Raw genomic sequence first — 144,179 nt, forward strand, 5'->3', positions numbered from 1 at the left:
ACTAGAGGCATAACTCACATGCTCTCTTTTCAGAGCACTCTTGGGGTACTGCATTTGTTTTAAGACTAATAACCAAAGTAGAATCAAATTACCTCAATGTCATTACTTGCTTCTTTCCAAAGTTTGAAGTTGATATATTAGTCATTGAGTTATTTTTAACATGCCCTCTCTTCTATCTTCTTTTCTCATATTATACAGCTGGCCTCAGACTTCTCATACCAAATGTTCTTTCCTTCAAACCCACACACCTCACCCTAATCTAAATCTTTCAATCCTTGTGCTACACTCTGTTTCCTTTCTAATTCAATTGACAAAGCAGCAAAGAACATTTCTGACAAACAAGGATTTCCCTGGAAGACTTGAAAGGAGAGATTAGGGCAAACCAGAATTCTCTTTCCCTGGTAGGCAGAGAAAACAGCCACACTTGTCCACAGGCTTTCCCTACAAACTGCATGGGGAGAAGTAATTAGTCATGGTCAGTATGGGGGCATTTCCACTCCCCTCATCCAGTTCATGTCAGTCAACAAACGTCATCTTAATAAAAAAAATTACAAGTCATTCTCTTTTCTATGTGCCTGTATTTTATTGAATTTTTAATTGTAAAAAGAAATGCTGTTTTATTGCAAAAAATTAGTGCAGTTATTTCAAAAAGTTAATCAACTAATAATTCCTTTTCTCCAACATCTCTGAAGTAATCAGTGTCAAATGTTAATTGTACAAGTTTTGAAATATTTATGTTTATACTAACATATGATTTTCTTTTTTCTATAAAATGATCTCTTTATCTAAGATGTGTTTTTTTTCTCTCTCTCTCTATATGATAACATACGACGGACATCTCTTCAAGTAAATACATGTTGAAATCTAACTCATTTTTAATCAAAAATAGCTACGTAAGTCTTTAGCCCATTTTAATTTGATGTCTATATATGGTGAGAAATAAAGGTCTAGTTTCATTCTTCTATATATGTTTCATTCTTCTGTATATATTTATCTGGGTTATCTATCTATTTCCTTGGTTACGTGTCTATTTTTATGTCAGTACCACGCTTCTTTGGTTAGTATAGCCTTGTAGTATAGTTTGAAGTCTGGTAGTGTGGTGTCACCAGTTTTCTTTTGGTTCAGGATTGCTTTGGCTACTTAGGTTTTTTGCAGTTCCATACACACTTTAGAAATGCTTTTCTATTTGTGTGAATAATGTCATTAATATTTTGAAATGAATTGCATTGAATCTGCAGATAACTTTGGATAGTATGGACATTTTAACCATCTTATTTTTTTCAGTCCATGAGCATGGCATATATTTTCATTTTGTGTGTGTGTGTGTCCTCTTCAATTTTTTTAATCAGGGTTTTATAGTTTTTATTATAGAGATCTTTCACTTCTTTGATTAAATTTATTCCTAGGTGTTTTTAACAGTTATTGTTTTTAATAGTTATTGTAAATAGGATTGGTTTCTCAATTTCTTTTTCAAATGGTTCACTGTTAGAATATAGAAATGCTACTAATTTTTATATGTTGATTTTGTATCCTGAAACTTTACTGAATTAGTTTACTATTTCTAACAGTTTTTTGGTGGAGTCTTTAGGTTTTTCTAAATATAGGATCATGTTGTCTGTGAACAAGGTTAATTGGACTTCTTCCTTTCCAGTTTGGATGCCCTTTCTTTCTCTTGCCTAATTGCTCTGGCCAGGACTTCTGGTATTATGTTGAATAAAACTGGTAAAAGAAGACATCTTTGTCTTGTTCCAGGTCTTAGAGGTAAGGCTTTTAGTGGATATCTGAAATTTATTGATCTTAAGAGTAATTGCAAATATCACTGAGAGAGCTAACATACTAAGTCTCATTATACTTTTACATATTTTTTAATACTTTTGTAAAATTTTGCTTGGGAGTAAGTTTTATGTAGAAACAGCCAATGAATTAAATAACAATATTCAAAAAGCATTAACTAACTAGAGTAAAAATTACAAAGAGCAAGATTAAGTAAATCAAAGAAAACTTCATCTAAATTACAACTTTATGGAAGGAAAGACCCAAACAGATGACTTTGTATTGAAGGCATTTTGGAAAGCAAATACAGTTCAACTCTTATGTCAGCCAAGGGACTGAGGTAATTGAAATATTCGAATTGAGTTTTATCCTTCAGCCTGATATTAGATGCCAGAATTTCTAAAACAAAATAAAGTATACTTTAATATTTTTAGATGTACTCACATTTCACGGTTGAGAGAACAGAATTTTGTGGCATTTTCCCAAATGCAGGACTTGAGATAACCACTTCACTTTCCATCAAAATAGTAAAGCGTACCAAAAAGCAGAAGACCTATGTTCCTGTTAGTCCTCAGGTAAATTACAAAATAACCATTCTCTATCTGGTTGTTAAAACAAATCCCAGTAACGGATGTAAAATTGTTCTTTGCTTTATAAAATACTTGACAAATATAAGAGGTTATCATTAACCATATTAAGAACATTTCCAGTTTTCTTAACAAACAAAAACAGTTTAAATGTGAAGTGTCCCTGATTCTATGTTAAAGAATGGCTTGCAAAGCTAAGTTATGAGTTTCTCTTGAACAAAAATATTAATTTTCTGAATTTTTATATCATCTATGACTGGTTTCCCTGGGGCCTAGAAGTGCCATTGCAGAAATACTGGGGTGGAACTGACTGGATAACATATTTCATCTATATTGTATTTGTCTGTTCTCACATTGCTAATAAAGATATACCAGAGACCGGGTAATTTATAAAGGAAAAAGGTTTAATTGACTCACAGTTCAGCATGTCTGGGGAGGCCTCAAGAAACTTACAGTCATGACAGAAGACACCTCTTCACAGGGTGGCAGGAGAGAAAATGAGAGCTGGGTGAAAGGGAAAGCCCTTTGTAAATCCATCAGATCTTGTGAGAGCTCACTCACTATCATGAGAACAGTATGAGGGAAACCGCCCCTGATTCAATTATCTCCACCTGATCCGGTCCCTGATACATGGGTATTATTACAATTCGAGATGAGATTGTGGGTGAGGACACAGCCAAACCATATCACACATTCAACCAGAAGCTTTTATAACTGAACACTTGTATCTCTAAAAGTAAGTTTGTTTTTTCAGAGACATTTTCTTAATCTTCAAAAATAGTCCCTTTAAAGCCCAGGGCAATGTTGTGGCAATTGACACTGTAAAGTTAATCTGCTTAAAGTGTTAAGTTTAGCCTACAGTTGCCTCCTTACATACTTTAATTTGAGTCTAAAGGTTTCTCCATACATAGTGAACTATAACCTAACTGGATGTGTAATCACAGTGGCCAAGTTTGGAACAATCACAAGCATACAACTGTTCAAACCATATTCAGATAAGGCAGACACCAAACTGTAAGCCAATCCAACTGTTTCTGTACTTCATTTCCTTTTTTTCTTTTTTTTTTTGGATGTCACATTCCTTTTTCTCTGCACAAATGTTATCCAGTCATATGGCTGCCCCAGAATTGCTCTGACCCCATCTATTCTGGTTCTAGGGACTGCCTAACTTGCTAATCATTCTTTGCTTATTTAAACACTGTTAAATTTAATTTATCTAAACTTTTTCTTTTAATAGGGGGAAAGTCTAACATTCGACCTGCCCTAGGATTTTAAATAACCTGATTTGGAGTTAACTCTACAAAGGTAATAAATAAAACAAAATTTATGATCAAATAATTTAAAAGATACTTTCTAATGCCTCACATAAGATTATTTAATACCAGACAAAATTAAGAAAAATATAGCCCTATAATTACACAAGATATTCATTAAAGAGGGATGTATTTAATATTAAAATAACATCTATAAAATCAAGGTGCATTGATCTTTGAACTTCCAAAGACCAGTTAGTGTAATGCCCAGACCCGCGATGACCCGAAAGCAACCACCAGAGTCCAGAGACAAAGCCAAGCGGCAGGGATAGCTTTATTTCGAGTTCGAACTCGGTTCCCTCCAGCTAGGTATCAGATCCTAGGGAGAGACCCCGAGCTCGGTGTTCAGCCATCTTTTATAGTCAGACACAAACAAGTTACAGCAAGTTACAGAGTCACTGGGGATTTTTATAGTTGTAGGTTTACAATTGGCTGGCATTTAAAGTTAAACATTAGTCAGTTGTTCATTGGTTCCCGCCCTTTGACCAAACCACAAACGGCCGCTTGCCCTGCTAGGGACTTTCCAGATAACCTTGTTGTTTTAGCATTAAGGGGAGTTTCCTGACTTTTCTGACCTCTGATATTCAGTATTTTTCCACTCCTCATTAGGAAGTCATCATTAAACAGAATTAGGCACATATAAAAATACTTTTAAACAATAACAGCATAACCATATTAAGATTGAATTGGATTAAATAGGATTTAAGCACAGCTTGATTCTTTTTTATCACCATCCTTTAAACTAGCTCCATCAAACTATTTTTTTCGTGTACTAAGAAATCCAATACAACTGAATACCAAGGCTTTAGTTTTTCATCTACTTCTAAGCTTTCTTGCACTCTATGCCTTAAGATCCGTAATCTTTAGTACAAGAGAGGCCATGATTGGGTTCGTCAGTTTCCCTACGTGGGTCTTCTATCCCTTCTCCTTGACTCATTTTGTTTACACTTGGGTTAGAGTGAAGGGAAGAAGGACAACAGGAAAGTTACTTAATGTTTTTATTTCCTCTATTTTGTCTTGTATAGAATAAGAGAAATCAAATATGATCTCTATGTTTGTTCACCTGAATAATTATAATTCTACCCTCTTTTATTCAAACAAACAAACAAACAAAACACACAGAAAAGGAGCTGGAAAACCAAATGCAAACTTTACTTCCACCTATTGTTTCTAGGGCTCTTGTGGAGGCAGTGGCCTTCAGACCACTGAATACCAAATATGCAGCATGTTTTCTGGCTTTAGGTCCAGTCTCTAGTGTAGCACATTTAGTTTCATGAAGATTTATAGACTAGGACTTCACAGGTAAGCTGAGGTAATTAGGAAAAAAGTAATGAATATTTGAAAGTTGATCATATGAATTGGGTCATTCTTGTCACATGCAACCAACAGTCAAGAAGCCAGCGGGGGGCAGGTGGAGGAGCACTCAGGGCACTTACCATTCCTCCACAAATGTAATTTTCTGCAAGTTTGGAAGCTGAAACTGCCTAAGACCAGTTTTATCTAATGACCACTGAAACAATCTGCTGCAACTCTCAGACTAGTTTTGCCCAGGGTTGTGGCTGTCATTTACCAATCAAAGCTTGCCAACTTCTCAAAATCTTACTAGTGCCAATGAAATTTCTCAAAGAGCAATACATAACATTTCTCCTTTTCATAAAACCTGTAACCTTCTCTATCTTCTTCAGAGAGAACAATTTCGGTTAAAGCCAGAGACTATCTTCCCAGTTTGTAAGCTGATATTTCCAGTAAAACTCTCTTTTCTACTCTCTACCTATACTGGTAATCTCTTGGATAGGAAATGGATAGAAATTTTTTTTGGTTCAATGCTTATCACCAAATAATGCTTACTATATATCAGCCGCTATACTAGTTCACTATTGTGTGAACAGAAAGATCCCTGACTTCACAAAGCTGTCTGTTGAGTGTTCACAGACAATAAAAACTAAATGTAAATAGTTACATAGATTGCATAGTATGTTCAAAGTTGAGAGAAGGAACGAAGAAAAGTGTGAATTAGGCCAAAGGAGATATGAAATATGCAGGCAGTGGGGGAGCAGTTGGTTAATAGGTTGCAATTTTAAATAGGGTGGTCAAAGTGGGAGTCACTGAGAAAGTAACACCTGGGTGAAGACTTGAAGCAAGTGAGGGGGTTAGCCAGAGGGAAGAGGAAACAGTAAATGCCAAGTTCCTAATGTGAGGCCTCTGAGCCCAAGGTAATCCATCATATCCCCTGTTACCTGCACGTATACATCCAGATGTCCAGATGGCCGGAAGCAAGTGTAGAATCACAAAAGAAGTGAAAATTGCCGGTTTCTGCCTTAACTGATGACATTCCACCACAAAACAAGTGAAAATGGCTGGTCCCTGCTTTAACTGATGACATTACCTTGTGAAATTCCTTCTCCTGGCTCATCCTGGCTCAAAAGCTCCCCCACTGAGCACCCTGTGACCCCCACCCCTGCCAGCCAGAGAACAACCCCCTTTGACTGTCATTTTCCACTACCCAAATCTTATAAAACGGCCCCACCCCTATCTCCCTTCACTGACTCTCTTTTCGGACTCAGCCCGCCTGCACCCAGGTGAAGTAAACAGCCTTGTTGCTTACATAAAGCCTGTTTGGTGGTCTCTTCACAAGCACGCAAGTGAAACCTAGGAGAGGAGTTAATTTAAGGAAGAACAAGAAGGCTTGATACTCAATAATTGAGTTGAGAGGGCTAAGGAGGGAGTGAGATGGCACATAGGCAGGGTTTCCGCAGCCATTGAAAGACTGTTTAACTCTTGCGGAATAGGGGAGCATTCAAAGTCCAAATAAGATAAATTGCATAATCTAGGTTACAATGTTAAAAGGCTTACTTTGGCTACTGTGTTGAGAAAATAGTCGGGGGTGGGGAGGGTTAACGTATCAGTGTAGACTAAATTATACTGTGGTAACACACAACACACATTTCAGAGATTTAAAAAGCAAAGTAAAAAAAAATTGTTTCCTTACCTCCATTACATAAGCTTATCTGTGGCTTATCTGTGGCACTGCTTCTTGTTGACTTCCCTCCAGGACCCTGGCTGTTGGAACAGTTGCTATCTGGAACCTTGCCAGTCTCATAGCAAAGCGAAAAAAGACAGAGTGAACCAGGTGCTGGCTCTTAAACCTTCTGCTCAAAAGTGCCCTGAGTTACTTCTAATCACATTTCAATGACCAGAGGAAATCATGGGGTCAAGTGCGACATCAAAAGACAAGAGCACAATTCTCCCACAGGGAGGAGGGAAACCCTAACAAAGACATACAAACATTTTGAATAATAATTCAAAATAATAATACTCTTTCTTCTCCAAAGGGAGAGAAAGGAACGGAAATTATTTAGGAGGTTATTGTAATGGTCTGGGTGAGAGACGGTAATGACTCATTCCACATCAATCACATCTCAAACAGTAGGGTCTTGAGATTTCCAAGGGTGTTAAACAGAAAAGAGCAGAGGAGGTGGCAAAGAAGAATAGAAGCTCAAACAAGAATAAAAGAAAAGTGGCTTTAAAAAGGCCAAAAATAGGAAAAAAAGATTAAAGAAAGAGATATGAATACTTACAGCCGAAATTCTCCAGAAAAGAAAAAAGGATTCCAAATAAACTTATATTCTAAAGAGAAGACTTTGATAACCTATTTATTGCTTTTGGTAGATTTGTCTGACTGTATAATTTAGAGAAACAGTTTTGTTCAAAGCATGCCAATTTTGCCTCTTTATTTTGCGCTGTAATGTTAATTTGACAGCAGGAACTCTCTATTCATTTTTTTATTGTTCTTGATTCCACTAGATGTTGTTAAGTGTGGAAAAGTGATTAAATTCAATTTATAATTCCTATTGCAATTCCTCCTAATGCTTTCCTTTGTAGACTTTTCTGGGCAGTAATGAATCCCAAAGCCTAATCTTACTATGTTCCTTCTTTTATCTACCACAATTGGTTCATTCATTTATGTTTATTCCTTATGTGTGCCAGGAAAGATACTAGATGCTAGGGATACTAGCCTAAAAATTACTACTTCTGTGTGCAAGATTTTATAGTCCAGGGATAAAGATGAATGGATTTATTGAGGTAAATGCTATTTTGGAGGAATATATCACGTGCAAAGATAACACAGAAAGAATAGTCAAATGCCAAGCTTCATAAAGAAGAGATGCTTTAGATGAATCTGGATAAAGAACAGGAGATTTATTTATTTATTTTTTAAAAGGTGGGGTGACAGTTGTCATGTGCGTCCATGTGAAGAGACCACCAAACAGACTTTGTGTGAGCAATGAAGCTTTTTAATCACCTGGGTGCAGGTGGGCTGAGTCCAAAAAGAGAGTCAGTGAAGGGAGATGGGGTGGAGCTGTTTTATAGGATTTGGGTAGGTAAAGGAAAATTACCGTCAAAGGGAGTTGTTCTCTGGCAGGCAGGGGTTGGGGGATCACAGGGTGCTCAGTGGGGGAGCTTTTGAGCCAGGAAAAGGAATTTCACAAGGTAATGTCATCAGTTAAGGCAAGGACCGGCCATTTTCATTTCTTTTGTGGTGGAATGTCATCAGTTAAAGTGGGGCAGGGCACTTTCACTTCTTTTGTGAATCTTCAGTTACTTCAGGCCATCCGGACCTATACATGCAAGTCACAGGGGGTGCGATGGCTTGGCTTGGGCTCAGAGGCCTGACATTCCTACCTTCTTATATTAATAAGAAAAATAAAACAAAATAGTGTTGAAGTGTTGGGGTGGCAGAAATTTTTGGGGGGTAGTATGGAGAGATAATAGGCGATGTTTCTCAGGGCTGCTTCAAGCGGGATTGGGGCAGCATGGGAACCTAGAGTAGGAGAGATTAAGCTGAAGGAAGATTTTGTGGTAAGAGGTGATATTGTGGGGTCGTTAGAAGGAGCATTTGTCGTATAGAATGATTGGTGATGGCCTGGATGTGGTTTTGTATGAATTGAAAAACTAAACGGAAGACACAAGGTCTGAATAAGAGAAGGAGAAAAAACAGGTATAAAGGATTAAGAATTGGAAGGACCTAGGACACCTAATTCGAGAGAGCCTAAGGGGTTCAGCGTAATTACTTGCTTGGTTGGTGAATTTTTAGACTCTAAGTTTTTTTTATGTTGTCATACACCAGGCCAGATTGATTTAGGTAAAGACAACACTCTTCATTTAAGAATATACAGAGGCCTCCTTTTTTAGCAGTGAGTAAGTCAAAGCCTTGGTTTTCGAGGACAACTGCAGCTAAAGAGCCAACTTGGGCCAGGAGGACTGATAAAGTTTGTGATATGTCTGTGGTGCTAGCAGATAAGTCATTAGAGAGGCTACAGAAGGTCGGAAGGTCGTGACAGAGGTTGAAATGCCTGCTATTCCAGTACCGAGAGCAGTAGTGGAGGCAGAAAGTCCTAAACCGACCAGCAAGGGAATTAGTGTAATAACTCTTTTTTTGTCATGTCGGTCTCATGAGGGGAACAGGGATCTCTTCAGTCCCATTTGCACATTGAATTTTGGGAGTAAGGAAAACTAGTGTGCATGTGCCTGTCCAATTAGCAGGTAGACACATGTAGATAGAGGATCCACAGAGGAAGAAGAGACCTTGTGCGAGGCAAAACTGGAGATGCAAAGTAAAAAGGTGAGAGGGAGTGCTGAAAGGGGTGTCTTGTACCCCGACTCCTAGGGATCCAGCTAGGGCGGTAGCCGTCAGAGGTTGTAATGGGGACTGATAGGGTAATTGCATAGAGGGGGAGGCTCGATTTTCATGGTGTATGAGAAAATGTTGAGTATCTACGAGCAACCTTTCACTGTTATTTTCGGTGCTGGGTATAAGTAAACAAGAACAGGGCCTGGGAGGAGAGTCTGACGAGCAAGGGGAAAGTAGCCAAGGATGGAGTGAAATACAGGGTAAGTGTCTTCCTAAGCAATAATTACTGCTAACGTTTTTAAGTTTGCCAGTATTGATAGAGGGCTTGTCTGTTATATGGAACTGGAAAGCTCCAATTGTTTCAGTGATGTGTGTAGTTGGACTTTGTAGATGAAGAGTAAAAGAACATTGAGAAGGTGAAAGGATTACCTAGGGGAATTCCAGTGGGCCTTTGCCAAGAGATACATAAAGGAGCGGCCATAGGAATAGTAGTTTGTGTTGTGAGAGGTCTAAATATGGGGTGAGTAGAGTTTATATAAGGAGAAAGGTTTTTTAAGTAAGTGCGGAGGAGGGTGGCAACTTGCTGATGTGAAATGTCTGGGGAGGTCTTGCTGGACCTGTCTAGAAAGTAAATGAGTTCTTCAGGAGGGTAAAGGTGAGGACTGTTAAGGAAGTTCGTAGATGTAAGGAGAAAGGAGATGTTGCCTCGTCTGCCTGTAAGGCGGGGACAGCTGTGTAGGTGCTTGAAGAAAGGGAAATGCAAAGCCAGCAGTTGTTCACTAAGGAAGGATTAGAAACCGCTAGGAGAGAACGGGTAAGGTTGATAGTGTGGTGGAGATAGCTGGGGAGAGGTAGAGGGTGGCATAAGAATGGGAATGAGAATAAGAGTGAGTATAAAAGTAAAGACTAGAACTTCATCAGGGCGGAAGTATTGGAGGGTGCCCTGCCAGCAAAGATCATCTATCCACTCTAAGAGGAGGTTAAGAGTGGTGGTTTGGGGAGAGCACCAAGAGATATCAGCTGTGATGGCTTGAAGAAATAGTAGAAACTGGCAGTGTAAACAAGAGTAGGGCATTTATAAGTAGTTGAGAATGGAGAATAGGAGTATGACTAGACAGAAGATAGTAGGGATGACAAGTTTTTTGGGGTGCAGTCCAAGTTGGTCTGGTGTCTGGACTGAGACTGAGACCTAATAAAAAGGAGTGTCCACACAGGAGCTCAAATGGGCTGGAACCTGTAGCATTCCAAGGACAGGCCTGACTTCTGAGAAGGGAAAGTGGTAAAAGTGTTGTCCTTTTCAAGTTGGTGACTGAGCTTGGTGAGGTGTGTTTTTAAAAGACCATTAGTCGTTCTACTTTTCCTGAAGATTGAGGACAGTAAAGGATATAAAGGTTTCACTGAATACCAAGAGCCTGAAAAACTGCTTGGGTGATTTGACTAAGAAAGGCTGGTCTGCTATTGGACTGTATAGAGGTGCAAAGGCCAAACCGAGGAATTATGTCTGACGGAAGGGAAGAAATGACTGCGGTGGCCTTCTCAGACCCTGAGGAAAGGCCTCTACCTATCCAGTGAAAGTGTCTACCCAGACGAGAAGGTATTTTAGTTTTCTGACTCGGGGCATGTGAGTAAAGTCAATTTGCCAGTCCTGGGCAGGGGCAAATCCCCGAGCTTGATGTGTATGGAAGGGAGGGGACCTGAGAAATTCCTGAGGAGTAGTAGAATAGCAGATGGAACACTGAGAAGTGATTTATTTGAGGGTAGATTTCTAGATGGAAAGGAAATGAGAGGTTCTAAGAGACAGGCTAGCGGCTTGTAACCTAGATGGAAGAGGTTATGAAATGACGACAGAATAGAATGCACCTGTGAGGCTGGAAGGAGGTATTTTCCTTTGTCTAAGAACCATTTGCCTTGTGTGGGAAGAGACTGATAGGTGGAAGTTTCAGGGAGCAGGTGGGAGTGACCGATGTGAAGGAGGAAAACTACCTTGAGGGATAGAAGTTGGAATGCTAGCTGCTTTTTTAGCTAACGTATCAGCATAAGCATTGTCCTGAGTGATGGGATCTGATGCCTTTTGATGGCTGCTTTGTTAGCTACCTTATCAGCATAAGCATTGTCTTGAGAGATGGTGAGGGGAAGAAAATAGATTTTGGAAGTTATGAGAACTGTAGAGAGTGAGTTGAGCATAGTTTGTGATTTTTAGGGCCTCTAACAGTATTAAAGCAGTGGCAGCCACCGCACGCAGACATGAGGGCTAGGCTAAAACAGTAAGGTCAAGTTGTTTGGACAGAAAGGCTACAGGACATGGTCCCAGCTCTTGTGTAAGAATTCTGACCGCACTAACCACGCCTAGGAAGGAAAGTTGTTGTTGTTTTGTAGAAGGGACTGGGGTTTGGGAGATTAGCCGGACATGATCAGCAGGGAGAGCACCTGTGTTTTTATGAGAATTATGCCAAGATAGGTAACAGATGAGGAAGAAATTTGGGCTTGACTGAAGTAATGGGGGCTGTCTGTGAAGCCTTGCGGCAGTACAGCCTAGGTAATTTGCTGAGCCTGATGGGTGTCAGGGTCAGTCCAAGTGAAAGTGAAAAGAGACTGGGATGAAGGGTGCAAAGGAATAGTAAAGAAAGCATGTTTAAGATCCAGAACAGAATAATGGGTTGTGGAGGGAGGTATTGAGGATATGGGTTTGGCACCATGGGGTGACTAGGCAAAACAATTTGGTTGATAAGGCACAGATCCTGAACTAACCTGTAAGGCCTGTCTGGGTCTAGGACAGGTAAAATGGGGGAATTGTAAGGAGAGTTTATATGCTTTACAAGGCCATGCTCTCACAGGTGAGTGATAACAGGCTTTAATCCTTTTAAAGCATGCTGTGGGATGGGATATTGGCGCTGAGTGGGGTAAGGGTGATTAAGTTTTAATGAGATGGTAAGGGGTGCATGATAGGTCTCCAAGGAGGGAGTAGAGGTATCCTATACTTGTGGGTTAAGGTGGGGAGATACAAGGGGAGGATGCGAAGGAGGCTTTGAACTGGGGGCAGCAATGAGGCGTGGCTGTAACTTAGGAATAGTCAGGGAAGCAGTTAATTTCATTAAAATGTCTCAGCTTAATAAGGGAACTGGGCAGGTGGGGATAACTAAAAAGGAGTGCTTAAAAGAGTATTGTCTTAAGTTGGCACCAGATTTGGGGAGTTTTAAGAGGTTTAGAAGCCTAGCCATCACTACCTATAACAGTTATGGAGGCAAGGGAAATAGGCCCTTGAAAAGAAGGTAATGTGGAGTGGGGCAGCCTCCATATTGATTAAGAAGGGGACAGACATACCCTCCACTGTAAGAGTTACCTAGAGCATCTGTGATGGTCCTGTAGGCTTCCTAGGCGATCGGGCAGTGTCAGTCTTCAGCTGCTAAGCCGAGACAATCTGGGAAGGAGTCAGTCAGAGAACCTTGGGCCAGAGTTCCGGGGGCTCTGGAAGTGGCTGCCAGGTGAGTTAACAGTCTGATTTTCAGTGGGGTCCCATACGGATGGGACATGGCTTAGGAGGAATCCTGGGCTATGGACATTGCTTGGCCTAATGGCCAGATTTCTGGCACTTGTAGCAAGCTCCTGGGGGAGGCAGTCCTGGAGAAATCCCTGGCTGCTGCGGTTCAGGCATTTGGAAGTTCTTGTGCTCTGGAGATGTGGCTGGGGTTTCTCTCACAGTGGAGGGAAGGAATTGCAACTCAGAAATACATTGCTACTTGGCTGCCTCTACTATACACCTTGAAGGTGAGGTTGATTAAGTCCTGTTGTGGGGTTTGAGGGCCGGAATTTAATTTTGGGGGTTTTATTTAATGTCAGGTATGGATTGGATAATAAAATGTATATTGAGAAAAAGATGGCCTTTTGACCTTTTAGGGTCTAGGGTTGTAAAGCATCTCAGGGTTGCTTCCAAAGGAACCATGAACTGGGCTGGGTTTTTCATATTTGATGAAAAAGAGCCTAAACGCTAACTGATTTGGGAGAGGTCGGATAAAGAAAAAGGAGCATTAACCTTGACTATGCCTTTAGCTCTAGCCACCTTTTTAAGAGGAAATTGCTGGGCAGGTGGGGGAGGGCTAGTCACGGAACTGCCAGGAGAACCTGCTCCCGATGTTTAACGTGGGTTCTTTTCTATTTCCTAAGTGTCTCGACTGGTTTGAGAAATAAATGGAAACAGCACAAGAGAGAGAAATTTAAAGCTGAGTGTCCGGGGGAGACATCACATGTCGGCAGGATCTGTGATGTTCCCTAAGCCAAAAAACCAACAAGTTTTTATTAGCGATTTTCAAAAGGGGAGGGAGTGCACAAATAGGGTGTGGGTCATAGAGATCACATACTTCACAAGGTAATAAAATATCACAAAGCAAATGGAGGCAGGGCGAGATCACAGGACCACCGGATGGGGTGAAATTAAAATTGCTAATGAAGTTTCGGGCACTCATTGTCACTGATAACATCTTATCAGGAAACAGGGTTTGAGAGTAGACAACCTGTCTGACCAAAATTTATTAGGCGGGAATTTTCCTCCACCTAATAAGCCTGGGAGCGCTACAGGAGATGGGCTTATTTCATCCCTTCGGCTTCGACTGTAAAAGGCGGCCGCCTTAAAGGGGCTGTCTATAAGCCTACCTTCAGGGCGCATTCTCTTTCTCAGGGATGTTCCTTGCTGAGAAAAAGAATTCAGCAATATTTCTCCTATTTGCTTTTGAAAGAGGAGAAATATGGCTCTGTTCCATCTGGCTCACCGGAGGCCAGTTCAAAGTTACCTCTCTTGTTCCCTGAACATCGCTGTTATCCTGTTCTTTTTTCAGGATGCCCAGATTTCATATTGTTCAAACATACATGCTCTACAAACAATTTGTGCAGTTGACACAATCATCACAGGGTCCTGAGGCGATCTTCATCTTCCTCAATTTACAAAGAAGATGATGGGATTAAGAGATTAAAGTAAAGACAGGCATAGGAAATCACAAGGGTATTGATTGGGGAAGTGATAAATGTCCATGAAATCTTCACAATTTATGTTCAGAGACTGCAGTAAATACAGGCATAAGAAATTATAAAAGTATTCATTTGGGGAACTAATAAATGTCCATGAAATCTTCACAATTTATGTTCTGCCATGGCTTCAGCCGGTCCCTCCATTCGGGGTCCCAGACTTGCCACAACACAGAATGAAACTGTAAGCCAGACCGGGTGTGAGGAGGGGAGGTGATAAAAGGATTATAGGGTCGGGGAGCAGAGGCTGAGGAAAATTGGGACTTAGCTCAGCCTGGTGAGGAGGAGGGGAGAGGTCAGATTAGAAAGACTTAGCAACACTTGGGTTGGGACTGAGGGGACAGGTGGGAGGGAAAGAAGGAAGATTTGGGACAAGTTGCATTGGAGACAGAGACTAGGGAGGGACCGATGTGTAAAAGAATGCCTGGACATCAGGCACCTCAGACCATTTGCCCATTTTACAACAAGAATTATTTAGATCTTGTAGGATGGAAAAATCCAAAGTACCGTTTTCTGGCTATTTGGAACCATTGTCGACTTTGTATTGGGGTCAGGCAGTATTGTAGAAGAAAATAAGGCATTTAGGTTTTAGGTCAGATGTGAGTTGAAGAGGTTTTAAGTTCTTGAGAACACAGTCTAAGGGAGAAGGAGGATGAATGGAGGGTGGAAGGTTGGCCACAGTGAAGGAGGCAAGCCCAGAGAAAAGAGAGAGTAGAGACATGGAGAGAAGAGGTCAGGGGGTTCTTACCCCCCAGAAAAGCAGAGAAGAGGTCAGAGGTTCTTCCCTCCACCCTAGAAAAGCAGAGAAGGGGTAGAGACAGGGAGAGAAGGGGTTCTTCCCCCCACCCCCGCCAGAAAAGCAGTACTTGCCGCTAAGGGTGAAAGACCAAGGCAGGCGTCCCTGCGTGGTCAGACACCTCTGAAATGTGGGTGAATAATCAGGCAGGCGTCTTCATGTGATTAAACACCAAGGGAAGACTGTTTTCCCGAGTCCTTGACCGGCGCCGGAGTTTCGGGTCCACGGATAAAATGTGTCTCCTTTGTCTCTACCAGAAAAGGAAAGGAACTGAAATTAAGAGAAGGGAGAGATTGAAGTGTGGTGTCAAGATGGAAAGAAAAAGAGGTTGAGGGATAGTGAGAGAGGTTGGAGAAGAGAGTAAAAAGAGGCCGCTTACCCGATTTAAAATTGTTGACATGTTACTTGGGCTGGTCAGCCTGAGGACCCGAGGTTGTAGTTGGATCTTTCTCATGGAGCAAAGAGCAGGAGGACAGGGGATCGACCTCCCATGGGAGGTCCCCTGATCCAAGTCACAGCACCAAAATGTCATGCGCGTCTGTGTGAAGAGACCACCAAACAGGCTTTGTGTGAGCAGTAAAGCTTTTTAATCACCTGGGTGCAGGCTGGCTGAGTACGAAAAGAGAGTCAGCGAAGGGAGATGGGGCGGGGAACGTTTTATAGAATTTGGGTAGGTAAAGGAAAATTACAGTCAAAGGGGATTATTCTCTGGAGGGCAGGGGTGGGGGGTCACAAGGTGCTCAGTGTGGGAGCTTTTTAGCCAGGCTGAGCCAGGAAAAGGAATTTCACAAGGTAATGTCATCAGTTAAAGCAAGGTCCGGCCATTTTCACTTCTTTTGTGGTGGAATGTCATCAGTTAAGGCAGGGGCAGGGCATTGTCACTACTTTTGTGATTCTTCAGTTACTTCAGGCCATCTGGGTGTATACGTGCAAGTCACAGGGGATGGGATGGCTTGGCTTGGGCTCAGAGGCCTGACAACAGTGAAAAAATTCCAAGCAGAAACAAAGTTTTCTTCCTATGAAAAGGCATGTGATAAAGTGAAAAAATATTTTAGTAACAGAAACAGATGAATGGGAAGTAATATGTGAAGAGGCACTGGAAGAAGATAAAACTGAGCAGATATTAAGAGACCAGATCATGGACTCCTTGTGTCATGCCAATGAGTTCCAACATAAAACAGTAACCAGGGAGCCACTGAAGGTATTCAGGCAGAAAAGTAACATGATTCAGTGTCTCTGGTAGCCGTTGGTTGCTGTAAGTAAATAATCATTACTTTTTCATGTATCACCACTGGTGAAACATAGAAAAGCATCTGAGCGGTGAACAGTAAGGAGTCATTGAAATCTGTAATGTCATTCAAATAACAAACCAGATCTAAAGACCCATTAGCACTCTGGTACTCTGCCAATCTCAGAACTCTGAGTTTTCTCTACTGACTTCTACAGTCTCAGGCCACATAGCACACCTCTCAGATTCTCTCTCTTCATTTCACAATTCAAAAATGATGGTTTTTAAAACTTTTGGTCTCCACATTCTTTTATAATTTTGAAAGTCAGTGGGTATTCCAATGAGCTTTTCTTTATGTGGGTTATATCTGTTAATATTTACTGCCTTAGAAATTAAAACTGACAAATTTAAAAATGCTTATAAATGCTTTTAAAATATCAATAATAGCACTGTTAAATAGTCACATTATTTTTATTTTAAAAAGATATCTTCTAAAACAGAAAGAAACTAAGAAAAAGTGATAATGTTTTATATTTTTTTCAAATTTCTTTAATTTCTGGCTCAAAGGAGGACAAATGGAGTCTCATATCTTCTTCTGCATCCAGTAAGTTGCAATACATCAGTTTGGTTGAAGTATATAATAAGAATCTCTCCTCGTGCAGTTATATAATTAGAAAAGAGAGAAATCTTTTCAGATTATTTTACTCATAATAATTTATTATCATTATTTTCTGAAAATATGCCCAAACTCAACAAATGGTAGTTTCTTAAACAGGGACAGGAATCTCTTGAACCTGGGAGGCGGAGGTTGCAGGGAGCCAAGATCCTGTCCCTGTACTTCATCCTGGGCAACAGAGTAAAATGCCATCTCAAAAACAAACAAACAAAAAATTAAAAGCTTTATCAATAGAATGGATGAAGCAGAAGAAAGACACTCAGAGCTTGAAGATTGATCTTTTGAACTAACACACTGAGAGAAAAATAAAGAACAAATAATTAAAAAAAATAAAAAAGTCTTTGAGAATTATAAAAGTATGTAAAGCTACCAAACCTACAAATTATTGTCATATCTGAGAGAAATAGAAGTGTAAACAACATGGGAAATATATTTCAAGGAATAATTTAAGAAATTTTTAATTTTGCTAAAAATAGACATCCAGAGATAAGGAATCCAGAGAATACCTGTGAGATACTATAGAAAATGAAGATCAATAGGCATATAGTCACCAGTGTATTTAAGATTAATGCTAAAGAAAAATATCTTAATGGTAGTTAGAGACAAAGAGCAGATAATACACAAAAGGAAATCCATCAGGCTAAGAACAGACTTCTCAGCAGAAACCTTATAAGATAGAAGAGGTTGTGGGCCTATTTTCAGCATTCTTAAAGAAATTTTAGTCAAGAATTTCATATCCCACCAAACTAAGCTTCATAAGTGAAGGAGAAATAACAGCTTTTCCAGACAAGCAAGGACTAAGAGAATTCCTAACCCATAGACGAGCCATACAGGAGATGCTTAAGGGAATCTTAATGAATACAAAAAAAAAAAAAAAGAAATCATACCAGCAATACTCAACCACAGTGGAATAAAAATAGAAATCAATATGAAGAATATCTCTCACAACTACACAGTTACATGGAAATTAACAACTTGCTACTGAATGACTTTTAAATAACAAAATCAAGATAAAAATTTTGAAAATTATTTGAAATAAATGAAAACAGAGAAACAATATACCAAAATCTCTAGGATGTAGCATTAAAAAAAATCATTAAGAGGAATGTTTATGGGCTGGGCGCGGTGGCTCACGCCTGTAATCCCAGCACTTTGGGAGGCCGAGGCGGGCGGATCACAAGGTCAAGAGATCGAGACCACGGTGAAACCCCATCTCTACTAAAAATACAAAAAATTAGCCAGGCGCAGTGGTGGGTGCCTGTAGTCCCAGCTACTCAGGAGGCTGAGAGAGGAGAATGGCGTGAACCCAGGAGGCGAGCTTGCAGTGAGCCGAGATCATGCCACTGCACTCCAGCCTGGGCGACAGAGCCAGACTCTGTCTCAAAAAAAAAAAAAAAAAAAAAAGAATGTTTATAATGCTAAACACCATCCTCAAAAAGATCTCAGATTAACAATCAAATATTACACCAGAGGAACTACAAAAACAAAAATGAAACAGGCCCAAAGCTAGCTGAAGAAAACAAATAACTAAAATCAGTGCAGAACTGAAAGAAGTTGAAAATGAAAAATATATAGAAAGAATCAACAAAACCAAAAGTAGATATTTGAAAAGATAAACAAAATTTATAGACTGCTGGATAGATGAACAAAGAAAAGAGACAAGATCCAAATAAGCAAAATCAGAAATTACAAAGGTGATAGTACAATTGATCCCACAAAAATTACAAATGATACTCAGACTTTTATGAATACTTCTGCACAAACTGGAAAATCTAGATGTTGGGAACAGCCACCACCCCCCCAATGTGGCCCTAAACTGGCCCCAAAACTGTCCATAAACAAAATTTCCGTGGCACTGTCACATGTTCATAATGGCCCTAACGCCTGCACTGGAAGGTTGTGACTTTACGGGAATGAGGGCAAGGAACACCTGGCCTGCCCAGGGCGGAAAACCGCTTAAAGGCATTCTTAAGCCACAAACAATAGCATGAGTGATCTCTGCCTTAAGGACATGCTCCTGCTGCAGTTAACTAACCCAACCTATTCTTTTAATTTGGCCCATCCCTTCATTTCCCATAAGGGATACTTTTAGTTAATTTAATATCTATAGAAATAATGCTAATGACTGGTTTGCTGTTAATAAATATGTGGGTAAATCTCTGTTTGGAGCTCTCAGCTCTGAAGACTGTGAGACCACTGATTTCCCACTTCATACCTCTATATTTCTGTATGTGTATCTTTAATTTCTCTAGCACTGTTGGGTTATGGTCTCCCCGACTGAGCTGGTCTCAGCACTAGAGCAAATGGATACATTCCTGAAAGCATACTACCCCCCAGGACTGAGTCAGGAAGAAATTTAAACACTGCACAGACCAATATCAAGTTCTGAAATGGAATCAGTAATAAAAAATCTGACAGGAAAAACCTTTTACCAAATGGATTCACAGCCAAATTCTACCAGATGTACAAAGAAGAGCTGGTACTAGAATTATTCCAAAAATTTGAGGAGGAATGACTTCTCCCTAATTCATTCTATCCACCTGATACGAAAGTCTTATAAACACACAACAAGAACAAAAATACTACAGGATAATATCTATGATGAGCATAGATGCCAAAAATCATCAACAAAATACTAGCAAACCAAATTCAACAGCACATCAAAAAGTTAATTCACCTTGCTCAAATAGGCTTCATTTCTAGGATGCAAGTTTGGCTCAACATATGCAAATCAATGTGATTCACCACATAAAGAAAATTAAAAACAAAAACAAAAACATCTCAACAGATGGCAGAAAAATCTTTTGATAAAATCCAAGACTGCTTCATGATAAAAACCCTCAAGAAACTAGACATTGAAGGAACATACTTCAAAATAGTAAGAGATATCTATGACAAACCCATGGACAACATCATGCCAAACAGACAATAGCTGGAAGTATTCCCCTTGGGGGAACAAGACAAGGATACCTACTCTCACCACTTCTATTCAGCATAGTACTGCCTGTCGCAACCAGAGAAATCAGGCAAGATAAATAAATAAAAGGTACACAAAATGAAAAAGAAGTCACGCTATCTCTCTTCATTTATGATATGATTCTGTAACTAGGGAACCCTAAAGACTCCAACAAAAGGCTCCTAGAGTTGATGACTTCAGTAAAACTTCAGGATAAAAAAATTAATGTACAAAAATTAGTAGCATTAATATACACAAATACTATCCAAACTGAGAGCCAAATCAAGAACACAATCCCATCTACGATAGCCACAAAAAGAATAAAATACCTAGGAATACAGTTAACTAAGAAGGTAAAATATCTCTATAAGCAGAATTACAACATACTGCCAAAAGAAATCAGAGATGACACAAATAAACAGAATAATACTCCATGCTCATGAATTGAAAGAATCAGTATCATTAAAATGACCACACTGCTCAAAGCAATTTATAAGTTCAATGCTATTTCTATCAAATTACCAATGACATTTTTCAAGGAATTAGAAAAACAAAGCTGTTCTAACATTCATGTGGAACCAAAAAAAAAAAAAAAAAAAAAAAAAATAGCCCAATAGCCAAAGCAAACCTAAGGAAAAAAAAAAAAAAAGCTGGAGGCATCACAGTACTCATCTTCAAACTATACTACCAAGCTACAGTAACTAAAATGTCATGGACTAGTTCAAAAGCAGACACAGAGAACAATGAAATAGTATAGAGAACCCAGAAATAAAGCAGCATACCTGCAACCATCTGATCTTTGGTAAAGTTGACAAAAATAAGCAATGGGGAGAAGACTCCCTATTAAATAAATGGTTCTGGGTAATGGGCTATGCAGATACAGAAGAATGAAACTAGATCTCTACCCATCACTATGTACCAAAATTAACTCAAGATAGATTAAAGACATAAATGTAATGCCTCAAACTATAAAACTTCTATAAGAAAACCAAGAAATATCCTTCTCAATGTCAGCATTGGCAAAGAATCTATGGCTAAGTCCTCAGAGCAATTGAGCAAAAATAAGAATTGTTGGATGGGACCTGATTAAACTAAAGAGCACAGCAAAAAGGAGAGGAAAAAAAAAAAAAAAAAACTATACACAGAGTAAGCAAACAACCTACATAATGGGAGAAAATATTTGCAAACAGTATCTGACAAAGGTCTATTGTCTAGAACCTGTAAGGAGCTTAAACAAATCAATAATAATAAAAAAAATACATCATTAAAAAGTGAGCAAAAGACATGAAAAGACACTGCTCAAAAGAAGATACACAAATGGCCAACAAACTTGAAAAACGTGCTCAACATCACTAATCATCAGAGAAATTGAAATCAAAACCACAATGAGATACCATGTCATGCCAGTCAGAATGGCTATTACTAAAATGTCAAAAAACAATAGATGTTGGCAAGGCTGTGGAAAAAAGGAAACATTTATCCACTTTTGGTAGAAATATAAATTTGTTCAGCCACTGTAGAAAACAATTTTTCAATTTCGCAAATAATTTAGAACCACCATTTGAGCCAGCAATCTCACTACTGGGTATACACCCAAAGGAATATAGAATCATTCTACCAAAAAGGCACATACACCTGTATTTATTACAGCACTCTTCACAGTAGCAAAAACATGGAATCAACTCAGGTACTTATCAACAAATGTTTGGACAAAGAAAATGTGGTAAGCATACACTGTGGAGTACTACACAGCCATAAAAAAGAATAAAATAATGTCCGTTGCAGCAATAGGGATGTGCCTGGAGGCATTTATCCTAAGCTAACTAAATTTGAAACAAAAAACCAAGTACCACATGTTCTCACTTATAAGTTGGAGCTTAATATTAGGTACACATAGTCATAAAAATGGGAATAATAGACATTGTGGAATATGACAGAAGGAAGGAGGGAAAGAGGTAGGATCGAAAGAAACTACCTACAGGGTTCTATGCTCACTACTTGTTTTACAGATTCATTTGCACTCCAAACCTCAGCATCACACAATATACCTAGGTAACAAACCTGCACGTGTACCTCCTGACTCTAAAAGTTGAAAATATTCTTTACATATTAGAATTCTATTTTTGCACATAATATAGGGAGGGTATGAATGTTGATGTGATCATTTCACAATTTAGAAGTATAAAACTTAGAAGTTATGTAAAGATGACTTTTTAAAAAATAAGATGGTAGGATAAAAATATTAAAAATTCTTGTGTTTTCTCATTTTGATGGGCAATTTATTTTTTTCTTAAATTTACTCAGCAGCCTTTCCCAAGACTGAAGCTCGACTCTGTAAAAATATGCAGGGTTTAAGCATAGCAAATACTTGTGTGTATACTTACTAAATGGTTACTTTTATGTGTCTACTTGACTAGGCCATGGGATACCCAGATAACTGACTAAACATTATTTCTGGGTGTGTATGTAGGAGTGTTTCCAGAAAAGATTTGCATTTGAATTGGTGAACTGGGAAAAGAAGATGGCCTTTCTCAGTGTATGTGGATGTAATCCAATTTGTTGAAGGTCTAAATAGAATATAAGAGTAGAGTAAGGTTAAATTTGCTCTTTGTCTAATTGCTTGAGCTGGGACATTGATCTCCTGCCCTTGGTGCTCCTGGTTCTCATATCTTGAGACCTGGACTTGAATCTACCATTGAATCTTTGGTTCTCAGGCCTTTGAACTATACCACCAGCTTTCCTTGGTCTACAGCTTGCAAATGACAGATTGTGGGAATAGATTGTGGGACTTCTCAGCCTCTATAATCACATGAGCTAATACCTTACCTTATTTTATATATATGTGAAATTATATATATAGCCAATTATATACATATAATTGGTTATCTCTAGAGAACCCCAAATAACACAATGTCCTACCTACATTTTATTTAGATATTAAATCTCATATTCTTCTGGGGAGATTTTGGAGTAATGGTGGGGACACAAGAAAAGTTGGTAGAGGTCAAGACTTCATTGTTGATGGTCTCTTCTCTCTCAGTCATTTAAAATCTATAATCATAAACCCAAGTATCATAAAATACTAAAGCTCTAGTTTAATAAACTTGAGGAAATGTGTGTAACCTTAAATGACAGGAAAAAGTATTGTGCACACATTTACTAGATGTTGATAAAACATTTTTAAAACACAGCAGGGAAACATAAAGTAAAACAAATTAGCTAATGTAGAACAGGCTCACTGAGGCAAAGAGTTATGCTTAGTCTCTTCAATTAACGAGGGTTTTATAGGGGTTAAAAGGATTAAAAAAGAGAAAAATTATTTCCCATATCCAATAAAACATAGGCATTTTCATTCATATAATGGTTTTAAGACACGGGAAAAAATGGTATCTCAATTTACATATGCTTAAAAGAGAAAAACGCAGTATCTGGTTAGGTAATCAATAATTAGACTCCAAGGATAAAAATAAATCAAAACCATATTAGTCTTCTATTGCTACATAACAAATTACTATGGACTTAATGGCTGAAAACAACATACATTTATTATCTCAGTTTCTGTGAGTCAGGAGACCAGGCATGGCTTAACTGGGTCACCTGCTAAAGGGTTACAGGCTGCAATTACAGTGCTCACCAGGGCTGAGATCTCATCAGAGCTTGACTGAGGAAGAATCTGTTTCAAAACCTCCTAAGATTATTGACAGAATTCCTTTCCTTGAAACTGTAGGATTCATTTAAAAAAACTTGCTTCTTCAAAGCAAGCAACAGAAAGAAACTCCAGAAATATAGGAAATACAATTTTGTGTAATCACCTAAACATGATCAATACATACCATTGATTAGAATCACAGGGGAGATGATACACAAAGGCGTGAATTCTAGGAGACAGAGTTCATGGGGTCACTTTCAAGTGTGATAACCACACAGAAAAACAAAATCATAGGACAGAATTTGAAATTCTCTTGGCTATGATTTGCCATTCTAAATATTTTTGTCTATATTTTTTCTAACACCAAAGATAAATTGATATGGTGACTTAAAATACTTTATCCAAAAAAGCCCTAATGCAAATTTATAATTCATCAAACAAGGCAATCAATTAAACAAAATCAGCTATCTGACATTATGGAGTAAAGCATGGAATCAGGAGTCAAATTTGGATTTTAGCTCAGCCACTTATATATCTATTTGTTCACAGATATTTTCATGAGCCTCTACGGGTTTCAATTTCTTTGTCTATAATATAGAATGCACTTAGACTTACCTTACAAGGTTCTTATGTCAATTCGAGAAAATATTTGTAAACTACATTAAATAGGTTTGTACAAAGAAGTTGTTTAACAAAACACAAAAGTAGTAAAATCACAGTATTAAAATCCCACTGTATATGTAGTACCCAGTGACATCCGTTTTTTTTTTTTTTTTCTGAGATTAAGTACTCTCCCCTCTTTGTATGGAAAATAAAATTTATAATGGGAAATGAGGCAGTAAACTGACTCAGCATGTACCAGAACAAGCAAGTAAAATGTGTGTATACCAAGATGTATGCTATACTCATTCAAGCACTCTATATACATTAAATGTGAAGTTGTTCCTTTGTGTCTCATCTTCCTCCAACAGATACCAAATGTTTTTAGGTGTGGCTTTCTAAGAGTAGTATTGGCTGTGCCATTTAATATACACATTCTCAGACAGCAATCTCAAGAGGTGGGTCAGAAATTCTGCATTTTATATAATGCTTCCTTATTTAGAGGAGTAAAGTTTTATGTATAATAACAGTTTTAAAACTACTGGCTTACTGTTACACAATAGGAGTAACAATAGATAATTACCTGCAAGACCTGGAGAGTTAGGACATAAACATAAATATTTCAGTTCCTTTGCACTGGCTCACTTCTCTCTTTTGAATTCTAGGGACATGAATTTGTAGACATGTGAGTGAATACTAGAAAATATAACTTAAGTAGTGTTAAAGTAATTAGAGTTGGAAAATAACTTATTTATCATTTAGAAAGAATGGCTCTGTTTCATTGTCTTCAAAGAGAGCAAGGGTTTAGAAACTACCTAAAGAATGAAGGACTATCAGTAAAGGTCAAGAAGAGAGAAAAGATGGGGTCGTAGACTAAAGATAGGAAACCTGAAATTGATTTGTATTTAGGAAAGTAATGAACAATGAGCTACAGATGGTAGAATGGGTCTAGTTGATAAATAATGTTCTCGATCAGGAAAGAGGTCTATTTTTCAAATAGCTTTATTCCTAATAACTTGAAAGTTCACTTAGGCCTAGCCAGGTATTCATACACACTCCAATCCTAACAAAATTAATTGTTTAATGGATAAGAAAGTACATGTATAAACTCAACGTAAAGGCAAACCTGAAGGGAATCAGAGTTTTTATTAGGTAGAACCATTTCGGGAATCAGTTTATTGTTCTGAAGAGAGGAAATAAAGTTCCAGAGAAAGTTGTTACAGAAATCCTGGACAACGATATATAATAGAGATAATAGGATGACCAACAGCAAAGATCTGCAAGGTCACTGGTATATTTGTGGTAACAGATAGCAAGGGCTAGGATAAAACTTGTGGCTGCTAAGACAGAAGGAAATGGCTAGATAGAGGTGATATAGTGAAGGCAATAGCTACATCAATTTAGTTATTTATAAAAGTCAGAAAATCCTGTTTTTTCAGATTGTGAGGTCTGAAAATGGAACTGAAAATCAATAGAATGATACCATAATACAACATTTGAAAATGTTAAAGCTCACAGAGGAATTAGCACAGAGTTAGCATGTTAGGGGAGTGAAAGGTTTGATAATTAATTCAACTTGTAAAATATTCTTTATTTTTATAATATTTAAGCAACAGATAGAAGTTAGGAGGGAAGCTTGGAAACTAACTAAGCAAGCACAGCATTTATCTCCCTAGCCAAAGTGAGGCAGACATTTGAATCACTATTCTATTAGTTCATTTGTATTTTCTTTTTCTTTTTCTTTTTCTTGGAGTTTTGCTCTCGTTGCCCAGGCTGGAGTGCAATGGTGCGATCTTGGCTCACCGCAACCTCCATCTCCTGGGTTTAAGTGATTCTCCTATCTCAGTCTCCTGAGCAGGTGGGCTTACAGACGTGCACCACCATGCCTGGCTAATTTTTTTGTATTTTTAGTAGAGACGGGGTTTCTCCATGTTGGTCAGGCTGGTCTCCAACTCCCGACCTCAGGTGATCCACCCACTTTGGGCTCCCAAAGTGCTGGGATTACAGGTGTGAACCACCGCACCAAGCCTCATTTATATTTTGAAAGCTTCCTGAAATACATCTTTTCTCTGTTTATAAAATAAAGTGCAATTCTGACCAAGCAGAGTCTGAGATTGAGTTCTATAGATTGTTTTAGTCTGCTAATGTCACTTCTGCAAAAGTAAGATTTTTTGAAGATCAGGAAGGAAATAGTTTTACTATGCTGGTTACCAGGAAATCTTCGAAATAACAACAGTATGACCAAATACCTGATTCTTTCTCAGTGCATATAGTCTTTTTATTACACTAAATCAACCATTTGTAGTCTTGAGTAAATGCAATAATAATAGTACCCAATTATCCACCTCTAAGATTACTATGACCTGAAATTAGCTGACCCACCAGCATGACACAGAAATTATCAAGGTGGCAATTACTAAAAGCAGTTTGATTCCTGATTAGTTACTTGATAATACTTCATTACAAAACAAAGAAAAAATGAATGTAAGACTCAGACCGCTTTTTGACAACTGCTAATGAATTTATTGTTCTCTCTAGAGATATTTGGATATGGGATTTTGGTTACCCCCTGTGAACATCAGCAGTAATATGTTCTTATTTCTTCCTCAACCTTCATGACAAGAAATGATCTTGCATGGCAATTATTTCTTATTATACTTGATTTGAAGGGTATGTAATTACAAACTGCATGCTGACTTCCATACTATCACATGGGGTACAATGTCAGAACAACCATACAATATCTAAATGTTTTTCTTCCTTAAAAATTCCTTTTGATTTTGTGCTTTTTATTAATTTTACTATGATGATGTATACATTGTAAAAACTTGTAAACACCTTAGAATGTTCAGTTAACAGAAAGTACTGTATTCTAATTTTATTATATCCATTGGCAATTTCACTCAAATGCTGAAAAACACTCAAATTAGAATGATCATTCAGCAAAGACATGACTATCCAACTATTTGGGTTCTAATGTATGTTTTTGCTAAATTGTTAAATATATTAGGAACATCCCCCAAATATCCTGAATTGCTGTTGATTCTAAAAGTGTTCAAAACTTCAAAAATAATTCTCTATTAATAAGAACAATATTGCAAATATGTCACTTATATAATAGCAATAACTTCCTTTGTTTCCAAGTCCCTAAGCATCCAAGAGACTTCGAGATAAAACTGTATAGCTACCAGCTTCTAGAACTAGGCCTGCTAATTAATATAGCCTGAGAAATCAAAAACACAAATCAATTTTTATTTTAATCAAGCAAGTAAAGTTAATGAAAAATAAATGTCCCAAAGAAGATCACAAAAGGCTCTCTTGTGTAAACACTCCTAACAGGATCCGACTGAGAGCAGAATCAGCCCCTAAAGAGTGTCAACCTAAATAAGATCATTCTGGGAAAATCACTGGGCGTTTCAAAGATGGAGAAGAGTCAGATAAACACGACTGTAGGGATCTGCACAAGCATAAGAGATTGTAAAGGGAGACATTGCTGAGAAACATGCTCTAATACTGTCTACTTGATTAAACCTTTTAGCACTTTCATTGTGCCTTGAGGTTTAAATATAATTGTATGCCATCATTGACGCATTACAGTAGTATTTGATATTTGGAATGTTGTTCAAAAAGAATGCAACTGATAAGAATCATTTTTAGACTTTTGCATTCTCTTATGAAAGGCTTTCTAATCAGAGAGTCATTTTGTAGCTGGATTTCATAGATACAAATGAAACCCTTCTAATGAGGTATTATAATGATAAATGTGTATGTATACATATATATGTAACAGCTGCTCACTTTGGTTTGCTTTTATTAGTATCTATTTTATTCTGCATTATCACGATAGAATCTTTGTCCTTTCTGAGTTCCCACTGCTGCTTTCAACTTCACTGACAGTTATTTTCTCTCCTGGGAGCCATCAATGTTTACCATACCTGGCTACATCTTGTGTCTTCCACTGATAAACAACAACTTAAACACCAATGTCAAGCAATGTCACTCAACACATCTGTCTTGTTAATGCAAATTGTGAGGTAAAGTGAACCCTCCCCTCTGACTACTTGTTGCATAAGTACAGCAGAAGTAAACTGAGAGGAACATATCATGAGCATACAAATCATGGGTCCCTAACACAACTGCAAGGAACACAGAACATCGTTTGTAAAGTGTCCCAGGTGAAAATAGTATGAAGCCTTGATTTCAAAATGAAATATTATATTTTTTATAATCTACAGATACTAAGATTAACAACAGAATGTATTTTCATATATAAAATCACTTTTCTTCTCAAGTATTTATTTGACTTTTATAAAGTCTGATATTCTTACCTGATTTTGGTTTTTGGAATGTAAAAATTCAGCCCAAAAAATTCAACTCAACATCAGTAAATGTGAATCAGAGATATTGTTTTTACACATGGATAAATCACTTTTAAGCTCAAGGGTGAAGAATGCGATGAAACTGAAAACATACACCAATTTTTTATAGCTTTCTCTAGCATTCACCTTTATTTTTTACCTCTTTCAAATTTAATTCCCTGTGCAAGGGAATATGGCTGATAGAGCTTTGTGGCACAATGTACCTGAAATCTTTCATTTGTCTGTACCTAAGTGATTTTCTGTGTAACAGGTGTTTTGTTTCGGAACTTACATTCAACACTCAGGTGGGGATGTTTAAGGTATGTATACACCAAGAAGAGTCATTTTGAAATTTGGGCCTGGAGTTCAAGCCGACAATTAGAATCACTTCCCAATTAAAAAAAAAAAAAGAAAGGTAGTGGGGTGGCTAGGCACAATGGCTCACGCCTGTAATCCCAGCACTTTGGGAGGCTGAGGTGGGCGGATCACGAGGTCAGGAGATCGAGACCATCCTGGCTAACATGGTGAAACCCCCGTCTCTACTAAAAATACAAAAAAATTAGCTGGGTGTGGTGGCGGGCTCCTGTAGTTCCAGCTACTCAGGAGGCTGAGGCAGGAGAATGGCATGAACCCAGGAAGCAGAGCTTGCAGTGAGCTGAGATCAGGCCACTGCACTCCAGCCTGGAGCAAGACTGTCTCAAAAAAAAAAAAATAAATAAATAAAAATAATAATAATAATAATAATAAAAAGACTCTTCCCTTTGATTGTCACTGTTTTAATATACTTGCTGATTTCTTTTACTGGTCTTCTTAAAAGTTTTCAAACTTTTTTTGATTAAAAGTCAATGATATCATTTACTAAATAATGAATTCTAGTCATAAAATAGGTTGTAAACCTAATGAGAATATGATATTAATGCTTACTGATACCAGTTTTTTAGAAAGAAATTCTATTTAATCACAGAAAAAAACAATTCTGGATAACTCAACTTTTTTCTAATTATTGTTCAGCACATTCTGTTCTCATTGAGAAGAATGACATGTTAATGCTAAAGGGCATGGCCCCCTGTCAGTGGGGAATAGTCTCCTTTCAAGTGAAAGCTAGGCTGCCAGAGGAATATTAGTTTATATAAGAGGAATATATTACATGCCCAAACATCGTTTCGGTAAGAATTCTGGCAATAAGATGACTACAAGTATAACAACATTCCAAATATTTTCTTTATACATCTTTAAAGGGAGAAATTCTTATCTTGAGAATTATCCATTTGGTATCTCTTAAGGTAGATGATCAAGGAAAGGAAATATCAGTAATGGCCAACTAAAATAGGACCTTGAATTTTTCTTCAAGTTCTAAACTTTCATACTGAGCCCAAAGATGATAGCAGTATCATCCCTAAGTTGGTTTGCTATTAAAAGTAATACATTTGGCAGTCAGACATACAGATGTATATACTGCAAAAAATTGCCCATGAGGCCCTCTAGTGTAAATGCACTGGTCTTTACACAAGCTTATATGACTTTTACAGAAATTACTACTATTCATGTATTCACTTTTGAAACAGTGAAAGCAAATCAGGTGAAATCAAAGTCTTGTTCAGTACCTTTAAAAGGACCGTCATCCAACATTCTAAATTTCCTCTGGGGTAACCTCAAGGGGAGAGGATGTAGTTACTTTCCAAATATCAGATAAAAATTGATATATGTTGCAACTTCCTCCAAGTAAGTTATAAGAGTTTTTCTTCTATGCTACTTTATTGATTTGTAAAGTCTAACACTAAAAGTAGGTTTTGATCTGGTATCAATTTTAAAGTATATGAGACAACTATCATTTAAAAGTAGCTTAGGGGCCAGGCGTGATGGCTTATGCCTGTTATCCCAGCACTCTGGGATGCTGAGGCCTGGGGATGACTTGAGGTCAGGATTTTAAAACCAGCCTGGGCAACATGGTGAAACCTGGTCTCTACTAAAAATATAAAAATGAGACAGGTGTGGTGGAAAGAACCTGTAATCCCAGCTACTTGGGAGCCTGAGGCAAGAGGGTCCCTTGAACCTGAGAGGCAGAGGTTGCAGTGAGCCGAGATTGCGCCACTGTACTCCAGCCTGGACTGTGACAGAGTGAGACTCTGTCTCAAAAAAATAAAAATAAATAAATACAGATAGCTTAGGGATAGTTTTCTCTAAAACAAGGAGGAACTTGTCCTTCTGGCTCCCTACTGTCTTCTAGTGTCTCCCTCCCCTGACCCCTCTATGTGTATGTGCATCTCAAGATTCCTCAGGAGGCAGCTTCTCAGAGATTAATAACATTTTCTAGAGTCTCTTCCCTCTATCTCACACTATAAGGTCAAAGGGATACTAATCTGCTCTAGAAACAACTGTGACATCTATGCCACATATTCAGAGGAAGGAAAGCTGATTACTTTTTATCCAGTCAAAATTGTCATCCTAAAATTTGATTATAGTAGATATGAGGAAGTGGCTAAATTTAGTACAGTCTAACATTCTATTCCCATGTGTTTTAAATAGGTAGTTGTTTTACATTATTTTAATATTGTAATAATATTGATCTATATAAGACCAATCATAAAGAATTTGACTTCAAATACTCACTAGATTTAGAAAATAAAGAATCTTAAATAATTAATTTAAGTAAAGGCAAAGGTCTTTGAGATCAAGGAGGCTGATTTTTTTTTAAGCATGTGAGTTATTAGGACTACTGAAAATAGGACCAGAACATTTCCTATGAAAACTCAGTAATTCATTAAAGATAAATTTTACTTTGCACAAATTAGAAAAACAATCAATGTAATAAAATCTTCAAGGTTACCAGTTGCAGATCCTTTGGAAACATGACTGTGTTTCACGCTTGGATTTATAGCAATGTCTGCTCATAGGAGCCAGACTGATATTCTCCTGGGCTGGATATTATGTAATGATTTTCACTTCCTTTTTTCAGTTTATGCAAAATGTACAAATAACCAAATTATTCTCCTTTAGTTAATTAGCTTGCAAAATGGTTAAAGAGTATCTTTGTCTATTATTCTTTAAGCAAATCTGAATGATTACACATTTTGTAGAGTGCCTTATGGAATGTATCATCATGTAAGTAACTATCTTGGATAAAGAGTCAACAACAATTGGTGTGCTGTATACAGGAGCCCCATCTGATGTGCAAAGACACACATAGGCTCAAAATAAAGAGATGGAGGAATATTTACCAAGCAAATGGAAAACAACAACAAAAAGCAAGGGTTGCAATCCTAGTCTCTGATAAAACAGAATTTAAACCAACAAAGATCAAGAGAGACAAAGAAGGGCATTATATAATGATAAAGGGATCAATGCAACAAGAAGAGTTAATATCCTAAATATATATGCATCCAATATAGGAACACCCAGATTCGTAAAGCAAGTTCTTAGAGACCTACAAAGAGACTTAGATACCCACACAATAATAGTGGGAGACTTTAACATGTCACTGTCAATATTAGATCAATGAGACAGAAAGTTAACAAGGATACTCTGGACTTGAACTCAGCTCTTGACCAAGTGGACCTAATAGACATCTACAGAACTCTCCACCCCAAATCTACAGAATATAAAATATTCTCAGCACCACAACCCACATATTCTAAAATTGAGCACATAATTGGAAGTAAAATACTCCTCAGCAAATGCAAAAGAAAGGAAATCATAAGAAACAGTCTCTCAGACCACAGTGCAATCAAATTAGAATTTAGGATTATGAAACTCACTAAAAACCGCACAACTAATGGAAACTGAACAACCTGCTCCTGAATGACTATTGAGTAAATAACAAAATTAAGGAAGAAATAAAGAAGTTCTTTGAAACCAATGAGAACAAAGAGACAACATACCAGAATCTCTGGGACACAGTTAAGCAATGTTTAGAGGGAAATTTATAGCACTAAATGCCCATAAGAGAAAGCAGGAAAGATCTAAAATTGGAACCCTAACATCACAATTAAAAGAACTAGAGAAGTAAGAGTAAATACATTAAAAAGGTAGCGGAAGACAAGACATAACTAAGATCAGAGCAGAACAGAAGGAGATAGAGACACGAAAAACCCTTCAAAAAATCAATGAATCCAGAAACTGGTTTTTGTAAAGATTAACAAAATGAATAGACTGCTAGCCAGAATAATAAGGAAGAAAAGAGAGAAGAATGAAATAGACACAATAAAAAGTGATAAAGGGCATATCACCACTGATCCCACAGAAATACAAACTACCATCAGAGAAGACTTAACACCTCTACACAAATAAACCAGAAAATCTAGAAGAAATGAGTAAATTCCTGGACACATAAACCCTTCAAAGTCTAAACCAGGAAGAAGTTGAATCCCTAAATAGACAGAAAACAAGTTCTGAAATTGAGACAGTAACTACTAGCCTACCAACAACAACAAAAAAAGTACAGGCAAGATTGATTCACAGCCAAATTTTACCTGAGGTGCACAGAGGAGCTGGTCCCATTCCTTCTGAAACTATTCCAAACAACAGAAAAAGTGGGAATGCTCCCTGACTCATTTTATGAGATCAGCATCATCCTGATACCAAAATCTGGCAGAAACACAACAAAAAAAGAAAATTTCAGGCCAATATCCCTGATGAACATCAGTGCAAAAATCTTCAATAAATTACTGGCATACTGAATCCAGCAGCACATCAAAAAGCTTATCTACCATGATCAAGTTGACTTCATCCCTGGGATGCAAGGCTGGTTCAACATACGTAAAGCAATAAACATCATCCATCACATAAACAGAACCAATGACAAAAACCACATGATTATCTCAATAGATGCAGAAAAAGCCTCTGACACAATTCAACAGCCCTTCATGCTAAAAATTCTAAATATACTAGGTATTGATGGAACATATCTCAAAATAATAAGAGCTATTTATGACAAACTCACAGCCAATCTCATACTGAAAGGGCAAAAATTGGAAGCATTCCCTTTGAGAACCAGCACAAGACAAGTATGTCCTCTCTCACCAGGCCTGTTCAACATAGTATTGGAAGTTCTGGCCAGGGCAATAAGGCAAGAGGAAGAAACAAAGGGTATTCAAATAGGAACAGAGGAAGTCAAATTGTCTCTGTTTGCAGATGACATAAATGTATATTTATAAAATCTCATCATCTCAGCCCAAAATATCCATAAGCTGATAAGCAACTTGGGCAAAGTCTCAGGATACAAAATCAGTGTGCAAAAATCACAAGCATTCCTATAAGCATTTGTTTGTCCTAACAGACAGAAAGAAAGCCAAATCATGAGTGACATCCATTTACAATTGCTACAAAGAGAGTACCTAGGAATCCAACTTACAAGGGATGCAAAGGACCTCTTCAAGGAGAACTACAAACCACTAATCAAAGAAATAAGAGAGGACACAAACAAAATGCAAAAACATTCCATGCTCATGGATAGGGAGAATCAATATACAATATTCACAGAATATTGTTCGCAGAACATGACCATGCTGCCCAAAGTAATTTATAGATTCAATGCTATCCCCATCAAGCTACCATTAACTTTCTTCACAGAATTAGAAAAAACTACTATAAATTTCATATGGAACCAAAAAAGAGCCCACATAGCCAAGACAATCCTAAATAAAAAGAACAAAGCTGGAGGCGTCACACGACCTGACTTTAAACTATACTACAAGGCTCAGTAACCAAAAGAGCATAGAACTAGTAACAAAACAGATAGACCAATGGAACAGAACAGGGGCCTCAGAAATAACACCACACATCTATAACCATCTGATCTTTGACAAACCTGACAAAAACAAGCAATGGGGAAAGGATCCTTTATTTAATAAATGTTGTTGGGAAAACTGGCTAGCCGTATGCAGAAAACTGAAACTAGACCCCCTTCCTTACACCTTATACACAAATTAACTCAAGATGGATTAAAGACTTAAATGAAAGAATTAAAACCATAAAAACCCTTGAAGAAAACCTAGACAATACCATTCAGGACATATGCGTGGGCAAATACTTCATGACCAAAACAGCAAAAGCAATGGCAACAAAAGCCAAAATTGACCAATTGGATCTAATTAAACTAAAGAGCTTCTGTACAGTAAAAGAAACTATCATTAGAGTGAACAGGCAACCTAAAGAATGGGAGAATTTTTTTGTAATCTATCCATCTGACAAAGGGCTAATATCCTGAATCTACAAAAACTTAAACAAATTTACAAGAAAAGAACAAACCCATCAAGAGTGGGTGAAGGATATGAACAGACACTTCTCAAGAGAAGACATTTATGCAGCCAACAAACATAATGAAAAAAGCTCATCATCGCTGGGCACGGTGGCTCAAGCCTGTAATCCCAGCACTTTGGGAGGCCGAGACGGGCGGATCACGACGTCAGGAGATCGAGACCATCCTGGCTAATACGGTGAAACCCCGTCTCTACTAAAAACTACCAAAAACTAGCCGGGCGACGTGGCGGCGCCTGTAGTCCCAGCTACTTGGGAGGCTGAGGCAGGAGAATGGCTTAAACCAGGAGGCGGAGCTTGCAGTGAGCTGAGATCTGGCCACAGCACTCCAGCCTGGGTGACAGAGCGAGACTCCGTCTCAAAAAAAAAAAAAAAAAAAAAAAAAAAAAAAAAAGCTCATCATCACTAGTCATTAGAGAAATGCAAATCAAAACCACAATGAGATACCATCTCATGCCAGTTAGAATGGCAATCATTAAAAAGTCAGGAAACAACAGATACTAGAGAGGATGTGGAAAAATAGGAGCACTTTTACACCATTGGTGGGAGTGTAAATTAGTTCACCCATTGCAGAAGACAGTGTGGCCATTCCTTAAGGACCTAGAACCAGAAATGCCATTTGACCCAGCAATCTCATTACTGAGTATATACCCAAATGATTATAAATCATTCTATCATAAAGACACATGCACATGTATGTTTATTGAGGCACTGTTCACAATAGCAAAGATGTGGAGACAAGCCAAATGCCCATCAATGATAGACTGGATTAAAAAAAATTCTGGCACATGTATACCATGGAATACTATGCAGACAAGAGGACAATTTCATGTCCTTTGCAGGGATATGGATGAAGCTGGAAACCACCATTCTCAGCAAACTAACACAGGAACAGAAAACCAAACACAGCATGTTCTCATAAGTGGGAGTTGAACAATGAGAACACATGGACACAGGGAGAGGAACATCCCACACTGGAAACCTGTCGGGGGCTGGGGGATTAGGGGAGGTATAGCATTAGGAGAAATACCTAATGTAGATGACAGATTGATGGATGCAGCAAACCATCATGGTAGGTGTACACCGATGTAACATACCTGCATGTTCTGCATATTGATCCCAGAACTTAAAGTATAATACAAAAAAATTTTTAAAAAATCAATTGGCATACTAAAAGTCAGATGAGGAGGTAAACAATAATCCAAATAAATGTATTAGTTTTGTAACATTAATAAATCACTATTGTCATTAAAGTGTGTGTAACAATATAGCAGCATACAGAAAAGCATCATGATTATTTTTCCTCTGCCGGGCTGCTGGAGTCATCAGTTTGATAAATCCAACAGTGGTGCTCTGATGGCCACTTCAGGAACAGGAGGATGTACAATACTGGAAAACACATCACTTTGCTTTTTCTTTACCATTTACATTTTCTTAAGGACTAGAAAAGTGTATTTTGGGTTGAAATACAGAGTGTGATAATAAATTAGCCTGGTGATGAGGACTGTCTATCTGGAATCTAATCTAATAGGATCTTGAATTGAGGTGGAATGAAAGTGACCTGAAACTCACTGGTCAATGAACTCTGTCCTCAAATCAAGGTAATAACAATAACAAAAGAAATTTCTCCTCATTTGAAATAAAGGCAAACATATAATAGAAATCCCACTCTTAGAACATGTCCTACAATTTTTGAAGATAGGTCTTAAGGATGATTTTCATATATAGTTAATTTCATCATTCTCGGTGATACAAAAACTTTCGATGACTAACTTCTACAAAACAGAACATTTTAAGAAACAGATATTAACGTGATATCTGCTAATGTCTTATTTAATAACTTGCTGTCTGTGCAACCTGATGTAATTTGGCTTTCCAACATTTACACAATTATAAGTCAAATGCCTGAGCTAGCATAATTTAGTGGAAATTAATTTAATTACATAGCCATGTTACATAAAGTTTTTTAGAAACTATGTCATCTGACTTTCTTCCAATAACCTTTGCAGGGGAGCCTTCATTTTAAGAATAAGGATTTAGAGAGATACACATACACTAACTTCAATCAATGTCAGCTCTCCATATGCTTGCAATTAACTTACAAGTAGACAGTCATTTTGAAATACTCACTTATCAACAAAATGACAGAATTCTCCTATACCCAAGTGAGTAGCTTGTTGAAAGGTATGCTGAAACGTTTGTACAGATTTATTTGCCAGCTATCTACAGGTATCTTAAATGTGAGGTGGAAGGTTCTTCTTTGGAACACAGGTTCTCAGAGAATAAAATAATTTTACACAGTGTTCAAGCTGTGAAGCTACTGAATAAATGTAAATTGCTGGTGATTGTAAAGATGGGAAGTAAGCGTGTTGACATTTTGAAAAGGTTAGCTTGCAGTTTGAAATGGGACATAAGCAACTGCCTCAACACAGAAGCAGGAATATAGTTTCTGCTTAGGAATCTGCTGTCAAAACTATGTGAGCTCATGTAGACATTCACTGAAGCTAGATAGAATGAAATATCTGAGCAACATCTCTTTTGAATGGTCTTCCTTTGTGAAATATGCCAGTGATGAGGGCTACTTATCCTGCCAAGCAGCTCGGCATCATGCTACCATGGCGTGTTTGCATCCAAGACAAGACATCATTCAATTTAAGAATATTTCTCTTTAACACACTGCCTTTAAGAAATTGACCAGGTATTTCTTTAAATACTTAGTTCCATTCATTTATTCTTAACTTAATTTAAAATATTTATCAAGCAACTGTCAGTGTTCAGGCACTGTTTCAGATTCTTAATTTATAACACTTTTATTAAATAATGTGAGCATATTGTCCCAGTCTATACCATACTTTCTGACAGAGTGAATATCCAAGATTATTTATTGAATAAGTAATACAAATTCAAATCAAAATTTGACAATAATATACCTTTAAAGACAGTAGAGGGAAAACAAATTACTTTCTGAGCTATTCAATGTAGAAAATATGGGAAAAATTTTATGAACAGAAAAAGAATTTTATCTAAATATTATCATTACTCGCGTTTTTTTCTCAAAATATCCTTTTTTAAATCCTTATACATATTTCCTAGTTTTTACTATATTGTCTTTTATAGAAAATGATATTAATAGAGCAGCCTAAAGAAGTCATCTTTTCCACTTCCTGCAAACCTCCTACTTACTGAATACATTTTAATCTAGTGAACTTCTAAAGACCCCTAAGACATCATTATCCACCATTTCACCTCTGACTCACCTCTGCCCACACCAAAAGCTTAATTTTCTTTTCTTTTTGATAAACCTCTGTGGTTAAAATGATAGATAACTAGCAGACAGGAACTCATATTTGAAGAAGTTTAAATTTTGTCGTTGCTAACACAAGATAGAAATGAGATGATATACAGTACAGCTCTTAATCCTCTTAAATTACAAGAAAGCAATAACAGGGAGTTGCAGGCCCCTTCTATGTCTTGATAATGTATGAAGCTCTATATCAGTGTTTTTCAACGGGTAGTTCCCTAAACCAGAAGCATCAGCATCACCTGGGAACATTTTAGAAATTAACTCTGGAAATGAGACCCCAGTCATTTATTTTAACAGATCCTTCTAGTGATTCTAATGAACTGAAAATTTTGATAACCACCATTCTAGATTTTTGCATATTATCTCTCTTTACTCTGCTGCCTCACTTGTTCTTCTAATTTAAGAAATGATCACATATAAATGTTGAAAAGAAGACATTAGTCTCCATTATCAATTTAAATGCATTTTTCAATCACTTAGCTAAAATCTGGACACAAGGTCACTGGGAGAAGATGACCAGGTCTGGGTAGAACAAGTTCTGGGAGAAGATCAATGGGAAGTCTGAGAGGGTCCTGTGCAGTTTCTGAAAAAAAGGGAATCGTTAGTGTATATCATGAAATCCAGCAACAAAACGTCCTGAGTTATTAGGAGATCTCAAGCACATAGTGAATCAGTGTTCGGGACACTGCTTCAAATTTGAGTTTAAAAAATAATATCCCTAGGCCCTAAAGTGAATGAGAAATGATCCAACAAAACACATTTCATTACTGAAAAACCATCTCAGAATTATAAACATACTGCTGGAAAGTTAAGGGACACAAAAGTCACAAATTATATGGAGTTTGCACATTTTCCCATGTCTGCATGGGTTTTCTCCAGATACTCAAATTTCTACTCGTGTCCCAAAGATGTGCACCTTAGGCACATCGGTATGTGTAAATGGCCTCCGTCTCAGTGAGTCTGTGTGTGTGTGTGTGCGTGTGTGTGTGCACACGGGCACCCTATAATGGAAGTGCATCCTGTGCAGGGTGGATTCCATCTAGCGCCTTGAGCTGCCAAGAGATGCTTCAGCTACCCGTGACCCTGAACTGAAGTAAGCGGGTAAACTATTATCTTGCTTATTTCAACTAATCTTTCTTAAATTTATGTATAGCTCACATTTTCTTTAACGTTTAATACTGGAAGTGTTTTAGATCTTTGTCTAAAAGTTTGGTGATGTTTTTATGACCAGAAATAAGCCATAGGAACTAATCTAATTTTGTTTATCTCAATTAGCCTATAGTAAAATTGATTTATTATACATTGCTTCACTTAAAGTTGCAGTTTCCAAGAACCTATTAATGATATTGAGGACTTACTGTACTTACTAGGTGTATGATCACAGGCAATCATTTCACCACTGAGTGTCTCAGTTTCCTCCTCTGTCAAATAAGTATTACCAGCTCCTAGGATTTCTATTTTAATTTAAAAAGTTAATATTTGTATTCTAACCAATATTTAAAAGATATATTTGTAAAGACTAGTATCTGGAACACGATATGAATTACAAAAATGTTTATTAATGAACATACATCCTATTGATATCCTAATTACAGTTTCAAGGAAATATGCACGAAAATATCCCTAGAGTTAAAAATAAAACTATATATAAAATGAACATATATATTAGATCTAAAAATCTTACATATAGCATTGCTTTTATTAAACCTTCCTGACAATTTTTTCCAGCCAGTTTCTGTTGAGACAATGCAATTTATTCAAGACATTATCTCTTTTGCAAAGTGTTTCTTATGCACTTATTATGAAAAGGGCAAAGATTGAACGTGTGCTTATATTAATTACAATTAATAGAAGACAGGTTCAAGTGATTACTGTTCATGTACATAAAAATGTACGTATTAAGAGCAGACCTTGGATCGCTAGTATATAGCACTACACAGTTCATATATTTAAAAGTTTCTATTAAATAAATTATTCAAATGGCGTGTGTTGTTTGTATAAATTATATAGGTATATTCTTTGTGATTGTGGTAGTTCATTTTCATGATAACCAAAAATCATCAAAGGAAAAAACTGTTACAAAGGAAAGCATCTTTTTAGAAGCAGCATCTGCAAAAACTTTTATTTGATGAAAATTTCTTTTCAGCACTATATTAAGTATTGTCCAAGGAAAATACAAGAAATGTTATCATGCTATTTTGAAGAAGCATATGTACAGACTGCTAGTAGGTAGAACACAAACTATGTCCACACAAGAAAATGCTATCAGTTTATTAGTATTGAAGAAAATGGTCACTCAACCTTCGATTTAACCTCCATTTCCCAACAGAAAATCCCTATTTTATTTTACAAATTTTCAAATGCCCATTTCACTTCCTTTATGTGGAAACAGCCAAAAATTGTAACCTTCTTTTCTGTATGAAAATGAACAACTTAAAATAATGCATCCTGTCAAGTAATTGCTGGTCCAGCTACAGAAGCTAGAGAAAAGTCACACACTTTTGTCTTTCTCACTGATAGTTTGGGTTACTTCTTGAAAGACTATCATCAGTCATGTCTAGAGCAAGATTCTAGTATTTCCTTTGAAATAGTTAAAGCATCATCCTTATAAAATAGCCCTCTCCCTCTAGGGAGTGTATAGTAGTGCAATTGCCAGACAAATCCAGAATCAAAGTTCCACTGTCCCAGTAAAGCAATATAGCCACTTTTAGATGACAAATACACCTTTCTTCTCACTATGATCTCTGCTCTTTGTCTCTGCATTTTCCTTCCTCTATGTTTGTTTCCTTTCCTCTATGTTTGTTTCTGAAAAAAACAAACAAAAAAAACCCCTCAAAATCATCAAAAACGTATAGTTAAGATAGTGCTTCATATGATCCATGTGTGCAAATTATTTTATTATGAGTATGAAATAATTAATAAAACTTGATATTGCTAAAACACAGATAAGATATAGAGATACCCATAGTTCTCCAGCATGAGAAAGTTCACTTTAAGAATAAGTACAGGCTAAAAGTCGTGCTTTCCATCTGAAAGGAAAGTTTGTAAACTAGAAGATATCACAACAGAGAGGACATAACACTGAGAAAATTGAGAAAGAGGAAACATTCAAAGAATGGCCAGAAGAATGAGATAATAAACTAAAGAACTAGATCTTAATTTGGAAAAAATTTATTGACATTATGCCTAAGTTACTGACATTAGGCATTGTAAGAAAACATTATTAGAGGAAGTAATATTAATAATACAGTTGATTAAGACTTTGATATATGAAAATCTGAACTTTGAACATGTACTAATACAGAGATTAATAATATTGTGCAACTGGGAAAATGATCAAGATAATGATCACAATAATAATGGTAAAACTTTTATAATACATCAAACATTGTGGTAGGCAATTTATAGACAATACTTTATGCATTCCTCAAATAAATATTTAAGGCATACCATATTCCCTTTTGCAGAAATCAAGGCTACAATGGGTGGGTGACTTGCCCACCAGTCACTGGTGGTGCTAGTACTAGGAACACATTTGCCTAACAACAAAGCTAGTATTCTTACATCACTAAACAAACAACGAAGGCAGGGTTTCACTGTAGAATATAATGAGCTACAAAAAAATATGTCATCAAAACTCAGACAATGAGATAAATGAGAGAATGAGAAAAAAGACCACATTTGTAACAGTATCTGCACAGGTTTTTTCAGCATTTACATAGTAAGAAGAAATTTGAAGTTAATATGAGTGCCATGTATATACTATTTAAAATTTGTCAAGCAGATAATCATGTTTATATAAATGGCATCTTGTTTCCATTTTATAAAGTTGATTTATTCATTTTTCATTAATAATTTTGTCAATTTGAAAAGTCTTAAAGGAATGATTTTATATAGCTACCTGGACTTCAAGAACACCAATTTAATTTTGCCATCAAAATTCTGGTACACAGAGCGAACCAATAAGTACTACTAATTTTGGAATGATGTCTTATCAGGTTTGCAAAAGATTATCATAATTTGTTGTCATTACTGAATACATATTTTATATTTTTCTGAATTATATTAAACATAACTCATTAAGGATAATCTATGTACATCAAAGACAATCTTCATCAAACATATTAAATGCCGTCTAGAGATAAGCTCACTTCTCTATTTCCCATCTGGGATGGTGTTAGCAACACAACTGTGCCCTGTGCTGCTTTTTCTTGCTTCAACCTTCCCAGAAGAAAATAAGCCCTGGGCACTGCTGATAGTAAAAATCACCTTTATGAGGCAGTCGAGTAATAAAACCAGCTTTGTTTAGTTTTTTTTTTTTTCCTATGCCTTTTGTAATTTCAACCCAGGAGGAAAGTGGCAAGAGAAGTGATAGAAAAATACAACAGAATGATCAGAGAAACATTCTCCATTCCCTTATATTCCCTTCAGAGCATCGTGAAATGCAGTGTCAGTTATTCCTACATCAAAACCATATCAATGTATTCATACAGGCCTTTAGATGGTTTAGGATGGTTATTCATATTGACAATTTTCTCTGTTCAGGTACTGGTGCTTTCTCCCTAAGTTCTTGCATCTTCACGTTAACAGCAAGAGACTTTTGCATCTCTGACAATCTACAGTGAGCAGAATTAGCCTCCACTCTTGAAAAAAATAAAACAGAATGAATTTCTATGATCTACATTTTGTATTTCATCTTACATTATGAGTTTTGTCATTGAAAACACAGTATACGATAACTACCTATTGCCACTTGCATGCCAAATTAGATGGAGACTTCTCTCATTTTCCTGTTAGAAATTTTGGAATGATTAACTACTTCTTCCTAAAGATAATATTGATAAGTTTTTGTGGATTACTTATGTTGGGCATTGTGCTTTATATTATGAATCCTTAAAAAAATTATAAAGGATAGAAACCTTTATTATTCCAATTTTACAGCTGAGGAAATGAAACTGAGAGAGAGAAAATCATTCTCCATGAAGTCTTGCCCAAGATCACAATGGTAGGGAATTGAGATTGGAGATAAAACTCTTTGTTACTAGGATGCACATTCTCATTCACTGTGCTCTTCTGCCTCTCATTTGAAACTTTCCTTCCCATTGCTTTCTAGGACATGGTTTGCTCATGGATCTTATCACACCTTTATGAAGCACTCTTTACCAATGGTTCCACTCCCTGTACCTGTCTATTAAAAGCTATGACTGCATTTTTATTACATCTCCTCTCTATTACACATCCAAGAGAATTGAGCTCACATATTTCTATCAATAATCACTTATATTTCAATGACCTCTATATCTAGATATGCACTCACATCAGTCTTCAATTCCAAGATTAAATTCCTATGTTTCTATATATTTTTGCTATTTCACGTAGGTCTCTCAAATTTAACATGTCCAAATATGAGTTCATTTCATCCTCCAACCATCTCTTGAATTTCCTATGTCATTTATGAGATACCAACATCTGCCATTTTAATGTGGCATAATTGCACCCAATCTTGAAACCTAAGAATTGTCTTAGACTTTCCCCTGTAGCTGATATACTTGTACTCCATTTTTCCATCCTTTTTTTTTTTTTTTTTTTGCGGGGGTTAGACGGAGTCTCGCTCTGTCGCCCGGGCTGGAGTGCAGTGGCCAGATCTCAGCTCACTGCAAGCTCCGCCTCCCAGGTTCACGCCATTCTCCTGCCTCAGCCTCCCTAGTAGCTGGGACTACAGGCACCCGCCACCACGCTCAGCTAATTTTTTGTATTTTTAGTAGAAACGGGGTTTCACCGTGTTAGCCAGTGCAGGGGCCATTGAAAATAATATGCTAAGAATAGATAAGGCTCAAGGACAGTATCTCTAGCTAGTTGCACTTTCAATGGACTCCAGTAGTCAAGGACAGTATCTCTAGTTGAAATTTTAATGAACTCTAGTAGGCGCCAAGAAGGCAGACAAAATAAGAAAGAACTTAGAGACAAGGAACTAAGCAGAAGGTTATATCTGGGTGCAGAAAGTTTGTTTGCATTGTGTTATTTTTGCTGACGTGGGATTTATGGAGTATAAATAAAGTGAGGCGGAGGCTCTAGGCGCGGCCGCCATGTTCTCTGTTTGTCTTTGTCTCTTGTGTCTGTTCATTCTCCACCACCCCCGGCATGGTCTCCAATAAGTGGCGCAGTGAGCAGGGTGCACAGGGTGAGTAGTGGGGAACAAGAAGGGGAACCCCCTAGGAGCGGATAAAACCCGAGAATTGTTAAGGGGACCCTTCTTAAGCTTTCATTATGGGGAATTCCAGTTCCTTGGCCTCAGAATATTTAAGATTATTACAAGGGCTTTTACTTTCTATTGGGGTTGATGCAAAAGAGAGAACTTTGCGGAAATTGTTTGCTCATGTGGAACAACATTGCCCTTGGTTTCAATATGAAACTGAAGTACAATTGAATAAGCGAGAGTGGCAACAGGTTGTTAAGACCCTTCATCAAGGCCGGGCGCGGTGGCTCAAGCCTGTAATCCCAGCACTTGGGAGGCCGAGACGGGCGGATCACGAGGTCAGGAGATCGAGACCATCCTGGCGAACACGGTGAAACCCCGTCTCTACTAAAAAATACAAAAAAAAAAACTAGCCGGGCGAGGTGGCGGGCGCCTGTAGTCCCAGCTACTCGGGAGGCTGAGGCAGGAGAATGGCGTAAACTCGGGAGGCGGAGCTTGCAGTGAGCTGAGATCCGGCACTGCATCCAGCCCGGGCGACAGAGCGAGACTCCGTCTCAAAAAAAAAAAAAAAAAAAAAAAAAAAAACCCTCATCAAGCGCATCAGCGCGGCGATGTAATGTCAGCACCTTTGTGGGCCCTTTGTGCCTCTATTACTCAGGCTTTGGAACTCTTAGAGACAGACTCTGAAAAGGGGAAAGGCGGGGATAAGGAGTCTTTGAAGTCTCTGATAGCCATTTCCCCTCCTTTAGATAATTCTGTAACTGAAGGAGAAGGTCCTTTGTGTGATAATGTGTCTCATGAAAAGGAATCAGAAATTCAAAAGGAGCTTCAGCAGGTTGTTCAATTGTTACAACAAATTTTACAATTGCAGTTATCTCCCCCTCAACCTTTTCCTCCACCCACTCCTGTTTTTACTTTTCCCGTGGTTCATCCACCCCCATCAGTACTAAGGCGGAGGAGGAGGATAGTTTTCCACCACCACCACCGCCGGTGGAAATGCTGCCTCGTTCAGGCACGGTTTTTGCTGTTCCCGCTTCTACTGCTAAAGCTGTAATTAAGGTATTGGATTCTCAAGAGGATGAGGATCCTCTACAATTGTTCCCCATTATTAGGCAACCTTTTGGTCCTAATGACCAATTTCCTCAAGGGGGTATAAATGTGCAGTATAATGTTCTTCAATTTAAATTTCTTAAAGAAATGAAGGCAGCTGTTGCTAATTATGGTCCTCAATCTCCTTTTGTCATGGGGCTTCTAGATTCTTTCTCCTCTGAGAATTTGTTTTTGCCTCTTGATTGGGAGACTTTGGGGAAGGCTGTTTTGGACTGCTCTCAGTGGCTTCAGCTATGCAGTTGGTGGCTGGAAGATGCCAAAGAGCAGGCCCACCGCAATGCCGCTAGAAATCCTCCAGGACCAACAGAGGAGCAATTAACAGGCACTGGTCAGTTTGCTACCATAGCGGCTCAATCTGGACTTGAGGATGTGGCATTATCACAAGTTAAAGCACTTTTTTTAAAGGCTTGGTGTAAAGTAGAACCATCAGGAAAAACTGCCTTGTCTTTGTTAAGATTTTGCAGGGCGCAAACAAACCTTATCCTGACTTTGTGGCTCGGCTCCAAGATGCTGTAATAAAGACTGTGGGTAGTGGGGCTGCAGGCCAAATCCTGGTAACCACACTAGCTTTTGAGAATGCTAATCAGGAATGTCAGAGGTTGTTGCATCCTCTAAAGGCTGCTGGAAACTTACAAATAGAAGATTTTATTAGAGCCTGTGCAGGAGTGGGAGGGGCTGCCTACAACACTCAGTTGTTTGCTGGAGCTTTATCTAAGGCATTCATGGGAAAAAAGGGAGTTTGCTTCCAATGTGGAAAAACCGGTCATTTTAAAAAGGAGTGCCGTAAGTTATCTAATAGGAGTGACTCCTGCAAAGTAGAATTTAAAAAGCTTCCTACTGAGCCCTGTCATCGTTGCGGCAAAGGGCGACACTGGACTAATGAATGTCACTCTAAAGTGGACAAAAACGGTAATTCTCTCACCTCCGGATCGGGAAACTTGCAGAGGGGCCCTTCAGCTTGGGGCCCCAACAACAATACAAGCCCTCTTCATTTGCAATTTCCAGTCAGCTCAGGGGTCCAGCATCAGCAGGCCAGTCAGCCAATGTTAACCCCCAATTTTCATTAGCTCAGCTTTTCTCTGCTACTTCCGGTAGTGCCGCTGCTGATGTGGCGATTTTACAGGCTGTTGAACTCACCCCAGAAATGGGAGTTGTTAAATTGGCTACAGGTGTTTTGGGGCCATTACATCCACATACTGTTGGATTGCTTATGGGACGCAGTAGTAGCATTTTACAGGGTTTACAAGTTCATTTGGGTGTTATAGATTCTGATTATAAAAGGGAAATTCAAATTGTGGCTCAGGCTCATAAACCTATATCCCTGAAAGAGGGACAGTGAATTGCACAACTCCTTGTACTACCCTATTTTCAGTTTCCTTCATGGAGGCAAGAAAGAACCAGAGGTTTTGGAAGCACGGGTAAACATATTTTTGGGGAAACTTTAGTAACTCAACAAAAACCCTTGTTTCCCCTAGAAGTAGAGGGACAAATTTTTCAGGGCTTGGTTGACACTGGAGCTGACGTTTCCATTATTGCCTCTGATCAATGGCCTTTGCAGTGGCCTAAACAGCCTGTTGCTGTTTCTCTTACAGGATTAGGTTCCGCCTCTGAGGTGTATCAAAGTTCTCAATCCTTAAATTGCCGAGGGCTGGATGGTCAAGTGGCCCAAGTTCAGTTTTATATTGTTCCTATTGCCCTAAATTTATGGGGGCGAGATTTATTGCAATAATTTGTAGCTTTTATTTCTATTCCTCATGTCTCTAATTCTGCCAAGAATATGATGTTCCGCATGGGGTACAATCCCCTTGAAAAATCTTTAAACATGTAGCCACTGTTCAGCAGCCTCAGCCCTTCCCTTGACATGGAAAACTAATATTCCTGTATGGGTTGAACAGTGGCCTTTAACACGTGAGAAGCTTGAGGCCTTGGAAAACTTGGTTCAGGAACAATTATCCCTAGGTCATATAGAACCTAGTACTTCTCCATGGAATTCCCCTGTCTTTGTGATTAACAAAACAAAACAAACAAACAAACAAACAAAACGGTAAATGGAGACTATTGACAGATCTTCATGCTATTAATGCATGTATTCAACCCATGGGATCCTTACAACCTGGCCTTCCTAACCCTTCTATGATTCCTCAAGATTGGTTACTTATGGTTATTGATTTAAAAGATTGTTTTTTTTCTATTCCTTTAGATCAAAAAGATTGTGAGCGTTTTGCCTTTTCTGTCCCTGTTTTTAATAATTTTCCGCCACTTTCTCGATATCAGTGGAAGGTTTTACCTCAAGGAATGTTAAACAGCCCTACCTTGTGTCAAGAATTTGTCCATCGAGCTCTGAATCCTGTTCAAAAATGTCATCCTTCTGTTCTTTTATATCATTATATGCATGACATTCTTCTTGCCGCACCCACCAAAAAAGAGCAGCAAGATGCTTTTACATCCTTACAAATGCAGCTCTCTTTATACTCACTTAATATTGCCCCAGAAAAAAATTCAAATAGATTTTCCTATTCAATATTTAGGTTATACCTTGGGAGCACGAAATATTCGACCTAAAAAGATTCAAATTCGACGCGATCATTTAAAAACATTAAATGACTTTCAAAAGCTTTTAGGAGCTATTAATTGGATGTGTCCTGTTTTAGGAATACCAACGTATCAGTTACAACATCTTTTTTCTATTCTAGAAGGAGACAGTCACTTGGACAGCTCACGTCATTTAACTCCTTTGGCTTTACAGGAACTCCAGCTTGTAGAAGAACAACTTCAAAAGGCCCATCTACATTATATCCTTCCTGACGTTCCCCTTTCCTTTTGTTTATTTCATACTTTACATTCTCCTACAGGTATGATTCATCAAACAAATCAGCCGTTAGAATGGATTTTTTTATCCAACAAAACATCTAAATGCTTGACTACTTATATCGATCGTTTAGCTGAACTGATCATCAAAGGACGGCATCGCTGTCGACAACTCTGGGGAGGAGATCCTTCCTTCATTATCTCTCAATTCACTCATAGTCAGATTACTTATCTTCTTGCCACTTCTGATTCTTGGCAAGATGCTTGTGCCTCATTTGTCCGACAATTTTCTACCTAATATCCTAAGTCTCCGATCTTTTCATTTTTTAGACAGCATTCTGTGTTGCCTTTCTCACCAATATCTTTATTTCCTGTTCAAGGCCCTACCTTTTTTACTGATGCTAGTAGCAATGGTAAAGCTGGATATTGGAGTGTTCATCAATCTCGAGTTACAGTTTATCCTTATCCCTCGGTGCAACAGGGAGAACTGTTTGCTATTCTCATGGTCTTACTTGATTTCCCTTCCACCAGTTGTAACATTGTTAGTGATTCTCAATACATCATGTATGTTACTTCTTATATTTCTCAAGCCACTCTACCTCTTTGTGCTACTTCTTCTCTTCAAAAACTCTTTTCTTTGTTGTCTTCTACTTTGAGCCAACGTCGAGCTCCTTTATTCATCACTCATCTTCGTTCTCATTCTCAACTTCCTGGACCGTTAGTTCATGGTAATGCTCAGATTGATTCGCTTTTAATCGGCCACCTACAGGCTGCAGAACAAGAACATGCTCTACATCACACTAATAGTTCTGGCCTTCAACGACGATTTCATTTAACTCGTAAACAAGCTTGTTCTCTTATTCGAGCTTGTCCTTCTTGTGCTCCTTTGAGCATTCCATCTTTCCATCCTGGGGTTAATCCACGAGGTACTCAAGTTAATCAGATTTGGCAAATGGACGTCACACACGTCCCTTCTTTTGAACGATTAAAGTATGTTCATCATACCATTGATACTTTCTCTCATTTTCAATGGGCAACTCCTTTGCCATCCGAAAAAGCTGATTCTGTTATTACTCATCTCTTAGCTTGTTTCGCCATCATGGGCATTCCTCTAATACTTAAAACTGATAATGCCCCTGCCTATGTTTCTCGTAAGTTACAAGTTTTCTTACAGCAATACAATATTCAACATCTCACCAGTATCCCGGGCAACAGTCAAGGTCAAGCCATCATTGAACACGCAAATTTAACCTTAAAAACTCAACTGCTAAAAAAAGGGGGGGAAATGAGTCCCCCAGAAATCAGATTTTAAAGGTTTTGTTTACCTTAAATTTTTTGAATCAATGGAGACAATTGCAGGACTCTGCTGCCGTAACTCATCTTTCCTCACCTCCCTCGGCGATAGTCCCCGCCGACAATTTAAAGGTTTGGTATCTTAATGAAGAAGGTAAGTATGCTCAGGGGCAAGTTCTAAAACAGGGACGGGGCTATGCTCTTGTCCTTACAGGGAGCGGACCTGAGTGGTTTCCTACAAGGCGATTGAAACCCTGTTGAAAAGAAAACTGGACTCAGCATGCATCTCTTCCTTTGTTGGATGTGCCTCAGTGGGGGACTTATTTCCCTTAGTGAGGCTTTGTATGAATATTGGACTTATATTCCCTTTCCACCCTTGTATCAGGGAGTCACCTGGGGGGAGGCGGAAGTTAAGATTTTCACCAATGACACTACTTGGATGCCGTCCCCCTATATGGACAAGGACAACATAGAACAGGAAACGGGAATAATAAACAACACATACCAATTTGGAGTGGAAAGACTTCCGATTTGCATGGGAAATAGTCCTCATTGTCTCCGGAAATCGCATGAAGCTTGGGCTGTTCACTATAATCATAGTCATGTGGCTGCCAATACTGTTATTATTGTAACTAGAAGTTTTCATTATAATCATACTGTATATATTAATGAGACTATTCCTAGTTCCTTACCTTTTTGTCCTATTCCAGAGGTTTCCCCTAATATGGAGGTATTGGAGTGGCAACATTGTCGGGGAACTAAGCCCTGGATTTTATTAGAATATAATGGGCTGCAAGTAATTGATTGGAGTGTGCACGGTGATTTTCAAACAAAATTTAGTCACATACCTTTGAAATGGCACCGGGTAAATAAAAGTATTGCTGCTGACGGTAATGAAACTTTGGTATGGCATGAAGGAGGCTTGTCGCCACCTATGCCTCATCTTAGATACTCTTTACAAGTACAAAGTCATCTTTGGAAGTTATTAGCTGCAGGTGATGCCATTAGTACTTTTGTGGGGAATATGTCCCTTACTCTTTCTAACCCGAATAACCCCTTTCATATTCAATTACATCGGAATATCTCCCAATATATTATTGCTTGTGTCCGAAAGCCTTACCTATTGTTAGCGGGGAATTTAACATGGGATAATGATACGGGAATTGTTAATTGTACAGATACGTGTACATTTTTGTCTTGCCTCAATCATTCCTGGTGGCACAACTTTACTGGGGATATTTATATCCTCAGGGCTCGTAAGGAAATTTGGCTACCTGTCAACCTTATGAGACTGTGGGGGCATCACCTCTTGAAACTTATATTTGGACTTCCCTCCAGCGGACCCGTCATGCCCTTGGACTTATAGTTGCCTCGGTAATGGTCCTTGTCGCCATCGCCTCCACTGCAGCCGTGGCAGGACTCGCTCTACATCAAAGCATACAAAATGCTGAATTTGTGCAGCAATGGCATGAGCAATCTCATCGGTTGTGGCTTCAACAACGGAACATTGACTCTCAACTCGCTGAAAGATTGGACAACGTGGAGCAAGCCTTAATGTGGCTTGGAGATCAGCTCACTGTCCTCAGTACTCGAATAACATTGCAATGTGATTGGAACTCCACTCAATTTTGCGTAACACCTGTGCCTTTTAATGTTTCTCAGAATTGGACTGAAATCCGAAGATTATTAATAGGCCATAAAAATATTAGTTTGGACATCCAAGAACTCACTCAAAACATTTCCGAAACATTTCGACAACAATTCCATGTATTGTCCGGGGCCGCTACCTTGTAGGATCTGGGTCAAAGTTTTGCTGCCCTTAACCCATGGACCCAGACAAAAACATGGATTTCTACCATCTCTGGAAGTATCTTGCTTTGGGCACTCGGATTGGGTTTACTTCTCATGGTAATCCAATGCTCCCTCCGTCGCATCCAAAAACAAAGGAAAACACAAGAACAAGTATGGGCTACCTTTCTAGGATTGAGGGAAAACAAAAAGGGGGAAATGCAGGGGCCATTGAAAATAATATGCTAAGAATAGATAAGGCTCAAGGACAGTATCTCTAGCTAGTTGCACATTCAAAGGACTCCAGTAGTCAAGGACAGTATCTCTAGTTGAACTTTTAATGAATTCTAGTAGGCGCCAAGAAGGCAGACAAAATAAGAAAGAACTTAGAGACAAGGAACTAAGCAGAAGGTTATATCTGGGTGCAGAAAGTTTGTTTTGCGTTGTGTTATTTTTGCTGACGTGGGATTTATGGAGTATAAATAAAGTGAGGCGGAGGCTCTAGGCGCGGCCGCCATGTTCTCTGTTTGTCTTTGTCTCTTGTGTCTGTTCATTCTCCACCACCCCCGGCACGGTCCCCAATAGCCAGGATGGTCTCGATCTCCTGACCTCGTGATCCACCCGTCTCGGCCTCCCAAAGTGCTGGGATTACAGGCTTGAGCCCCTGCGCCCGGCTTTCCATCTTATTTATGACCAAACTCACTTTACACTACCTTCCCGTGTCTCTTTATCCTATCCCTTTCTGTGAATTAACATAGTCTTCATAGCAGACCTCATTAATCTCATCTGGGCAACTAAAATTTTGTCCTATTTTTCCCCTTGTTTCCATTCTCAGTCCTCTTTAATATGCATTAAACTTCTGGAATTATGTATTTCAAACTAAAATCTCATCCACTTAACTACTGCAGAACACTCAAACTCCTTAACAACTACAAGATAAATCTAAGTTCCTAGGTTCAGAGCATTTCTGGATCTCACCCTTTTTATTTATTAAACCTTAGTCTTTGTCTGCTGCTCCTGCTCTTGAATCTGATACATAGGTGCACATGGAATTGCTAGAAATTCTCCATGCTTTGAGTTCTGGCATACAATGTTGCAATGTCTATATTCCTTTTTGTCCTGTTCTTTGCCCAGGTATTCATTCACTACAAGTGACTATACTTGCACATGGTCATACTGCATTGTTATTCCTTCCTTTGTGATCATACACATACTACTGTTATATCATTTCTCAAAATGAATTGTAATGTTTTATTTACATTACTGGATATAAGCTCCTTCAGATCATAGACTGTAATTCATCTTCATTTAAGCAGTGCCTGCAAATGCCATAAGAGGGCCAAAAAAAAATATTTAGGCCAGGCGCAGTGGCTCAAGCCTGTAATCCCAGCACTTTGAGAGGCCGAGATGGGTGGATCACAAGATCAGGAGATCAAGACCATCCTGGCTAACACGGTGAAACCCCGTCTCTACTAAAAATACAAAAAAGCTAGCCGGGCGAGGTGGCGGGCACTTGTAGTCCCAGCTGCTCGGGAGGCTGAGGCCGGAGAATGGCGTGAACCCGGGAGGCGGAGATTGCAATGAGCTGAGATCCGGCCACTGCACTCCAGCCTGGGTGACAGAGTGAGACTCCGTCTCAAAAAAAAAAAAAATTTATTGGATAAAATAATGTCTGAGAAATAGATGGATAAGAAATGTCATATGTTCTGAACTTTAATATACAGAAAGGAAGAAATTGAATCTGGTTCAGTTCCACTGTCATAAATAACTAAATGTATATTTTGTTTGCCACTCTTTAAAATAATACTTCATTTAATAACACGACTTTTATAATTAGGGTGTATATTTACTTAAAGTCATTGAAGAGAAAAAATATCTGCATATTTTTAGTTACTACAATTAAAAGATTTAAACTATTATTAAATAAAATAATCTATAAGAGCTTAACACAAATTTTAACACATAACAAGCTCTCAAAAAATGTTGTTTAGAGATACCAATTGCCTAAAACAATACACTGAATATTTTAATTTCTTAAAGTAGTCATTGAATTTAGAAATGCTTCTTTTTAAGTAAAATGTGATCAGATGCCTTACTTTAACAATTATATAACAAACTTAGATGATATATAAAAGAAAGCATTAATCTTCAAACAGCCACCCCCTACACTACTCATTTAAAATGTACCAATGTAGCACATGAAGTAACTTGAATAACCTTATGTATGATCTTCTAACCATTGAGTCAAACTGAGTATGGAGAATCTTAATCATTAAAGTGGACATATTTTCCACCATCAGATGACACTTTCAAATATAATTTGATGAATTATATCAAAAAGAACAAAAAACATGTTTAAGATATTCCATAAAGTCAATCTCTTTCAAGTCTTCTTGAAATAACAAAATAGTAGGCCTTTGTTTGTTATCTAATGAATACTAAATAAAATACTGTCAAACATTTCTAAGATGAAGCAAGGACTGTTATTAATGGAGCACAAAAGTATACTAAATGAATATTCAGTAGTTTTACAAAAACTGATTGGATTTTCAATTGTATTTAAAATGGCTATTCGAATCAATAGCCTATTATTTCTGTTGACATAGTCTATTTCATAACTATAGAATATAATAATTAAAAGTGCTGTTGTCAGTAGGCTAGAGGTTAATTGCAAAAACAGCCAGAATGCCAGTGTTGGCTGGGTAACATTCAAAACTAAGTCAAGTGTGATGGAATGTTTGTGTATCTATAAGGAATGTTTCAAAATTAAACTTGCCTTCAGTTGAAGGTTACTGTAAAAACCTTCCACAGATACTATGGACAAATACTAAATCACATCTAGGAAGCTATCAGCAGCTAATAATTTAAAAATGTAAAAGCTCAAAATTCAATAAATATTGCTTTTACTTTAAATATGGCTATGTGAATTTTCAGCATTTCCCAATGTACACTATTGTAAGGTAACATGGTCTTCTACAGATTCCTTGTTATTCTCAACACCTCATATTATTTATATAAACATTTGTATAAATTGGCTAAGTCTGGGTTTACCTGAGATTTATTTAGAAACACATATTTACAAAAGCTAGAAAGAGGAAACTATGAAAATGAAAAAAGCAGCATAATATAATCACATGATTATTTTACTTATTGAATTTTTATGAGTATAATCAGGTTCTTAGCTTTATACTTACTGAAATTTGAAGTACAAAAATAATGCATTAAGATAAAATAATGCGGCAGCACATAAATAAATAAATAAATATATAAATTATTCTTTCTCTTCTTCAATTCTATATGTTCTCAAATGTAACAAATATCAAAGTTTGGTATATATCATTCCATATATGACTCTCTATGCATGTAAACGGTTGAAACTAAATGCATATATTCTCCTACAAACACTATTAAAATGTACACATAAGTCTTCTATTACACTTAGTACTTGTTGTATTTTGTGGGTTTTTTTTTTGTTTTTTTTTTTGAGGCGGAGTCTCGCTCTGTCGCCTGTACTGGAGTGCAGTGGCCAGATCTCAGCTCACTGCAAGCTCCGCCTCCCGGGTTTACGCCATTCTCCTGCCTCAGCCTCCCGAGTAGCTGAGACTACAGGCGCCCGCCACCTCGCCCGGCTAGTTTTTGTATTTTTAGTAGAGACGGGGTTTCACCGTGTTCGCCAGGATGGTCTCGATCTCCTGACCTCATGATCCGCCCGTCTCGGCCTCCCAAAGTGCTGGGATTACAGGCTTGAGCCACCGCGCCCGGCCATTTTGTGGGTTTTTAAAATAATCTCTTTTTGATTTTAATTGAGTATGATTGACATACCAAAAGTTGTACATATTTATTATTTATTTATTATTTATTTTTTTTTTTTTTTTTTTTTTTTTTTTTTTTGAGACGGAGTCTTGCTCTGTCGCCGGGTGGAGTGCAGTGGCCGGATCTCAGCTCACTGCAAGCTCCGCCTCCCGGGTTCACGCCATTCTCCTGCCTCAGCCTCCCGAGTAGCTGGGACTACAGACGCCCGCCACCTCGCCCGGCTAGTTTTTTTTTTTTGTATTTTTAGTAGAGACAGGGTTTCACAGTGTTCGCCAGGATGGTCTCGATCTCCTGACCTCGTGATCCGCCCGTCTCGGCCTCCCAAAGTGCTGGGATTACAGGCTTGAGCCACCGCGCCCGGCCAGTTGTACATATTTAATGTACATACCTTAGTGAACATGATGTATATACCTGTGAAACCATAAGCAATGCCATAAACATGACAATCACCTATAAATGTTTTCTACCTTCTTTTTGTTGTTGTTGTAAAAAGATTTAACATAAGCACTACCCTATTAACAAATCTTAATGCATGCAATACAATACTTTTGATTATAGGCACTATGTTGTATTGTAGATTTCTAGGACTTATTCATTTTGTGACTGAAACTTTGTACCCTTTGATCAACGTCTCCCCAATTCTCTTTGCCCAGAGGTCCTGGTAATGGCCTCCCCTCAGCCATTCTACTGTTTTGTGAGGTTGACTTTTAGAATACACAATTTTTATGAGTATACATAACTAGATAAAGCACATGCTGAGCCATAAAACAGGCTTTAACATATTTAAAAGTATTAAAATCATACAGAATAATTGTTCTGACCAAATGGAATTCAACATTTGGAAATTAGAACGTATGATTATGAATAACTCCCAGGTCAAATTAGACACCACAGTGGAACTTGTTAAATGTTTGAAACTAAATTATAAAGAAAATACAAAATATCAAAGTTTCTGAGATCAGAAGAAGCAGTGCATTGAGGAATTTAAACCTGCAAATATTGCTATTAAAAAGAAAGGGGACCAGGTATGGTGGTGCACACCTGTTATTCCAGCACTCTGGAAAACTTAAGCAGGGGGATCACTTGAGTCCAGGAGTTCAATAACAGCCTGGGTAACAGAGTGAGACCCCATCTATCTCTCCAAAAATGAAAATAAATTAGTCATGCATGTTGACCTCTGTCTGTAGTCCCAGCTAATTGGAAAACTGAGGCAGGAGGATCACTTGAACACAGGAGTTCTAGGTTGCAGTGTACTATGATTATGCCGCTGCGCTACAGCCTGTGCGACAGAGTGAGACCATTTCTCTTAAAAAAAAAAAAATGGAATAAAGGATATGGGATTGTATTTGCGTGTAGAGAAAGTAAGGATATAGTTTTTAATAAAGTTTGATTTTATTGGGAAAGATACAGTATACATATAATTAGCTATATATTAGAAGAAATACATCATCTAAGACTAGATATTTAAATGTAATAATAAAAATTTAACACAATATTTCTATTACATTGTGTTACTTATTCTTTTTTTTTTTTTTTTTTTTGAGACAGAGTTTCGCTCTGTCGCCCAGGCTGGAGTGCAGTGGCCGGATCTCAGCTCACTGCAAGCTCCGCCTCCCGGGTTTACGCCATTCTCCTGCCTCAGCCTCCAGAGTAGCTGGGACTACAGGCGCCCGCCACCTCGCCCAGCTAGTTTTTTTTTTTTTTTTTTTTTTTTTTTTTTTGTATTTTTTAGTAGAGACGGGGTTTCACCGTGTTAGCCAGGATGGTCTCGATCTCCTGACCTCGTGATCCGCCCGTCTCGGCCTCCCAAAGTGCTGGGATTACAGGCTTGAGCCACCGCGCCCGGCCTGTGTTACTTATTCTTAAATAAAATAGAAAAGCCAGAACCCATAAAGGAAAATACTAATAAACTTGAGTTCCTACAAATTCAAAACATCTCAATGACAAACTGTACCGTCAACAGCATTAAAAGACAAACTACGAATTATGAGAAAAATTTGCAACTTTTATGTCAGTCGAAATACAAATCTTTAATATACATAGAAAGTTTATGAATTAATTTGAGAATATTAATAAAAATTCAATTCTAAAAAGAAAAGTCGGGAGATAGAAAAGTTGTTTAGTTTTATTTGTAATCAGGTAAATGCCGCTCAAAAAATAATACACCACTTTTTAAATCCATAATATTGGGAACAAATTTTAAAAATGTATAACATCGTGTTAGCAAGGGTATAAGGGGCTTCTTTTTGCATATTTTTTGCATAATTGGAGTGTTAAGATTCTACAGTGACATTTGAAGTATAATATATTTGAGAGCAAGAGCAAGGAGAACTAGCTTGTGAATACTCAGAAAATAAAAACCTCTGATTTGTAAGATTGGGCAGTCAAGAATAAAGGCAGGCACAGAAAACATGGAGAAGCAGAAATGCAATCATATCAGGAGTAGGTCAAACTTCACCTCAATAGGAGCTGTTTAAAAATAATAATAAAATCTATGGACCTATCATGCAGGAGAAAATTGCTTCAACTTCCCCAGCAGGGCACTAAAACTACTAGTTGCAGTGCAGAAGAATCTCATGGTTTCCCAGGGCTGCAATTCACTTCCCCTACAGGGAAATGGCCACTAAGCATTTTCTTCTTATTGGGAAGAGTAAAGTATAGTTGAATCTGTCTGGCTCTGTGGCCTGACAGACTTCATCAAAATCCCTTCTTGCTACCCTAGTTTGAAGCATTTCTTCATCTAAAAAAAATGTGGATATTACCTATGATGTGAGGATTAAATAAAAGAGCAGTGAATGTGAACAGCACGGTGCTTGAAATAGTGGAGATATGCAGCAAAAGTTAATCCTCCTTCTTTCCTACTTCCTGGGAAAATCAAAGAATCAGGGATGCTGTATTTGAGTAAGTAAATTAGCCAACCCTTTGACTCCATGTTAACTGATAGGATCATTCGAGGAATTGTCAGAAAAGAAACAGTTTTTTAAAAATTCTCAAATTGAATTGAATCAAGTGAGTTAAAAAATAAAGTCAACAACTGCTTGGTGTTTACAGCTTTAACTAAATGACTCTTTTCAGGTTTATTCTCCTTATTTCATCCTTAGGTACACTGGCAAAAACATTGTAGTTATGGTTTGAAAAACTTCATTCAAGTCCCAAGTGTTTATTAGACAAATCAGCTAACATCTCTCACTCATGATCTATTTAATGAAAAAGAACCAGTAAGAGCCACTTCACCATGAATAAGAATCAAAATAATAATTGTCTATAAAAATCTTTCTTTTGGCCAAATACAAACATTCTTTTCTTGGTTTGGTTTCCACCAGAAACACTGAGACAGTAAATTTAGAGCAGGTAGGTTTTTAGTTATACAAATTTAAAACACTAGGAGGTGAAACAAGTGAAAGAGAGGAAGGAGAAAGGAGTGTGGCAGATTAGAGATGGCCACACAGTTTTCAGCCCCTAAGATGGAGAGGTTACCCCGTCAACTGAGCATGATGCCCTGGTAAAAGGAGGTGGGGTCATGATTTCTCTGACAAATAGAATATGGCAGAGGGGCACCATGCCAATTTCTAGGTCAAAGCCTTAAGAGACTGGCAGCTTCACCTTCTGTCTCTTGAAACACTTGACATCAGGGCAGTAAACAGCCATGTATGAAGTCCAATTACCTGTTAGAGAGACCAAATGGGAAGGTCCTAATAGTTCATGGGGAAGAAGAGAGATCCAGCTGGGCTCAGTTTTCCAGATGTCCCCACAGAGGCACTAGGAATGTGAGCAAAATCAGCAAAATTATTTTGAATCCTCAATATTGTCACAGCCACCAGCTGAATACCACGGAGTGTCCCCAGTTGATGTGATATGTTTCTGAAGAAATGTATAGCTGGGCTTTGCCCCAAGGTGTAATTTATAAAAATTGAAAAATTCAGTAAAATGATTGGTGGTGAAGCCACTAATACTTGGAGTAGTTTGTTAGATGCCAATAAATATTCCAAAAAAAAAAAAAAAGCAAATAAAAAGAGGATATCATCAAGCCAGCTATCACTGTGAGTGACTGAAACTTAATCCTATATGAAAAATTTGGGAAATTATGTCAAACTTAAAGTTATACTACTTGAAGGATGAGAGAGCTGGAATACTTACATGTCAACTTACTGTTTGATGACTGCTGAACAATGGTTATCAATTCTCTAACACATCTGACTTGGTGAATCCCAAGAGGTACAGCACAGCATATGCATCTGCCACCATTCTATACAAATGTATAGGTCTTCCTTTGCTTTCCTTCTGCTAACATATTCTACATTGATTCTGATTCTAGGGCTTTTATTTCCCCAAAAAGTGTTTTCAAAAATCTGAAAACAGTTATGTGTTTTGAAGAAATCAAATAAAAATTTGTTTGAATTTTTATTTATTTAAATCCATGCTTTTTTTTGTCTTTCTAGTCTTGTCCTTACAGTTTTTTTTAATCATCTTGAATAAACCCTAAAACAAAGTGTTGAAATCATCACTGAAATGGAAAAGGCCATAAATGTTTGCATTTGCAAATGTTGGCTCCCTTTCTTACTACTTTGAATTTGGGAACAATAGAAGCCAGTGGATGTATTTACAAATATCTACCAACTGAAAAAAAGCATTTTAAACTTTTGATTGTCTGTTTATTTTTGTGTTGCTGCTTTTTCTTTGTCTAGGTTAACGGTTAGGGTCTGGAAACGGACTTGCTGAATTTGAATCCCTGCTCAGCTACTTACTTACTAATTCTGTGCTCTGGAGAAATTACTTAACATTTCTGTGCCTCAGAAATCTTTCATTATCAGTACAAAGGAGGAAACTAATAATGTTTTACTTCTGAAAGGATTGGTGTGAGTACGAATAAATTATTAAATATAAATCATTTGGAATAGTGCCTGGCCTAGGTATGTATACAGGTCCTTAATAAATGGTAAAACATTATTTTTAAAGTATAATATAAAATATAGAAATGACAAAAAGATCTAATTTAGCAAAGGACTATCAAGGGGGCTAAGTACATTTAATTCCTGGTTGTGTCTTTATACCAATATAAAGCTGTTTATGGAATCATAGCTTACTCAAAGCAGAACATTCTCTAAGCTTTATTATTCTACAACTTGAACAGAACAGTCATGAGCAAGAAGCATTGAACAGAGAAAGCCTTAGGGTAGGCATTTATTGTTCATTTTGATGCCATTCGCAGACTCTTTCTAAGTCAAAGAACTATGTGCCCAAATTCCAATCCGTAATCTTACTCATTTTTCATAGCTAAAAAACATGCCTTTTAGTCCTTCAGATTGAAAATTGGCAAAGATAGAAGCATACAAGCAGTTTTACAGTTTAATGAGTTTAAGCAAAATCTTTTTATAGCCCAGATTCTCTAATACAAATCAAAATTGCAATTCAAGCTTGAATAAAAAAAGAAAGAAAAAGTCTGAAACAATACTAAAGAAAAAAGAAAACATGGAAATGACATTCTAAATTTTACTGTTCTGATCCCTTTCCTATGATATGCTGTAATTAATAACTGGTGTTCTCTGAGTTCCTGTTGCTATTTCTGGTTTACTCTCTTCCCTGCTGGTTACTTTCCCTATGAAATGGTTTGCATCTAAAGTCAGAGTTACAAAATAACATGAATTAGATCACTTAGTCTTAAATGGTTGATTGTTTTCCATAGCATAGAGCATCATGCCTAAAAACCTGGTCAGTCTCTAGTCTTATCTTGATCTTAACTCTTATCTGGCTCAACAATAGTCTTGAATACGGATCAAACAGTCTCTAGTTATTATGGTTCTCATTAAGTCTACTAGAACTGATGATGGGGTCAAATCTTGGTTTTATTCTTTCTGTTCAAAACACCAACCACACCTCCTAATTGTTAGATGCTGTATTTTTCTGACTCTCTCCTTTTCCTGGCTCAAGGCACATAATTGTTGAAGTTGTATGATGTTGTTACAAGAGTTTGTTTTACTATCTTCTCTAGTGAGTGTTTGATATTTTTTGTAATATGTTAAATGATGTACTAGATTATTACTGTCTTTATATTTTACTGGAAGCTTTATCCAAACCTGTTTCTGCTATTTTTTTTTAACATATCAGAACAAGTTTTTAATCGGAAACTTTTGAGCAATACAACACTTAAAAGAGCTACTCACTCATGCCATTCTCTGGTAAACAAACATGTTGGGGGCAAGGATAACAATTTCTTCTTCAACGTGAACACTTATTAATTAATAATGAATCCCTAAAATGGTTTGTCATAACTAAGTATTCCTCAATGAATTCATTGTGAGGTGTCTTTCTACTACTCTGGGACATGAGAGCTCACATCGAGCCTTTCGGCACTGAGTTTGCGATGCTTTTTAAAAATGTGTCTAAACTCAGTCAAAACCTAATGTTTTTTCCCATGTTTTTTGCTTCCCACTTCTTTACTTCTCCATGCTTTCTTTTAACATGGACTTGGGAAGCTGAAACAGCTTTCAAAGTAAGGGAGTCATAGTTACAAAAGATTTAGATTCTACAATGAAATCATAAGGTGGAGTCAGAATTATTGCCCTTTATAATATCTTAATGTTGCAACATCAGTTTAAGTGATAATAAAGCCTTGCATAGTAAAGTCTTTAAATAAGCATTAGACTATATTTTAATCACATAAACAAAAAGGGAGGATGTAGAAAAGAAAGAACAGTAAGATAAAAAGTTCAAGATTTGTAAAATTGCCGTTATTAACCATATTCTTTCATCTCTCTGAATTTGATTTTACTTGGCCTCACACACAAATAACAAAGGTCTTCTCTTTCTTCATCCTTCCCTCCCTCCTTCCCTTTCTCTTATTTATTGTTGAATATGAAGAAGGAGCAGAGAGACAGGTGTATTTGAGTCAATGTAAGTAAATTTATGACACAGATTTACTGTATTACTTTTCTTCTTTCTGGTTGAAAAATAAAATATTTTTAACAAGTTCAGAAACTATGCAGGTGCAGCCTCCCTTCCTCTCCACTTGCAATGTAAAACACAACAGAGTCATGTAACATCAACTTATCTTTTCTTGACCTGAACCATTTCTTTGAGACAATCACTCTCAATTTACCAAGGGCAGGAAAGATCCTTAATGTTCTGGAAACTTGCATTTAATTAAAAATTTATCAAAGTAAGAACTCCTAGTATTTACTTTAAAAATGACCATGTTGGCTACAAATGACAGAGACTTGTTTAACATATGTAATAAAGAGAAATACATTGGTTCTCTTGATTGTTAGGATCTCATGGTAGCTACAAGATCTAAATAAGTGCTGCAAGTTCCAAAGTCTCAAGACTGGAACCAGGATCTAGTCAGCTACCAAAGGTTTCAGATACACATCTCTTAGCATGGCAGAAATAGTTTCTTTTTCCAATGTCTACATAGCAATCCTAGAGAAACAGACTCTGGTCCTGCTTGAGTCTGAGGTCTACCTCTAGAGCATTCACTATTTTCCACAGAATGAGATACTACAAGTGTCTGAATCTAAAACACACATCTATACATATAGTCAGAGGCCTGGATCTCTGATTAGAAGAGGGAAAATGGGATTTAAAAATGCACTTAACAATAAAATGCAATAGCTACCTTGTGATCCTTGGGACAGTCATTAGAAAGTGACATCTGCTTTGTTGTGCCAAAATAATTTTTTTTAAAGTATCTATACTGTATATTATAAACACATGCACAAGTTAGTCTCTAAATAGTTAAGATATTTGCATTTTCAGAAAAAATGCCATATTTTGCTTCAGTACCAATATGATGAGCTAAATATCCTCAAATAATTATTTAGTACTGCATACATCTGGAATTTTAAACCATAATACTGATAAAGGAAAGGGAAAGCTTTTGGGAGTCTAATGCATTGCAAAAATAGGAGAATAAAAAAAAATCTGTATCAGGGAGTGCAAAATTAAAGATAATGAAAAGATTGCCAAACAAAGATTTAATTTAATCTCATTATGCTTTCTTGAAACTTCCTTGTCAATTAAACCACATCAAAAAATTGAGCTAAGGAAAAATGGACTAATCAATAAATAAAGAAGCTTAAAAGAGTGTAAATCAATAGCCTAGTTCCTTTCTAAATCAGAAGCCACAAAACTTAATCTCATCTCATTTTTGTCAATAGTTGTTTACAAGTAATTTGGAAAACTATACAAGATTGTTACCATAGAGATGAATAAATGGGTTGAAATCCTGAATAATCAATAGTGCCTTTTATTCTTAAATTCATAAATATGTTTTGGATATCTTCTGCAAGATCAGAGAATGACTAGATATGTGTATGTATATTTAATTGTTCACAGTCTTAAAAATAGCAATCAATCTTTACATTCTTGAAATAAAGTCATTTCATGAAAATCCATAAAATATATACAGTTGTATAAGGCCAAATATGAGTGCATAAAATATTCAGCTTTTTGAATTTAACATGACTTGTTTACACTACTATTTAGTTTATTTAACATCTAATCCCCCATACAAATGCCAAAGCTTTAGCCTTTTCTGTCTAAACAATACGTACCATGAAAATCTAGATAATTATTGTGTTTATGTATATATTATATATCACAAACTTATCAGCAAGTTGGTTGATATTACCTTTGAAAAATAAGATTATGTTTATATGGTCTAAGACATGATAAGAAATTGTTAGGTAGTAACTATGTGCCAGTCATTTTCAAAGGAATTTAAGGCATAAATGTTTTATAATAGAGCATTTATCATAGATATTAATATATTTTGCCAGTGAAAACTCGAAGTCTTAGAAACAACATGTAATCAACAGAGCCAGGATTGAATCAAGTCTGTTTGATCTCAAAGCTCATTGTATTATTTATGATACTAAATTGTCTTCTAATTACAGATTTATACTGATGGGGAAAAATTATTTTCCAAATATTTATTTCATTTCCTCTGAGAGGATTAGACATCTGTATGCATTGCAGTGTGACAGAGAGCAACTTCTTTCAGTCAAAATATACTTATTTCTTAATTGTCAGGCATGTCCATGTGACTTGCCTTGATCCACAGACAGTGAACATGAGTGATATATGCTATGTCTAAGCAGAAGCTTTAAGGAACACTGGAAGTTTCCAACACCTGATCTTTTCTCTCTGCCTCAGATACAGCATTTGGTTAAAAACCAAATATGGTTTGGTCTTCTTGCCTGATATCAAGTGAACAAGAAATGTTCAGCAAATAAACAGACACAAACAGTTATTATCAGTGAGAAATAAGTTTTTTGATATAAATTATTGAGATTTCAGGCTTTCTGTTATTTATTGCAGGCAGTACTAAGAATATTTACAAACAGAGTATTTATTATTCTAACAATTATGAAGTAAATGTGGTCTTAGTAGAATATTCTACTTCCCATTTTAAAGATAAAACTTTATGTGGTGAAAGTTCTTGGCATTCACTATTCACTATTGGTAGGAAGTTCTGATGCGATCAGTGCATCTTAGGAGCGTGAAGACAAATGACACATACTAAGGACAGAGAGATGAAAGGTAGAAAGATTCTGGATACCCCATGACATGGTTGCATCACCATTCCAGGCCTGGATTAAAATATGACATCTTCCAAAGTGAGAAAAATAAACACTGTACTTGTCTAAGTCACTATAGTTAGATTCCTGTTATCTTTTTCTTTTTAATGCAACCTATAACATATGTGAAGCTTTAGACCTGCAAATTCAGACCTCTTCCCAGCTCAAAGAAATTTTCTTGTGTTGTTTACTTACTCTTTTCCTCCTGTTCCCTTTTCTCCATCAGAACTTATTAGTCACATTCAGACTCGTGGATCTATTGTACAAGTCTTACAGCTTTTGTTTACTTTACGTGTATGTTCTTTGAGATATTTCTTGCATCCAATCTTCTGTATTATTTAATTCAGCATTCAGTCCTGATCATCCTCCCCTTTAATTCATAAACTGAATTTTCTGAATTTGACTCGTGTGCTGCCTTGCTCCCAGAACACTTTATAATGTTGCAGTTAGAACTTTTGGCCAGGTGCAATGTCTCACACCCTTAATCCCAACACTTTTGGAGGCTGAGACAGGAGGATTGCTTAAAGCCAAGAGTTCAAGACCAGCCTAGGCAATATGGCAAGACCCCATCTCTACAAAAAACTAAAAACTAAAAAATAGCCAGGCATGGTGCCATGCATCTGTCATCCTAGCTATTCAGCGGGCTGAGGCAGGAGGATCACTTGAGCCCAGGAGGTTGAAGATATAGTGAGCCAAAATCATGCCACTGCACTCCAGCCTGGGTGAAAAAGAAAACCGTTTCTAAAATAAATAATAAATAAATAAAAATTAAAAATAAATAACTTTCAAGTGCTTGAGTGTTTGGGTTTTTTTTTTTTAAATCCAATATTTGATCACTTCCCCCTACTAATTCTGCATTAATGGGTATGTGTTTTGATTATTCAATCTGAGCCTTTTCATCTATGTAGGGAGCCTATCCAAAGAGTAGATTTTTATGTGTTTATTTATGCACTTTTATGCATTCATTTATGCACTTATTTATTGGATATATTGGGACTCATGTCTAAATGTTAGACAAAATCAAAAGGACTGGGCACACTGCATCTGTGAACTAAGGGCAAAGTGTTCGCTTCTGCTTAAGGCCCTTGCAGTAGAACTTTCTGCTTGTGGGTTTTTGTATAGTTTCCTATTTGATATGTAAAGAAGACAAACATGCTTTTTTCCCCTTGGCATTTTGGAGAGACCCAGCTTGCACTGTTAGTATCTTTCTGGCATTCTGGCACTCTCAAAAGGCTATGGCATTATGCCCAGATTTCGCTAATTCCCCCACAAACAGCTCCTGGCAGGAGGCTCTTTCTTCCATTAAGGCCTCTGGACTTATTGGCCTTATTGCAGGAAGTTTCTTGTCCCCCACATCACTCTTTAGAGGGACCTCCACAAATCTCGAGGCCTAGTCCCTCCTAAGAGCCTGCAAGTGTCAGCAGCCACTGGGCTCAGGAGAGGCAAATAACCTAAGTCTGGCTGGGGAGTGGAGGAGAGCCACGTTCAGCCTCCAAATTCCCAGAATTTCCTTTATTTGTGTTAAGATGATACAGTATTTTGCGTGGGTATTAATTTTATATTATTGCCATGACAAATTACCACAAACTGAGCAGCTCAAAGCGACATAAATTTATTATTACATAGTATCTGTCGGTCAAAACTCTGAGAGGCAGAAATTAAGTTTTTGCAAGGCTGCTTTCCCTGCTGGAGCCTCTAAGGAAATATCCGCTTCTCAGCATATTCAGGGTATTGGCTGAATTTTGTTCCTTGAGGTTGTAGGACTCAGGTTCTCAATTCCTTTCTGTCCGTCAGCTGGGAGCAAATCTTTGCTCCCAGGAGTTGTCTCCATTTCTTTGCATGCTTTCCATTTAGCCCTTCCAGGTTGGCCAGGTCAAGTCTCTCTTACATTTCTAAACTCCATCGTTTTCTTCCACTACACTCCTTCCTTTCCTTTAAGGATTTATGTGATTAGACTGGGCCAACCAGATAATATAGTATAATCATCTTATTTTAAGATCAATAACCTTATTTATATTGGAAAATCCATTGTAGTTCATCTAATGTACACATACATTCTAGGGATCAGGGCATGGGCATCTTTTGAAAGCCACTCTGCTTAATACAGCATATTTGAATATCGTTGGGATTAACCTATTTTATATAAAGTGGTCAAATATAAAGGAGAGAGATGCTTATTTGTGGTTTCTAAGGCAATGATAATAAATAGTATCCTAAATACTAGTGAGTTAATTGACATAGAAGAGAAAGAGGAGTTCCAATAAAGTTATAGGAAGGAAGAAAGAATGGATGGTGAAAGTGGAGTCAAAAGGATAAAAGAGGTTCAAGATGGTGGAAGTGAGCAAAAGAGCCTTAAGCTTCAGTGAGAATGAATAAAATGAAAATTAGAAGTTTTACTTGATTTAGCAAGTCGATATCCTTGAATACCTTTTTAAAGGGTGTTCAGATTGGAGAAAAGCAATAGAAAACAGATTGCAAAGGATCAAGAAACTAATGAGAAACTGATCACGAATACATCTAATAGGCTTTAATGTTTTGGATTGAAAGTGCAAGGAAAAAAACGTGTAGCTGGAGCTACAGTGTCATGCAGTTAAAGGACGCAGGTTGAAGATAGTTAAGCATCCTGAGAGATCTTTTTGTAGTTTACAAGTGTGATGATTAGGTTTTCAGACTCATGTGTGAGATATGCCTTCTTCAAACCTTTTTATGCTATCAGCACATTATCTGGCTGACATTATAAAAAGAGAGAATTCTGAGAATATTTTCATGATTGGATATGGGGTGAGAGAGAAAAATGCACATCAAAAATTACTGTCAGATTTCTGTTGCTCATTGAGTTGACGGTGCTACCAAGGCTTCACCAGGAAATGGGAAGAGAACACCACAGTTGCAGAAAGAGGATTAATTTGATGTTATGCTTTGTTTCATAGATTACTAGTTACCGTGCCAATATTTATGTTTCCATTCAATCTTTCTTGCTGCACCATAATTTTGTGCTGATAAACAACATACTTGGCCAAAAAAAGACCCTATATTTTTCAGCCTCCTTGGCAGCTAGAGATGGCCAACAGATGTAAGCAGATGTCATTTCGCTGGAATTCCCCATTTTACTCCTTCTTCCTATGTGAAATGTGAAGAAAATAGCTGTAGCATCAGTGACTTTCTTGGATCATGGGGAATCTTGAATATGAACTACTTCAGTTTGGACATGAAAAAAATAAACAATAAAAAAATGATTAAGATCAAATCTCGGCTGGGCGCGGTGGCTCAAACCTGTAATCCCAGCACTTTGGGAGGCCAAGACGGGCGGATCACGAGGTCAGGAGATCGAGACCATCCTGGCTAACATGGTGAAACCCCGTCTCTACTAAAAAAAAAAAAAAAAAAAAAAAAAATACAAAAAACTAGCTGGGCGAGGTGGCGGGCGCCTGTAGTCCCAGCTACTTGGGAGGCTGAGGCAGGAGAATGGCGTAAACCCGGGAGGCGGAGCTTGCAGTGAGCTGAGATCCGGCCACTGCACTCCAGCCTGGGCAACAGAGCGAGACTCCGTCTCAAAAAAAAAAAAAAAAGATCAAATTTCTTAAACTTCAGAACCAAGAATGGGGGGAGAAACGAGAAACGAGCTTCTTTTGTAAAGCAAAATAAATATTTGCTAGATGGGCTAATGAAGAAACTTATCCCACTCTCAGAGTAGATGATCTTTATTATTCCTGGTATTGGGTTATGATAATTACACACTAGTAAACCCAAGTGTTTCTCATTGTCCTTTTTCAAATATGATTTTTTATGGTTATTAACCTAGTCCTACTTCACTCTCACATACTATTTGCTGTGTCAGAGAAGAAATGTGTCTTTTAGCTTAAAATTTACCAAGTCAATAATAACCTAATCTACACCCAAAGAATGGGATGATAAACACAGAAATTCTGGTTCATGAGTTAGATTTAGTGCTCTGATGGAATTAGGGATTTGTCTCTCTAAAAGGGTGGATTACCCAGTATATGGAATGGAGAGTGTGCATGAGCCGGTGTGTGACAGAAGAGCCAAAATGTGGTAGAATTTTCTTTTAATACCCATTATTCAATTTTTTCTCAGTAATTGAAGCTTCTCAGATAACTTAATGTAAACTGATAGAAAAGACACTTCAAAACAATGAAAATACCTTTATCTCATGGCAGAACTTGTTGAAACAAAGTAAATCCAATTTTGTAATTTTGTCTTGTTAATGAAGACTATTTTAGAGGCAGCCTAATAATAATGATATTATGCTTGATTCTCTTTTGGCCCTTGCTTTTGCATCAATTGCTTTCTCTCAAAAGTAGAAAAATAATGTCAAATTTTAGAGGTTTTAAGAGCTTGCGTTTTCATACCAACTTATTTAACAAGTTTAAATAACACCTTTAATTTCTGATTTACTTTCATTGATATGAGTTCAGAGATGCAGAAACCCCAAACATTTACTTACTACTATGTATGATTATATTTTTCTGTGATTATCATCAGGATTTTTTATGATAGTTCAATTTTAATGCTACTGCTTTCAAATCCTGAAAAAACTGAATAAGAAAAATGACAATATAATGGTTCTATTATGGTAGAATGATCAAATTACTATGAGGAACTTATTCAAAAGTATGTTTTTCTCACCAAAATTAAGAATAACTTTGTTATAAACATTGGATTAAGTTTTGAACCACCTAACTTTTTAATGTTTTCAATGTGCTGTTTTGTTTCTTATATAATGTAGACAATTCATTAAGTAACTTTCTCTAATTTCCAAAACAAAACAAATGACAAATCTTAAAATATGGGCATATTACTTCTAATTTTGGCATGAATACTTAAGTTTTAGAGTATTAAACATATAGGAAGAAATTATAAGAGATTATAAGATATTTACTTAAGTAAACATTAATGTATAAATGTAGTTCTATTGATGTTATTTCATACAATTAAAAAATAAATTTTAGCAACTAACCACTAGTCAACTTTAAGTGTTAATATTCTTCCAATTGTTTATCTTCTAGAATCCCTGGCCAGCAGTTTTTCATCACATTAGCAGAAGAAATATTATAGTGTTTTCATAACAGCCATATTTTTCTTGAACCCTGTTACAAATTTTTTCATATTTTTTGGAAATTTCTACAAAATCTTACACATAACATTGTAATGCCTATTTGGCTGAATACATTTTCCCTTAATCTGTTAATTGAAGTTCATGGAAAAGTTGAAGGGGGTTGGTCGTGGTGATGAAACAGGAAGGAAGTTAGCAAGGATTTAATATTTTTTTCAAATAATGATATATTCTTCATCTTGGTGGGGAACAACTTTCCATGAGTTTCTTGAATTTCTACATGTCTTCCAAGTGAGGCAAAACTGCTATATTCCTGAGCAGTTTCTGCACTGGAAAATAGAGATAACATTTCTCTTCAGAGCAAAGTGCAGGAATGCTTATTGCCTGGTAAAAAAGATTCAGGTTCTTAAACTCTAGGTTCCTAATCACATATCCTACTGTGTATATGTGTGTAGATATCAATGTGAGACTACCTACATTACCTCTTAAAATAACAGTAAAATAAATGGATAAGGGTATACTGATGCTTGTATTATATTCTGGGCCATGAGTAATACATTCCTTAACCTCTGACTCAGGAGTCTCATGTTCCTGCCAAAATCCATGAATGCTGTTTGATTAAATCATATACAAATTCAGAATATAATGCCAAGCAAATGATATAGGCACTTGTCTATTCAGGATGCTGGTTATGTCCAGGATCAGAGTTTGCATAGCACAGTTTAGATTTTTTGGCAAAATATGAATAAAACTAGAATGAAGAGAGATGGGATAGTGGGTTTAGACACCAATTTCTAATGTGTAAAAGAATACTAAACATCACATAAAGTTAATGATAAAATATTGACAAATAATTAAAATAAAAATTTAAAATATATTTATTTCATATTATATATTCAATATATAAAATATATTTATATAAATTGATATCTAATCTCTATATTAATTATATTAATAATACCAATGTTATGTTATATATTATACTAAACTTTATATTATATTAATAATATATTAATTAATATATTATATATAAATACATAATCTGCCCTTTTAGGGAGGCAAATTCCTATTTCCATCAGAGCACTAAATCTAACTCGTGAACCAGAATTTTTATGTCTACCATTCCTTTCTCTGGGTATAGACTTGGCTATTTTTGGTCTGGTAAATTTTATCTGAAAGACACATTTCTTCTCTGACACAGCATGTTGTATATGAGATTAAAGTAGAAATAGGTTAATCACCATAAATATATATATATATAAAAGACAAGTTACATATTTATTTAATAGGTATTGCATATTTATATATAAAATATATACACACTTAAATACATATATATTATATGTATAATATAATTCCAAGTATTTTCCCTCCTGTTTTTTTTTAATATATATAATTCCTGTACTTTTAGAGTCCTGATTCTGATTGCTAGCATCTGTAGTCAAGAGCCCACCTTAGCTTTCACAGCCCAGCTGTCCGTGGTATGGGAAGGCTCTTAACAAAGGAAGAACTGGCAATGCAGCAGACTTGTGTAGGTGAGTGGATGGGCAAAGCAAAAGCAAACACTAAGTAACATATGTTCTTTATTATATGTTCCATATGACAAAGGCCTTCTAATGTACAGTCAGTTTCACTGATTTGTAGCAATGTATGTATTTTTAAAAATGTATCATCTATTACTACTTTTAATACAGCTAATTTGCAAATCAGTAAGCCATTCACAGAAAAATAAAGGTTTTATTAAAGGTCTCATGTACAGATACCTGTATTTTTATGACAATAGCATCTTCAAGACATCCTTATTATTATACTCTTAATACAGCTTGTAGATGGTCATTAAATTAGCAAGAATTGCCTACATTATGGCTGTTCTTTGAAAAGAATCCCCTTGAGGAATGTTAGCTTACTACTTGGAAAAGATATCAGGATGGCTTCATGGCTCTTAGATGATGATGTATGTTCGCTGCTACATCTGATAGACCTGACCTCAAAATTTTAACTATCTTCTAATTTCTGAATGAAATATTAAGATGTTCTGAGTTGCAAATTAGAAGTACCTGTATTGTAATATATAATGACAATTTTATGTAGTTACAAAACTTCCAAAATCTCAGTTTTTATTGTTTCTTTATTATAATATTCTAATTAATAAGTACTATTTTTAAAATTATTCTGTTTCTATAAATATATTTTACCTTTGTCCAATAAAATGACCATTCCTCATTAGTTCAGGATTCCTTGAACCATTAACTTTGATGCTGTACTTCAGACATGTTTAAGGCATGATTGGCCTGTACCTTATCACATTTCTTTATCTTGTAGATTGTAATTACGTACAAACTTTTGAACTACTTAAAAAATTCAGGTTTAAAAATATTTTTCTTTTATTTTCTTCATCATTATTTAATTAAACTGATTTTTTAAAAGTATGGTAAGGTTTACAGGATAAATGTTCAATTATTCTAGAAGACTTGCTCTACAATTGAGGCAAGTACTTTATTAATAAAAGTAGGTAATTAGTGACGATAAAAATAAATATCACGCAAAACTGAAAAATTCATTTTAATGCTAAATGTAACAAGTTGTCAAGGGAGATAAAGCAAGCACTTAATAATGTGCAAAATAGAGTCTCTCTTTATAAATAATTTATAATAATGAAAAATAAAATTTTTGCTAAACTTTGAAGACTACTGGGAAAACATTTTTGTTTGGGCATGATGGCTCATGCCTGTAATCCCAACACTCTGGGCTGCTGAGGTGGGGGGATCGCTTGAGGCCAGGAGTCTGAGACCAGCCTGGGCAACAGAACAAGATCCCCAACTCCACACACACACAAAAATTTAATGAGCTGGGACTGGTGGTGCACAGCTGTAGTCCCAGGTACTTGGGATCTGAGGCAGGAGGATCACTTGAGCCCAGTAGTTTGAGGCTGCAGTGAGTTATGATTATACCACTGTGCTCCATTCTGGGCAATGAAGCAAGACCCTATCTCTAAATAAAATGAATAAAACATTTTTTATTTTTTAAATTGTATACATAATTGTCCGTATTTAAGGGATATGTTTGATATTTTTATACATTAACCAATATGTAATTTATAAAGCAGATTATTTAGGGTATCCATCTCTTCAAACATTTATCATTTCATTGTGTTGGGAACTTCTAAATCTTCTCTTTTAGCTATTTTTAAATATACAAGAAGTTATTGTTAGCTATAGTTACACTACTGGGCTATCAAACAATATTATTTATTCCTCCCATCTAACTGTATGTTTTTACCCATCAAGCAATCCCTCTTTATCCCCTCCTCAACCCTTCCTAGCCTCTGGTAACTATCATTCTACTCTCTACTCCAATAGGTCAAATTTTTTAGCTTCCATATATGAATCGGAACATGAAATATTTGTCTGTGCCTGGTTTATTTCACTTTACATAATATTCTGCAGTTCCATATATGTTTTTGCAAATGGCTTTATTTTATTTTATTTTTTATGGAAGAAGAGTATATTTCCTTGTGTATACATATATTTTCTTCATTCATTATTCTGTTGATGAAGTTGTAGGTTAATTCCATCTCTTAGCTATTGTAAATAGTGCTTCAATAAACATGGAGATGCAGGTATTCCTGATACAGTGATTCCTTTTCCTTTGAATAAATACCCAGTAGGGGAATTATTGATTGCATGAAATCCAGTTTGCATAAAATTATTTTTAATTTTTTAAGAAACCTTCATACATTATGTTCCACAATGACTGTACTAATTTACATTCCCACCAACAATGTACTAGGGTTTTCTTTTCTCCACCTCCTTATTAGCATTTGTTATTTGTCTTTTTCATAATAATTCTAACAGGAGTGAGGTGATACCTCATTCTGGTTTTGATTTGCATTTCCTTAACGATTGATGACACTGAGCATTTTTCACGTACCTGTTGGCCATCCATAAGTTCTTTTTTTGTTGTTTTTTTTTTGTTTTGTTTTGTTTTTGTTTTTTTGAGACGGAGTCTTGCTCTGTCACCCAGACTGGAGTGCAGTGGTGCGATCTCGGCCCACTGCAAGCTCCGCCTCCTGGGTTCACGCCATTCTCCTGCCTCAGCCTCCCGAGAAGCTGGGACAACGGGCGCCCGCCACCTTGCCCGGATAATTTTTTGTATTTTCGGTAGAGATGGGGTTTCACCGTGTTGGCCAGGATGGTCTCGATCTCCTGACCTCGTGATCCACCCATCTCGGCCTCCCAAAGTCCTGGGATTACAGGCGTGAGCCACCACACCCGGACTGTAAATTCTTTTCTGAGAAATGTTTATTCAGATCCTTTGCACACTGTTTAATGCTTTTTTTTTTTTTTTTTTTTTTTTTTTTGCTGTTGCATTGTTTGAGCTCCTTATGTATTCTGGATATTAGTCTCATGTCAAATGAATAGTTTGCAAATATTTTCTGCCAATTTTTAGGTTATCTCTCCATTCCGTTGGTTGTTTGCTATACAGAAGCTTTTCATTTAATATAGTCTCATCCATTAATTTTTATTGCCTATATTTTAGCTAAAAAAATCTTTGCCTAGACCAATTTTTTAAAGTTGTCCTCTATGTTTTCTTATAGTGTTTTTTAAATTTTTGATCTTACATTTAACTCTTTAAATGATTTTGAGTTGGATTTTTTTAGATGGTGAGATATAGGGGTCTAGGTTCATTCTCCTGCGTATGGATATCCACTTTCCCCAGCAGCATTTATTGAAGAAACTGTCCTTTCCCCACTGAATGTTCTTGGCTCCTTTGTCAAAACTCAGTTGGTTGTAAATACATGGATTCATTTCTGGATTGTTTTTTCTGTTGCATTGGACTACGTGTGTGCTTTTATGCTGATACGATGCTGCTTTAGTTACTATACTTCCACAGTACTGGTCTTTGTGTCTGTTTTTATGCTAGTACCATGTTGCTTTGGTTACTATAGTTCTGTTGTATATTTTGAACTCTGATAGTGTGATGCCTCCAATTTTGTTCTTTTTGTTCATTATTACTTCAACTATTTAGAGTCTTCTGTGGTTCCATACACATTTGAGGATTGTTGTTTCTATTTGTACGATAAATGTCATTGGTATTTTAGTGGGGATTGCATTGAATCTGTAAATTATTTTAGGTAGTATGGTCATTTTAACAATATTAATTCTTCCAATACATGAGCATGAGATGTATTTTCCTCTGTGTCTTCTTCAATTTCTTTCATCAGTGCTTTTCAGTTTTTGTTTTAGAGGTCTTCCACTTGCCTGGTTGAATGTATTTTAAGGTATTTTATTTTTCTTGTCACTGTTGTAAATGAGATTTCATTTTTATTTTAAGCTAATTTGTAATTGGTATATAGAAACACTACTGATTTTTGTATATTGATTTTGTATCCTGCAAATTTACTTTTTAATGTCTCCTTTTTCATTTCTTATTTTATTTATTTGGGTCTTCTCTCTTTAACCATTTATTAGTGTATCCAGAAGTTTATCATTTTTTTATTTTCAAAAACTTTCAGATTTTTTGATCAAATATTTTATCCCTATTTTTTTAGTTGTGCTCCATTCTTTTTATTTCTTTCCTTCTACTAATTTTGTGTTAAATTGTTCTTAATTTTCTAGTTTCCTGATGTACATCTTTAGGGTGCTTAAAATCTTTCTACATTTGTATGTAGTTTTCATTCCTACAAACTTTCCTCTTACATTGTCTTTGCTGTATTCCATAGGTTTCAGTATGTTATATTTCCATTTTCTTTTTTAAATTTTCTCCTTAATGTCTTTGTTGACCCAATGGTCATTCATGAGCATGTTTTTTATTTTCCATGTATTTGTGCATTTTCAAACTTTTCTTTTCTTGATTTCTACTTTTAATCCATTGTCGTCTTACAAGATAGTTGATATAATTTTTATTTTTAAAAAAATTATTGAAACTTATTTTGTAGGCTAATATATAGTCTATCCTGAAGAATGTTGCATGTGCTGATGAGAAAATATGTATTTCATAGTTTTTAGTTGAAATGTTCTGTAACTGTCTGTTAGGACTATTTGATCTAAGATGCAATTTAAATCCATGTTTCATCTTTCATTTTCTGTCTAATTTGTTCAATGTTGAGAGTGCCATGGTGAATCCACCAACTATTATTGTATTAGAGTCTATTTCTCCCAATATATCTAATAATGTTTGCTTTATATAGCAGAGTGCTGCAATGTTGAGTCCATATATACCTAGAATTGTTACATCTTCTTGCTGAATAGATATTTTTATCATAACATAATGACCTTGTCTATTTTTAGAGTTTTTTTATTTAAAGTCTATTATATCTAAGTATAGCTACTCCTGCTCACTTTTAGGTTCCATTTGCAAGGGATGTTTTTTCATCTCTTCATGTTTATATGTGTCTTTACAGGTAAAGTGGGTTTCTTGTAGGCCGTATTCACAGTATTTTTCTATTCAGCCAGTCTGTATATTTTAATTGGGAAACTTAATGTGTTTGCATTCCATATTATTAATAGGGACGAACATATTCCTGTCATTTTGTTAGCTGTTTCCTGGTTGTTTTGTATATCATTCGTTCCTTTCTTCCTCTCTTATTGTTTATCATTGCAGTTTAGTGGTTCACTGTAGTGATAATGTTTAACTCCGTTCTCCTTCCTATTTGTGTATCTGCTCTATGAGTGAATTTTATACTCAAGTGTATTTTCAGGATGGTATTAATAGTTATCATCTTTTCACTTCCAAATGTAGGACTCTCTTACCCATTTCCTGTAGAGTCAATGTAGTGGTGAGGAATTCTCTCTGTTTTTGCTTAAGAACACTTTAATTCTCCTTTAGTTTTAAGGGTAGCTTTGCTGTGAATAATATTCTTGGCTGACAGTTTTTATCCTTTTAATACTTTGAATATATCACCCCATTCTCTCATGCTCTGTATGGTTTCTGTTGACAATTATGTTGTTAGTCTTACGAGAATTCCTGAGGGTCGTGTGTAACTTGACACTTTTGCTGTTTTTAGAATTATCTCTTTGACTTTGGCTTTTGAAAGTTCGACCATAATGTGCTTTGAAGAAGACATTTTTGCATTGAATCTATTTGATAACGCTTGAACATCCTGTATTTAGATGGTTATATCTCTTACAAGAGTGGGGAAGTTTTCTGGTATTTTTTTGTTAGATTTTCTGTGACTTCATTCATATCTTCTGTAACTCTCAAAAGTCAAATATTAATTCACTGTATAGAGTCCTGTACGTCATGTAGTCCTTATTTATTCTCTTTTATTCTTTATTTTTTTTTGTCTGATTGGTTTATTCCAAAAAAAAAAAACCTGTCTTCAGGTTCAGACATTCTCTTTTCTGCTTGATCTAGTTTACTATTGAAGTTCTCAATTCTATTTTTTATTTCCTGCATTGAATTATTCAGTTCCAAGATTTTTGTTTAGTTCTTTTTCATGACAACTATCACTGAATTTCTCATTCAGATCATGAATTGTTTTCCTATTTTTTTTTTTTTTTTGGTAATATTCATCTGTGTTTACTTGTATCCATTTGACTTTCTTTAATATCATTATTTTGAACTTTCACTTATTTTACGGATTTCATTTCTACTTGGATCTGTTATTGAAAAATTATTGTGTTCCTGTTTTGTTTCTTTGCTTTTATACTTTTCCTGTTTCCTTACATATCTGCACATTTACTTTTCTTGTTTCCTTACACTGATATCTGCACATTTCTTACAATTTTATGGATTGACTTTCATAGGAAATATACTTTTCTATAGCTGTATCTATGTTGTTGGTTGGGCAGGGTGCTTTGGCTTTGATTTTAGGTGGGTGCAGTACAATAGTCTTTGTATGATTTGTTTGGCTGTGATCAGTTTAGTGGTATCTGAGTTTCTCAGTAGCACGGGCTGCAGTTTTTAATGGAGGTTGTGGCAAGGCTTTGCTGTGGATGCTAGGTGAACTAGAGAAAGCAGAAGAGAGAATATCTGAACTTAAACACAGGTCTTCTGAAATAACTAAACCAGACCAAAACAAAAACAACAACAAAAGAAGATTAAAAATGAGGTAAGTCTATGTGACATATAACACATCATACTTTGACCAACTATTTGAATTTTGAGAGATTCAGAAGAAGAGACGGGCAAAGTCATTGAAAACCTATTTAACAAAGTAACAGGGGCTATGGCAGGCAGGCGTATTAGTCCTCAGGCTCTCCGGTGACTTAAGTGGGCTCTGTTGGTGGAAAATCTGGGCAGGCCAATCCTTGGGCCTCTGGACAGCTTGCTCAAGTGTCACTAGTGACAACGATGGACTGTGTGGAAGGGCAGGTCCTTGAACTCCTGGGAAGTGTGCATAGCAGTGGCAGTGGCAGTAGCATCAGCAGGTCAACCTGCTGGCCCCTGAGCAACATGTGTGGGGTGCCACTGGTGGCAGTGGCAAGCTGGGTAGTCCAATCCCCAGGCTCCTAGGTCATACATGTAGGTGGATAATGGTGGTGGCAGTAGCTGTAGATTGAGAAAACTGTCCTCCAGGTTCCAGGGAGGCATGGGTGGGCATTGACAGCAGGTAGGGTGGGTTATGGTGCACACAGGTGCAATGGGCAGGGTGGGCCTGTGTTCGGGCTCCCAGTAGCCACACATGGGCAACAGCTACCAAGAAAACCTTTTGTTTTATGTTTAGCAACAGGCATTACTATTTGCTAACAGGGTATGTCACAATAAGATAATACAAACAAGAGTTTTATCAATTAAATGAACATTTATTCACTTTCAAAATTAATTTTACTTTTAAATTGTGCAACACATTTTTGCTATAAAATGACAATTCAATTTATATATGAGAAATTATATGAATTCAGACACTCAGAAATTATAAATATAAAAATATTTATTTTTCCTTTTGAAAGTGTGTATACTGTATGACCACTCCTTATAGTTGTATTTTTCAGTATTAGTAAGAAAGAACATTCTGAGAAAATAAAAAATAAACAAGTTGATCAGGACACTTGATAAAGGAATTGGTAGTAATAAATATGTTCTTACCACTAACAAACATAGGGTACACACTAACAAGCCTGTTAACCTAAATAGGTTATACTGACATACTATTAGAACCTTTAGTAATTGTAATACTCTCAAATCCCAATTCTCATCTAGCTTTTATATATATAAAGTAGGTAGAAGAAATATGTTTCTGGAACCCAAGAACACTATGTCAGCCTTAGTAAGAATTCAGAGTCTTTAGTGTACTCTTTATAACTGAAAAAAAAAAAAGTCCAGGTAAAGAAAATGAGACTACGTTAGTAGTAGCTGGGAAAACAGAAGAACAGATAATGTAAGAGAGAGATTCCTGGAGACTTGCAACATTTGGAGAATGTACAAGATAAATATATAAACATAAAAGATGCAGAAGACACTGGCTAGAGAATGTAACCAGAATAAACTTGATAAATTCTCACAATGTCTTTTAGTTTGCACTGATCTTTTAGTAATAACATATTAAGACTTGTATGCCTTACCCACACAAATAACCTAAGTGGCATTTTAGGCACTACTGCAAGTCTAATAGAAAGGATTACTGTATGGAAGCAGAAATAACTTTCAACATCATTCAAAGTGTACCACATGAGCAATGATAGAGCCCACTTTTCTCCTCAATTGCTTCAAATAAAAACAATCTATGTGGTCCTTTGTGATATGAAAATTATTTTACAAATTTAAGTTGTCATCTCTGCATCTATGAAGGTATGCATAGGAAAACAAACTTGAAATGCCTTGGAAGAGTACAGAGAGTTAGAAAATGATTTATTGTTTATATCCAGTTTAAGCTTATTTTGTAACTGCATATTTGCTCAGAAGTGTTTGGGAAGTTTTATTCTCTTCTATCATGTTTTTTTAAAAAAACTCTGTCCAGATAAATATATAGGGTTTACATTAAAAACAGATGAAATTTTTTTCATAATCCTTAATGGATTAAGTTGAGTTTGAAGTATTGATCTGCAGGAGAATCTATTGAATAGCTTAAGGGAAGGTGGTCAGAATTATCTAGTTAGAAATAGAAGACATTGGACTAGTTGTACAGTTTGACCAGACTTTGGGCAGGAAAAGAGGTAGAGAAAGAGAAACAGTATACAGACTGTAGAATAGTAGTAGAATAGTAGTAGTTGACTAAGTAACAAATAGCTCTCTGAGAAAATAGAGTTAAATGTCTCCATCTTGTCCTTGCAAAAAGACTTCCACTGTAAAGCACAGAGTTACAATGAGAAAATACAGTTCAAATGACTCTGATTATGTCCATCTTGTGGGAAGATCTGGGGAATCTGGTAGGAATGTGATTGTGCCTCAGGCACAGGTAGCTTTGAGCCGGCTGTGCTCCAGAGCAGTCTACTCCAAGTGCAGACTCTACGATTATGCATCACTGTGATGAGCATCACTCAGGAGACTGCTAGTACCATAGAATTCCAGGCCCCACCTTGACCTCCTGAATCAAGATCCTCAATGTAACAAGATCTCAGGAAGATCTGTATGCGCATTATAGTATGAGAAGCACTGTTCTAGAGAGTATATGCAACTGCTGACTAATTGCTTCTCCCACTGACACTCGTCAATTCAGCATGAGCAATACATCCTATAGTTACTTATATCTGTTGTCTCACCTGTTCTCTCCCTTGGCATTAATGCCTGTGAGCCAACCAAGAACAGAGAGAGGCATAAGCTCCCTAGGCTGGTGTCCTGAGAATTGGCTGGTTCCCAACAATTTAAGCACATGATACCTACAGGTGATTCTCTCTGCTCTTTCATCACCTTGAGGGGTGATGCAATAAGACCTTAACAGAATATACTTCTTAACTTTATTAGGTGATATAAAAATGTCTAACTAAGCATTTCCTAACGAAATACCACAGGCTTACGCAAATGAAAATGTTTCATTTTTGGTAGAAAATAACGTCTAACGGAGCATTTTCTTTAGAGATCAAGAAATATGTTATTAATATATTTATATGAACCACATGAATAAATATGTTAGTATATTAATTAGATAGTGCTTCTTGGCTCTAAATAGAAATATTATCCTATTAATGTTTAATGCTCAGTGAATGAAAATAATTCACAACCAAGCTGTTTAATGTCTAATTTTCTGCTTGCAAGTCTTAAGTAAGTTTTTACATGTTATAGTAAAAGATCTTGTCAGAACTTCTTATTTCCTGGGGAGCTAGCAAATGATAATAAATGCACTTACAAAAAAGTTTCAAACTCTAGTAATTGTCTTTAATAAATTGTCTTTCTGCTCCCTCTTAGTCTATTCACCATACTCATTAAAGAGAGGCTTCCATATTGAGAGCCCAGAAATCAATCTAAGTACATTCTCCATAATCAATTGCACCCAATGGGATATTCTTCATGTAATGAATACTTACATGGATTGTATCATAATGGCATTGGGGCCCATTATTTAACAGCCTTTCCTCTTTTGAAGAAATAGTGGCCTGGAAATTTTCCAGTAGAGAGAGATTTTCAGAATAATGCATTTTCATTGAAATTCTGTGCTTTATGTAAAGTTAGAAATGAAAAAACATAAATCATTTTCTACTAACCTAAAAATGCAGTAAGAATGGAGGTTTTATTAAACATAGGTACTCTGCAGATAAAAATGTATTATGTCAACTGTAAAATGAGAATTATGAAAATTAAAACAAATAGCTTTTATTCACTTGAGAGAACACCCCCTTTTTAAAGTCTAAAAGGTAGATAGTTGTTAGCTAATTCAGAAATCACAATGTTTTAAATGTAAAAATGAAAAAAAGTTACTTTCATTGTAGTTACTAAAAAGCAAGGGTTTGATCTAAAATTATTTTTGAATATGTTTACATAAACTAATTACTAAATATTTCAGAAGTGACTTTCCAGATTAATATAGTTCTTTGAAGATAATTTAAACCAATACCACAGTTATGAATAATTAATATAAACATTAATTGAAAATTTAAAAATTATATTTATAAGCAACAAAATAGCTGATGAGTCATAAAATGTATTTCTCAGTATTATAATAACAAATTACCATTTTTTTACAAATGGAAGTGATGGGACTAAATAAGAAATTGTATACGCTAAACAGATGTTCTTATACTGATAACTTTCTATTGTTAGAGTTGCTGAATTGCTTCCTACAAACTCGCATAAACGTAAATAATTTTAAAAAGAATATTTTCCAATTATGATAAACAATACTTCTAGAAAGTCCTATGTAAATACATATAGTACAGTCATTGAAACTTGTAGTTCTAGATATTAATAACTAATGAAGAAGAGCTAAGAACATCTTGACTGAAAATTTCCAAGATTAGCTCAGACAAGGCTCCTATGAAATACTGCTGAAATATAAAATTTAAATAGCCCTTTGTAGCATTCTGCAGAACAGACTAGCTACCACAGCAATAACATTGCATGAAAATCAGTGATGCTAAATATTAATGTTACTGGAAACAATCTAGACAATTCAATGAGATCATATGCAGACTAGGAGCAAGTGTATCTTTATCTTAAGTCCATTTAAGTTTCTCCTCACTTTTGTGACAGACTCTGATGAAAGCAAGGGGAACAATGAAAAGGTTGCAATCACCTGAACCAGAAGAAGCAGGCATCTGGTCCTACCTCATTCCTAAGCTTTAGCCTCTACAATGACTAAAACAATTTTATTTTATTTTTTTTTTCAGAACTTTTTTTTTTATTATACTTTAAGTTCTAGGGTACATGTGCATGACGTGCAGGTTTGTTACATATTTATACTTATGCCATGTTGGTGTGCTGCACCCATCAACTCGTCAGCACCCATCAATTCATCATTTATATCATGTATAACTCCCCAATGCAATCCCTCCCTCCTCCCCGCTCCCCATGATAGGCCCCAGTATGTGATGTTCCCCTTCCTGAGTCCAAGTGATCTCATTGTTCAGTTCCCACCTATGAGTGAGAACATGCGGTGTTTGGTTTTCTCTTCTTGTGATAGTTTGCTAAGAATGATGGTTTCCAGCTGCATCCATGTCCCTACAAAGGACGCAAACTCATCCTTTTTTATGGCTGCATAGTATTCCATGGTGTATATGTGCCACATTTTCTTAATCCAGTCTGTCACAGATGGACATTTGGGTTGATTCCAAGTCTTTGCTATTGTGAATAGTGCCGCAATAAACATACGTGTGCATGTGTCTTTGTAGTAGAATAATTTATAATCCTTTGGGTATATACCCAGTAATGGGATGGCTGGGTCATATGGTACATGATTATCTCAATAGATGCAGAAAAGGCCTTTGACAAAATACAACAGCCCTTTATGCTAAAAACGCTCAATAAATTCGGTATTGATGGAATGTACCTCAAAATAATAAGAGCTATTTATGACAAACCCACAGCTAATATCATACTGAATGGGCAAAAACTGGAAAAATTCCCTTTGATAACTGGCACAAGACAGGGATGCCCTCTCTCACCACTCCTATTCAACATAGTGTTGGAAGTTCTGGCTAGGGCAATCAGGCAAGAGAAAGAAATCAAGGGTATCCAGTTAGGAAAAGAAGAAGTCAAATTGTCCCTGTTTGCAGATGACATGATTGTATATTTAGAAAACCCCATCGTCTCAGCCCAAAATCTCCTTAAACTGATAAGCAACTTCAGCAAAGTCTCAGGATTCAAAATTAATGTGCAAAAATCACAAGCATTCTTATACACCAGTAACAGACAAGCAGAGAGCCAAATCATGAATGAACTTCCATTCACAATTGCTTCAAAGAGAATAAAATACCTAGGACTAAAACAATTTTAAATCCAATGTGGCACGTTTCTGGACAATTCTCTAAAATTACTGATAACTTAAAGCAGGACAAATTTAAGAAATTAGAGCCCAACATCATGGAACACATTATCAACTTACTGTTGTTTCTATTCTTACTCATCGGACTGTTTAGATAATTGATTGGGCTTCTAATTTGCTCTAGATTTTGTTGATCCTATATCCCAGTTTTTAAAATTCGACTCTCATTTTTTGACTGTTTCTGAAACCTTCAGTCTCTACATTGGAAATGGCTTAATTCCCAGACTCTAGGATTGGAGTATTTCCCTATCCTTACCCAACTTGTTAATTTCCAAGGGACTGGAGCCTGTGCTTGAATCCCAGTCCAGTGGCAGAGATTTTGCTACTTGATTTTTCCCTTAAACTCATACATACTTCTGACTCTTGAATTTCTCATTTCTATGGTCTGACTCTTGGACCTGCTAGCATAATCTGTCTGTGAAGTCTACCACCCCTTAGGTACTTTTATGCCCTTTGAATATCATGCCAGACTAAATTATCTCCTATGAAATTGGTTATTTTCTCCAGTAAATATAATTTAGATGCTGGGTTATCATACCGTCCCTTCCTAGTTTATGAAATTATGTAATGAAATTATGTCAGAGGCAGGAAGTCCCGGCACAGATTGAATTCCATTCCGTAGGAATATAAAGAAAGACAGATGCTTGAGAAATTTTAAAGATCTCCTAGAAGATTAAGAAGATCCTCTCAATCCTCTGACAAACTAAAAATGGCTTAACCTGGACATGAAAATGTGCTATTGAGATATGTTATTTCAGGGATCATGATTGACTGCTATACACTGCATCTACCCTACCTCTGTGCCGTAGCCCCACTTCCTGTAGGATGCTTCCAGTCAATAACTAAGGTTAGCAGGTATATTAAGGCAGGACCATTCCTATGAGCAACTTTGCCCTGAGTGTTATTCAACCAACCTGGTAAGACTTTTCTTAAAATGGTGCTGCAATCCAAGATGCCTCCTCCTCAATCCTCTTTTCTACCTTATCTGCTCCACAGGGGTTAGTTCTAAATTGCAGTCTTATGCTTTCCCCTCCTCTAATTTCTCTCATTTATCCTTACATACAATTTCCCCAGAACGTCACCTGCACAGTTATTTTTGTCTGGTGTCTGCTGCTCAGAGGACCCAAACTAACTGAAGCATGGCAGTGATAACAGCAGCATTTAGCAAACACATTTTATAAAATTTCTTGTTATTTAATTACATATTTCTTATCTGCTCTTTATAAGTCTAAACAAAATAAGAAATTTTATATTTAGTATTTTATGTTTGCTGTTGTGAAATTTTGTTTCTGGTGACATAAAATAAGTCATTAATTTATACTAAAGCACTTATCTGATTGGATTCTAATGGGACTACAGATGATCATTGACTTAAACAATGGTTCAGCTTACAGTTTTTCAAGTTTACAATAGATTTATCAACATGTAGCAACTGTATACATTTAAAACTAGTCAGGATTTAAAATAAATATATTAATTTTCATGAAATTATGCTTGGTTTTAAGTCACTATATGTTTTAAAGCAATGAAATGAAGACTGCACTTAAAATCTTGCTAATTCACATAACAACATTCTACTGTATATTCATGGCTATAAATAAATATTCTATAATTAAAGGAATGCTCTCCCCTAATTAAAAATAGCAACATTTTATCATAAATCAGAGATTAAGGTCCCAACTAAAGAATCAGGAAAACATTCAAATAGTTCAATTATGATATGCAGTTGTACTTATTTGCATAAAAATTAACACAAGGAAAATATTAAAAATTTCTCTGAGCTATGGAATTAGTAAGCATTCTAAATTTACAGTGTTTGAAAATACTTCCCAACAATATATTAAATACAAGTTAAGTAGAAGTGATGAGATTTCAATTGGAATTAAACTATGGAAAACAGCTGCAGAATTATCTGTAATTTTTTCTAAATATTTAGAAAAGAACGTAAACAGTAACATAATGATTTGCTCTTTGACACTATCTTTAAATGTCCATCTCATACAATTAAGCAGTAGAAAATATTATTATGTACAGTATCAATGTTGGTGTTATTACTTCTACTTTTTATTGCTGAGGAAACAAGACAGGTATATGTTTGGTGTTTTCTTAAGCCACAAAATTTAATCTTTAAATTCCTAATCAGAGAAGAGAATGTTAAAATTTAATTCAGAAGAACTTTGTAAAAATAAGATCTTTTGAAAGCCAACTCAGAAATCAACATAACTTACCATTCTCCCACATTGTGAATTCAAAGTAGTTTTCTCTTCCTTATAGAGAAAATAGTAAAGAATGTTTTTGACTTTTCTTCTATTTTCTTATACGTGACTCCTACAGACTCTCATATTTATAGGATGGACGTTTTTCTGAGGAAAATTTCCTGCTTTTAGCTCTCTCCCTAAACCAGAAAATACTTTGTTTTCATTATGGTCTGACTTTCTTATTTGTATGTTATTCTATAATATTCTTTCATGTGTGGTTTATCTCATCTGTGCCTTTGATTTTCTACTATCTACATTTGAGACATAATAAAATGTCTTTAATTCATAATATATTTTTTATCAGCAGTGTGCATAATAATTAAGGCTGCTGAAAGATAGATTTTTTAATTAATGTCTGTCAGTGTGATAAATTCCCGTAAACAAACTCTACCTCTAGAAGGAATATTTATGCAAGCCTATAATGTTCCCCAAAACATAGAAATCCCCATCTTTTTAACATATTGTAATCACATTCATCAACAAGGTACAACAGTCTTTAGTTAAAAAATAAATGAGATAAAATAGAGAGAAAAAAACTAAAAGCATTGACAAGTGTAAAAGACTAATGTAAAGAAATTAATCTTTCACAAATTTGTGTTCACTCAATTACTCTGAGCATGTTGTAATCAATTCTAAAGGTCTATGCTATAACGAAATGACAATTTGTTTCTAAGTCATTACTCAGGGGTTTACGAATTAAAAATGTCCTTAATTTTATTTTAATGAGACATAAAATTATAAGTTCCCTGTCCTCTTAGGTGGTGAACTTAGAACAATAGTTAAATGTTATTTCCACACTAGACCTAAATACTAAATGGGTGGCTCGAGATTTGTGATCCCCAGAGAAGCAAAGCAAGAGAAGTAGAGAATCACTTGATACGTGCCACCTGGAATTTGAAGGACACAGGATCTAAAGTCCAACACTTTCCTTTTGAAAAACATATAAAAGTACATGGCTGACTGGATCTGCAAAACTCAGAGAAATGCTTGGGATGGGGGCAGCCCCCATTCCAAAGACTTAGTCAAAGAAGTTTATCCTGTGGGTACAGAGACACCAAGAAAAGCAGCTGAACTTGAAACGTCTTTCAAAGATTGGGGTCAAGGGATATATGTGTGAAAGCAGAGTGAATCCAATCACAAAAGGCTATGGGAGGTATAGCAAAAGAACTCAAGAAAGTCTCTTTAATAATCATTTAAGGATGGATAAGGGAAATTAAAACTCCACATATGTAAATAAAGTTCAAATTTCATTGTGAGAAATTAGTTTCACAATTAGAGGAAGTTAATACTACAGTTTTCTTCTTCCTTATAGGTTTATAATGTGCTATTGAGGAGAATTATTGCTTTGAGGGTAAGACTGTATATGTTTGTGGGTGTGGTATGCACACATTTGATATAACAGTCACGAGATGGATACTGGGAAAAATAAAGAGGCATGTGTGCTACTCACAGAGCTGGGGAAATGTTGTAAAATGAATGAGACTACTAGGGTTCATGTCCACCACTGGTTCCATTGGACTTGGACTAACAAAGAACACCATAAAACACCTGTTGTATGGCTTTATTATTCTAAAGTAGCTAACTTATTTTGAAGACAATTTGTTTAGGATGGGAGTAGATATCCCTTTATTTGATCAACAAGTATTTACTGGGGACCTATTATGTTTAAGGCAAAACTAAAATATAGATGAAGATAACTGCTCTCATACGGTTACATTCTATTCTGAGAGATACAGCTGTTGTCATGCTGTGAAGAAAAACGACAGGCAAAAGGGATATAAACAATAATATTTTCACAATAAAAGCAGATGCTATTTTCAATAAGATGGACAGAAAAAGTCGCCCAGGTAAAGCGGCAAGTTAACACTAACAATATTCAAATATTTAGCAACTTCTGAGGCATACTCAATTTACTATATAGATAGATGCCTAATTAATTATGAAGACTGCTGCTAACAGGCTTTACTGAATTTCAGCCCTGCATAAGAATTGTTTAACAAATGTGAGAGTGATCCCTGTAGATGTCTAGGGGCATGAGTCAGACAGGCATAGGAAACAGTAAATGCATAGATCTCAGGGATGTTCCTGGCTTGGTAAGTGTGAAGACTAGCAAGAACATAAACTTGGTGGAACCTGAGTGGGAAGGGGTAAAAGTAAGAGATGAGAAGGTCACAGAGATAGCTGGGGGTCAGATCATACAGGACTAATAGGCCAAGCATGTAAGAGCTTTGGATTTTTTTTCTGAAAATAGTGTCCAAAGGACTACAATTATATTTTTAAGGAATCATCCTAAAATTATGTGGTGAAAATAACTTTATGAAGACAAGAGAAAAGAAGAAAAAAGAAATGTGGAATTATTATAAATTATTGAATTGAGAAATTATAGTAATGCAGAGCAGGATACAAGCAGGAGTTGTTGAGACACAATTGGTTTTAATGTATGTTTAAGGCTAGAATATGTCATAGAAAAACATTTGATAAAACTATAGCCTTTTGTTAACCCCCCCCCCGAAAAAAATCAGGGTTAATTCTTCTGGTGAGTAATAAACAACTCTCCATGAGAATGCAGATTTTGATCAATAGGAGTTTTATTACTTGGCACAGGTAAGGAGGACACTGGGAGTATTATCTAAAGTGGTATCTCCTGGAGGGAAATGGACAGGAGGGTTTTATGGGCAATGGAGAGGGGAGAGGATGCATCATTGCATGCAGGGGAGGCATCCTAGTGGTGCAGACTCAGTGAGTCATTATGCCAGCACACAAGTTGCATGTTATAGTAATGAAGCCATAACTCTCACGCAGGAGGGGAGACTTTTGTATGCTTATGAGGAAAATTCATTGGGGTCTATCTATTTTGCTGAGGTCTGTCAGAAGCTAGTTCCAACCAACTAGGTAACTGCATTTCACACAGAGTGTGGAAAAAACAGGCTGCAGGACAGGAGGCTGTGAAACAGGCTGATTGCTGAAGTTGATTAAATTCCTATAATCCCTGGAGAATCTCCTGCTCTGTTTACACCATGATTACTTGGAAGTCAGACCATGTGCTTTGAGCATATATAGTTCTGAGGGAAGATGGTGGAAAAGGTCAGGTTATTAGTGTGGGTTGACAAAAATGGAAATAGTAAAAATTCACTTTTAGGACCAATTACTGTTAACTATGACCACAATAATGCTGCTGCCTAACAAGCCATCTGCAAACCCTCAAGAAGTGTTTATTAATGAAACATCTGTAAGTCAGCTGGTGGGCAGGTGGGGAGTCTTTCAAATATTCATAAACAGCTAGTGTGTCAGGAGGAGGCTTCCTAGGCTGAAGTGACCTCTGCTGGGCGACTCAGCTTGGCTCTGCGTGGACTCTCCCTCTGAGTTCCAAGGAGAAGACAGAAAAGTACAAGAACTTTTAAAAAAGTCTTTCTTTGTACTATGTTTACTAACTCCTCATTGGCCAAAGCAAGACACATGATACAAGGCTAGAGTCAAAGGGGAGGAGACTGAAAAATTAAAAGGCAATGAGAATATAGAGAGCCAGATTAGAGGCATTAACAAAAACAACCTTTAAAGTGCCTTGTGAGCTGCAAAAATCATGAGTGTTGCTCAAATTGTTTCTCAAAGGTCAATTAAGACTCCAGAGCCAACAATAAAAGGTTTGGGGCTAAGACCTCATCTTCCCAATATGCCATTAGAAATGGCTTCAAGGTAGCTGTGTCAGGGGTCCCCCAGACCACTCCCAGGCTCAAGAATTGGCTAGAAGAACTCACATGACTCATATGCACTCACATGACTGTTATACTCATGGTTATAGTTTATCGTAGCAAAATGATACAGATTAAAATGAGCAAAGGGAAAACTGCAGAGTAAAGTCCAGGGGAAACCAGATCAAGTTTTCAAGTGTCCTCTCCCAGTGGAGTTGCATAAATAAACTTAATTTTCTCAGTAATGATGAGTGATGAGTGGCAGTCCAAGCAAAGTGTTGTCAGCTGGGGTAGATTACTTGAGCCTTGGTGTCTACAGTTTTTACTGAGAGTCACATAGTCATTGCAGCACTTGTGATTGACTTCATTTACTCAGAGTAAAAACAGGAACTCATTATATATTACATTGTAGATGTAAACTATCTGATCAAACTGGCACCATATGGCCCAAGGCCACAGGCATACAAAAGCAGGTGCTCATTATAAATAACATTGTTAGCATAAATGATCTGATAAAATTGGAACAGTGTTGCCGCAAATCTCAGGCATATAAAAATACTCCTATCAGGCATGACATTCGAAAGACACAGAGCTTACTTCCTAAGAGCTGGACAGTCCTCACAAAACCTTTCTTGGGAAGGTACAGAGTGTGCACAACCAAGGCCTGCTAAGTTAACATTTTCTAGCACAGTAGTCAACAATAAAATAAGGCCAACTGGGATAGGTCAAGCTGAAAAGCCCATAAACAAAGCAAGATAATGATCCATAAAAATACTTGTAGCCCAGAAGACTATTATTTGAGAGAATTGCTTTAATTAATTAATTAATTAATCAAACACAAGCTTGTTTGCTAAAATCCTTTAATTTGCTGCTTTTCAATATCTTTCCCTGATGAATGACTCAAATATATACTATAAGTAAATGTCATTGTACTTTATGTCATTCATTGTAGTGTTTGACTCTTTGGTATAACAGTTTAGTGTTCACTGTAAATAATAATATCTAAAATAAATCTATCAGATAGTTTCCCATATATCCCATATGAAAACACACCACACACACACACATATGCATATATATATAATATATTATATATATATATATAGTTTACTGGAAGATATTAAGGAAACCTAAATAAATCAAGAGATATCTCTTGTTTATGAGTAGAAAGATGAATAGAATAAAGATGTCAATTTCTGCCCATTGACACATAAATACTTTGTAACTCCAAACAAGAGGCTAACATCAATTGAACAGCTTTAGTAAGATATAATTTACATGTAATAACTGCATACATTTAAAATATCCAACTTGATATTTGACAAATATTTATACACATGAAACTATCACTGAAATATTGATGATGCATATTTGCATTACACCCAGAAGTTTTCTTATGTCCCTTCCTAATCCATATCTCTTCAATCTGTCTCCCTCCAAACAAAGACTGGTTTACTTTTTACGCTATCAATTAGTATGCATTTTTTACAAATTTATGTGTTTTACAATTTTATAAGTGTCTACACAGTATGATTTCAATCAAACTCTTTTTCTAGTTTATTTTACTCACAATTACCTCAAGATCCATCCATGTTTTGCACGTGTTAATTGTTTTTTTAATGATTCCGTAATAGTCCATTTTATGGGTTTACCACAAATTGTTCATCTATTACTTCCTGGTGGACACTTTTTTAAAATTCCAGGTTTGGGGCCATTACAAATAAAGCTACTGTAACCTTTGGGTACAGGTCTTTATGTGGACATGTACTTTCTATCTCTTAGGTAAATGTCTAGGATTGTTTTGCTGGGCTATACAGTAGGAATATGTATAACATTTTAAGAGGATGCAAAAATTTTTTAAATGATTATATAATTTTATATTCCTATCACCAGTGCATAATAGTTCTAGTAGCATCTCATCGTAATCAACACTTGCTTTGATAAGACTTTTTAAACTTAACCATGCTAATAGATACAAAGTTATAACAAATTATAGTTTTAACTTATATTTCTTTAAAGATTATTGATGCTGAACATCTTTCCACGTATCTTTTTTGGTTAAATGTCTGAGTCTTTTTTATTTTAATTTTAATTTTAAGTTCTGGGGTACATGTGCCGGATGTGCAGGTTTGTTACATAGGTAAACGTGTGCTATGGTGATTTGCTGCACCTATCAACCCATGACCTATGTATTAAGCCCAGCATCCATAAGATATTTTTTCTATTGCTCTCCTTCCCACCACCTCACACTCCAACAGGCCTCAGTGTGTGTTGTTCCCCTCCCTGTGTCCAAGTGTTCTCATTATTCAGTTTCCACTTATAAGTGAGAACATGTGGTATTTGGCTTTCTGTTCCTGTGTTAGTTTGCTGAGGATAATGGCTTTCAGTTTCATCCATGTCCCTGCAAAGGGCATGAACTCATTCCTCTTTATGGCTGCATAGTATTTCATGGTGTGTATGCACCACATTTTCTTTTTTTTTTTTTTGAGGCGGAGTCTCGCTCTGTCGCCCGGACTGGAGTGCAGTGGCCGGATCTCAGCTCACTGCAAGCTCCGTCTCCCAGGTTTACGCCATTCTCCTGCCTCAGCCTCCTGAGTAGCTGGGACTACAGGCGCCCGCCACCTCGCCCGGCTAGTTTTTGTATTTTTAGTAGAGACGAGGTTTCACCGTGTTAGCCAGGATGGTCTCGATCTCCTGACCTCGTGATCCGCCCGTCTCGGCCTCCCAAAGTGCTGGGATTACAGGCTTGAGCCACCGCGCCTGGCCTACCACATTTTCTTTATCCAGTCTATCATTGATGGGCATTTGGGTTGATTCCATGTATTTGCTATTGTGACTAGTGCTGCAGTGAACATACATATGCATGTATCTTTGTAATAGAATGATTTATATTCATTTGGGTATATACCCAGTAATGGGATTGCTGGGTCAAATGGTATTTCTGGTTCTAGATCTTTGAGGAATCGAAACACCATCTTCCACGATGGTTGAACTAATTTACATTCTCACCAATGAAGTAAAAGCATTCCTATTTCTCCACAACTTCACCAGCATCTGTTGTTTCTTGACTTTTTAATAATCATCATTCTAACTGGCATGAGATACTCTCTCGTTGTGGTTTTGATTTGCATTTCTCTAATGATCAGTCATGTTGAGCTTTTTTTTTTCATTTTTGCTGCTTGCATGAATGTTTTCTTTTGAGAAGTATCTATTCATATCCTTTGCCCATGTTTAAATGGGGTTGTCTTTTTCTTGTAAATTTGTTTAAGTTCTTGGTAGATTCTGGGTATTAAACCTTTGTCAGACGGATAGATTGCAAAATTTTTATCCCACTCTAGGTTGCTTGTTCACTCTATTGATAGCTTCCTTTGCTATGCAGAAGCTCTTTAGTTTAATTAGATCCATTTTTCAATTACTGCTTGTTGTGATTGATTTTGGAGATTTTTGTCATGAAATCTTTTCCTGTGCCTATGTCCTGAATGATATTGACTAGATTTTCTTCTAGGGTTTTTATTGTTTTGGGTTTTACATTGACGTCTTTAATCCATCTTGAGTAAAATTTTGTATAAGGTATAAGTAAAGGTCCAGTTTCAATTTTCTGCATATGGCTAGCCAGTTCTCCCAGCACCATTTATTAAATAGGGAATCCTTTCCCCATTGCTTGTTTTTGTCACGTTTGTTGAAGATCAGACAGTTGTAGTTGTGTGGACTTATTTCTGGGACATCTATTTTGTTCCATTGGTCTATGTGTCTGGTTTTGTATCAGTACTATGCTGTTTTGGTTAGTGTAGCCTTGTAGTATAGTTTGAAATCTGTTTTGTGTCCTTATTCTTGAGTTGTAGGAGTACTTTTTTATATTCTAAATAAAACTTATTGGTTATATGTTGCAAATATTTTGTCTCGGTGTATGTCTTGCCTTTTATATTCTTAACAGTGTCTTTTGAAGAGCAAATATTTAAAATTTTGGTAAAGTCCAGTTTATTGATTATTTTCTTTTATATTTCTTGTTGTTTGTTTCTTTTTAATAAATATTTGTCTGTAAAGCACGATGGCTCACGCCTCTAATCTCAGCACTTTGGGAGGCCAAGGAGGGTGATAGTTTGAGGTCAGGAGTTCGAGACCAGTCTGGGCAACATGGTGAAATCCCGTCTCTACTAAAAATACAAAAATCAGCTGGATGGTAGGGGCATTCACCTGTAATCGTAGCTACTAGGGAGGCTGAGGTAGGAGAATCCCTTGAGCCTTGGAGGCAGAGGTTGCAGTGAGCCAAGATCGGGCCACTACACTCCAGTCTGGGTGAGAGAGTGAGACCCTGTCTCAAAAAGAAAAAAAAAAAAAATTGTCATACCAGAAGTCACCAACGTATTCTTCTGTTTTCTTCTGGAAGTTTGTAAATTTTACATTTGGGTCTATACCAATGTCAAGTTAATTTTTGTTTGTGGTTTAAGACAAAAGTTAAAGCTTTCTTGGTTTTGGTTTTAATGACTATCATTGTTTCAGCATCATTAGTTTAGAGATTTCATTTTCTGTATAAAATCACCCTGGAAACCTTTGTTAAAAATTTGTTGGCCATATATCTGTAGGTCTCTTTGTGTACTCTATTCTGTTTCATTAATCTAATCATCTGCTTGCATATCAATTTTATGTTGTCCTGACTACTGTTGATTTATTCTAAGCCTTGAAGACCAGTAGAATAAATCTCAAACTTTATTATTATATCTCAAACTTTCTGGCTATTTTAGATGCTTTGCATTTCCATGTAAATTATAGAGTCATCTTGTTAATTTTTATAAGAAAATTCTGCTTGGATTTTTTTTGGGATTATGCTGACTCTTCACATGAATTTGGGAAGAATGTATTGAATATATGTATATATATTTAGGTAGTATTTAACTTCTCTCAACAATTCTGTTGTAGAATTTGGTGTATCAGTGTTGAACATCTTTCATTCAAATTTGTCCCTAAATATTTTGTAACTTTATATTAGTGTAATTGGCCTTATTTTTCATTTAATTTTCCAATTGCTGGTTGGATGTATATAGAAATAAAATCTATTTTTGAATATTATTTCTTAATACTGCAAACTTGTAACTCATATTTACTTCTAATAGATTCTGTAGTTTCCTTAGATTTTCTACATATATGACCATGCTGTCTGAGAATAAAGACATTTTACTTCCTTCTTTCCTATCTTTATGTTAAATAGTTTACTTTTATTTCCTGATAGTACTGCAGAGGCTACCAGTAAGATGTGTATAAGATCAGATATTTTTGTCCTATTCCCAATCTTAGAGAGTTGTATCAGTCTATTCTGGCACTGCTATAAAGAGCTGCCTGAGACTCTGTAATTTATAAAGGAAAGAGGCTCAAATTGACTCACAGTTTGGAAGGGCTGGGGAGGGCTCAGGAAACTTACAATCATGAGAGAAGGTGAAGCAAACACATCCTTCTTTACATGGTGGAAGGAAGGAGAAGTGCCCAGCAAAGGGGGAAAAGCTCCTTATAAAATGATCAGATCTTGTGAGAACTCACTCACTATCACAAGAACAGCATGGGGGTCACCACCCCCATGATTCAATTACTTCCTACCAGGTCCCTCCCATGACACATGAAGATTTTGGGGACTACAATTCAAGATGAGATTTGAGTGGTGACACAAAGCCCAACCATATCAGAGAGAAAGCAGTCTTTCATTACCTAGAATGATATGAGCTATAGATTTAAAGTAAAGTCCTTTATGAGATTGAGGTTCCCTTTGATCTCTAGTTTACTGAGAGTTTTTCTTCATGTATATATGTTGACTTATATCCAATTTTGTATGTGTGTACTGAGATTATGTGAGTTTTATTTTTTAAGCCTGTTAATGTGGTAAATGACATAAATGAATACAATCTTTCATTGCTAATATAAGACAGATTTATCATATTTTTTATTTTTCTATATTGTTAGATTTAATTTGTTAACATTTTGTCTAAACATTTTATCTGTGTTTATGAAGAATATTTTTCTGTAGTGCTCTATTTAATGTCCTTTTCAGGTTTTGGTAGTAGGGAGATGCTGGCATCATGGAATGAGTTTTAAAATATTTATTTCTCTTCAATTTCCTAGAAAAGTTATGTAATACACATATTCTTTCTTCCTTAAATATTTCACAGAACTTACCAGCACAGGAATCTGAGCCTAGAGATATGTGTGTATGTGTGTGTGTGTGTGTGTGTGTGTGTGTGTGTGTGAAGCTTTTAACTACAAATTTATTTTTCTTAGTAGAGCATGTTAGGTAATCCATGTTTTCTTAAGTGAACTTTCATAGGAATTCATCAATTTCATCTAAGCGGTTGAATTTATTTGTTGTTAATAATGCTTCCACAGTATCTTTTAAGTGTCTGCAGGGACTATGATAATGTCCCCTCTATCATTTCTAATATTGACCATTAGTGTGTGTCCTTTTTACCCCAATCAGTTTTGGCTATTGTTTTATCAGTTTGATTGATTCCTTCAAAGACCAGCTTTTGTTTTCACTAAGTTCCTCTATTGTTCTTTTTTTCTGTTTTTAAAATTCTCCTCTAATCTTTATTATTATGTCTTTTCTGCTTACTTATGTTTAACTCATCTTTTTCTCATTTAAGGCAGAAAACCAAGTTATAGATTTTGGACTTTTCTACTTTCCTAAAATATGTGTTTAATGGGTGTGTTAAACCTTACTGCTAAGCACTGCAATGGCTGTATCTCACATATTTAATGTTGTTTTGAATTTTTATTTATTAAAAATATTTCCATATTTTTGTTGTAATTTCTTCTTTGACCCATGAATTATTTAGAAGTACATGAGTAGGTTTTAGCTTCTAAATATTTGGAAAATTATATAATATCAATGTGTTCTCCAAAAGTTTATGTATTGGAAACTTAATTCCTTTGCCCTCATGAATGAATTAATGTCACAATCATGGTAATATGTGCCTTTTCACAAGAGTGGATTTGTTATGAAATCAAGTTCTTTCTGGCCCTCTTGCTCTTGACTTTTTATCATTTGATGTCCTCTGCCAATTTATGATGTAGCAAAAAGACCCTCAAGAGATGTCAGTGCAGTGCTCTTGGACTTCCCAGCATCTAGAACTGTGAGCTAAATAATCTTAGTTTCTTTATAAATTACCCAGCCTATGTTGCAACCATGCACCGCATAAGGATGTTTCAGTCAATAATGGACCACATATCTGATGGTGATTCCGTAAGTTTATAATGAAACTAAAAATATTCCTATCACCTAGTGACATCATAGCTGTTGTAACATTGTAGTGCAATGCATTACTCCTGTGTTTGTGGTGATGCTAGTGTAAACAAACCTATTGTACTGTCAGTCTTATAAAAGTACAGCACATACAATTATACCCAGTATATAATACTTGATAAAAGTTGAAAAACAACTATGTTGCTGGTTTATCTATTTTCTATACTATACATTTTATCATAATTTTAGAGTATACTCTTTCTACTTAGAAAACAATTAACTGTAAAGTAGCCTCAGGCAGGTCTTTCAAGAGGTATTCCAAATGAAGGCATTGTTAACATAGAAGATGACAGCTGCATGCATAATATTGCTCTTGGAGACCTTCCAGTGTTAATAAGATATGGAAGTGGAAGAGAGGAATATTGATAATCCTGACCCTGTGTAGGCCTAGATTAATGTGAGTGTTTGTGTCTTACTTTTAAATAAAAAAGTTTAAAATTAAAAAAACAATAGAAAAGTTCATAGAATAAGAATATAAGGAAAGAAAATATTTTTACAGCTGTTTGATGTGTTTGTGTTTTAAGCTAAGTGTTATTAAAAAAGAGTCAAAAAGTTTTTAAAATTAATTTTGTAAAGTAAAATTGTCACAGTAAGCAAAGGTTAATTTCCTATTGAAGAAAAAATGGTAAATAAATTTAGTGTAGCCTAAGTGTACAGTGTTTATAAAGTCTACAGTAGTGTACAGTAATGTCCTAAACTTTCACATTTATCCACTATTCACTCACTGACTCACCCAGAACAATTTCTCATCCTGCAAGCTCCATTGGTGGTAAGTATTCTATATAAGTGTATCAGTTTGTATTGTTTATACTGTATTTTTATTGCACCTTTTCTACATTTAGATACACAAATGCTTACCATTGTATTACAATCACCTACAGGATTCCATACAATATCATGCTGTATAGGTGTATAGCCTAGAAGCACTAGACTGTACTATATAGCCTAGGTGTGTAGTAAACTATACCATCTTGGTTTGTGTAAGTACATTCTGTCTGTTATTTACACAATGATGAAATAACCTAAAGACACATTTCATAGGAAAAAACTCTTAAGTGATGTATGACTGCATTCTGTTCTAGCAACAGAAGATGGACTAAGATGGACATTTTCAGACTATTATAGATTTATACTTATATTCCACTATTGTTATCAATGATGCTTTGCATGATTTGAATCCTTATCAAATACATTGAGGCATTTCTTATTATCCACAGTGTGTTCTATCATAAGAAATACTATTTTTCTATTTAAAATAGGTTGTATTTTTCTGTTGTTGAATGTGTAGGGTCAGAAAGGTGTGACAACTCTCCTCACCCATCATAAGGGTTATGCCCAACACTCCTATAAAAAAGACTGGTTAACAAAAGAAAACCATAACAGGCTTATTTAATCAAAGTTTTACATGACACAGAAGACTTCAAAAATGAAAACCTCAAACACTCAGAGAAAACTGTCTATTTTTATACTTAAGTGTGATGAAGCATGGACAGCTGTGTCAAAATGTGATTAGATAAAAGGGAATAACCCAATGGAAATAGATTAAGTGGGGAAATCCAGCAATGGTTTTCTGATCATATTCTTCTTGGCCTCTCTTTTGTAACATTTCTTTCTCCCAGAAATGGGCCAGGACTTCTCTGGAATTATGGTTATATGGCTTATGATTAGACTAGGGTAAGTCAGAGAATTTCTTTATTCTAAGTCCTAAGTAGAAAATTGAGAAAAGGTTAGAGTAATGTTTCTACATTCCATGACCCACTTTGGGGGAAGAGGAATCCTATGGCCTGCCTTGGGAAACAAAGAGAAGCAGAAGAAAGAAGGAGAGAAGGAAGTCAGAAAGAAACTTTTCTTCTGAGATCTCTCCAATGTCCTTCAGGTTGAAGTACTTAGCATCCTGAAATGCCATACTTTGGGGCATCACTTTCTGAGCCCCAAAAGATAAAATGCCCCATGAATGTCATTTAGGTCAACATTTAAGGGGGGAAACAAGAGACATGGAATATATTTAGCTTACAGTAATTTATAATATCTCGCAGTATCTGGATGAATGGATAGATAGATACATAGGTAGCTACCTAGATAAATGTAACTATTGTATATACAAAGATGATTTTAAATGAATAAGATATTCATGCAATAAGATTATAATAAGATTACAATAGGGTGCCAAATATGTAATTGTCAGTGTTTATCACAGTAGGAAGGGGCTATCATATGGCTAAATTAATTACATGAATTAATAATATCAGTGTCTAAAGCCAGTTTTTGTGATTCATCTGACATTTACCTTGGTAATTAGCATACTTTACAATCCACAATTGTGAAAAAAAAAACTATGAAAAATAAAGTAAAAGGTATTATATACTAATTAATGTTTATATTATATTGTGGCTAAAATTAATCTTCAAAGTTTTGATTATGAAAAAGTATTAAAAAGACAAGGAAACACATTTTTAGTAAGTTTTGAATAGCCCACAATTGGAATGAGGTTCTCAATAGAGTTTCTCTATTACACTGCTAGTTTGAAATGACTATTTAGATAAAGCAGATGACAGTAAGAATGATAGTGATAATAATTTGAATCTCTTTTATGCCAATAAAACCCTGAGATAAAACAGTTAGGCTATTTAAATTAGATCATACAATTATTCAATTGAGGGAGATTTTAAAATATCCTTTATAATAGTATTTTGGCAGCCTTAATTCAATTTAAAGTCAGCTTCAAAAATTTGTATTCTGAAAGATATTTTAAGAATTTTTAAATCTAAGATTTTATTCCTCTGACATCTTCCCCTATGTGAAATTTCAGTATACAAGAAGCACTCATAAATAGCTAACATAAATAGCACTCATAAATAGCTAACAAAGCACATTCAATGATCCATGTTAAAGTTGTTTTTCCATGAGGCTTGTGCAATAATTTTTCCATTTTGTAGATGAGAAGACTGGAACAAGTAACATTTAGCAATTTGTCTAAACCTACAATATAAGAGGTAGATCCCAGATTGAAACATACACAGTCTGACTCCAAAGCCTTTGCAAGTATCATAAGGCATCTTTCTGATCCTTTAGTGTTCTTTCCCAGTATCTTTAATAGTTGCCCTCAAATTTCTCAAATTTCTTTATTTATTTCCATTTTTCTCCTACAATAATTGTAGGCACACTTAAAGAAAAGTTACAATATAAATAATATTTTAAAATATCTACAACTAATACTAAAGAGGTTATTTTATTTAACATTTTATTTTTAAATAGGAATTTAAAATATCTGCAACTAGTATCAGAGCCAAGGGGCTATTTTCTTTGAAATACAAAGAGCTACTATAAATTAATAAATAAAATATCAAAAATTAAGACATAAAAATATTGCCAAAATTTATAAACAAATGGTACACAAAAAAGTAAGAGACATAAAGTGGCTCTTAAGCACATAAAAATACATTAAACCACTCAATTTTTGATAAATATAAATTTTTAATGCAACTAAAGATAAATAGGACTTGTTTTAACAATTAATGTTTTTGGAAGATCCATATGGTCAACTAAAATATAGCCAAATGAAATTTCATTGAACTAGATTGAGAAAAAGAATGACTGGGCTTCAAAGGAAAAAAAAAAAAGTAGATAATTTACTTAGATCTAAAGAACTCTCAGCTCTATACAAAGTATGAGTGAATGGAATTGAGCTAATAAACATCATCTGTTTTTTAAATGTAAATAATCAACTTATATATATACATATATTTATAATTTTCTAGTTGTGTAAAGTAGGAGAGTAAATGCAATCTGTCTTACTCCATTATAGCCAAGAGTGAACATTTCTAATGCTGTCTATTAAAGGACAGACAGAAATAAATGCAAATAAACTGTCAAAAAATTATTGGATTGTTCAGAATTAAGTTTAGGTAATTTTATAGGTTGAAATAAAATAATCCCAGATTAAATCACCATCAATGCTATTATAAAGATTAATTTGAAATAGATCATGAATATAAATGTGAAAAATACAGTTATAGAAATAAATATATGAGAACACCCTTAGAATCTTAGATTACACATAGTTTCTAAGAAAAAAATAAGAGACAAAAACATTAACATCAAAAATGAAACTGAAAAACTAGACCTCTTTTTAAATTAATGGTGTCTAACATACACCCTTAGAAAATTCCACTCTGAGCTATGATTGAGTTATGAGACACTGTCTCATTTTAAACAACTAAAAAATGAGGCAGAATATGGGAAGCAATAGTTTTAAGACATTGGACAACTGGCAGCAAAGTGATCCCTTAGATGAGAGAAACAAATGAAGAGAGATCTACAATTAACTCATCTTACTGTCTGAAGAGTGTTTCTGGGCACAGCACAGAGTGGAAGAAGCAGCCTTTTAAATTACAAAGAAAAAATATGGTTCTAAGAGAACAACCTGGCTGGAATGAGAGGGACAAAATACTCAAGAGGAAAAAGTTACACAAAGAGACACACACACAGAGAGAGAATGTTCCAGGATTTGCAGAGGGGTCCCCTCAAGCCTTTGGCTGAGTACTATTTCGTGCATGTATGTGAAAAAGGTGACCCAAAGCCAGGGAAAGAACAACAATAAAATGTCACAATACAAATACTGGAATGTACACAGATTCCCATCAGCTAAAGTAAATGTACATGATCCCATCAGCTACAGCAAAAAATTCTCCTAATAGATTAGACCTTATTGAATAGAGTCCTCAGAACTGTTTTTCCTCATTAGTGAGACCAAACACTACTAGACTAAAAGCTATTATAGACTCACTCTTAGGAAGTTCGAAAACAAATCCTGAAAAGATTATGCTGAAAGCAAGAAACTTAATTGTACCACAGAATAAAGCCCAGCAATATTTATAGAAAAAAATGAAAGCTTACAGCCAACAAGGTAAAATTAACAATTCTGGAATCAAATAACTACTTTATAAGCATTCAAAAAACAAAACAATATATAACCCATAACCAGGAGGAAAATTAGTGAAAAGATTCTGACTCAGAAATGACATAAATCATAGAATTAGTAGGCAAGTAAGTAAAATCAGCTATTACAAATATAAACTATCTGTCAAGAAGATAGAGAAACCCATGAATATGAGGGGAGAACAAGATTTTAAAACACTAAAATTAAACTTCTAGAGATGAAAACTATGTGTGATAAAAATCATACTAGATGGAATTAATAACATATTAGAAACTGAAGTAGAGATGGTTAGGAAACTTGAAGATATTCAAAGTGAAGTGCAGAGATATAATTCAAAAGAAATACAGGTGAGCATCACTTATGCAAAATGCATGGACCCAGAAGTGGTTTTTGGATTTAAGATTTCTTTCAGATTTGGGAATACTTACATTATGTGCATTATGCTTACTGGTTGAGCATTCTAATTTGAAAATCCCAAATCCAAAATGCTTGGATAAGCATTTGTTTTGAGTGTCATTTCAGTGCTGAAAAGTTTCAGATTTGGAGTGTTTTGGATTTTGTAGCATTTTGGATTTCAGAGTTTTGGATTAGGAATACTCAACTTGCCTGACAAAAAGAGACTATCAAGTATCCACATGAAATGTTGAGGTAAAAGAGCCTACAAAAGAAATGAATAATGCATCAATGACCTGCAGGATAATATTATGCAGTATAAATATGTATCAGTAGTGTACATGGAGAAGAAAGAGAATAGCGAGCACAAAATAATTAGAAAAAATAATGGCCAAAAATTTTTAATGCTACTAATCTTGAAGAAAAAAACTACAAAGCCGCAAACTGAGACAATCAAAAAACTTTAAGGAGAAAAAAAAAAGCACAGTAAGATATGTAATCATGTTTCTAAAACCCTCAATAAAGGTACAGTGGCTCATGCCTGTAATCCCAAAATTTTGGGAGGCCAAGGTGGGTGGATCACAAGGTCAGGAGATCGAGACCATCACGGCTAACATGGTGAAACCACGTCTCCCCTAAAAATACAAAACATTAGCTGGGTGTGGTGGAGGGCACCTGTAGTCCCAGCTACTCAGGAGGCTGAGGCAGGAGAATGGCATGAACCCAGGAGGTGGAGCTTGCAGTGAGCTGAGATGGCGCCACTGCACTCTAGCCTGGGAGACAGAACGAGACTCCGTCTCAAAAAAAAAAAAAAGAAAAAGAAAAAAGAAAATCTGAAAAACAATCAAAGGAGGTTAGTAGAACATATTATACATGAAAGAAAATAGAAGAATGACGGCAGAGTTCTTATCAGAAGCTATGAGATTTAGAAAAAAATAAAGCAATAGTATTAAAATTCTGGAAAGAACTAAATAACTGGAAACATACATTCAACAGAGCATTTTATTTTTTTTTTTTCCAAAGTAAAATATTGAGCATATTATAATATAATGTGTATATATTTAAGAGATAATACAACATAATTCTGGGTGTAACTGTATAAGAGATAAAGGAAATACGAGTAAACTAATTGATGACTTTCATTGCAGTTTATAAATTGGAATCTTTCCTACAAAAAAAAAATATATTGATTACAAAAACACTGGTTATAAAATCAGTCTTTCCAGGCCAGTTTCAGTGGCTAATACCTATAATCCCAGTGCTTTGAGAGGCCAAGGTGAGAGGATGGTTTGAAGTTAGGAGTTTGAGACCAGCCTGGGCACCATAATGAGACTCCATCTCCACACACACAAAAAAAATTAATTAGCTGGGCATGGTGGTGTGTGCCTGTAGTTCCAGCTACTGGAGAGGCTGAGGTGAAAGGAGCCCTTAAGCCCAGGAGTAGAAGGGTACAGTGAGCCGTGATCAGACCATTGTACTCCAGCCTGGGCAACAGGGTAAGACCCTGTCTCACACACACAGACACACACACACACATACAACACACAAATCAATCTTTTCCCATGAAAAGGAGAATGGTTAGACAAACTGTGTTTCATGAATATTTGTTAAACTTACTTGAGTCTTAGCCATTTCAACAAGATCAGGGAAAAATTAACCAACCCGTTAGAAAAAAGATACACACACTCCTCACCATAAATCAGAGCCACAGTGTACGTCATACCTCAGAATTCCATACTTAGATTCTTAAGCTAACATTCTCCTAAGATAATGTGATGGTGTAATATATTTCTCAATTATATTTCTTTTTTTTTTTTTTTTTTTGAGACAGACTCTCTCTCTCTGCCATCCAGGCTGGAGTGCAGTGGCGCTATCTCAGCTCACTGCAAACTCCATCTCCTGGGTTCAAGCAATTCTCCCACCTCAGCCTCCCAAGTAGCTGGGATCACAGGTGCCCGCCATTGTGCCCAGCTAATTTTTGCATATTTAGTAGAGACGGGGTTTCACCAGGTTGGCCAAGCTAGTCTCGAACTCCTAACCTCAGGTGATCCACCCATCTCAGCTTCCCAAAGTGCTGGGATTACAGGTATAAGCCACCGCATCTGGCCTCTGAATTATATTTCTAACAGGTAGATAGTGTGGAATACCGGGAAGATCAAGGCTTGGTAACAGACAAAGCTAAATAAGATGCCACAAGGCTGTCAGTGTGCCTCCTACTACTCACTCTGGCCTTTAGGTGCTAAGAGGCCAATGCAGTGCTCTGTCCGGCCCTTGCTACTAAAATCACAGGCTTCTTAGTCACTCAGGATCCTTTGTTCAAGTTACAACTTGCCAATCTTTTTTTTTTTTTTTATTATACTTTAAGTTCTAGGGTACATGTGCATGACGTTTATATCATGTATAACTCCCCAATGCAATCCCTCCCTCCTCCCCCCTCCCCATGATAGGCCCCAGTGTGTGATGTTCCCCTTCCCGAGTCCAAGTGATCTCATTGTTCAGTTCCCACCTATGAGTGAGAACATGCGGTGTTTGGTTTTCTCTTCTTGTGATAGTTTGCTAAGAATGATGGTTTCCAGCTGCATCCATGTCCCTACAAAGGATGCAAACTCATCCTTTTTGATGGCTGCATAGTATTCCATGGTGTATATGTGCCACATTTTCTGAATCCAGTCTGTCACAGATGGACATTTGGGTTGATTCCAAGTCTTTGCTATTGTGAATAGTGCCGCAATAAACAAACGTGTGCATGTGTCTTTGTAGTAGAGTAATTTATAATCCTTTGGGTATATACCCAGTAGTGGGATGGCTGGGTCATATGGTACATCTAGTTCTAGATCCTTGAGGAATCGCCATACTGTTTTCCATAGTGGTTGAACTAGTTTACAATCCCACCAACAGTGTAAAAGTGTTCCTATTTCTCCACATCCTCTCCAACACCTGTTGTTTCCTGACTTCTTAATGATTGCCATTCTAACTGGTGTGAGATGGTATCTCATTGTGGTTTTGATTTGCATTTCTCTGATGGCCAGTGATGATGAGCATTTTTTCATGTGTCTGTTGGCTGTATGGATGTCTTCTTTTGAGAAATGTCTGTTCATATCCTTTGCCCACTTTTTGATGGGGTTGTTTGTTTTTTTCTTGTATATTTGTTTGAGTTCTTTGTAGATTCTGGATATTAGCCCTTTGTCAGATGAGTAGGTTGCAAAAATTTTCTCCCATTCTGTAGGTTGCCTGTTCACTCTGATGGTAGTTTCTTTTGCTGTGCAAAAGCTCTTTAGTTTAATTAGATCCCATGTGTCAATTTTGGCTTTTGCTGCCGTTGCTTTTGGTGTTTTAGACATGAAGTCCTTGCCCATGCCTATGTCCTGAATGGTACTACCTAGATTTTCTTCTAGGGTTTTTATGGTATTAGGTCTAACATTTAAGTCTCTGATCCATCTTGAATTAATTTTCGTATAAGGGGTAAGGAAAGGATCCAGTTTCAGCTTTCTACTTATGGCTAGCCAATTTTCCCAGCACCATTTATTAAATAGGGAATCCTTTCCCCATTTCTTGTTTTTGTCAGGTTTGTCAAAGATCAGATGGCTGTAGATGTGTGGTATTATTTCTGAGGACTCTGTTCTGTTCCATTGGTCTATATCTCTGTTGTGGTACCAGTACCATGCTGTTTTGGTTACTGTAGCCTTGTAGTATAGTTTGAAGTCAGTTAGCGTGACGCCTCCAGCTTTGTCCTTTTGACTTAGGATTGTCTTGGCAATGCGGGCTCTTTTTTGGTTCCATATGAACTTTAAAGCCGTTTTTTCCAATTCTGTGAAGAAACTCATTGGTAGCTTGATGGGGATGGCATTGAATCTATAAATAACCTTGGGCAGTATGGCCATTTTCACGATATTGATTCTTCCTATCCATGAGCATGGTATGTTCTTCCATTTGTTTGTGTCCTCTTTTATTTCACTGAGCAGTGCTTTGTAGTTCTCCTTGAAGAGGTCCTTTACATCCCTTGTAAGCTGGATTCCTAGGTATTTTATTCTCTTTGAAGCAATTGTGAATGGAAGTTCATTCCTGATTTGGCTCTCTGCTTGTCTGTTACTGGTGTATAAGAATGCTTGTGATTTTTGCACATTAATTTTGTATCCTGAGACTTTGCTGAAGTTGCTTATCAGCTTAAGGAGATTTTGGGCTGAGACAATGGGGTTTTCTAAATATACCATCATGTCATCTGCAAACAGGGACAATTTGACTTCTTCTTTTCCTAACTGGATACCCTTGATTTCTTTCTCTTGCCTGATTGCCCTAGCCAGAACTTCCAACACTATGTTGAATAGGAGTGGTGAGAGAGGGCATCCCTGTCTTGTGCCAGTTTTCAAAGGGAATTTTTCCAGTTTTTGCCCATTCAGTATGATATTAGCTGTGGGTTTGTCATAAATAGCTCTTATTATTTTGAGGTACGTTCCATCAATACCGAATTTATTGAGCGTTTTTAGCATAAAGGGCTGTTGAATTTTGTCAAAAGCCTTTTCTGCATCTATTGAGATAATCATGTGGTTCTTGTCTTTGGTTCTGTTTATATGCTGGATTACGTTTATTGATTTGCGAATGTTGAACCAGCCTTGCATCCCAGCGATGAAGCCCACTTGATCATGGTGGATAAGCTTTTTGATGTGCTGCTGAATCCGGTTTGCCAGTATTTTATTGAGAATTTTTGCATCGATGTTCATCAGGGATATTGGTCTAAAATTCTCTTTTTTGTTGTGTCTCTGCCAGGCTTTGGTATCAGGATGATGTTGGCCTCATAAAAGAGTTGGGGAGGATTCCCTCTTTTTCTATTGATTGAAATAGTTTCAGAAGGAATGGTACCAGCTCCTCCTTGTACCTCTGGTAGAATTCAGCTGTGAATCCATCTGGTCCTGGACTTTTTTTCGTGGGTAGGCTATTAATTGTTGCCTCAATTTCAGAGCCTGCTATTGGTCTATTCAGGGATTCAACTTCTTCCTGGTTTAGTCTTGGGAGAGTGTAAGTGTCCAGGAAATTATCCATTTCTTCTAGATTTTCTAGTTGATTTGCGTAGAGGCATTTATAGTATTCTCTGATGGTTGTTTGTATTTCTGTGGGGTCGGTGGTGATATCCCCTTTATCATTTTTTATTGCGACTTTTTGATTCCTCTCTTTTCTTCTTTATTAGTCTAGCTAGCGGTCTGTCAATTTTGTTGATCTTTTCAAAAAACCAACTCCTGGATTCATTGATTTTTTGGAGGGATTTTTGTGTCTCTATCTCCTTCAGTTCTGCTCTGATCTTAGTTATTTCTTGCCTTCTGCTAGCTTTTGAATGTGTTTGCTCTTGCCTCTCTAGTTCTTTTAATTGTGATGTTAGAGTGTCCATTTTAGATCTCTCCTGCTTTCTCTTGTGGGCATTTAGTGCTATAAATTTCCCTCTACACACTGCTTTAAATGTGTCCCAGAGATTCTGGTATGTTGTATCTTTGTTCTCATTGGTTTCAAAGAACATCTTTATTTCTGCTTTCATTTCGTTATGTACCCAGTAGTCATTCAGGAGCAGTTTGTTCAGTTTCCATGTAGTTGAGCGGTTTTGATTGAGTTTCTTAGTCCTGAGTTCTAGTTTGATTGCACTGTGGTCTGAGAGACAGTTTGTTATAATTTCTGTTCTTGTACATTTGCTGAGGAGTGCTTTACTTCCAATTATGTGGTCAATTTTGGAATAAGTGCGATGTGGTGCTGAGAAGAATGTATATTCTGTTGATTTGGGGTGGAGAGTTCTATAGATGTCTATTAGGTCCACTTGGTGCAGAGATGAGTTCAATTCCTGGATATCCTTGTTAACTTTCTGTCTCGTTGATCTGTCTAATATTGACAGTGGAGTGTTGAAGTCTCCCATTATTATTGTATGGGAGTCTAAGTCTCTTTGTAGGTCTCTAAGGACTTGCTTTATGAATCTGGGTGCTCCTGTATTGGGTGCATATATATTTAGGAGAGTTAGCTCTTCCTGTTGAATTGATCCCTTTACCATTATGTAATGGCCTTCTTTGTCTCTTTTGATCTTTGATGGTTTAAAGTCTGTTTTATCAGAGACTAGGATTGCAACCCCTGCTTTTTTTTGTTCTCCATTTGCTTGGTAGATCTTCCTCCATCCCTTTATTTTGAGCCTATGTATGTCTCTGCATGTGAGATGGGTCTCCTGAATACAGCAGACTGATGGGTCTTGACTCTTTATCCAGTTTGCCAGTCTGTGTCTTTTAATTGGAGCATTTAGTCCATTGACATTTAAGGTTAATATTGTTATGTGTGAACTTGATCCTGTCATTATGATATTAACTGGTTATTTTGCTCGTTAGTTGATGCAATTTCTTCCTAGCCTCGATGTTCTTTACATTTTGGCATGTTTTTGCAATGGCTGGTACCGGTTGTTCCTTTCCATGTTTAGGGCTTCCTTCAGGGTCTCTTGTAAGGCAGGCCTGGTGGTGACAAAATCTCTAAGCATTTGCTTATCTGTAAAGGATTTTATTTCTCCTTCACTGATGAAGCTTAGTTTGGCTGGATATGAAATTCTGGGTTGAAAATTCTTTTCTTTAAGAACGTTGAATATTGGCCCCCACTCTCTTCTGGCTTGTAGAGTTTCTGCTGAGAGGTCTGCTGTTATTCTGATGGGCTTCCCTTTGTGGGTAACCCGACCTTTCTCTCTGGCTGCCCTTAAGATTTTTTCCTTCATTTCAACTTTGGTGAATCTGGCAATTATGTGTCTTGGAGTTGCTCTTCTGGAGGAGTATCTTTGTGGCGTTCTCTGTATTTCCTGAATTTGAATGTTGGCCTGCCCTACTAGGTTGGGGAAGTTCTCCTGGATGATATCTTGAAGAGTGTTTTCCAACTTGGTTCCATTTTCCCCCTCATTTTCAGGCACCCCAATCAGACGTAGATTTGGTCTTTTTACATAATCCCATACTTCTTGCAGGCTTTGTTCATTTCTTTTTCTTCTTTTTTCTTTTGGTTTCTCTTCTCGCTTCATTTCATTCATTTGATCCTCAATCGCTGATACTCTTTCTTCCAGTTGATCGAGTCGGTTACTGAAGCTTGTGCATTTGTCACGTATTTCTCGTGTCATGGTTTTCATCTCTGTCATTTCGTTTATGATCTTCTCTGCATTAATTAGTCTAGCTGTCAATTCTTCCACTTTTTTTTCAAGATTTTTAGTTTCTTTGCGCTGGGTACGTAATTCCTCCTTTAGCTCTGAGAGGTTTGATGGACTGAAGCCTTCTTCTCTCATCTCGTCAAAGTCATTCTCTGACCAGCTTTGATCCGTTGCTGGCGATGGGCTGCGCTCCTTTGCAGGAGGAGATGCGCTCTTATTTTTTGAATTTCCAGCTTTTCTGCCCTGCTTCTTCCCCATCTTTGTGGTTTTATCTGTCTCTGGTCTTTGATGATGGTGACGTACTGATGGGGTTTTGGTATAGGTGTCCTTCCTGTTTGATAGTTTTCCTTCTGACAGTCAGAAGGACTCTCTGTTGGTCTGTTGGAGATTGCTTGAGGTCCACTCCAGACTCTGTTTGCCTGGGTATCAGCAGCAGAGGTTGCCGAAGATAGAATATTGCTGAACAGCGAGTGTACCTGTCTGATTCTTTCTTTGGAAGTTTCCTCTCAGGGGTGACTCCACCCTGTGAGGTGTGGGGTGTCAGACTGCCCCTAGTGGGGGATGTCTCCCAGCTAGGCTACTCAGGGGTCAGGGACCCACCTGAGCAGGCAGTCTGTCCGTTCTCAGATCTCAACCTCCGCGTTAGGAGATCCACGGCTCTCCCCAAAGCTGTCAGACAGAGTCGTTCGCGTCTGCACAGGCCCCGCTCTTTCCCCTAATGGACTGCAGCTGTGCGCTGTCCGCAGAGGTAGAGTCTACAGAGACAGGCAGGTTTCCTTGAGCTGCTGTGAGCTCCACCCAGTTTGAGCTTCCCAGCGTCTTTGTTTACCTACTTAAGCCTCAGCAATGGCGGGCGCCCCTCCCCCAGCCTCGCTGCTGCCTTGCGGATAGATCGCCGCAGACGGCTGTGTTAGCAGTGAGGGAGGCTCCGTGGGCGTGGGACCCTCCCGGCCAGGTATGGGATATATTCTCCTGGTGTGCCTGTTTCCTTAAAGCGCAGTATGGGGTGGGAGTTACCCGATTTTCCAGGTGTTGTGTGTCTCAGTTCCCCTCGCTAGGAAAAGGGATTTCCTTCCCCCTTGCGCTTCCAGGTGAGGCGATGCCTCGCCCTGCTTCAGCTCACGCTGGTCAGGCTGCAGCAGCTGACCAGCACCGATTGTCCGGCACTCCCTAGAGAGATGACCCCAGTACCTCAGTTGAAAATGCAGAAATCACCGGTCTTCTGTGTCGCTCGCGCTGGGAGTTGAAGACTGGAGCTGTTCCTATTCGGCCATCTTGCTCCGCCCCCCCGAGCATTTTAAAAGTAGAGGCAAAATGAACCAACTTAAAACAGTGTTAAACCATTCATTTCTAATGAACTTGTATTAAATAATGCTAAAGAAAATTTTAGAGAGAAAAAATGATGCTGGATAAAATTTTCTAATAAATGAATACAGATAATGAGAAATTGTAATTATATAGTAAATATAAAACGGATTTTACTCATTTAAACAAACTTTTAAACTTGTTGCTTAAAACAAAGAAGTATAGTTGCTATTTCTTTAATGAAAGTTAAATGAAATCAAAATATTCACATCATGGAAGTGTGAAAAACATGAAAAAAGAGAACCAAAAAACAGAAGACGCAAAAGAAAACAAAAAGAAAGATGATAGGTTTAAATCCATCATAAGTGAACTTGATTAAATACAAATCATATAATCACTCTAATTAAAAGACAGAGACTTTTAAATTGGATAAAAAGCAAGATAATTATACGCTGACTGAACCACAGCAATGCAAATATAAAGAGATAGGTTCAATGAAAAAGATGGAAAATATATGTCACACAACATTTTTAAAACCTAGGGTTTCTTTATTAATATCATATGATGTATATTTCAGAGCAAGAAATATTACCAAGGATGAAGAAAGTCATTTTCTAGTCTTAAAGGGATAAATATAGCAAGAAGACAATAGTAGAGTTTTAAAATACATGAAGCAATAACTGATGGAACTGGAAGGCAAATAGACAATTTTTACAATTGCAATTAGAGATTCCAACACTTCCCCCTCAAAAATTATGGAACAAACAGAAAATTATTAATAATAGAGAAATGTTGAGCAACACTATGAAAACTTGATCTTATTAGTATAGAACACTCTAACCACCTTGTCCAACCACATTACTATACTTGATGATTCACCTAAATTGTGTTCACTCTTCTTCCTACTTATATTTCTCTTTTTTTCCCTAACTCCTCCATTTCCTGCCTGATGGTATTTCCTCAATCTTCCTGAAGAAGGTATCACCATCTGGAAGAAATTATGATTGCATATAGACTTTAAACACTGATTATATCCTAATCTCTACACTGTTATTAAGGATATCCCAATTGCCAAAAAGGAGAGGGAAATTTTGATTAAAAAATTTGGATTGTTTTGGCACATATGCTTTTAACTCTCCTGGCATCTACCAAACTGTATATCATTTTGTGAGATCAAGAAATTAAAAAGCAAAACAAAACTAACTTAAATGATTATTTGGTATAAGCCTTAAAAGAATTTAAAAGTTAAGTTTAGTAAGCTGACATTTGTTGATAGTTTAAGGAGGACCATGGAAAATTAATTATCTCATTCTAGCTAACAAGAAAAAAAATGTATATGTAACTCCCATCTTGCTAAAAGCCAAAATTAAGAACAAAAAACACGAGGTATAAATTTCAGTAATGGACTTGTTCAGTAAATTTCAAGAGGAAAAAAGACAGGACACTTAGGGATTTCAAATGGTTTCTAAAGTCTTTAAATTTTAGTATAATAATAGAGATGTTGACAAATTATATTAGAAAGACTTTGTAATATATTTTTGATAAATAAGATAATCACATAGAAAGATGTTCAAAATAATTAGTCATTGGAAACATGCAAATAAAATTATAATGAGATATTACAAAACCATCAAAATGGCTAAAGTAAAATAAAAAATACTGGTAGCCATAAATGCTGGTGAAAATTTGGAAAATCTGGAACACACATAAGTTGCTGGTGGGAATGTAAAATGGTACAGACATTCAGGAAAAAATTGCGGCTGTTTCTCACAAAACTACCACTGTGCTTACTGTGTGACTTGGGCATAATTGTACACTTGGATATTCAGCCCAGAAAAAGAAAATGAAAGTAGGTTCATATCTGAACATGAATAGCTAGCCAAAAACTGGGAAGAGCTCAAATGTCCTACAGTGGGTAAATGGTGAAACACACTGTGGTATATACATACCATAGACTATTACTCAGCAATGAAAAAGAACAATCTATTGATATATGCAAGCTCGGATAGATCCCAAAGGAATCATGCTGAGGAAAAAAATCCAGTGCTATATACTGTATTGTTATATAATTGCAAAGAGTTAAATATAAGATTGGGGAAGGAATTGACTGTGAGTGTAAAATAGTAGCACAAGCGATTATTTTAATAATATGGTTCTATATCTTAACTGTGGTGGTGGTGGTGACATAAATCTGCATGTTATAAAACTGCATAGGACTAAATACACACACAGAAGTGAGTGCATGTAAAATTTTAAAATCTCAAGTTGGTTGATTATATTGGTATTGATATCCTAGCTATGATATTGTACTACGGTTATGCAGTAAGTTACAATGGGAGGGAACTGAATGAAGTGAATACTACATCTCTCCATGATATTTCTTACAAGTACATGTGGATCTATGATTATCTCAAAATAAAAAGTTAAAGAAACAAACCTAAAAGAAGATCAATGCCAGGTGCAGTGGCTCACACCGGTAATCCCAGCACTTTGGGAGGCTGAGGTGGGCAGATCACTTGAGGTCAGGAGTTCAAGACCAGCCTGGCCAACATGGTAAAACCCCATCTCTACTAAAAATACAAAATTAGCCAGGTGTGGTGGCACGTAGCTGTAGTCCCACCTACTCAGGAGGCTGAGGCAGGAGAATCACTTAAACCGGGGAGGCGGAGGTTGCAGTGAGCCAAGATTGAGCCACTGCACTCCAGCCTGGGTGACAGAGCTAGACATCACCTCCAAAAAAAATGCAGTCTTCTAAAGTTAATTATGTATAAAGTATACTAATGTGTTTCAAGAAGTATACACTTTTCATGCTAAAGGCAGTATATTCATATCTAAGCATAAAGATGGATTTTGTTTTCTGGTTTTTAGGTTGAAGTTTTTTATCTATTGGACTTAAATTTAATATACTTTATGGGATAATTGAAACACTCTGCAGATTAGTCAATTCCCTTATTGTTTTTATCCCCTTTAAATATCCTTATTCATCACTGCAACAGTCTGAACTCGGCAACTCTCCTTTTCCTTCTTCAGAAAGGAAAATACTACTATTGTTTAACCTCTTTTATAAAATAATATATACCTCATTCAAAACTCTTGAAGAACACCTTGAATAATTCTGATTTGATTGTTCTTTGTTAATGGTTCACATTTAAAAACAGAAATTAAAAATAGCAAGCTTACTATGTTATCACATATTTAAACTCTAAAAACTTTGCGAAGCCTTGACTTTTCGCCTAGTACTTGATTGACTGTCAAATTTTCTTCAGTATTCCTGTGTGCTTTGGAATTTCATCCCTGTTCATGGGCTTTTCCTTATTGCAAGTTGATATGGAAAAGGATTTATACAATATATAACTTAATCTGTAGAACATATAAGCTAGTCTTTACAACATATTTTGTTAGTATGTGGTTAGTCATGTAGGCCCCTGGTTTCAAAACCTATTATAAGAACTAATCATCATTTGTTTCTGATACTTGCCTGCGTTGCAGTTTTCTGATACATTCTAGCCAGAATTATTCAGAGCTATTGGCATATCAGATGATTAAATAATTCACTCTGAAACGAAAGGATCAGGGTGGACTAACATTAGTTCAACTGCAAACAACATCTGTTAAACAGCCTCCTGGTCAATAGAATTTTGGCAATGGTGTAGTTCTGAACACTATAGATTAATATAATGGAGCTTGACTTTATCTGCCTTTGACCAAAATGGTAAACTAAGAAATAACAAAACACCCTTGACAGCTGACAACTGGTAATTGGCTTGGCAAATAACAGCAGTCTATGATGTTCCCTGCTGAATATAAATGATTTCACAGAATATCAACATCTGATGGCATTATTCCATGACCATAATGGAACAAAACCAAATACAAGGACATAATACAATCATAAAAAGTACTAAATTTCTCTTTCTCCTGGCCAAATGACTGACCACTGCCTCTTTACGTAGGACAATACTGTTCTATATTTTTTGTCTTACCTTCTAGATTAGAAATGATTAAGATACAAATCCTTATTTGCCATAATTTTATGACAACTCCTAATCTAGTACAGAACCTCTTTTCTTACCCTTCTCAAAAATAACCCAGGATGCACAAAATACTATCACAAACCCATGCTATCCTTACTTATGACCTACAATTCCGGTAATACATATCTGCTAAAAATAAATAAGCATGGAGTGCTTATAGCTGTTTTACTCATAGTAGCAGGAAATTGGAAGCAACCCAAAATCCATTTAAAAAGATAAATTGCATTGGAATACCAAGCAATGACAATAAATTAATTCAATTATACTTAACAATATGAATTGAAAAGCTTAGGCTAAACTGTACATGCTGAGTGACTCCCTTTATATAAAGTTCAAAAAGATGTAAGACAAATTCATGCAGTTAGAAAAATTAGGACATTACATTTAAGAGAGTAGTAACTAGAAGCACAATTGGGACATTTGGGGACCTGGTAATCCTCGGCTTTCGGATTTCAGTGTGGATCATATGGGTATATAAAGTTTGTGAAAAGTCATAAAGCTATAGAAATATATGTGCACTTTTCTGCTTATATGTTTAAAAATTTGAATTTACACATTTTAATAAATATGTGGAAGGCACAGCAAAATAGAGCCCTCATTCCTACATAGTCAAGAATCAACCAAAGTACATTAACTATAATTATTGTATCATTCAGAGTCCCACCATGAAATAGATGGTGCAATCAAAGGGTTAGTTGAAAGAAGTTTAAGGAAGAGGCTATTTACAGAGGTCTAGGTAGAGTTAAATGAAACAACATGCAATGGTGATTTACCCAGGAGCTGTCATGAATAGGAAGCTCTTACTCCCAACTCCCGGTCTTCAATGGGAAGGAGGACAGAGGTAACCAGATACAAGCAAAGATTGTACTTGCAGGAGATGTGCATTCCAAGAGGAGCAACTACTGCCAAAACCTCAGCCTGGCAAGAAAAGGGAGGCAAAAGTAATTACTTTGGTCTCTCTTTCCTCCCACAAATGGCTCTTTTGTTTCCCAATTCAACCAAAAACACTGGGAAAGTGAATTCAATAGGTACAATTCACAAGAGTGTTTTCCAGAGCAGAGAGTACAGCAGAAAAGGGTACAGAAGTATCTGCAGTGGTAAATGTAGAAAAAACTAGCACAGTTACAGAGTCTGTAAGTAAATATTTGCCAGGGACTTTTTTCTCTACACTGAGTAGTACATGTCCACTTTGGAAAGAATACATGTACTTTTTATTTTGCCACAAATGTTCTTTTTTTATCTTGCTTTCTTAGAGACTGATTGACATTTGAATTCATCATCATGTTTTTACTCTTTCATTTATTAAAAAATAAAAAATACCTCTTTGCTTTTTAGATTTTGATCAAAATAAAATAAAGAGACTGTAAGGCAGAATATTCTTCCAAAATTGAAGAAAATATGTTTTTGTGGATCTGAAGAATATAAGAATATATTTTCCTGTTTAATTTGTTATATAAAAATTGTCCATCTAGATATTTTGCTTTCAAGCCATAATCTTGACAAGTTATAAGCAAATATTTAATTCCAACTAATCACTGGTCAAAATAAAGATAAAATAACTACATAATGGAAGATTCACTTTAAACTATTTATTCTTTGACTTTAAATAAACACAGCCTCATACAAAAGAACTGTTTCTATTTTAGGTTACCTTTGAAGATGTATTTTACCTGTGATTTCCCTCCTACAAAGAAAAACATTTTGTAATGTTAAGCATAAAAGTAGCATCAATAGTTCTTTCTATCAGCTTAAAAGTGTCAACTGAAGAATGACAAGGTTCATCAATTTTAAAAAGAGTGCTTTATTTCTCATAATGGCTTGCAGTCTGCAGGATGGCCATTCTGACAGGCTGGGAAGCATAGCCTCTGGCTCGAGGTTATAAACAGGCACTTCAAGGATTGGGAGAACAAGACAGGGATTTATGCTGAATGGGGTGGCCAAATATGCATATTCATAAGCTATAAGAGGAGTAATGAATATTTATGATAGGACAAGCATGCATATGTACAATTGAGCTTCGTGCCTCTCCATGGGTCACATTGCAGCATTAGCATGATTTGAGGGTAGAGATTTTGGCCCTCTGATGTGAAAAGGTGAAAAACAGGACACAAAAAAACCTCACTGTGATCCTCCATAGACTTACCAGAACCACTCAGTGGTTGATGGTCTTATAACAAAGAAATACTGGTTAGTTGTGTTCAAACTGCAGACAGGGAGGGAAAGCATCAGGAGGTGTGGAGTCTTTCAGAATGGCTGGCTTCTGTTTAATCCGTAAGAAGCAATACTTAATAGTGGTTAGGGATGAGGAGGTATAATGAGGTGTGTCCAACCTCTTGTCCCATGATGGCCAGTAACACAGCTTCCCAGATTTATTGGGGTTTCCTAAGCCAAAAGTATGTTCATTCTGTTGGCTAGGAGGCTTGGAATTTTACTTTTATTCCTCAGAATAATAATATACATATCATAGATTATTTTCTTTTGTATAATGAGTAAAAACATCCCTCAAATTTGTTTTATACATTTACCTGAATAACCAAAACTTGATATGTATATTAAATTAGAGTTTATGGAGGTTATAAACTCTAGTTTCATATACAAAGCATTTTAAAACTTTTATGTCACCATTTTTTTATTCCTTTAATAGGCTATGCATTTAAACAGAGTTGCAGAAAATCTAAATGATTATTACTAAAATATGGCTTTTAAAAACTTGCAAAATAAAAACAGATTAAAAATGTTATCACCTCAATCTAAATTGTAATCAAACGTCTATAAAGGGAATTCAATACTTGAAATTGAAACTGTCTTCTGAATGTGTAAATCAAAGTTATGCTTATCAGTACTAATTAGATAAAGTCCTTAATTAAATCTCAGTTATTCATAATAGAAATTTTAAATATCATCCAAATTATATGTCATAAGTAATTACTGAAAAAAATCTAGTTTTGACAATCTTAAAATAATTCCATGAAAACACAACTGTTTTTCAGACTCTATATATAGTACTACTTTACATAGTATTTTGTATGATTTATCACCTTACAGGATACATTTTCTTCTCTTTTAATCAAAAATAAAAACTAAAAAACTTTTTATTCAACTCACCCACAGGACAGATTGAAAGCAAAGTCTTAAGGACTGAAAAGTATAGAAGTGAGACATTCATAAGGATGTTGTCTCCCCACCTCATCCCCACACTTCCTAGTAATGAGAATGGAACACAGGCAAGAATTATAAGAGATATTGCTATTTCTGTGCAGAAAATTAATTCTACCTCACAATATATAGTGCAGATCCAGATTTGGAGCTATTATATCAAAATGATAGTTTTAGATCTTTTTTTAAAAAAATTACCCATGGATTCAAACTAATGAAGACATTACATAAATGTTATATAAGTCATAATCTAAGTATTATATGCAAGCTATTTTCTACTAAAAAATCTATATATTTTCCCTAGTGTTTACTGTACATTAACATGCAATTAAATATTTGCTCTTAAATGCTCACAATTTCCCTCAGAAGGATAATCATGCATTGCCATCTCCTCCAGTGGTAATTTGTTTTAATCTCAATATATTGATGATGAAAAATCAACTTCATATTGATGATTTTTACGCTGCTATGGAATAAACAATTATGGTTACTGAGCTAATGCAAATAATCATATCATCAAATCAGACTCACAAATTAGAACTCTTACTCAGTAACATGACTCCCCAGGTCTTTTCTTCTCACATGGGACTTGTGATTTCTAGTTTACATTCATAGGTGAGCTCATTGAAACTGGGTGAAGAGTGAAATTCGTTGATAATTCCCATGAAAATGGAAAAGGCAATATTCTTCATTCATTCGTAATATCCATCCAGATTGTGCTCTCAGAAGAAAGGTAACATTACATAACCATCAGATGATCTCCCTAGTCAAACTTTTCAATTCATAACTTGACCCTTATCTTGAATACCTCCATAACGGTGCTTCATACTGTCCCAGTTTACATTCTTCTCTTTCAGAGTACCACCTATATCCCCTATAGATATTATGAAATAGTCATACTGCAGAGATACTCTGGGTTCAGTTCCAGAGCATCACAATAAAGCAGATATTGCAATAAAGTGAGTCACACAAATTTTTTGGTTTCCCAGAGCATATAAAAGTTAATTTCACATGATACCATAGTTTGTGTGCAATCACATTATGTCTAAAAAACAATGTGTATATTTTAATTTTCAAATGTTGCTAAAAATGCTTATCAATATCTGAATCTCTAGTGAGTCATACTCTCTTTGCTTATAGAGGATTTTGCCTCAATATTGATGCCTGCTGACTGATAAGGGGGCGGTTGCTTAAGGTTACGGTGACTGTGGCAGTTTCTTTTCTTTTTTTTTTTTTTAGTGCTCTAAATGGTCATTGTATTTCAGTTTAACGTGGATCAAATTGCTCCTTTTTTAAAAAAAAATTTTTTTTTATTATACTTTAAGTTCTAGGGTACATGTGCATAACGTGCAGGTTTGTTACATATGTATACTTGTGCCATGTTGGTGTGCTGCACCCATCAACTCGTCAGCACCCATCAATTTGTCATTTATATCAGGTATAACTCCCAGTGCAATCCCTCCCCCCTCCCCCCTCCCCATGATAGGCCCCGATGTGTGATGTTCCCCTTCCCGAGTCCAAGTGATCTCATTGTTCAGTTCCCACCTATGAGTGAGAACATGCGGTGTTTGGTTTTCTGTTCTTGTGATAGTTTGCTAAGAATGATGGTTTCCAGCTGCATCCATGTCCCTACAAATGATGCAAACTCATCCTTTTTTATGGCTGCATAATATTCCATGGTGTATATGTGACTGTGGCAGTTTCTTAAAGCAAAATAATGATGTTTGCAGGATCAACTTATTCTTCCTTTCGTAAAAGATTGCTCTGAGCATGCAATGCTGTTAGGTAGCATTTCACCCACAGAACTTCTTCCAAAATTTAGGTCAATCCTCTCAAACCCTGCCATTCCTTTACCAACTAAGTTATGTAATATTCCAAATTATTTGTTGTCATTTTAACAATATTCACAGCATCTTCACCTGGAGTAGATTAAGTCACAAAATACCACTTTCTTTGCTCATCCATAAGAAGCAATCTCTCATCTGTTAAAGTTTTATCATAAGACTGCAGCAATTCAGTCACATCTTCAGGCTCCACTTCTAATTTTAGTTCTCTATTTCTACTACATCTGTGGTTATTTACTCCACTGACATCTTGAACTCCTCAATGTCATCCATCAGTGTTGGAATCAACTTCTTCTTCCAAATTTCTGTTAGTGTTGATATTTTGACCTCCTTCCATGAATCACGAATGCTTGTAATGGCAGCTGGAAGAGGGTATCCATTCCAGAAGGTTTTCAATTGACTTTGCCCAGATTCATCAGATAAATGATTAAGCTACTCTATGGCAGCTATAGCCTTACAAAATATATTTTTTAAATAATAGGACTTGAAAGTTGAAATCACTCCTTAATCCATGGGCTGACAAATGAATGTTGTGTTAGCAGACATGAAAACATTAGTCTCCTTCCTTGTACATCTCCATCAGAGTTCTTTGGCAACTAGGTGTATTGTGAATGAGAAGTAATATTTTGAAAGGAATGCTTTCTTTTCTCAACAGTAGGTCTCAATAGTTTACTTAAAATATTCAGTAAACCAAGCTGCAAACAAATATGCTGTCATCCAGGCTTTGTTGTTCCATGTATAATGTACAGGTAGAGTCAACATAATTCTTAAGGACCCTCGGATTTCTGGAATGGTAAGTGAGCATTGGCTTCAACTTAAATTCATCAACTACATTAGCCCCTAAGAAGATATTCAGCCAGTCCTTTGAAACTTTGAAGGAAGGCATTGATTTCTCCCTAGCTATGGAAGTACTAGATGACATCTTCTTCCAATCGAAAGCTTTTAGCCTCTAGAACTATGATGAAATCAATTTCTTTCTGTTTCGTTTTGTTTTGTTTTTTGAGACAGAGTTTTGCTCTTTTCGCTCAAGCTGGAGTGCAGTGGCATGATGTCAGCTCACTGCAACCTCCGCCTCCCCGGTTCAAGAAATTCTCCTGCCTCAGTCTCCCGAGTAGCTGGAATTACAGGCACCTGCCACCACATCTGGCTAATGTTTTGTATTTTTAGTAGAGATGGGGTTTCATCATGTTGGTCAGGCTAGTCTCAAACTAGCCTGCATCAGTGATCTTAGCGAAATCTTCTGGATAACCTCCTGAGGCTTCTCCATTAGCACTTATTGTTTCATTATGTACTTTTATGCTATGGAGATAGCACCTTTCCTTAAACCTCATGAACCACCCTCTGCTTGCTTCCAACTTTTCTTCAGCAGTTCCCTCATCTCTCTCAGACTTCACAGAGTTGAAGATAGTTAGGGCCTAGCTCTGAGTTAGGCTTTGTTTTAAAGGACTGCTGTGGATGGTTTGATCTTCTATCTATCTTGACCACTAAAACTTTCTCTCTATTAGTATATTCTATCATCCTCATACTACAAACAACTGAAGAAAATTAAGTGTAATAACACTAAAAGCATCTTCTTACAGAAGTCTGCAACTACTTGGGAATAAATTGCCCATGCAGAAAGTCCCTTTCATTAAATAGAATCTAAAATTAGCAACATAGCCATTGTGTTAGTTCCCTGGAACTGCCATAAAAAAATTCTCAAACTATATTGCTTAAAACAAATGAAATTGGCCGGGGCGCAGTAGCTCATGCTTGTAATCAATGCACTTTGAGAGGCCCAGGTGGGCAGATCACCTGAGGTCAGGAGTTCAAGACTAGCCTGGCCAACATGATGAAACACCATCTCTACTAAAAATACAAAAATTAGCTGGGTGTGGTTGTGTACTCCTGTAGTCCCAGCTACTCAGGAGGCTGAGTTAGAATTGCTAACTTGGCAAGAGCCAAACAATACAAATGGTTGCTATCTTTTCCACTGCCGGTAACACTCTCTCAATCCACCTACCCAGTTCCTTCAGATGAAAATCTACTTTCTCCTCATTTCATTGGCAAGATTTTTCCTGGCTACCTGCCTCAACTTTTTGTCTACTTCACATTAAGAATGAATAGGCAGTTATCCAAATATCAGATTTTCATCATATTTTCTCATCCCCTCCTTTTTCTTGCCCCAAACTGCCTTAGCTACTCTTTTTCATGAATTTTAAAGACAAGCTGGCCCATCATATCAACTGAGCTAACATAAATAATTTTATTGTTCAATCAGACTCATACAAATCAGAGATCTTCTAAAATAGCAAGCTTTACTAATGATTTCAGACATATTAGCAATTAAGAAGTTCAGGCAAAGCAGTAAAGTATGTGTAATATCATCTATATATCTCTAATTCCTTCCTTCCTTTAACATGTTCCTCAATTTCTCATCCAAAATTATAGGTTATATCTTTAATGAATTTGGCATGTTAACATACACAATTGTGAGCGTTGGGTTCTGAAGCATTTCCATTATATATTCTAGAGAGGTGCATGACATTCTTCTTGGAGTTTTTGGTAATATATCCATTAAGTATACATTTGTGTACCAAGACAACCCTAAATCAGGGACATCATTTCTAAAACCATTCCTTAATAAAGCCTCTCCATCTAACAAATATCTGGGCAATTTTGCTGAGCAAAATTTGTTCAAAGGTACAATTCTCATAGACCATGTCATCTGCCTTATTTTTGCTCAGGAGTGGCCCCTTATTTGGGAGGGATGGGAGTGAATCACATGAAAACTGCTTTATTTTCTTTCACATCAGGTACTTTTCTAGGGGTCATTTTGCTGATGGTGCAAGAAGATGATAAAGATAAAGGAATAAATCTTTTTTGCTGTACCAGAGGAACAAGCAAATCACATCTAATGACAAAAGCGATTTCTGTATTTATATCTAAAGCTAACTTGTGTTTTAGAAATGGTTGTCATGTTTGAGCCTACGGGGTGTGGGAAAAAAGTTATAGTAGTTAGAAATGAACAACCAAATACATCCTTAAAAGTGGGAATATCTATAATGACAAGGTTGTAGATAATCATTTATAGCCCTCATGGCATCTTCATTTTGCATAAAACCTTGTACTAGATATTAAAGCATGATGAGACAGAAAATGCAAACATAATTTTACAATTTTAGAAGATTTAGACATGACATAATATATTCATGAAATTATTAGAGATGAGTTGACCAAAAAACAGACAAGAGGCAAAATAATCAAAATATGACTTTTAAAAGTTAAAAAGATAAGGTAACTAAGAAAGGATACTGATTAATGAAGTAATCAGAAAGATGAATTGAAGGGCCTAAGCTTAAAGCCAAATATAAATGAGAAGATTGTTAATGAAAACAAAATGTAATTTAATGGCGGCAATGATGTCCACATTATACCAATGTCTACAAGTGAATTTGTTTTATTACTAGGTATCTGTTTGATTTTCTTAAAGCCAGGGAGTTTCTCTGTTTCATTGGTAGACTCCTCAGATTCCAAGAGATTTAAGAAATGTTCAGTTATGTGTAATATATCCTGAGGAAATTTTATATTTTCATATTAATATATGTTTATCTATGTTATTAATGGTGGATACAGCTGCTTTTTAAAAACAGTGGTTATATATGAAACAAATTAACCATACAATTAAATTCTCTCCTTTTTAGAGACTTGATTTATATTAATTTATTTTGAGACAGGGTCTCACTCTGTCACTTCTGATCTCAGTCTCCCAAGTAGCTGAAAGACTACGGGTGAGTGCTACTATGCCCAGCTAATTTTTTATATTTTTTGCAGAGATGGGGTTTCGCCATGTTGTCCAGGCTGGTCTCAAACTCCTGGACTCAAGAGATTCACCTGCCTTATACTTTCAAACTGCTGGTCTCTCAAAGTTGCAGGTGTGAACCACCACACCTGCCTCATTTTTAGAGATTTTAAATCCCTAATAATTTTGTATTATGGAAAAGTATCTCCAAATAAAATTTAGCTTTAAATATTAACTTTAAAAATTTTTTACTGAAAAGCCTATGAGACAATTCTGCTTCCTTTTACTTTTTTTTTTTTTTTATTGTACTTTAAGTTCTAGGGTACATGTGCATAACGTACAGGTTTGTTACATATGTATACTTATGCCATGTTGGTGTGCTGTACACATCAACTCGTCAGTACCCATCAATTCATCATTTATATCATGTATAACTCCCCAATGCAATCCCTCCCACCTCCCCCCTCCCCATGATAGGCCCCAGTGTGTGATGTTCCCCTTCCCGAGTCCAAGTGATCTCATTGTTCAGTTCCCACCTATGAGTAAGAACATGCGGTGTTTGGTTTTCTGTTCTTGTGATAGTTTGCTAAGAATGATGGTTTCCAGCTGCATGAATGTCCCTAAAAAGAACACAAACTCACCCTTTTTTATGGCTGCATAATATTCCATGGTGTATATGTGCCACATTTTCTTAATCCAGTCTGTCACAGATGGACATTAGGGTTGATTCCAAGTCTTTGCTATTGTGAATAGTGCCGCAATAAACATACGTGTGCATGTGTCTTTGTAGTAGAATAATTTATAATCCTTTGGGTATATACCCAGTAATGGGATGGCTGGGTCATATGGTACATCTAGTTCTAGATCCTTGAGGAATTGCCATACTGTTTTCCATAATGGTTGAACTAGTTTACAATCCCACCAACAGTGTAAAAGTGTTCCTATTTCTTCACATCCTCTCCAACACCTGTTGTTTCCTGATTTCTTAATGATTGCCATTCTAACTGGTGTGAGATGGTATCTCATTGTGGTTTTGACTTGCATTTCTCTGATGGCGAGTGATGATGAGTATTTTTTCATGTGTCTGTTGGCTGCATGAATGTCTTCTTTTGAGAAATGTCTGTTCATATCCTTTCCCCACTTTTTGATGGGGTTGTTTGTTTTTTTCTTGTATATTTGTTTGAGTTCTTTGTAGATTCTGGATATTAGCCCTTTGTCAGATGAGTAGATTGCAAAAATTTTCTCCCATTCTGTAGGTTGCCTGTTCACTCTGATGGTAGTTTCTTTTCCTGTGCAAAAGCTCTTTAGTTTAATTAGATCCCATGTGTCAATTTTGGCTTTTGCTGCCGTTGCTTTTGGTGTTTTAGACATGAAGTCCTTGCCCATGCCTATGTCCTGAATGGTACTCCCTAGGTTTTCTTCTAGGGTTTTTATGGTATTAGGTCTAACATTTAAGTCTCTAATCCATCTTGAATTAATCTTCGTATAAGGGGTAAGGAAAGGATCCAGTTTCAGCTTTCTACTTATGGCTAGCCACTTTTCCCAGCACCATTTATTAAATAGGGAATCCTTTCCCCAATTCTTGTTTTTGTCAGGTTTGTCAAAGATCAGATGGCTGTAGATGTGTGGTATTATTTCTGAGGACTCTGTTCTGTTCCATTGGTCTATATCTCTGTTGTGGTAACAGTACCATGCTGTTTTCGTTACTGTAGCCTTGTAGTATAGTTTGAGGTCAGTTAGCGTGACGCCTCCAGCTTTGTCCTTTTGACTTAGGATTGTCTTGGCAATGCGGGCTCTTTTTTGGTTCCATATGAACTTGAAAGCAGTTTTTTCCAATTCTGTGAAGAAACTCATTGGTAGCTTGATGGGGATGGCATTGAATCTATAAATCACCTTGGGCAGTATGGCCATTTTCACGATATTGATTCTTCCTATCCATGAGCATGGTATGTTTTTCCATTTGTTTGTGTCCTCTTTTATTTCACTGAGCAGTGCTTTGTAGTTCTCCTTGAAGAGGTCCTTTACATCCCTTGTAAGCTGGATTCCTAGGTATTTTATTCTCTTTGAAGCAATTGTGAATGGAAGTTCATTCCTGATTTGGCTCTCTGCTTGTCTATTACTGGTGTATAAGAATGCTTGTGATTTTTGCACATTAATTTTGTATCCTGAGACTTTGCTGAAGTTGCTTATCAGCTTAAGGAGATTTTGGGCTGAGACAATGGGGTTTTCTAAATATACCATCATGTCATCTGGAAACAGGGACAATTTGACTTCTTCTTTTCCTAACTGGATACCCTTGATTTCTTTCTCTTGCCTGATTGCCCTAGCCAGAACTTCCAACACTATGTTGAATAGGAGTGGTGAGAGAGGGCATCCCTGTCTTGTGCCAGTTTTCAAAGGGAATTTTTCCAGTTTTTGCCCATTCAGTATGATATTAGCTGTGGGTTTGTCATAAATAGCTCTTATTATTTTGAGGTACGTTCCATCAATACCGAATTTATTGAGCGTTTTTAGCATAAAGGGCTGTTGAATTTTGTCAAAAGCCTTTTCTGCATCTATTGAGATAATCATGTGGTTCTCGTCTTTGGTTCTGTTTATATGCTGGATTACGTTTATTGATTTGCGAATGTTGAACCAGCCTTGCATCCCAGGGATGAAGCCCACTTGATCATGGTGGATAAGCTTTTTGATGTGCTGCTGAATCCGGTTTGCGAGTATTTTATTGAGAATTTTTGCATCGATGTTCATCAGGGATACTGGTCTAAAATTCTCTTTTTTCGTTGTGTCTCTGCCAGGCTTTGGTATCAGGATGATGTTGGCCTCATAAAATGAGTTAGGGAGGATTCCCTCTTTTTCTATTGATTGGAATAGTTTCAGAAGGAATGGTACCAGCTCCTCCTTGTACCTCTGGTAGAATTCAGCTGTGAATCCATCTGGTCCTGGACTTTTTTTGGTGGGTAGGCTATTAATTGTTGCCTGAATTTCAGAGCCTGCTATTGGTCTATTCAGGGATTCAACTTCTTCCTGGTTTAGTCTTGGGAGAGTGTAAGTGTCCAGGAAATTATCCATTTCTTCTCGATTTTCTAGTTGATTTGCGTAGAGGCATTTATAGTATTCTCTGATGGTTGTTTGTATTTCTGTGGGGTCGGTGGTGATATCCCCTTTATCATTTTTTATTGCGTCTATTTGATTCCTCTCTCTTTTCTTCTTTATTAGTCTAGCTAGCAGTCTGTCAATTTTGTTGATCTTTTCAAAAAACCAACTCCTGGATTCATTGATTTTTTGGAGGGTTTTTTGTGTCTCTATCTCCTTCAGTTCTGCTCTGATCTTAGTTATTTCTTCCCTTCTGCTAGCTTTTGAATGTGTTTGCTCTTGCCTCTCTAGTTCTTTTAATTGTGATGTTAGAGTGTAAATTTTAGATCTTTCCTGCTTTCTCTTGTGGGCATTTAGTGCTATAAATTTCCCTCTACACACTGCTTTCAATGTGTCCCAGAGATTCTGGTATGTTGTATCTTTGTTCTCATTGGTTTCAAAGAACATCTTTATTTCTGCTTTCATTTCATTATGTACCCAGTAGTCATTCAGGAGCAGGTTGTTTGGTTTCCATGTAGTTGAGCGGTTTTGATTGAGTTTCTTAGTCCTGAGTTCTAGTTTGATTGCACTGTGGTCTGAGAGACAGTTTGTTATAATTTCTGTTCTTGTACATTTGCTGAGGAGTGCTTTACTTCCAATTATGTGGTCAATTTTGGAATAAGTGCGATGTGGTGCTGAGAAGAATGTATATTCTGTTGATTTGGGGTGGAGAGTTCTATAGATGTCTATTAGGTCCTCTTGGTGCAGAGATGAGTTCAATTCCTGGATATCCTTGTTAACTTTCTGTCTCGTTGATCTGTCTAATGTTGACAGTGGAGTGTTGAAGTCTCCCATTATTATTGTGTGGGAGTCTAAGTCTCTTTGTAGGTCTCTAAGGACTTGCTTTATGAATCTGGGTGCTCCTGTATTGGGTGCATATATATTTAGGAGAGTTAGCTCTTCCTGTTGAATTGATCCCTTTACCATGATGTAATGGCCTTCTTTGTCTCTTTTGATCTTTGATGGTTTAAATTCTGTTTTATCAGAGTCTAGGATTGCAACCCCTGCTTTTTTTGTTCTCCATTTGCTTGGTAGATCTTCCTCCATCCCTTTATTTTGAGCCTATGTATGTCTCTGCATGTGAGATGGGTCTCCTGAATACAGCAGACTGATGGGTCTTGACTCTTGATCCAGTTTACCAGTCTGTGTCTTTTAATTGGAGCATTTAGTCCATTTACATTTAAGGTTAATGTTGTTATGTGTGAACTTGATCCTGTCATTATGATATTAACTGGTTATTTTGCTCGTTAGTTGATGCAGTTTCTTCCTAGCCTCGATGGTCTTTACATTTTGGCGTGTTTTTGCAATGGCTGGTACCGATTGTTCCTTTCCATGTTTAGGGCTTCCTTCAGGGTCTCTTGTAAGGCAGGCCTGGTGGTGACAAAATCTCTAAGCATTTGCTTGTCTGTAAAGGATTTTATTTCTCCTTCACTGATGAAACTTAGTTTGGCTGGATATGAAATTCTGGGTTGAAAATTCTTTTCTTTAAGAACGTTGATATTGGCCCCCACTCTCTTCTGGCTTGTAGAGTTTCTGCCGAGAGATCTGCTGTTAGTCTGATGGGCTTCCCTTTGTGGGTAACCCGACCTTTCTCTCTGGCTGCCCTTAAGATTTTTTCCTTCATTTCAACTTTGGTGAATCTGGCAATTATGTGTCTTGGAGGTGCTCTTCTGGAGGAGTATCTTTGTGGCATTCTCTGTATTTCCTGAATTTGAATGTTGGCCTGCCCTACTAGGTTGGGGAAGTTCTCCTAGATGATATCCTGAAGAGTGTTTTCCAACTTGGTTCCATTTTCCCCCTCACTTTCAGGCACCCCAATCAGACGTAGATTTGGTCTTTTTACATAATCCCATACTTCTTGCAGGCTTTGTTCATTTCTTTTTCTTCTTTTTTCTTTTGGTTTCTCTTCTCACTTCATTTCATTCATTTGATCCTCAATCGCTGATACTCTTTCTTCCAGTTGATCGAGTCGGTTACTGAAGCTTGTGCATTTGTCACGTATTTCTCATGTCATGGTTTTCATCTCTGTCATTTCATTTATGATCTTCTCTGCATTCATTAGTGTAGCTGTCAATTCTTCCACTCTTTTTTCAAGATTTTTAGTTTCTTCGCGCCGGGTACGTAATTCCTCCTTTAGCTCTGAGAAGTTTGATGGACTGAAGCCTTCTTCTCTCATCTCGTCAAAGTCATTCTCTGACCAGCTTTGATCCGTTGCTGGCGATGGGCTGCACTCCTTTGCAGGGGGAGATGCACTCTTATTTTTTGAATTTCCAGCTTTTCTGCCCTGCTTCTTCCCCATCTTTGTGGTTTTATCTCTCTCTGGTCTTTCATGATGGTGACGTAGTGATGGGGTTTTGGTATAGGTGTCCTTCCTGTTTGCTAGTTTTCCGTCTGACAGTCAGAAGGACTGTCTGTTGGTCTGTTGGAGATTGCTTGAGGTCCACTCCAGACCCTGTTTGCCTGGGTATCAGCAGCAGAGGTTGCAGAAGATAGAATATTGCTGAACAGCCAGTGTACCTGTCTGATTCTTCCTTTGGAAGTTTCCTCTCAGGGGTGACTCCACCCTGTGAGGTGTGGGGTGTCAGACTGCCCCTAGTGGGGGATGTCTCCTAGCTAGGCTACTCAGGGGTCAGGGACCCACCTGAGCAGGCAGTCTGTCCGTTCTCAGATCTCAATCTCCGCGTTGGGAGATCCACGGCTCTCCTCAAAGCTGTCAGACAGAGTCGTTCGCGTCTGCACAGGCCCCTGCTGCTTCCCCTATTGGACTTCAGCTGTACGCTGTCCTCAGAGGTGGAGTCTACAGAGACAGGCAGGCTTCCTTGAGCTGCTGTGAGCTCCACCCAGTTCGAGCTTCCCAGGGCTTTATTTACCTACTTAAGCCTCAGCAATGGCGAGCGCCCCTCCCCCAGCCTCGCTGCTGCCTTGCGGAAAGATCGCCGCAGACTGCTGTGTTAGCAGTGAGGGAGGCTCCGTGGGCGTGGGACCCTCCCGGCCAGGTGTGGGATATATTCTCCTGGTGTGCCTGTTTGCTTAAAGCGCAGTATTGGGGTGGGAGTTACCCTATTTTCCAGGTGTTGTGTGTCTCCGTTCCCCTGGCTAGGAAAACGGATTTCCTTCCCCCTTGCGCTTCCAGGTGAGGCGATGCCTCGCCCTGCTTCAGCTCTCGCTGGTCAGGCTGCAGCAGCTGACCAGCACCGATTGTCCGGCACTCCCTAGTGAGATGACCCCAGTACCTCAGTTGAAAATGCAGAAATCACCGGTCTTCTGTGTCGCTCGCGCTGGGAGTTGGAAACTGGAGCTGTTCCTATTCGGCCATCTTGCTCCGCCCTCCTCCTTTTACTTTTTTAATGGTAATAGTAACAAAACATTTTTATTTTATCCTTTGATATCCGTCACAGATAATATCACATATATTTTTTAAAACAAAATAAAGGTCAAACTGATATTACTTAAACCAAAGAAATTGTTGGATATATTGTAAAATATAAGCAACAGAGGACTAGTAAATATTCATGGGAAAAGCTTAATTATTTCTTTAGATATTGACATATTTAATCAATTATTACACAAATGTTCGAAATTAAGAAAAAATGTAGTTTTGATCTTTTTAATTGAGAATTCTAAAAATGATTACTTTTTTTTCTAAATATGAACAAATATTCTCTCATTGGCTTAAGTAAAACATGTGTCTTTGTAACAAAAATAATTATCTCAAAGTTCCTAGTTAATGGATGACCAAAAAATAATGTTTCAGGCAGTAAAAACAACCTAAGCAGGAGCCCTAAAGCAACAAAGAACTGGGCTCATTCAAGCAACGGAAAGAATGTAAGTTTGACATCCTCTTGGGGTGAGACGAAAGTGACAAAATGAGAAATTGAAGACCTCATCAAGAACCAAGCAATGAAGGAATTTATAATGCCTAATAAAGAACTTGGATGTGTTTTAATTGTAACGAGAAATCAGTGAAGAGTTTTGAGCAGTAAATATTTATTAAATTATAATCAGATAAGTAAATCTGTTAGTGGAGAAATGATTGGAAGGAGATAAGAATTAATGGAAAGAAACTAGACTGGTTCATTAGAGAGCCAGGAAAAGGTGATGATGTTTGAGACAAGTTTTGACAGCAATACTTGCTACTGAATTTGCTACTGTGATGAAGTAAGTGGAAAGAATCAAATTCAACCACTCTGCTTCTAGCTCAAACAATAGATTGAATGCTTCTGCAAAATGTTGAGTTTGGAAAGTCAAGGGAAGAACAGGGGATAAAGGCATTAAAAAAAAGGATAATAAGAGTTCAGTCTCAAAGTCCGAAATGTCTCTGAGGCACCAAAGTCTCTAAAATTAGTCTGGAGCTTAGAAAAGAGGTCTGGGATGTATACATTTTGACATTACCAACATAGAGAGTGATTAAAGCCAGACAGCGAGACACAGAAGTTCTGTCTCCTTTTATATAGTTTTGCTCTCCATTACTGAGTTTGCCTTGAAAATGATTTTTTTTTTTTTTTTTTTTTTTTTTTTTTTTTTTTTTTTTTTTTTTTTGAGACGGAGTCTTGCTCTGTCACCAGGTTATAGTGCACTGGTATGATCTTGATCTTGGCTGACTGCAACCTCTGCCTCCCAGGGTCAAGCGATTCTCCTGCCTCCGCCTCCCGAGTAGCTGGGACTACAGGCATGTGCCACCATGCCCAGCTAATTTTTGTATTTTTAGTAGAGATGGGGTTTCACCATGTTGGCCAAGATGGTCTCAATCTCTTGACCTAGTGATCCACTTGCCTCGGCCTACCAAAGTGCTGGGATTATAGACGTGAGCCACCATGCCTGGCCTGAAATTGTTTTTGTTGATGTTTTCTACTTTACTTGGAATTCACTGATATTTTTTCTTTTTTTTCATCCAATCCCTGCCTTAGCTCTTCCATAGGATTGAATCTGGTAAATCTTTACTAATTCTGACCAAGGGTGGTCATAGTCTCCCTTAAAGGGGCACAAGCTTGCCAAATTGTTAGAACAAACTGCCCCACAGTGCACAGACTGCATCCTGAGCTCCTGATTAGAACACCCTGCAGTATGGAGGTAATGAGCAAAAAGGAAAATCCCTAAATTCATGCAAGCACAGAAACTCGTTAATGTCCTTTGGCTGACCCATGCTCATTATAATAGTAAAAAACATACTCCTGGGTGGACATTTAAGATGCTAATGAGACATGTCATGTATGTACTGACATGCACAACCACAAATGCACCATGAAAAGACCATCCATAACATGCTAAATGGCAACACCCTTCCTGTCCCTACATGGATAATTATGTAAGGCTACCATAAAGGGAGTTTCCCCAGTATCAGTCAGGACTGTCTCATTGTCCAACAACCCACTCGGACTTGACTGAGTGTATTTTGCTTTGCAATACATTTCTTTACCTACTTTCACTTTAGACTCGTTTTCAAATTCTTTTGTGTGGCAAAATAAAACCCTGAACCTACCCACCGGCAATAAAATCTTCTCTGCTTGAAACCAACACCTAATGCCCAGGTCTCAGATATCTAAACTTTTACATCTGTGTTTCCCAGCCTTTCCTTTCCATTATCACTGTGTTACTGTTGATGCATTTCTATCTGAGCTTTATACATAAAAAAGAATAAATACAAAGTCTACTCTTTATTCATTGCAGGGTCAAGAATAACTAAATAAAATTTTCAAGTAAAAATATAAATTCCAGTAACAATTTATAACTATATTTTCTGAGTAGCTTTTGATACAATTCACTTACTTAAACACTCATATCATTATATATGCAAATTAGAAATGTATACAAATACATTATAACAGTAGCAATCAAAATTTTAAAATTAATAATTCAAAATGTTTCTCAATAATAGTAAACAACAGAGAAACTAAATTAATTGTCTAAAATTACTTTAGTAAACTTAACTTTTACCTTGTGCTTAACATGAGAAAATAACTTTTAACTAGCAGCTGGATAGTCAGTCATTCAAATATGGCAAACATGCTTTTCTCTTTGGCACTTGACTAAATTAATTCTGGGTTGACTAATATAGAATTAAGTAATAAAATATAAGCCATTTTTGTTTAATTCTCAAACCCAAGTACACAAAAAAGCACTGAGGAAAAAAAGAAAAAAAAAGGAAAAAACCTGCCAAGGCAGAAGGCAGCCAATGGCCACCAATAGGTATGTATAGGCCACCTCTTCTGAATGACCTCTAGATTAAGCAAGTGATCAAGAGAAAGTCCACCAGTTGCAGCCATCTAGTCCTCATAACTTCATACCACTGATCTTGGAAATATTGCGTGTATCTTTCAGGAACTCAGTGCTACTTTTGTGATATCTGAGAAAATCCCATGACAGAAATTAAACATGAAGAAATACAATTTTGAGTCTTGGAGAGCCAGACTGTGGGAATATAAATATATATTTTTGCCCTTTTCCCACACCAGGAACCAACTTTCATTCCTTTAGAGATGATATCATTCTTGTTGAAAATGTATGTTTCACATCATTGTAGGTCCAAGAGTCTGTAACATTGCCCCCATTACCAGCTCTATTGCTATAAACTGAATCCCTTTATAGATTTCCAGGATAATGATAATACCACACATTTGGCTTCTTCAGAATGTAATCATCATTTTACTATTAAGGAACATACACAATAAATAAATATATAAATGAACAATTGAGTCATACATTAAATCTTAAAATTAATTCCAGAAACTCTAATGTAATTGGAAAAAATAAGAAACCAATATAGTATTTTATTTTAATTCTATGTAGACTTTCCATTAGTATTAATGGAAGATGGTCCAAAAACAAAATGGATATTTGAGAAAAATATTTAATGATTGACATAGTTTAAAAATGTATGCTGTATTCATTTCTATTTCAGGATACCTTGACCTCATTCTTCAATATGTCAGCTTTTTCTCTACAGTAACAACTGATCCATGGATAACCTAGCCTAGAAGTTTCTGAAAACCTACATGTTATTTCACAAAACTAGGGTAAACTCAGATAATCCAAAATCTTGGTAGGGAATGAACATCTAAATAAAATACTGTTTAGATAAAGGTCTTTCATGTACAATATTATAATCTGAAGAAATAAAAAGACACATAATTAATAATCATTACCCTGCCTTCTCTGCTCAATTTTGGAAACAAATAAGTTGCCCAAAATGCCTCTTGAAATGGAAAAAATATAGGAGAATTGTCTCTGAATATTTTTTTCTTAATTATACAAGTATAAAAATTTGTGTGGTTAAAAATAGCAAGATCTTTTTTCAGGAAATAATATTTTTAAGTAATCTTCAAAAAGCCCAGCTGGAAGGGAAATAGTCTTATTATCAAATTTAGTAAAGTACAGAGCAAGGCACAAGTGGCAATTTGCTGATCACATGGAGAGGGATGGATTTGGCAGGGCTGAAAGAAGTAAACACAGCTCTAGAGCTGTGAGGCTCCCTAGAGTTCCATCTACCCTCTCAGTGACCGTAATAGGCATATTCAACCTACTAATCATATCTCAAGGAATCTTTGTAATCATTTCTAAAAGACTTTTACAATAGCTAATGAATAGTTGTCTAGATCTGCCACTGATTGAAATAGTTTAGGACACACTTAAATAAGGGGGGAAAATCCCATTTAAGTTCAATTTGGCTTACATTCAGAAATACAAGCATTCTAAATCTTTTTTTTCCTCCACTTTGAAGCATTAGACCTATAGCCTAATGTTCTGAAAACCTACATTATATCTTGTTAAAAGCAAGGGTTTTTTGTATCTGAACAGCTTGTTACCCTCTTAAATTTCTAATACTTTCTGTCTAGGTGATGGTTCCATCTTATGCTTTAAACTCCTCAAATGAAAGATCCATTAAGTTTTAACTGACTCTGAATAGCACTGAGAATAATGCTATTGCAAATAGGTGCTTAAAAGGGTCTGAGTGATATAGAAAGATGATGTTGACATACAGTCCCAGCAAATAACTGAAAATGTTAAAAAGTAGCAGAAAGTATGAGCCTGGTACAAACAGGATTTTTATCTCTAAATGATAATTGATTTGCCTAAAAGACGTGTAATTAGTGAAGTTGAAAAATACATCAAAATAATTCATTGGTACCTTTTAACACCAACAACTTTTTTAAAAAACATAGGTCCAGTAGGACTCAATTCTTAGAAAAGTTCAGGGTCACATAGCTATTTCCCAGAAGTTGGATAGGACTGGGGATACAATTAATGCAGCTATCAGAACATAATTTTGACATTTATTTTTTCATCTTGTTTTAATATTTTTCATAAATATACTCCCTGATTGTAATATACAAAAAATTAAAAAATTTAATGGGTGGATATTTATAGCTACTTCTTAACAGATGACTGACGATTATCCTTCATACAAAAGAAAAACTCCCTGAATTAGAAGCTCAGGAAGCTGAGCAATTATGACCACTTAGTAATCATGTGACTTTGGGCAGGTCATTTTATTTTTGACAAATTTTTAAAAGTTCCTCTTTCATATATTATACAAATATTTCCCTTTGTTTCTTCCCAGTAAATTTCAAATAAACTAAAATGAAATATTTTTAATATATATACATCATCCTTATAGCATTTTATTTTTTCTTAATGTTCATAAATGACATTGTTCTGCATATTTCTCGTTTTGTACTGTCTTTTGAATTTTAATACCAGGGGTATGTTAGCTTTGTGAAATAAGGAACAAATCCTTTTTCTACACTTTGGAATTTTTTTTAAGTAGAATTGTGCTGAACTTTAGGCAACAATTCTCTTCTGAAATATGTTAGACTCACATTTGTAGGAGAGGCTAGTTCTTTGACAATAGCAATTAACCTATGACTATCATCATCCTGGTGTTTTTCACTATTTTACTTTAATCCATTTTGTTAACCAGTTGTATTAGTCTGTTTTCACACTGCTATAAAGAACTTCCCAGAGACTGGGTAATTTATACAAGAAAGAGGCTTAATTGACTCAATTCTGCATGACTGGGGAGGCCTCAGGAAACTTACAATCATGGCAGAAGGGGAAGCAGGCACCTCCTTCACAAGATGGCAGGAAAGAGAGAGTGTGTAAAGGGGGAACTGTTAAACTTATGAAACCATCAGATCTCGTGAGAACTCAGTCACTGTTATATGAGAACAACATGGGAGAAACTGTCCATGATCCAGTCACCTCCCACCAGGTCCCTCCCTTGAAATATGGGGATTATAGGAATTACAAATCAAAATGAGATTTGAGTGGGAACACAGAGCTAAACGATATCATCAGTATTTTCCTTTATAAGTATCCAATTTTTCTAGGGGATTATATTTACAGTAATGCAATTCTTATATTTTTCTATGTCTCATTATTTCCTTTTATTAATACCTATTTTCATTTTTTCTCAAAAAATTGTTGATTAGGTTTGTTAATTTGTGCATGTAATTGTTTTGTGAATTTGAAAATACATTTTTGGATTTATTTAATTTTACTTTCACCTTCTGTTAGATTTATTTTCTGTTTCGTTTTTCTAATTCCTTGGGTGAATATTTAATTAATCTAGTTTTGCTCTTTTGTTCCTGTGTATATATGCAGAAATTAAAGGATTTACATTTTTAACTTATTTCTGCATTACCAAATTCTCATAGTTTCAAGATGTTGTATTTTAAATTATTACTCTTACAGATTTTCAGAATATTATCATCTAATTCATTACTCTCAGAACCACTTAGGAATTTGTTTTTCAACTTCTGAGTCATGAATTATTTTTATTTCTACCTTTGTTTTTATTTTCATTTGTGTAGCAATGCAAAATTTACTAATAATTTTGTAACCTAATATGATCAATTATCCTGAAAGCTCTAAGGCAGCACAAATAGAAGGATATTCTTTATCCCAGGATATAGGTTTTCTTATGTATGTGTTAGATTAATCTTATTGATAATACCAAGTGTTAGTGGGGACATGGATCAACTAGAACTCTCAAACATTGCTGGTGGAAGTATATAATAATTTAACCACTTACAAAAACTTGCTTTTTTTTAGCAAAAATCTTGCTAAAGTTAAATATACATTCATTATAAAATTCATCAGTCTCACTTTTGAGTTTTTACATAAGAAGTGAAAAAATATGTCCATATAAAATGTCAATTATTTCTAGCAGCTTTGTTCATAATACTAAAAACTGCAAACAATCCAAATACCCATCACAGAATTATAGAATAATTATAGTATACCTACAAAGTAGACGCTAACTCAGCCATAAAAAGGAATTAACTATACAATCAATGATGTATTTAAATTAAAAAAAAAGGGAGGGGGTGGAAAGTCAGAAACAGAGGGCTACATACTGTATGATTCCATAGAAAGTTTATAATATACAAAACTAATCTGTAGTTGTAAAAAATAAGGCAGTGATTGCCTCGGGATTGGGGGTGGTGTCTGCCAAAACTCATAGGGAAACTGGCATGAAGGAAATGTTTTATATATTGATTAAAATGATAATGATACAAGTGTGTACATTTGTCAAAATCGATAAAACTATAAACTGGTGAGTCTTACTACATATTTAATAAGGTTTATATTAAAAATGAAGATATACATGACCATATTCTTTGTATAAACACTTTATTAGATGACACAGCTTGTCTTTCTGTATTCAGCATTATTCAAGAGAAATGTGAGAGCAATAGGATATTTTTCTCCCATGGTAGATGAAATATTTCTTCCTGAATGCTTTTAGAATTCTTTATCCTTTAACTTTAGTCCATTTTCCAGAATATATTATAATATCAATATTTTTTCTACTTATTTTACTGATATATAAATTTTCCATGTGCTGATTTTTCTTCTTTTGTATAAGATGCCTTCTAAATTTGCTTTATAAAATGTGTTCCATTTTTTCTATACTATTCTTCACAAATACCAATTATATTTATACTGATTATTCATTTTTAGACTCTTTTACTTTTTCTGGAGCAATTTTTACCTCTTGTTTTCTTTCAAACTTTTTTTATATTTCTCAAATTTCCATCAACTGACAAAATGGGAGAAAATATTTGAAAACTGCATTTTATTGGGTCTAATATTCAGAATCTATAAGGCATGTACACAAATCAACAAGAAGAAAAAACAAATAGCCCTATTAAAAAGTGGGCAAAGAACATGAACAGGCACTTCTCAAATAAGACACACAAAAAGGCAACAAACATGAAAAAATGCTCATCATCACTAGTCATCGGAGAAATGAAAATCAAAACCACAATGAGATACTTACCATCTCACACCCTTCAGAATGGCTTTTGTTAAAAAGTCGTGCAAGATGTTAGTGAGGCTGTGCAGAAAAAGGAATATTTACACACTGTTGGTAGAAATGTAAATTTGTCCAGCCACTATTGAAAGTAATTTGGAATCCATGATTCTCTTCATATGAAAGTCCAGAATAGGGAAATCTATAGAGACAGAAAGTGGTGCCTTTGGGCACAGTAGATAGGGGATTGGGGGAAGTGATAGTTAAAAGGTATTGGGTACCATTTTGAGGTAATGAAATGCCTTAAAATTGACTATGGTGATGCTTGCACATATATTTGTGAATATATTGGAAACCACCGAATTATACACTTTGGATTGTATGGTCTGTAAATTATATCTCAATAAAAGTATTTAAAAGAAAAATAAATAAATAATAAATAAAAAGTTAAAAAAAATGTTGGCAAGACTGTGCAGAAAAGGGAACATTTACACACTGTTGGTAGGAATGTAAATTTGTCCAATACTATTGAAAGCAGTTTGAAGATTTCTCTTTTCTTTTCTTTTTTTTTTTTTTTTGAGACGGAGTCTCACTCTGTCACCCAGGCTGGAGTGCAGTGGCCGGATCTCAGCTCATTGCAAGCTCCGCCTCCCGGGTTTACGCCATTCTCCTGCCTCAGCCTCCTGAGTAGCTGGGACTACAGGCGCCCGCCACCGCGCCCGGCTATTTTTTTGTATTTTTTAGTAGAGACGGGGTTTCACCGTGTTAGCCAGGATGGTCTCGATCTACTGTCCTCGTGATCCGCCCGTCTCGGCCTCCCAAAGTGCCAGGATTACAGGCTTGAGCCACCGCACCCGGCCGAAGATTTCTCAAAGAACTGAGAACTGAATTACGACTTGACCTAGCAATCTCATTACTCAGTATATATACAAAGGAAAATAAATCATTCTACCAAAAGGACAAATGCACCCAAGTATTCACTGCAGAGCTATTCACAATAACAAAGACATGCAATCAACATAGATGCCCATCAATAGTGAACTGGATAAAGAAAATGTAGTACATAAATATATGGACTACTACACTGTCATAACAAGAATGAAATCATGACAAAGGACATTATCCTAAGCTAACTAACATAGAAACAGAAAACCAAGTACCAAGTTTTCGCATTTATAAGTGGGAACTAAATACTGGGTACACATAGATGTAGACACTGGAGACCACTAAAGTGGAGAAAGGGCTGAAAAACTACCTACCGGGTACTATGTTCACTACATGGATGGTGGGTTCAGTCACACCCCAAACCTCAGCATCATGCAACATACCTTTGTAACAAACCTGCACATGTACCCCCAATTCTAAAATAGAATTTGAAAGAGAAAAGGAAAATTTTTTCATTGCATTTTTCTTATAAAGCATATTGTCTTTTTAAAATTTGGGAAATATAAAAACTGTGAAATGAATAAAATATGTTATGCATAATCCTGTAACCTAGAGATAATTATTGTCAGACTGTGACGCATATTCAAATATAAATCAAATTGTATTTTCCTATATCATTACATATTCTTTGAAGACAAAACAAAAAACCAAAAGCAAATTTTGTCCATGATAATAACCCTGCTTTTTACTGTCTCTAATTATGTTTCTATTCTTAGATTATTTATTTGCTTTCAAATTATCTCATTTTTTCTGCCAATTTTTGTCATCTCCTCTGTGTTATCTTCTCTATGATTACCTTTGTATCTCTAAATTGATCTCTTATTTCTGAAAGTTCCTATTCCTTTTAGTTTTTAATGTATTATTAATATTTTAAATAATATGTTTATTTTTCTGGAGCAATAAATTTCCAGATTATGTTTCAGAGAGCTATATTTTGCTTATTGTATTCATTTCCTTTAGTGTCTTAAAATTATTCAAAGATATAATCGAATTGAATACTTTATTTTTACATATAATTAATTTCATCTAGACTTAATATTTCCCATAAAAAGTAAGGGTGGAGAAGTATTGACTTGATGACTGGAAACTATCTTAACTACATCTTTGATATTTAGAATTTTAATTGTAAGACTCAACATTGTTGGTTTATAACAACTTCTGAGTGTTTTAGTTGCTTAGAGTCAGGAACAGAATTGGTGTGCTAAGTGAAATATACAGCCTCAATTTTAGTTTATTATTTTCTCATGCTTTGTCACTACATTTTTTTTTAAGTCCTTGGTTTTCAGAAGACTGCAGTCATAAGAGATTTTCACCTCAAAATTTAGCTCTTATACGCTTGTGGCCAGCATAGAGCCCAGGAGCTACAGGTGTTTTGGTTTGATTTAGTTGTTTGTTTTTAATGATTTTCAAGAGATTTCTGCTTAGGTAATTGTTGTTATTGTTTAGGTAATTGTGGTTAGGGGCTGTGTGACTGTTTCACATTTTTGCCTCTTCTTCTGCTCCCTACATCAACTCCAAGCTATTTGTATATTTCCTGGTGGTCTGTCTATATCACAGCACTTATACTTTTCTCTTTTTTCTTCTTCTTCTTTTTTGCATGCTTATATGTACTGTTTTTCAGGTCTCTCTCACTGTCTTTTAGAGAAATATGTATGGTAGTGGGATGTGGAAGTTTGCCAGATTTCAGTGATTTAGTTTAAATTTAATTTGTAAACATTCTTCACAGTCTATGGTATAATGATGTTTCTGTTTCTTATTTTTTAGTCTTTTCATTTATTTCAGATGACTTGGAGGAGGGAAATTAAATAAAATGTATGTACTATACCATCTTTATGAAAATTTTGGAATTCTGGTTCTAAGAATTGATTTTTAGACTACCTCAAAATAAGTGATAAAAATGATGCCAATTTTAATTTTTTAAAAACATATAGCCTGTTAATCTATACAGCCAGATTTGACTATATCTTTCTATGTATTAACACTAATTTTTTAGCATTATAATTCTTATAGATAAATAACTTCCAGGTTACTATAATCAAATATAACAAACTAAAGAAAAAGAAGCATACTAAAGGCAAGGAAAATGGTGGATCCATGGAGAAAATTTAAAGAACAGAGTTATGATTGCTAAAAATAAGCTTAGTGTTTGTTGACATGCTTTTGAACAATGCTTGTTAATAAGTTATAAAAAGCAAAAGATCAAACAGATGGTGGATTCTGTAAACGTAACAATGGTTACTTAATAAATGATTTTTTGTTTTTAATTCTGTTTATGTGGTATCTCACATTTATTGACTTGTGGATGTTAAAACATGCCTGTATTCCTGATATGAAACCCATTTGATTATGGTGGATTATCTTTTTGATATGCTGTTGGATTCAGTTAGCTAGTATTTTGTTAAGGTGTTTTGAATCTATATTCATCAGGGATATTAGTCTGTAATTTTCTTTTTTTTGTTATGTCCTTTCCTGGTTTTGGTATGAGGGTGGTACCGGTTTCACAGAATTATTTAGGGAGGATTTCCTCTTTCTCTGTCTTGTAGAATAGTGTCAGTAGGAGTGGCATCAAATTTTCCAATTTTTCTTTGCATGTCTGATAAAATGCAGCTGTGAATCAATCTGGTCCTGGACTTGTCTTTCACTGGCAATTGTTTTTATTACAATTTTAATCTTGCTGCTTGCTATTGGTCTGTTCAGAGTTTCTATTTCTTCCTAATTTAATCTAAGAGGTTTGTATATTTCCAGGAGTTTATACATCTCCTCTAGGTTTTCTAGTTTATGTGCATAAAAGTGTTCACAGTAGCTTTGAATGATCTTTTGTATTTCTGTGTTATTGGTTGTAATATCTCCCATTTCATTTCTAATTGAGCTTAAATGGATCTTCTCTCTTCTTTTCTTGATTAAACTCACTAATCATCTATCAATTTTATTTATATTTTCAAAGAACCAGCTTTTCGTTTCATTTATCTTTTGTAGTTTTTTTTTATTTTTTTCAATTTTACTTAGTTCAGCTCTGACCTTTGATATTTATTTTCTTCTGCTGGGTTTGAGTTGCGTTTGTTCTTGTTTCTCTATTTGCTTAAGGTGTGACCTTAGATTGTCTGTTTGTGCTCTTTCAGACTTTTTGATGTAGGTATTTAATGCTCTGAACTTTCCCCTTAGCACCACCTTTGCTGTATCTCAGAGGTTTGGAGAGGTTGTACCTCTATTAATGTTCAGCTCAAATAATTTTTTTTTTAATTTACAACTTGATTTCATTGTGGAACCAATGATAATTCAGTAGCAGATTATTTAATTTCCATGGTTTTGAGGGTTCCTTTTATGATCGTCTCAATAGCCACAGAAAAAGCATTTGTCAAAATCCAACATCTCTTTATGATTAAAACCCTCAGCAAAATTGGCATACAAAGGATATACCTTAATGTAATACAAGCCATCTATGACAAACCCATAGCCAACATAATACAGAATGGGGAAAAGTTGAAAGCATTTCCCCTGAGAACTGAGACAGGACAAGATTGCCCACTCTCCCCACTTCTACTCAACATAGTGCTGGAATTCCTAGCCAGAGCAGTCAGACAAAAGAAAGAAATAAAGAGCACCCAAATTGGTAAAGAGGAAGTCAAACTGTCACTATTTGCTAATAATATTATTGTATACTTAAAAAACACTAAAGACTCCTCCAAAAACCTCTGATAACTGATACATGAATTCAGGAAAGTTTCAGGATACAAAATTAACATACACAAATCAGTAGTTCTGCTATACACCAACAGCGACCAAGCTGAGAATCAAATCAAGAACTCAACCTCTTTTACAATAGCTGCAAAAAAATCATAAAGTACTTAGGAATACAAGAAGATGAAAGAGCTCTATGAGGAAAACTACAAAACACTGCTGAAAGAAATCATAGATGACAGAAACAAGTGGAAACATATCCCATGATCATGGATGGATAGAATCAGTATTGTGAAAATGACCATACTCACAAAAGCAATCTACAAATTCAATGCAATTCCTATCAAAATACCACCATAATTCTTCACAGAACTAGAAAAAGCAATCGTAAAATTCATATGGAACCAAAAAGAGCCTGCATACCCAAAACAAGACTAAGCAAAAAGAACAAATCTGGAGGCATCACATTACCTGACATCAAGCTATACTATTAGGCCATAGTCACCAAAACAGCATAATACTGGTATGAAAATGGGCACATAGACCAACAGGACAGAATAGAGAATCCAGAAATACAGCCAAATACTTATAGTCAACTGATGTTTGACAAGGTGAACAAAAATAGAAAGTGGGAAAAGGACATCCTATTCAACAAATGGTGCAGGGATAATTGGCAAGTCACATGTGGCAGTATAAAATTGGATCATCATCTCTCACCTTATACAAAAATCAACTCAAGATGGATCAAAGATTTAAATCTAAGATCTGAAACCATAAAAATTCTAGAAGAAAACATTGGAAAAATCCTTCTAGACATTGGCTTAGGCAGAGAATTCATGATCAAGAACCCAAAAGCAAATTCAACATTAACAAAGACAAATAGATAGGATTTAGTTAAACTAAAAAGTTTCTGCACAGCAAAATAAACAATCAGCAGAGTAAGCAGGCAACCCTTAGGGTGGGAAGAAGTCTTTACAATCTATACATCTGACAAAGGACTAATATCCAGATTCTACAAGGAACTCAAACAAATTAGCAAGAAATTACAAATAATCTCATTGAAAAGTGGGCTAGGGACATGAATAGACAATTCTCAAAAGAAGATATAAAAATGGCCAACAAACCTGTGAAAAACATTCAACATCACTAACGATCAGGGAAATGCAAATCAAAACCAGAATGAGATACTACCTTACTCCTGAAAGAATTTCCATAATCACAAAATCAAAAAATAATAGACATAGGTGTGGATATGGTGAAAAGGGAACACTTTTACACTGCTAGTGGTAATGTAAACTGGTACAACCACTATGAAAAACAGTGTGGAAATTGCTTAAAGAACCAAAAGTAGAACTACCATTTGATCTAGCAATCCCACCCAGAGGAAAAGAAGTCATTATACAAAAGAAGATATTTGTGCATGCATGTTTACAGCAGCATGATTTACAATTGCAAAAATATTGAACCAGCCCAAATGCCCATCAATCAATGAATGGATAAAGAAATTGTGATATGCACGCGCACACACACACACCATGGAATACTACTCAGCCATTAAAAGGAACTAAATAAAAGCATTCACAGCAACCCAAATGGAATGAGAGACCAGAATTCTAAATGAAGTAATTCAAGAATGGATAACTAAACACCATATGTTCTCATTCATAAGTGGAAGCTAAGCTCTGAG

At 36.2% G+C, this 144,179-nt stretch overlaps 1 long non-coding RNA gene and 1 other non-coding gene across 3 annotated transcripts; one reads left to right on the forward strand and one right to left on the reverse strand.

The window, feature by feature from the left end:
• Window positions 1–23,622: 23,622 nt before the first annotated feature.
• On the reverse strand, window positions 23,623–85,926 carry LOC117094761. 2 transcript variants are annotated; one of them, XR_004441666.1, is made up of 5 exons: window positions 85,887–85,926; window positions 81,206–81,274; window positions 58,817–58,910; window positions 24,810–24,887; window positions 23,623–23,789 (listed from the first exon to the last, which is right to left on the reverse strand). It is a non-coding gene; the product is annotated as an uncharacterized LOC117094761 (long non-coding RNA). The 2 variants fall into 2 exon arrangements; XR_004441665.1 differs by lacking the exons at window positions 23,623–23,789; window positions 24,810–24,887 and adding an exon at window positions 40,833–40,948.
• LOC117095544 lies at window positions 67,357–67,460 on the forward strand. The gene has a single exon (XR_004442072.1). It is a non-coding gene; the product is annotated as a small nucleolar RNA U13 (small nucleolar RNA).
• Window positions 85,927–144,179: the final 58,253 nt, after the last annotated feature.

This window comes from Trachypithecus francoisi, unplaced genomic scaffold (genome assembly GCF_009764315.1).
Source record: "Trachypithecus francoisi isolate TF-2019V2 unplaced genomic scaffold, Tfra_2.0 Lachesis_group13, whole genome shotgun sequence".
In the NCBI taxonomy this organism is placed as follows: Eukaryota; Metazoa; Chordata; class Mammalia; order Primates; family Cercopithecidae; genus Trachypithecus; species Trachypithecus francoisi.